Source organism: Ictalurus punctatus, chromosome 7, assembly GCF_001660625.3.
Source record: "Ictalurus punctatus breed USDA103 chromosome 7, Coco_2.0, whole genome shotgun sequence".
NCBI lineage: Eukaryota > Metazoa > Chordata > Actinopteri > Siluriformes > Ictaluridae > Ictalurus > Ictalurus punctatus.
In genome coordinates this window covers 16,839,885-16,963,224 of record NC_030422.2, presented here as the reverse complement: position 1 = coordinate 16,963,224, position 123,340 = coordinate 16,839,885, and the positions used below count along the sequence as shown (strand labels likewise).

General features: G+C 36.8%; 7 protein-coding genes and 2 long non-coding RNA genes across 14 annotated transcripts; 4 read left to right on the top strand and 5 right to left on the bottom strand.

The window, feature by feature from the left end:
* Nucleotides 1-1,928: 1,928 nt before the first annotated feature.
* Nucleotides 1,929-14,185, top strand: muc3a (mucin 3A, cell surface associated). Of its 2 annotated transcripts, none has more exons than XM_053681332.1 (12): nucleotides 1,929-2,117; nucleotides 6,043-8,784; nucleotides 8,989-9,104; nucleotides 10,989-11,050; nucleotides 11,212-11,280; nucleotides 11,411-11,532; nucleotides 11,628-11,687; nucleotides 11,800-11,974; nucleotides 12,177-12,338; nucleotides 12,463-12,548; nucleotides 12,767-12,927; nucleotides 13,639-14,185. In XM_053681332.1, the coding sequence occupies exons 1-12, from the start codon at nucleotides 2,057-2,059 to the stop codon at nucleotides 13,705-13,707; spliced, it is 3,885 nt and encodes a 1,294-aa protein (XP_053537307.1). In that variant the 5' UTR covers nucleotides 1,929-2,056; the 3' UTR covers nucleotides 13,708-14,185. The 2 variants fall into 2 exon arrangements, with proteins under 2 accessions (XP_053537307.1, XP_053537306.1); XM_053681331.1 differs by having other exon boundaries at nucleotides 6,040-8,784.
* Nucleotides 14,186-15,564: 1,379 nt separating this feature from the next.
* Nucleotides 15,565-25,738, bottom strand: snapc2 (small nuclear RNA activating complex, polypeptide 2). Of its 3 annotated transcripts, XM_017472176.3 has the most exons (6): nucleotides 25,554-25,738; nucleotides 24,224-24,432; nucleotides 23,546-23,719; nucleotides 18,608-18,878; nucleotides 18,293-18,451; nucleotides 15,565-16,379 (listed from the first exon to the last, which is right to left on the bottom strand). In XM_017472176.3, the coding sequence occupies exons 2-6, from the start codon at nucleotides 24,425-24,427 to the stop codon at nucleotides 15,934-15,936; spliced, it is 1,254 nt and encodes a 417-aa protein (XP_017327665.1). In that variant the 5' UTR covers nucleotides 24,428-24,432; nucleotides 25,554-25,738; the 3' UTR covers nucleotides 15,565-15,933. The 3 variants fall into 3 exon arrangements, with proteins under 3 accessions (XP_017327665.1, XP_017327666.1, XP_017327664.1); XM_017472177.3 differs by having other exon boundaries at nucleotides 18,293-18,878; nucleotides 24,288-24,432; XM_017472175.3 differs by having other exon boundaries at nucleotides 18,293-18,878; nucleotides 25,554-25,735.
* A 2,800-nt stretch (nucleotides 25,739-28,538) lies between these two features.
* Nucleotides 28,539-39,183, top strand: nat16 (N-acetyltransferase 16). Its single transcript, XM_017472180.3, has 4 exons — nucleotides 28,539-30,050; nucleotides 33,580-33,798; nucleotides 34,071-34,295; nucleotides 38,302-39,183. Exons 2-4 carry the CDS (start codon nucleotides 33,589-33,591, stop codon nucleotides 38,866-38,868), a joined length of 1,002 nt encoding a protein of 333 aa, XP_017327669.1. The 5' UTR covers nucleotides 28,539-30,050; nucleotides 33,580-33,588; the 3' UTR covers nucleotides 38,869-39,183.
* Nucleotides 34,164-37,720, bottom strand: LOC108267774 (uncharacterized). Its single transcript, XR_001813175.3, has 3 exons — nucleotides 37,619-37,720; nucleotides 35,994-36,078; nucleotides 34,164-34,287 (listed from the first exon to the last, which is right to left on the bottom strand). It is a non-coding gene; the product is annotated as an uncharacterized LOC108267774 (long non-coding RNA).
* Nucleotides 39,184-40,422: 1,239 nt separating the features above from the next.
* Nucleotides 40,423-70,120, bottom strand: LOC128632972 (uncharacterized). Its single transcript, XR_008396674.1, has 3 exons — nucleotides 70,032-70,120; nucleotides 44,336-44,384; nucleotides 40,423-40,519 (listed from the first exon to the last, which is right to left on the bottom strand). It is a non-coding gene; the product is annotated as an uncharacterized LOC128632972 (long non-coding RNA).
* Nucleotides 58,527-68,685, top strand: nat16l (N-acetyltransferase 16, like). 2 transcript variants are annotated; one of them, XM_053681330.1, is made up of 5 exons: nucleotides 58,527-58,578; nucleotides 59,265-59,454; nucleotides 66,881-67,076; nucleotides 67,357-67,581; nucleotides 67,699-68,685. In XM_053681330.1, exons 2-5 carry the CDS (start codon nucleotides 59,375-59,377, stop codon nucleotides 68,281-68,283), a joined length of 1,086 nt encoding a protein of 361 aa, XP_053537305.1. In that variant the 5' UTR covers nucleotides 58,527-58,578; nucleotides 59,265-59,374; the 3' UTR covers nucleotides 68,284-68,685. The 2 variants fall into 2 exon arrangements, with proteins under 2 accessions (XP_053537305.1, XP_017327668.1); XM_017472179.3 differs by lacking the exons at nucleotides 58,527-58,578; nucleotides 59,265-59,454 and adding an exon at nucleotides 65,099-65,237.
* A 21,316-nt stretch (nucleotides 70,121-91,436) lies between the features above and the next one.
* Nucleotides 91,437-97,406, top strand: vgf (VGF nerve growth factor inducible). Its single transcript, XM_017471150.3, has 2 exons — nucleotides 91,437-91,659; nucleotides 93,602-97,406. Exon 2 carries the CDS (start codon nucleotides 93,634-93,636, stop codon nucleotides 95,575-95,577), a length of 1,944 nt encoding a protein of 647 aa, XP_017326639.1. The 5' UTR covers nucleotides 91,437-91,659; nucleotides 93,602-93,633; the 3' UTR covers nucleotides 95,578-97,406.
* Nucleotides 97,407-106,061: 8,655 nt separating this feature from the next.
* Nucleotides 106,062-116,121, bottom strand: ap1s1 (adaptor related protein complex 1 subunit sigma 1). 2 transcript variants are annotated; one of them, XM_017472443.3, is made up of 6 exons: nucleotides 115,931-116,121; nucleotides 113,206-113,237; nucleotides 111,184-111,362; nucleotides 108,497-108,605; nucleotides 107,967-108,104; nucleotides 106,062-107,223 (listed from the first exon to the last, which is right to left on the bottom strand). In XM_017472443.3, exons 3-6 carry the CDS (start codon nucleotides 111,360-111,362, stop codon nucleotides 107,176-107,178), a joined length of 474 nt encoding a protein of 157 aa, XP_017327932.1. In that variant the 5' UTR covers nucleotides 113,206-113,237; nucleotides 115,931-116,121; the 3' UTR covers nucleotides 106,062-107,175. The 2 variants fall into 2 exon arrangements, with proteins under 2 accessions (XP_017327932.1, XP_017327931.1); XM_017472442.3 differs by lacking the exon at nucleotides 113,206-113,237 and having other exon boundaries at nucleotides 115,931-116,120.
* Nucleotides 116,122-117,445: 1,324 nt separating this feature from the next.
* Nucleotides 117,446-120,663, bottom strand: serpine1 (serpin peptidase inhibitor, clade E (nexin, plasminogen activator inhibitor type 1), member 1; the record flags this gene model as incomplete). Its single annotated transcript, NM_001329324.1, is given in 9 exon segments — nucleotides 117,446-117,758; nucleotides 117,856-117,939; nucleotides 118,037-118,123; nucleotides 118,207-118,307; nucleotides 118,398-118,596; nucleotides 118,755-118,949; nucleotides 119,187-119,411; nucleotides 119,514-119,755; nucleotides 120,584-120,663. Coding segments are annotated over 9 exon segments (1,254 nt in total). The 3' UTR covers nucleotides 117,446-117,711.
* Nucleotides 120,664-123,340: the final 2,677 nt, after the last annotated feature.

The following is a 123,340-nucleotide window of genomic DNA, read 5'->3' as shown; positions in this document are numbered from 1 at the left end:
GTGTGTGAGAGAGAGAGAGAGAGAGAGAGAGAGAGAGAGAGAGAGAGATTTAAAAACCAGTCTGAACACATAAAATATTGTATATAAAAAAAAGTAACTGACTAAAGAACAGTACAGTACAGAAACACTTAATATCTGGACATTTAGTACATAAAGAAAGTATACCCTCCTTAAAGTCTATGTTTTTATTTATCAGGGCCTAAATAATAATTGTGTGGTCCTACCAACTTCTATAAACAAACAAATATCCTCAGGTGACAAAAAAAACATAACAGGTTTCAATATGTAGTCATTTTTTTTCTCCAAAAAATAAAACCAACAATAAACCAACATTGAGGAACCAGATGGGGAAAATAAGTATACCCTATATTTCAGTAACATATAGAACCACTTTTAGCAATAATAACGTGAAGTAAATGTTTTCTGTAGGAGTTTATGAGTCTTTCACATCATTTTGGAGAAATTTTGACCCACTCTTCTTCACAAAATTGCTTTCATTCATTGATGTTTGAGGGCATATGTTTATGCACAGCTCTTTTAAGATCCCACCACAGCATCTTAATGGTCTGGAATTTGAGGTCTCGAATTTGACTTTGCCATTCCAACACCTAGATTTTTTTCTTCTTTAGCCATTCATATGTTGTCAGTATGAGGTGTGAGTATGTGGTAATGCACTGTTTGTTTGTTTATTTTGTGCCAAAAATGGCGCTGTGCATGAAGACCAAACATCTCCTACTTGGTCTCATCAGTCCAAAGGAATTTATTTCAGATATTTCTGAACAAGTTTGTTCACATGCAATTTTGCAAACCTAATTCATGCTGCCATATTCTCTTGAAATATGCTGCCACCCTTCCATGAAAGTCATACTTGTTCAGTGTTTTTCTGATTGTGCTCTAATGAGCATAAACTGTTATTGTGCTTACAGAGGCCTGTAAATCACATGATGTAGCTCTTGGTCTGAGCATAAAACAATCTGACCTTGGACTGAATTTGCTTTGGATGCCCACTCTTGAGATCATTGGCAGATGTCTTGAAGGCTCTCAATTTGTAAACAACCCTTCTCACTGTAGAATGTTGAACTTCAAATTGTTTGGAGATGGCTTTATAACCCCCAGCTTGATGAGCAGCAACAGTTGCTTCTCTGAGGTCATTGTTGCTGTCCTTTTGCTTTTATAGAGGTAGTCACACTTTAACTATACTTTTGCATTTCAGTATTAACACCTGGCTGCAAATTATTCTCTTAATGATTACTATGTATGTAAATAACAATTTTTTTTGTTGTCACCCAAGGTTATTTGTTTGTTTATAAAAGTTAGTGAGGGCCATACAATTATTATTTAGGCCCATGACTGTATGTATTGGACCATGTACCCATCTTACATGTAGTAATGGTCTGATTGTCATCATGAAAAGAGAGGTTTTAAGTGCCTTGCCCAGTTGCTCAAGCAATATTTGACATTGAAGCAATTTTAGATCAGCCCAGAGGATTTGACTGTTGCACACAGACAGGTCACATATGATCACCATGACAACTGTTGTCAAGATCTTATCAGGATCGTTATACACTGCCTGAGTGAGTGAGTCTAGTATTATTTATGGTTTCTTATCTTGTGCTCAAGACTGCACCACTGTTCTTCTTAGGTTCAGTATAATAAAATGGTGGAACTGTCAACCATCAACAGCCCATGGGGAACGTTTGCTAGTATGTAAAACAATTTCCCAAGTCTGCCTATACATATGACTATCCCAAATAATTCACATCCCAATTTTCTTCTGTTGTACAGCATTTTCTAGACTTACATATTTCAGCAGGTGTTTAAGATTGAGCAAGCATGAAAAGTGAATAATGGTTGGCAAGGAAGTGGTGTTGCATCATGCCATAAACTTTACTACATAATTACTACATAAATTCTAGTTCATGGTGAAAACCAATCAGAAAGGGTCACTTCTTCATCAGAACTCTGCACCTTTATAACATTGTGAATTGTGTGTGTTGGTTTTAGTGTACGTTAGTGCGTGTGTGGGTGTATTACTGTGATTTTGATTGGTGCCACTATGTTTTTTTCATGGAGAACTTATTTTATTATTCTGATCTTATGCCGGTTTCAAACTTCAGGTAAGATAATTGTTTGGTAATTATAATTGTTTGGTAATAGTACCACATACAAATGAAATGTTTCATATTTAATGGTTTAGTAAATATCTGAATGAGAAAATCAACAGATTTATCTACTTAACCTTTTAAAAATTTCTTTTATTGTTTTACGCAATTAAAAATATACAAAAATTAGCAAAAATACAAATAAACAGTGTAGGGAGAGGCAGAAAACCCATTAGGGCTTATTTAAATCCTCAACCTAAACAATGTTAAATTTTCACAATATCAAAAATAACGTACAAAATAATACGCGCACATAAAAAAAAAACTAATAATAACAATATACATCATAATAACAACAACAAAAAATATGTAAAAATTACTAATTAAAAATGGGTGAATACTTGCATCATGTTTTATATGTTAATGTGCATAAGTGGAAATGTATGCATATGTATGTATGTGCATGCCTATGTGAATGTGCATACATGTACATATATATATATATATATATATATATATATATATATATATATATATATATATATATACACTACCTGTCAAAAGTTTAGACACACTCCTTGCTTTTTTTTATTATTATTATTTCCCCCCACATTTTAGAATAATAATGAAGTCATCAAAACACTGGAATAACTCAGATGAAACTATGGGAATTATGTTGTGCTAAAAAATTCTAAATGAATCAAAATAATTTAATGTTTTAGCATCTTCAAAGAAGACACGCTTTTCTCCTAGAATTTCCAGAAATGTATTCTTGGCATTTTCTCAACCGATTTCTTGATGAATCATCTTGAGATGCTTTTTAAGCAGTATTAAAAGAGTTCCCACCTATGCTGGACTCTAATTTGATGCATTTTGGAATATTGGATGACTTATTTATTAAGTCATCCATTTAAAAATATATATTTTTCTAAATAAAATGTTAGTTTTCGTTTTTTAATTACAGGATACATGATTTTAAATAAAGTTAGTATAAGGAAAATATAGAAAGGAGAAGTGTGTGATTCAAATTGATATCTAGTATACACTTCACTCAGACATGCTAGTAAAAAAAAAAAAGTGAAGGTGTTTAACAATACAGCAGGCTGGATGCTCTTACATATTTACATAAAACTGTACTGAATCCAGGCTTTAAAATACATCTCCTGATGTACTTCCAACACATAATCCGTGATGTAACCTGGGGTCATCTGGCGTTTCTTTTCGAAGATCAATCCAAACATTGCTGTATTAAATTTACATGAAATCCACTCTAAAAAAAAAAAAAAAAAAAAAAAAAAAAAAGGCCAAACAAAAAAACAGCAGTGTTTAATCTACCGGAAAGCAAGAGGAAGCTCAGCATCACCCAAAAGGTGTATGAGCTCCCCAAGATCTATGGTAGATGCTGCAAAGTGATAATTAATTAAAATAGGATAATTGTCTTAAATTACTGCAACTTTATATACAGATTATGTTGCCAAATTTAATAGCTTCTTATTTAATTACACACATGAATTTATAGAATATTTTGTGAAACTGTCACTTTACATTAATGACTTGAAAGAAGGGAATACAAAATAGTGTTAATCCATAAATTAGAACAATTAGCTATTACATTAGGACAAAAATGCCACAATATAAAAGAAAGAATACTCCTAGCTGATGTGATTGAATGGCTGAGCTGCATGCATAATTGAATTTAGTGCTTATGAGATCCTTTTTCAACATTCAGTTGTCATTTTTAGCTTTTTATGGGATTTTGGGGACATCATTAAATGTAAATCAGCCATAAACATGCTTTGTAATTCATGGGTGATTGGCATTTATTAAAATATATATGTATATACAATGCCGTCCACTAATATTGGCACACTTGGCAAATATGAGCAAAGAAGGCTGTGAAAAATGTTCTTTATTGTTTAACCTTTTCTTTAAAAAATGTACAAAAATACTCTGCTCTCATGGATATAAAACAACATCAAACACAACACAAGTGTATCCTCCCCAAAATATTTGTTACAACAATTATTGGTACCCCTATGAATTCATATGAGAAAAATATATTTGAAGTATATTCCCATTGATATTTTCCTTTTTACTTTATTTTTAGCACACACTGGGTGAATAGGAACAGGAAATTGTTCAACATGACTTCATGTTTCACAGGGGTATAAATATGAGGTAACACATAGGCCAAATTCCCTTAGTCATTCATAACAATGGATAAAAACAAGGAATATAGCTATGATATGCAGAAAAGGTTGTTGAGCGGCACAAAATGAGAAGTGGCTATAATAAAATAGCAAAAGTATTGAAAATGCCCATTTCCACCATCAGGACAATAATTAAGAAGTTCCAATCAACAGGAAATGTTATGAATCAACCTTGAATTGGACGTGTGTCTATATTGTCAACACACTGTGAAGAGGATGGTTTGAGGGGCCAAAAAATCTCCAAGGATCACAGATGCAGAATTGTAGAAGTTAGTTGTGTCTTGGGGTCAGAAAGTCTCCAAAACTAGAATCTGAAGTCACCTACATCACCACAGGGTGATGCCACATGGATTTATACTTCTTGGCTAGCTGGAAGTAAGTGTTGGTGATTGCTAGCTCTTGCTGAAATCAGGTCTGTAGCAGCAATGTACCATTTGAGTTTCCAACAGAGGGCTGTCCAAGGACCTTCAGCCATAAGCTGGAGTTGCGTCCCAAATGAGCATTGAAGTCTCCAAGCGTGTAAGACACAGAATGTAAGCCATATAAGGATTATTTGTCATCATTTGATGAGGTCAGTGTGGGTGCGTAGGCACTAATAAATACTGCACTATGACCATGCTTCAGCTTCAGTATAGCCTCATCTAACCTCAGTCAACTCGCTCTCTCCAGAGATTCTGGTTTCGCTCAAAGCAACAATGTTAATGTTGTATCATGCTAAATGGCGTCCAATTATTGCAGTCCAATGCTCATGTCGTTAAATTGGGTCAATTAATGTGCACACATTCCACGCTGAATTTACATTTCTCTGTTCATATTTGTGACTGCAATGCTGGATACTCAGATGGCTGTGGCAGGCCAACAGAGTCTTGACAGATTGAGCAGTGTTTAGAAAACCTTTTCTATCCCCCACTTCAACTGAAGAAAGCAGTGCTGTCCCTGAATAAAGGGCTGCTCTGTCACCTGAGCAGGATACAAATTCTGCTGTCATTCAAGTTCAGCAACAGGCAACCATCACACACAGGGTGCTTACGTGCAGGTCCATGGCTAGATGCTGCCAGCAGTATCCTCCATGTGCTGCATAGCTATCCTTGCCCTTGTCATGACATGCTGATCCTCGGCCATGAAAATCTCAGCAGTCTTCGCCAGAGCCAATGTTAGCTGACCGGCTAGGCCTGCCCACATCGCGTTGCACCCTTGTTGATACTTCGATGCTAGCATATTCATCACTGATGATATAGCCATAGCAGGCAATCCCATAGTAGCTTGTTTCCTGCCCCTCACCATGGTGAGGTTTGGGTTGGACTTATATACTGTATATGAGTATAAAGAAAATCAGTTACTAAAACCTTTGCAAATTGCCAGGATATTTCAGCTTAGTTAGGCCTATGAAAACATTTACAGACAATTTTAATAAAAGATTGATAAATGAGGCCCAGTGAATGCAAAATAAGAGTTTAGATCCTATAAGCTCTTAACTGTCTTACAATTGTGTTGATTTTTAAAATGTGTATAATATACATGTATGTGAATGTATTATTATTTTTTTTAATCTTTTAGTTTTCTTAAATGTCCATGCTACATATCAGTTTTTGCTTTAATATGAGAGCACCTGAAGAATGTTGTGAAGACAGTGAAGTTCTTGCGTTACTTAAGTGCAAGTTCTCTCTGGAGCTGACTGTATATAATTGGATGCTATAAAATGACCAAAAAACAAAATTTATTTGCAGCAGAAAGTTCAGAAACAAGCACAGACAGCTCTCCTTCAACTATAACAGACTCAACCACACCAAATAGTGACTCTGCCACAACAGCTGGGAGTTCAGAAACAACCATGGAAAACTCTCCAACAGCAGATGCAACCACATCACCCAGTGGCTCTGCCACAACAGCTGAGAGTTTGGAGGCAACCACGGAAAACTCTCCAACAACAGCAGATGCAACCACATCACCCAGTGGCTCTGCCACAACAGCTGAGAGTTCGGAGACAACCACGGAAAACTCTCTTAAAACAACAGCAGTTGCAACCACATCATCTAGTGGCTCTGCCACAACAGATGAGGGTTCGGAAACAACCACGGAAAACTCTCCAACAACAGCAGATGCAACCACATCACCGAGTGGCTCTGCCACAACAGCTGAGAGTTCAGAGACAACCACGGAAAACTCTCCTACAACTACAGCAGATGCAAACATACCAACTACTAGCTCTGCCACAACAGCCGAGAGTTCAGAAACCACTACAGACAACTCTCCTACAAGTACAGCAGATGGAACCACATCACCCAGTGACTCTGCCACAACAGCTGAGAGTTCGGAAACAACCACGGACAACTCTCTCACAACAACAGCAGATGCAACCACATCACCTTGTGACTCTGCCACAACAGTTGAGAGTTCGGAAACAACCACGGAAAACTCTCCTACAACAATAGCAGATGCAACCACATCACCCAGTGGCTCTGCCACAACAGCTGAGAGTTCGGAAACAACCACGGAAAACTCTCCAACAACAGCGGATACAACCACATCACCCAGTGGCTCTGCCACAACAGCTGAGAGTTCGGAAACAACCATGGAAAACTCCCCTACAACAACAGCAGATGGAAACACATCACCTAGTGACTCTGCCACAACAGCTGAGAGTTCGGAAACAACCACGGAAAACTCTCCAACAACAGCAGATGCAACCACATCACCCAGTGGCTCTGCCACAACAGCTGAGAGTTCGGAAACAACCACGGAAAACTCTCCAACAACAGCAGATACAACCACATCACCCAGTGGCTCTGCCACAACAGCTGAGAGTTCAGAAACAACCACGGAAAACTCTCCTACAACAACAGCAGATGGAAACACATCACCTAGTGACTCTGCCACAACAGCTGAGAGTTCGGAAACAACCACGGAAAACTCTCCTACAACAACAGCAGATGCAACCACATCACCCAGTGGCTCTGCCACAACAGCTGAGAGTTCGGAAATAACCACGGAAAACTCTCCTACAACAGCAGATGCAACCACATCACCCAGTGGCTCTGCCACAACTGCTGAGAGTTCAGAAACAACCCCAGACAACTCTCCTACGACTACAGCAGATGCAACCATACCAACTACTGGCTCTGACATAACAGCTGAGAGTTCAGAAACAACCATAGACAACTCTCCTACAACTACAGATGCAGGCATGACAAGTAGTGACTCTGACACAACAGCTGAGAACTCAGAAACAACAACAGACATCTCTCCTACAACTACAGCAGATGCAAACATACCAACTACTAGCTCTGCCACAACAGCCGAGAGTTCAGAAACTACTACAGATAACTCTCCTACAAGTGCAGCAGATGGAACCACATCACCCAGTGGCTCTGCCACAACAGTTGAAAGTTCGGAAACAACCACGGACAACTCTCTCACAACAACAGCAGATACAACCACATCACCTAGTGACTCTGCCACAACAGGCGAGAGTTCGGAAACAACCATGGAAAACTCTGCTATAACAACAGCAGATGCAACCACATCACCCAGTGGCTCTGCCACAACAGCTGAGAGTTCGGAAACAACCACGGAAAACTCTCCTACAACAATAGCAGATGCAACCACATCACCCAGTGGCTCTGCCACAACAGCTGAGAATTCGGAGACAACCGTGGAAAACTCTCCAACAACAGCAGATGCAACCACATCACCCAGTGGCTCTGCCACAACAGCTGAGAGTTCGGAAACAACCACGGAAAACTCTCCTACAACAATAGCAGATGCAACCACATCACCCAGTGGCTCTGCCACAACAGCTGAGAGTTCAGAAACAACCCCAGACAACTCTCCAACAACAGCAGATGCAACCACATCACCCAGTGGCTCTGCCACAACAGCTGAGAGTTCGGAAACAACCACGGAAAACTCTCCAACAACAGCAGATGCAACCACATCACCCAGTGGCTCTGCCACAACAGCTGAGAGTTCGGAAACAACCACGGAAAACTCTCCTACAACAGCAGATGCAACCACATCACCCAGTGGCTCTGCCACAACAGCTGAGAGTTCGGAAACAACCACGGAAAACTCTCCTACAACAATAGCAGATGCAACCACATCACCCAGTGGCTCTGCCACAACAGCTGAGAGTTCAGAAACAACCCCAGACAACTCTCCAACAACAGCAGATGCAACCACATCACCCAGTGGCTCTGCCACAACAGCTGAGAGTTCGGAAACAACCACGGAAAACTCTCCAACAACAGCAGATGCAACCACATCACCCAGTGGCTCTGCCACAACAGCTGAGAGTTCAGAAACAACCACTGAACATTCTCCTACATCTACTACAACAAGCATTACAACTGCTAATAATAAACCACCTATACCATGTGAAAATGGTGGAACTCCAACAGCCAATGGTTGTTACTGCCCCCCTGGTTTTACGGGAAGGCTGTGCAATACTGTTGAAATTGAAATCACAGCTCCAGGTATGTTCAAGTATTTCTTGTAAAATTTATAATTTTAAATACAAATAATTTGCTGCTTGGTAAGCAGCTAAATGTCAATAAGTAGTATTTATTCTAAAGTACAAAAATAATACATTGTTTTTTTTTTAGTTTGGAAGTTATTTATATCATACTGAACTAAGCTTATTCTACTGTTGGAAATTCTTATTTTTTGTTTTGTTTCAGATTTCATTGAAAGGACAGCCATTGCTGAAATAGAAATAAAAGATGACTATATCCCTCAATACGAAAATACATCCTCACACCAATATAAAGAATTTGTACAAAACTTCAGAGAGCAGGTGAATTATGAATTATTCACCACCATATGTTTCAAAGCAGTCCTTGAAAAATGCATTCTTCAATACTGACAGTTGTTTTAAATGTGTTTGTGTGAAGACAAGTCAGCTTCCATATTCATCTGGTATTAACATGAGTCAACATGAGATTGATCAACTCACCTGTGACCACTAGTGATTGCATTAGCTGTGGGTTGCCAAATCCACCAAAAGCAACAAGAATTAGATGGAATATCCTAATTAAACCATGCAGCATTTTGTGGGTTTCTCTCTCTCTGCTAAACAAATGCTTCAGTCAACAAACAGATAAAAAGAGGGAGTTGTGAGAAAATTGTAGGATAATGGGATTGCAGACATAGGCTATCAATGTTCAGGCATATATACAGCTCTGAAAAACAGCTCTAATGAATGAAGCTATAACAGTATAATAATGTTTCCTATAACAGTGCCACATGCTGGCTGGAAATACACTGCCAAAAATTAGCTAAATTTTATTTGCTAGAAAACCTGCCTTTCTAAATCTTTAAATTTACTTTAAAGTCAAATATCAAGTCCATGATTGCAAATTTAATATTTAAAGCAGTATTAAAAACTTCCCATTTCCCTAAATGGTATTTTATCAAGATGCTAAAATACTCTAGTTGGTCGACATATATTGTAAACCCACTAACAGAAATACATTCAAACAAGCAGAACTCATTGAGAAGATAGTAAGAAGAATATGGAAGTATTTTTGTTTCATAATTTATAAACTAATAACGAGTTACACAAAAATAAAAAGGTCCACAAACAAATAAAATGAAATAAATTTTTCACAAAGATGTTTGTAGTGCACCAACACAATTGGCTATAATTTATATGTAGAATGGAGTACATTTACCTGTGGATTCCTCCTCTGTGCATTTACCCATCATGTGGCAAATGTTCAAACAGCCTGCATTCATTCATTCATTTGTGGATTTCTAACCACTCATGAGCCACTAAGGTGGAGGTGTTTCTTTCCTTCTTCTTCTTATTTTTTTATTCCTGGCCACGGTATTATATGTTGAGACCACCAGTTAATATTTCAAAACTACAAACTAAGCCTGCCTTATCATACTTTATAAGTGCCCTATGATTAATTATCTGAAAGTGAAAGAAAAAAAAAACTATGCACTTTGAAAATTTGCTTAAGGTGAAGCAGGTATCCATGTCTTAATGACAATAACTTCAGTATGTCTTTAAGTGTCATTCCAAGATTAAAATAAAGGTTAGGTTTCTGTGGCCACAATTAATTTGTCAGTGTCTTTCTCATTTAAATTTATATTAGTTACCACTATTTATGCATTTTGTGGTCACAAAATAGATCTTTAGTGAGAAATAGCTCTGTCTCTGCCCCACACCCACTGTTCCTGAGATAGGCTCCAGATCCACTGCAACCCTGATAAGGATAAAGTGGTTACTCAAGAAAAAATAATGAATTTTTGCAAAACCTATGGACAGAAAACAACCAACAGCTATATCAGACACAACAGCATGGCTAGGCTTATGAAATGTACCTGAATTCCATGTGAAAAGCATGAACCTGGTAAAACAGTTGGACTTTCAATATTGTTCAGAAAGCACTGAGACAATAACATATAGTGTATGCAGCAATTATATTGTGACCAGAGCAATTCTAAATGTGTTTTTCATGAACGTATCACAATTCGTCTCCAAGGCAAATACGACCCCTTTTACTTAGCACTTACCACTAGTGATCTAATCATTTGAGACACATGTTAATACCAGTTTTAAACTGTGCCTAAAATACCCTTTCTTGATCTAAGAAAAGGTCAATGTCAGCAACAGCTGTGACCTCATTTTTAATGCAACTGAAGATAATTTCATATCACTGTTTTCTTACAGATGATACCATTCTACAAAAGCCAGATCAAGAAATTCTTAAATATAACAAATATAATTCTGAGGTATACCTTCTTATTTATAAACAAGTATATTGAACAATTGTATGCAAATAAAGACTGTGTTATATGGTTAAAAATTAAATCCTCAGTAAAAAATAACAAAAACAAAAACATTTTACACACAATAAATGCTATTAAAATCTTACTGTCTCTCTAAACCACAGTGCAGGAAAAACTTTCAGGGGCCAAATGAAGAGCAAGCCAATAGAGAAGGAAAAAACTATGTCTAAAAGGTAACCATCTTAAAACAAAGGTTCAGTGTTTGGAAAAGTACTTATATGCTTACCAGTTTCACATTATTTCACAGAATTCATGTTTGTAGTTCTGACATAATCTTCCTGCCCTTATTAATTTTGTCCCCAGTGTGAACGTTAAGCATGATATTGTTGTGGAAATTAAAAACAATAATATTAATGAGGAATATAAAGAAGCCTTTCAGTCTGTCGAAAATGCTCTTCAATCAGTTACAAATTGTACAGAAAACGGTACGTTTTCTTTATTGTGCCATCTATATTTCAAATGTTTACAAGTGATTTTTTTTTTTAAATTGAAGAACCTTAAAACATTTTTCCTACTCCAGGCTGCCCAAATATGACTGTTTATGGATTCCAAGTCAATGAAACTGAACTGAATGAAAAAGGTAATTTAATACATTTAGAACCTAGTCTCTTATACTGAAAAGAATTAAATACACCTCTATAATCACAGTGCATTTGAATCTTACATCAGCTTTACACTTTGTTAATTGTTAGAGTACTGTGAGGAAGTTACAGCAATTCTTCCTGAGGAGTATCGTCATTATTTTGCTCCAGCTGTTGTGCTGGGCAAACTAACATGTGTCAGCCCATGTCATCCTGACCATCCTACTCCAAAAATCTGCATGAACAAAGGTACCTGTATGGTTTCCAAGCAAGGACCAGCCTGCTAGTGAGTATTTTTATTTTTTTTCATTTAAACTGAATGATATGATTTAAAATTCTTAAAGTTCAGTGCTAATGCTAGAATTATTAGTATAATGTGTCTTTATTCTATCTTGTAAATATGCTGATATGAAAACAGTTTTAAAACATAAAAATAGAAATTTTCCTGTGCAAAATGGTTAAGTCCTATGTCATTTTGTGCCTTCTAGCTGCCTTCAGTCAGATGCAAATTGGTATCTTGGAGAAGATTGCAAGTACCAAGTTCACAAAGTCGGCTTCTATGTTGGAACGGCAGTTGTGGCTGTGGTTTTAGCATTAGCTGTAGCAGTGCTTTCAGCATATGTCATGCTTAATAAAAGGAAACAGAAGAGGTATGACGTTTGTGTGTTTATACCTTGTATGTCTTGAATACTAATGGTGTACAAAGATTACTTTTTTGCACATGCATGTCCCATCATGACCACCTTATTTCCCTTGTTATACTCTGTTGCACAGAAATAAAGACTGTAAGGAAGCTCTTGTGAATCAGTGGATAGACGATGATTTTGAGTGGCCCTCACAGAAAAGCACATCTCATTCAGGTACCAACATGTAATTACTTCATATCAAGTTATTACGTTTTTTTTCTGCCATGGCACATACTCTGAAGTATTAATGTATAACTATTCTATACACACACATTTATTTGGATTTTATGTTAATACTAGTTGATGTCATGCAGAACAAATCTGTCCTTAGTAATTTAGTTGTTTTGACCTCTACTAATGCTTAAGTGAATGGCATTCCCATATTCTTTCAGTTGTTAATGAAACATATGATAATCCTGCACAATCAAATGGGAAATTCTTCAGGCAGAGTACCACACCTCACAGAATCATCTCTTCCACACATCCTTCCATCCCCCAATTCAACTTGCATCAAAATGAAACTTCACTTCAGTATCTGCACAGCAGTCATCCTGTAAGTATAGACAACCTAATCTCAAATAAAATTATTATAAGTAGTAGTAATTATATAAGTAGTAGTAATACATCTTGAAGTAGTAAATCTTTTTTAGCTGGCACAATTGAAGCCTATCAGATTAGTGAAATATTTTCATGGCTGAAACATGAGCCCAGTCACCAAACTTACTGCTAGAAGAAATTCAACTTGAATGTAATTATGGAAAACCTTAACAGAAACGGTACTGTTTTTCAACAGGTCTACAAATATATTACTGACCAAAAGGGAACTATCTAATCTCACTAGCTAGTTAAATGTAGGTTTTATTTTTTCTTAAAATATTTTTTTTATTAGTGAAAATAAGTACCTTCATACATTTAGTCCTTTATGACCAAATATCTACCTTATACAAATGCTGAAATATGAAACATAAGTACAGAAGGGGAAAGAATCTGTATAGGGCTCAAAAGACAGAGCTAATTAAATTACAGAATTAAGAGAAAACTGTTCTTATAACTTACAATGTTATTTTTAATACATACTATACGTGTTTAGTCTATTTTAAGTATTATATAAAAAGAAAACCTATAAACATTACTAAAATAATAAATGGCCCTGGGCATAAAACTGATATTTAAAAGTTGGGAGGTGTGTTGAATGTAAGTTCAGATATGTTCTACAGTGCAATCAACACAGATGAACTTATAAAAATATCTTTGTGTTCAACAGATGAGAATCAGCAAACCTCAGATCTACACCTCTTCATCAAGGCCAGAAATGTATAATTCTGATGTATGATGTTTTACATCATAACACATTCACAAATCTAAAAATCAAAACAGTTAAAAATTGTCCATTGCCTCCATGGAGAAAAGCATTAAAATAATCTAGACAAGATGATTATTGAGTAAACATTGAGTAAACATTTTTGATAAATTAAAATAATGACGATGACATAAGAAGCACTTCTTTGCTTCTTAACACAAACATGAATAAAATACAAATTTCATGTTTTAATTAAAAAAAAAATCTATATACTATTTATTTAGACTAATATATAAATGTATTAATAATTTATAACATCATCTATTGTACATTAACTGTATTTGAGTCACTTACAATATTTATTGCATCGCTAACGTTGTATATGTAAATGTGGGAGGTTTGGCACAACCAAATGGAACTCTGTGAAAGTAAGCTGTATTTTTTATTATTAATTTTTTTACACTTAGCCCGTATAATTCCATTAAATGGGGAAATTCCCAACATTGCCATATCAACATTGCCTGCTGTGCTTCCGTGCAATACTTGATCACAGATAACAAGAGAGAAACATGTTAAACATGGGAAGAAAGATATGCAAGCAAGACATCGCTCACCCTGGTCATGGAATGAACTCCCTCTGGCTGTCCAAACAGTCACACAGTGGCTTTACGCTATACTATATCAATAAAATGGGCTTCCATGAGTTTGTTTTACATTTCAGCTTAAAAGCATCCATTCAGATTCATCGGTTTAGTAACAACATTCAGGAATCATGCCATCATCTGAAGTGGCCTTCTCATGACATACAATATAGTTATTTCCCTGGCCCTACCTCAGTAAAATGTTTAAATATGCTGAATACGTCCACTTTTAAATTTTGACACATTATGTATGCTTTCACTTAAATTTAATTTCTCAGTACTTTTTCCACTGTGGCTTAGAATACTGTACATGTAGCTACTGTAGGCCTCTCGCTTTCCACCAAAATGACATGCCCAGCCCTAGTGCCAACTGTTTCTGGTAATATTAACTGTATTTTTCCCCTTTAAAACCTTCCTCTCTGTTTATAGCTCTTTTGTTAATGCCAATCATTTAGGTGCCATATTCTAAGTTGTAAATATTGGGAAACAAAACCTGCAATTCTTTTCTATCATGTTTTCTCTCATCTGTTATATCAAATGTTTCCAGTGTATAGCAAAAACCACAGAATTGGCCTTGCCATTTCAATACTTTCAGATGTGCCTATTAATGAATTAATCACAATATCCTATAATCATTTCCTATAATCCTATAATTTATATTCCACCTTTCCCAGCATCAATTTACACCTGTACCAACTGGAAAAGAAATACACTACATATACAGCTCATAACCTTATGAAACTTAGCAGCAACTACCTAAAGAATATTATTCAGGAGACGTTTCATTTCTCTGAAAAGGCAGTAAGACGTTTTATGTACAGTTGCACAATCACACCTCGTAAAAATTCCATGGAACGTTATGTGTCCGATGCACAGCAGTAAAACATAATGACAGGCTAGTTATATAAGCACTCCTGATGTAACCTTTGGGCTGTTACATATTACCTGATAAAATTATATTTTAAATGTAATCTTTACATTAGAACAAGGACAGTTTGCTTACTCCTACTCTTATTTTCCATTGAGCTGAGGTTTAGAGAGTAAGAAGTCAACAATTTAATTTACACGGTTTTATGGTCAATAAATCAGATGCCGCTCAGGTATACCCGAGACTAAACAAAACATTTGTACTTCTTTACTACTTGACTCATGAGCCACACTTCTCTGATCCACACATTCCTCATAGCAAACCAGTTACATTTTCTGTAAACATGAATATTTTCTATAAAAAGCACACTAGAATGGCAAATGAAATTATTAACAGATATTTATTACATAAACACAACTTTGTGCAAAAATTGTTCTTTAGTAACTAAACAGACAAAAAAATTCAAATAGCACACCCATCACACATTTATAAATTAAATGTCTTCTCGTGTACTCCTACTTCACTACTACATTAGAAACATATAAAAGGTTTTCAGTGCTATGTATACTAAAGGCCTAATTAGTACTAACAAGCTTCAATAAAATCATTTAAGGTTATTTCACTAATGTTATCACATGCAATGCACTTTGAAACAAAGCAGGTTGTATGTTGTTTCCTAAATGAAATATAATAATTTTAAAAACACCAACGGTTCTGAAATAAACTAGTTGCTATTACACTCTCCCTGGGTTACTGCCGTTTCAGAAGGGCTACCGGCACCATGAATGGGTTTAGTGGACACAGGCCAGCAGTGGTCCAATCACCTTTCTCTTTTGACAGCTTTATTGGAGATGACTTTCCTGGTAAATCATCAGCAGCTAATGGTGATTCTGTAACATTCACTTGCTCAGTTACTGCTCCCGTTTGAACACTCTCTTCCCCTGTAGAGTGTACACTCTGTGTTTGTAAAGAAACATCAGGTCCTTTAGCATGCGGCTCAGCTCTGGAGGTTTGCTGATCTGTTACTCTAATTGAAGCTGAATTAGCAACTGCAGGTCCCTGATCTGTGGTCAGACTCACTGCCGGTGTGTTCAGACGGGCGTGAACTTGAAGCAGATGATGCTGCAGTTCCTTACAGTCCAGCAAGGGGAGCTCTTCAGGCAAAGACATCAACAGGTCCAAAAGCACTGCACTTTCTTAAGGTGTTAAAGATAAACAATTTCACAAGGTTATACATGCACCATCACAGTCACCTGAACCCACATAGAAAATCTTTGGTGGGATTTGAAGAAGGCGGTTGCAGCACACAATCCCAGGAATATTACTGAACTCTAGGCCATTGCTCATCAGGAATGGGCTAAGATTACTCAGTAACGCTGCCAGAACTTATGCATCTCATTTGCAGCAGGCCATAACAGTAAAAGGGTGCTTTACTAAGTACTAAAGATGCTTGCCATGAAGGGGTTGAATAATTTTGAAACTGGAGAAATAATTATAAGTTGCATTTTCAACTGAATCTTGGGGAAACCTCTTCAAGCATTCGTTGTGCTGAACAATTTCAATTGCTTTTGTTTGATTTGTTCATTGCAAACAGCTGAATGTCTGTAAATTTTGACAATAAATGATTTGCAATGGGGGTTGAATAATTTCGACTGCAACTGTACACACACACATTTATTATTGTATTGAATTATATTATTGAGTTTATTTTTATTTTAACCTTTTGATTGTTTATTTAAAAAAAAAAAAAATCACAAAAATCCTCTGCTGTCATGAATATCAAAACAATTGGTTTATCCAAAAAAACAAACAAACAAAAAAAAAAACCAAACAAACAAACAAAAAAAATACACTTTTGTTAAATATAGGTGTGCAACAAATATTGGCACACTTTTGGTCAATATTTTGTGCTGCCTCCCTTTGCCAAGATAACAGCTCTGAGCCAGCCTATAATGCCTGATGAGGTTGGAGAATACATGGCAAGGGATCTGAGACCATTCTTCCATACAGAATCTCTCCAGATCCTTCAAATTTCGAGGTCCACGCTGGTGGACTCTCCTCTTCAGTTCACCCCACAGGTTTTCTATGGGTTTCAAGTCAGGGGACTGGGATGGCCATGACAGGCCCTTGATTTTGTAGTGAGTAAACCATTTTGTGTTGATTTTGTTTTGGATCATTTTCCTGCTGGAAGATCCAATGATGGCCTATTTTAAGCTTTCTGACATCTCAAGAGTTTCGGGTAATGTTCACTTCAAACATCAGAATGAACAAAAAGTGTGATCACTCTGACTTTGATCATGGCATGAAAGATGGTACCAGATGGGTTGGTTTAAGTATTTCTATAACTGCTGATCTCCTGGGATTTTAATGCACAAATGTTTCTAGAATGGTGCAATAAATAAAAAACACGCCTGAGAATGGCCAGACTAAGTCGAGCTGACGAAGGCTACAGCAACTCAAACAACCTCGCTGTACAACTGTGCTGAACAGAAAAACATCAGACTCACTGAAATTGGGCACTTGAAAACTGGTTGAAGATTCTTGTTCTTGGCTGACAGGAGTAGAACCTGATGTGGTCTTCTGCTGTTGTAGCCCATCTACCTCAAGGTTTGATGTGCTGTGTGTTCTGAGATGCTTTTCTGATCACCACTGTTATAAAGAGTCATTATTTGAGTTACTATATCCTTTCTGGCAGCTCGAACCAATCTGGCCATTTACCTCTGATCTCTCTTATCAACAAGGCGTTTCCACCCACACAACTATCGCTCACGCAATGTTTTTTATTTTTCGCACCATTCTGTGTAACAATAGAGACTGCTGTGTATGACATACCCAAGAGATCAGCAGTTTCTGAAATACTGAAATCAGCCCATTTGGTACCAACATCCATTCCATGATCAAAGTCACAAAGATCACACTTTTTCTTCATTCTGATGCATGATGTGAACATTACCCTAAACTCTTGTCCCGGATCTGCATGATTTTTGAGTATTCATATCAGAAGTATGGGGTTTAAAAAACAAGATCATTAATAAAAAAAAAACAGTAAATATGGAAATTGACAAAAAAAAAAAATTAATATGTAGATCATTTTAAGAAGAATACATACCCATAGCAGTAAGAGGCTGTGCATGTTTTTTGAGAATGATGTTGCTCATAAATTGGTATATCTTTTCAAAATCCACTACATTCTTCATCCCCATTGGTCTATATTGCCAGGCTTGCTCAGACTGTCCACTTTCGGGTTGTTTATCTGGCTGATCAGTGTCTGGTTGGAGCGAGGGTGCAGAAATAGAAACAGCACTTGAATCAGACACTGGTGCTGTTGGCTTTGAGATAGGTTGACTGAGGAGTGATTTAGGTGTGGTTGATGTGGATGGCATGGCAGGGTCTTTGTCTGCCTCAGTTTTTTGCTTTAACTCACTATGCTCCTCTTCAGCAGTGGAAGAGGGAGATGTCACTGTGGTGCTTTGGCCAGAGGGGTTGGAAGTTGGATCCTTTCCATGTGACTCAGGGGTTTTACATGCTCGTCCAGACAGAATTATCACCGGAGGAGGCAAGCCAGCGTGGGATTTAGGCATTGGTCTCAGGGGTATAGTGCGCAAGCCGCTGGCTAGAGGACTTTGAATGTCAGTGGTGCGTGGAGGATCGGAGAGGCGGAGGCTGCAGGGCTCTGTGGAAGCAATTACCAGCATCTGATGGTACAGAAAAATCAACTCGATAAAATACTGCCACCCAAGATACATGTTCATAAGATGAAGATACGCTTCTATTCTGCATTCTTCTATAATTTTATACGATTTTCATTAGAAAATATATTATTGACAACAACTACATATTTCACTCTAAAACTTGAGTGAAAAGTAGAATTTCAGAGTTTGTTAGCATTTTTTTTTATCCCCTTTTGCTTTAATGACAGTGTGCAGTCAGTTTGACATGGACTCCACAAGTTTGTGCAAAACCTTATGATCCGTTTTAGATCAAATCTATCAGTGTCGTCTGAACACATGCTTCAGTAGAGCTTTAAAAAATCTGACCTTTCGTACAAAGCAGTTAACTTGGTCAGTATCACAAATTTGCTTACAATTAAATGGCTTAATATTAAGCATTATCATGTGGTTGTCCTTCAGACAAGTTAAATTGTCATTCACTTGTCCAAATAAAAGCCATTACATGCCCGGAGATAAAAAGGGACTTTTTTTTTCCAATTATGGTATAAATATAAATATTTAGAAGCAATATACTCTCATCGGTGTTCTATAAACTAATAACACCTTACTTGAGTCAATCAACTTTCAACAGCACCACACCAAACAGTGATGTACTAGCTGGCAACAGCACTGTTGCAGTCATGGAAAGAAGCAAACACATAAACTTAATTCTTCAATTCATTTTTGCCTTCATGCTGTGCTGGCGACATTTGCTTTTGTCACATGACGAGACAAAAATATTACAGCAAGTGTACGGAGCTGTGAACATGACCTCTCAAATTCATCTCCCCAGGTAAGGATAAACTTCCTCTCTCGTTTATTTTCATAACACGTGTTAGATTCTGTGGTCCCCCCCTTTTTTTAGTTTGATGCTGATAACAGGGTTCCCACGCCAATTCAAATGTAAAATTCCATGACTTTTCCCTGACCAAAATCTTGAATTTCCATGATCTACTGTATGAAGAATGGGACAATGTATTGCCTGGGTACTGAGCAGAAAAAAACTAACTATTTTAACCCATTAAATCTGTAAGCACGATTTCCTGGTTAACAGACATTTTCAGTGCAAAACTTAGTTTTCATTGCTTAAAAAGAACATATACTTATCTCATAACTAGTCTTTACACCTCATAAACAAAATGGTCCTAATAAAAAAAACAATATTTCTTTAATGGAAATAAAATCAATTAATTTATGTCACGAGTTCCCCTTTAAGCGCGCTGTGGAGCATGTGAGCGAGCGCGCGTGTATGAGCAGGTGCGTGAGCACCTGCTTTTCCCTTGTTGATAATCGTGACATTTCGACTCGTGCATTTGTTTATGTTTCTGTTATGTCTCCTCCCCGTTCTGTCATTGGTTGTTGTTTCATGTGTGTCTGAATTGCCCTCAGCCGTCAGCCATTACAATGCTGATTATGTCCGCATATATACCGCGCGCCTCCCAGCACACAACGCGGAATATTGAGTTAGACAGTAGATTAGTTTAGAGTCCTTACGATAGATAACCACAGTCACAGTTCATAGTTTCATGTTTCGATTCATAGTCTTAGTCTTAGTCCAAGTCCCGCTCATGTCCAAGCCTGCCGACCCGGCTGACCAAGTCCCGTTCACATCCAAGCCTGCCGACTCGGCCGACCAAGCTTTGCCTATGCCCAAGTCTACCGACACGGCCGACCAAATTTTGCCCACGCCCAAGTCTACCGACCCAGCCGCCCAAGCTCTGCTCACGTCCAAGTCTACCGACACGGCCGACCAAGCTCAGCTCAAGCCCAAGCCTACTGACCCGGCTGCCCAAGCTCCGCTCAAGCCCAAGTCTACCGACATGGCCGACCAAGATCCGCTCAAGCCTGAGGTTAACCTGGTGACTTCAGTGTCCCCGTATGAGGTCATCTCCCACTCTCCCTCCCCTGTAATGGATCTCATTCAGCCTGCCCACTCTGCTGGGGATGTTGCTCGGCACTCCTGTTCAGCCGAGAGCGTCGCTCAGCACTCCTGCACCACTGGGTACGGCGCTCTGTTTCCCTGCTCGGCTGAGGTTGTCGCTCTGCCTTCCTGCTCGGCTGAGGTCGTCGCTCTGCCTCTATGTTTCGCTGAAGACGTCGTTCCTCTTTGTTGCTGCGCGCCGTGTGTCACTCCCCCTTCCTGCTCCACGGAGGACTTCGTTCCCCCCTCCTGCTTCACGGAGAGCTTCGTTCCTCCCTTTGGCCTCGCGGAGACCCTCGCTCCTCTCCCAGACCTCGTGGAGACCCTCGCTCCTCTCCCTGGCCTCGCGGAGACCCTCGCTCCTCTCCCTGGCCTCGCGGAGACCCTCGCTCCTCTCCCTGGCCTCGCGGAGACCCTCGCTCCTCTCCCTGGCCTCGCGGAGACCCTCGCTCCTCTCCCTGGCCTCGCGGAGACCCTCGCTCCTCTCCCTGGCCTCGCGGAGACCCTCGCTCCTCTCCCTGGCCTCGCGGAGACCCTCGCTCCTCTCCCTGGCCTCGCGGAGACCCTCGCTCCTCTCCCTGCGCGAGCACCTGCTTTTCCCTTGTTGACAATCGTGACATTTCGACACATGCATTTGTTTATGTTTCTGTTATGTCTCCTCCCCGTTCTGTCATTGGTTGTTGTTTCATGTGCGTCTGAATTGCCCGCAGCCGTCAGCCATTACAACGCCGATTATGTCCGCATATATACTGCGCGCCTCCCAGCACACAACGCGAAATATTGAGTTAGATAGTAGATTAGTTTAGAGTCCTTACGATAGATAACCACAGTCACAGTTCATAGTTTCATGTTTCGATTCATAGACTTAGTTTTAGTTCATGTCATGTTTAGGTTCGTTAGTTTAGTTCATGCTGATTTCTCTGCTACCAGTCCCTCGCTGTAGCTTATGTTTTATGTTTTTTATCTCGACCCTATTTTCTGTGACCACGTTCAGTAGACTTGTTCTCTGCGTTTCCAAGCCTTTCACATTCGTTTGCTATCTTTGTTATCTCGACCTCTTTTCCCATTTACAACTACGCTTTCTGCCTGTCCCCTTGTGCTTTGTTTGTCCGATCGCCTGACCCTTGCTTGTTTTACGACTACGTCTTTGGAACTAACCTTTACTATGCACCTGCTTCTGCGCCATCTCTAGTTCGTGACAATTTACAAGGTACCATAAGCCATTTAAGTACATTTTTAACCCATAACACCGTGTCACATTCAGCAAATGAGTACTGTGTGTAAAAGACATACATTTTATATATACTTTTTTTTTTTAATTTACAAAACAAAATTCCCCTGATATTCACTGACTTCAACCCCAAAATTATAAAATTCCCTGACTTTCCATGACCAGAACAGAGTTTATTTCCATGACATTCCAGAAATTCCATGACCCGTGGGAACCCTGTGATAAGTTTACAGTGAACTGTGTGTTATTTGGCAAACTCTCCCAAGCTCTTGGTGCGGGAAATGTGTAGCGAGGAAAGGGCACAATCTTTCTTGTTTATTTTCGCTTTCTCTCTTCTTAAGAATCATAACCCGGAGATTCTCCATTTTCAAATCCTAACAGATGCTTTACCAGGTGCTTGGCCACGTTACAGAGGCTTGAGAAACATTAATTTTATAGAAAAAAAAAAGTGCTTCACTGCTTAAACTTTCCTCGTTTGCAATGTATGCGGTAGCCTACCCTACGAGTCAAAAGTTTAGTCACACATTATTATTCCCCCCCCCCCACATTTTAGAAGAATAATAAAGTCATCAAAACTCTGAAGTAACACAAATGGATCTATGGGAATCATTTTGTGATAAACAATCCAAAATAAATCTAAATAATTTAATATTTTAGCATCTTCAAAGTAGACACCCTTTTTGCCTAGAATTTCCAAAAATGTATTCTTGGCATTTTCTCAACCAATTTATTGAGGAATCCCCCTGAGATGCTTTCAAAACTGTATTAAAGGAGTTCCCACTTACACTTATTGGATGCTTTTCTGAATATTTCCAAAATACAAGTCAATATTAAGTCATCCATTCAAAAATATATTTTTTTGTAAATAAAATGCAAGTTTTCTAATGAAAGAAATGAATATGTTGGCACAATTATACTTTTGTCTACAACACCGACTTCAAACATTTAATCATACACCTTCAGATCAAAAGGATTTTAAGATCATGAGAAACATTTGACCGGTAGTGAACACACTCTAGATTAGTTTCAGCAGCAGAAGAACATGAACTAGGTTATAACTGACTGTATCACAAAGGCTATATCACAAATAAAGGCAGTTATTATTATTATTATTATCTTGTTATTGACGTTTTCATTCACTTGTCCTGGACAAGTAGAGAAGTGTTCATGTCGAGCCCTGATTTAAACAGAGACCTAGAAATAGTGCAGAGCCTTGAATATTAAATATTTAAGATACTGAAGATTTACTTTGTTTTAAATAACAAGAAAAGTTGTCTTAACAACTCTAAAACCTTCTGTGTATTTCCTAATTTAAATGAAGAAATCACAAATTTTTAATGTGGTCTCAGACTTTTGAACCCTACTGTACATAACCACTTACAAATTTAAGTGACAAATTCTTTAAAAATATTCCTTCTTTGAATATTACAATATCACAAACACTAGAAAATCAGTAATCTCTTCCAATATGATCACATGCACATTTCCATGATCACTTACTTGAGAGAACGCAGAAGATATTGTTTCCTCATGGACACCAGCCATTTTCTGTGCTAGTTCTGCCCATAGTTCTGTTGGTACTTTGGATTTTTGTTCCTCATATCTCTGTTTTTTGACCTGCAGATACACCCGCTGCACCACACACTTCCTTAAAAACTTTATCATGTTCTGTATCTAAAAGCAAACACAGCACCGTACACAAGTATTACAGGCACAGGGCTTTTTTTTTGGTACAATATTTTTCTCTGTACTAGGAATGGGCGATATGAACTATATCTTGATATTTTCTGGTATTTATTGCGATAGTACCATTCATCTGTGTTTTTGGCTACAAGTGGCAGCTGCACGCAGTCTTGAGAGCCTCAGAAACACAAACATTGATCTAAAAGTAAAACTGATTTTCTGTAACCAAACCAGTTCCAGATTGTAGAGGTAGCTCCTCATTTAGCGAAAAACTCCTCCTCAGATTCACGTCCACTTTCCGCCATACTTGTTGAGCTGCAAATGGGTCACAGACCGTCGCACACCGAAATACATCATCAGCTAGACTTTATCGTTATTATCGCGGGAAGACTCATTTTTATTGTGGGGAGAATTTCTACCGGTATATTGCAAACAATAAGATATCGCCCATCCCTAGTCTTTACCAAATCAAAGGTTCACCATGGACATGCATACCTGAAACAGAGACCATTTGGGAACTTTCTTTCGAAGTGCCAAAAAATCTAATTCTGAATTTAACCTGTTCTGTTGTTTCAGGGCACATAGGAGGCTCCTCTGCTCCATTCGATGACACCCAGGACGAAACCTGCTTACTGGTTCAGTCCTCTTTAATTCTAAGAAACGAGATGGTGTGATCCGGCGACGGGATGGAGGCTTCATAACGACTGAAAGAAAACACACACACACACACACCCATCATCATCATCATCATCATCATTATAATCTTGGTGTTTGAGTGTTACAGAGTACTGAGCTGCACACTATAGAGTTCCTTAAGGAAAGTGAAGTTTTGGGCAAACTAGAAAATAGGGGTTTGGAAGGGAGTCACTGAGTCAGTTTACATATATATGCATTAAGATGCTACATCTCCAGCTTTGCTGTGCTCCAGAAAATGACTTGAGAATGTTTCACCAGCACCGTTACTGAGAACTATCAGGAAATTTCATCACACAGCTCATCACTACTCTTGTACATTAATCTAATAGGTAGACATATTTAACCCTTTACTGCATGATGTTGCCATATAACAACAATTAATTTATCTCCAAATTTTTTGATAGACAATAATACAAAACTACTATTTTACTTATTTACGTTAGGCTTTATTTACATTAATGAAGAATTCAGTAGAAGGAATTAAAAAGATACTTCACCCAAGACATGTCTGGATCTGCTTTTTGTATGTATTTTGAGTGATTAAATCCATCCAAACACTTTTTACAACCGTAATTCCTTTCTAGAAGATATATCTTTTACATATTACTAAATGGCAAATAAAATCCGAAATTTATAGTCTGGAAAATGCAGTAACTGAAATTGTAATCTCATACATTTTGTTATTTTTGACTATATGATCCTTTCCACCATTATACATTGTTGCCATACAGCAACAATTTACCATCGACCCACCCTAAATAAATTTTTTTTTTTTTTGAGATTTTAAAATGAATTTTTGTTAATTCAAGCAATACAAGTCCATAAAAATGTTTTATATAAATGTAATAATTAATGCAGTAGAGGGTTAACATTTTATGGTTCGGCGCTATAGCTACACATCCAACAATAACAACAATAGTAGAAATAATTTGCTATAAGAAAACCTGACATGAAAACGACTAGTTAGCGAAACAGCTAACATTAGCCAGCTAATCAAGCTATAGCTCAGTGACGAATCGCATAGCAACACAAATTACACCATTGTGTCACCTTCGGTTTTTCTACACCGAATCAACGCACGGTCCAACACAGAAAAGAAATTCAGTGCCTGTCTTTAATTAAAACTTACCAAGCGGGTGATGAATAACTGCAAAGTTGCTGCCAGGTCAAAACAGCGATTCGTTCGTGTCAGTGATATTTAGAAACGAGTCGCTAGAAAGGCCAAAAAGGACGACAGCACTAAAAGCGCGTTTGGCGAGATAGGTATAAACGGAGGTCGGCGCCAGCTCCGAATGGGCGGATCAATTCCAAATGGGAGGGACTTTAAATCCAAGTACAAACCTCCAGAGGACTTTGATTGGTTACTGTAGTGTTTGTCATGTAAATTAAGCTGTCGTGTTTTCCACAGAGGCAATACGGCGGCTTGAAGGAGTTAAACGTATAAACTTGCAGTTTTTAGTTTTAAATATTGACACACTGAATCCCCAGATTATGTAGAATCAACAAAAAGAAGTGTATTTTATTTGTTAAATGACTTTTTATCAGTTTAATAATGTGCTTGCTGTCGGCATTTACACCGTAGCATTTTACCCCAGGATTGTGCAGTTTCTCATGCATGCAATCCAGCTGTACTAATGAGTAATGTCACTGTATATGCAGAGAAAATGCATGGCACCTTTTATCTCCATGGATTGTAAATACATGTAAAATTTCGTTTTTATTTCTGAGAAACTTGTACATATTTTGTAGTAAATTTTGTTGTGAAGGAATAGTTCACCTAAAAACAAAATCACTGAGCAATAATAAAAAAAAATTATCACTGCTCACCTTTGCACGTGGAACGATTGGGGATTTCCGCATACTTGCCATCACTTCTGGATTTTCGCATAAATCTTGGCCATTTCTGAAATCCCGCCTACTTGTGGTGTAAGTACCTCTCACTTTGAGGTAAATACCTCTCACTTGGAGCTAAGTACCTCCCACTTGGAGGTCTTCGGGCTGCAGGGATACATACTTGAGTTTGGCTGCGATATAGACAACAGTGGCACCTGGAGGACTTGGGCTGCCAAAATATGTATGAGCTCATTGTAAAAATAAAATAAATCAAATAATTCAGTCCTAATATCTAACATGCCTTACAAACCTCCCTCCCATCCTCAAGGCTAGTGCTTATCAAGGCTGCTCATGTGATGTGAATTGTTGAACTTTTTTTTTACCTTCTCCAATTAATCTCTGGTATTGACACTACAAGGCACACATATATAGTGTTGCCTTAACTGCAGCATAATGCCAGTTATAACATGAGAACCACCCCTCACAGGCTATGGAAGAACTAAGCCCTATTCAGCAGCTTTCCCCAGTGCTGGAGGAGTGCAGTGTGTACAGTAGTGTTGCAGGCAACCCATGAGACTGCAGGGGCCTCTAGGAAAAGAAAGGTGAGCTCCTCTGTGGCATGATCAAAGGAAGAACAGCAGCCAACAGAGAGTTTGACTGCTCAGTCCTATGGAAAGAAGAGAATGAGTGCCCCTACTGTATTGGAAAGCAAACAGAGGCACTGGCAGTGGGCAAGAGCTGTTAGCAACAATGCAATGGTACAGTGAAATGCAGAGCTCAGTGGAACTTAGTATATAGCTACCTCACATTTAGAAACCCAGGCACAGTAAAGGACAGTGCATCGCTGACCACTACACAGTTCTAGTGTGGAATAAAGAGCAAAAAGTTATTACAATATTATAATAAATGCTGTAAATATAAACATAGCACACTAGTTAACAGACAGTCTCAGTGCAGTGATGAGGCCTAAATCCTGACTGATACAATTCATGAATGTTATTCTCATGTAGGCATGAGAATAATTGCTATGCTACAATTTTTCTATGATCTTGGAGAAAAAGGGGAGATTCGGCCTACAGTTGGACAGCTGACAAGGGTCGAGGTCAGGTTTTTTCAGTTCAGGTATTTGATAACTGCTAGTTTAAAGGCTCTACGTCATAGCCAATACTAAGTAAAGAATTTAGTATATTAGAAGAGGTTCAATTACTTCTGGTAACATCTGTTTGAAGAAACATGTAGGTAAGGGATCTAGTACACAAGTGTTCAGTTGCCTGATCAAGTTCTGTGGGGTTCAGTCAGATCAGAGTTGATAACTCTGGGACATTACTGAAAATCTTTGTGCAATAGCTGACATGTACATTTGACACAGTAGCATGGTGAATTGCATATAATATGACTAAGACCCATATTAAATAAGATGAGGTAATGATCTGAGATAGCTTCAGACTGTGGAAGTGTGACAATTTTTTCTACATTTAATGCAAATGTTAGTCTTAAATCAAGAGTGTGACCACCACTATGAGTGGGTCCTATTACATTCTGATTAACCCCTTCTGAATCTAGAATGGACAAAAAAGCTGTTCTCACAGGGTCTTGTGAATTATTAAAATGAATATTTAAGTCTCCAACAAATAATATTTTGTCTAAGGAAACAACCAGGTTTGAGATGAAATCTTCAAATTCACAAAGAAATTCAGAGGGGTCTGTAAGTTATAATTAGTAGAATCGATTGGATAGACTTATTTTTTTGTGTTCGTTTAAAGAACTTCAAATAAGGTGAATTTATTGTCCAGGTTTTTGTGTGACACCTAGAATATCATAATAAATGACCGCAACATCTCCTCCTCTGCCAGTTAGACGAGGCTGATGTATGAAACGGTATCAGGAGTACTAGCTTCATTTAATGCTTCTGATTAACTAGGCCTGTTCTAAAACTATGAGCTATGCTACAACAAATGAGAGCAGCACCTACCCGAGTGGATACTGTCCCACCCTAACAGCCTTGCCTACAAAATTACTCCAATTATCTATAAATATATAAATATAATTAATATAATAAAAGTAATATAAATAAACATGTATCTGTACTCAGCAAAAAAAGAAATGTCCTCTCACATCCAACTGCTTTTATTTTCAGCAAATTTCTTAACATGTGTAAATACTTGTATTAACATAAAAACATTCAACAACTGAAACATAAACTGAACAAGTTTCACAGACGAACAGAAATGGAATGAGTCCCTGAACAAAGGGGGGGGGGGGGGGGGGGGGGTTGGATGTCAAAAGTAACAGTCAGTATCTGGTGTCCTCCAGCTGCTTTAAGTACTATAGTGCATCTCATCCTCATGGACTGCACCAGATTTGTCAGTTCTTGCTGTGAGATGTTACTCCACTCTTCCACCAAAATATTTGCAAGTGGTTTTAACACATGGTTGAATGTAGTTTTCCACTGCAATGACGATCAGCTGTCCTTCCTGTCAACTTTTAGCACTGTATTAGGTATCTTACATTACAGACATTGCAGTTTATTGCGCTGGCCACATCTGCTGTCCTCATGCCTCCCTGCACTAGGCCTATGACATGTTCACGCAGGTGACAGGAACCCTAGTCATCTTTCTTCTGGTGTTTTTCAGAGTCAGAAGAAAGGTCTCTTTAGTGTCCTAACTTATTGTTACTGTGACCTTAATTGCCTGTAAACTGTTTGTGTCTTAAGGACTGTTCCATAGGTGCACGTGCAATAATTGTTTATGGTTCATTGAACAAGCATGAAAAGCATTGTTTAAACCTTTTCCAACAAAGATCTGTAAAGCTTATTGGGATTTTACAAAATTATCTTCCCTTAACTGCTAGAAGTGGGCTGACATAATCTATCTGTAGATTTGTCCACGGGGCCTTTGCTATACATGTGGGCCTCAAGCAACCTTTCCTTTTGATTTTTGATAGATTCAGTGGGCATCTGTAAAAATAAATAAATAAATAAATAAAATAAAACAAAAATTGCACATTAATTATTTATGTCTTTATCCATGTTTGGCCACCAGAACATGTTTCTAAGACTTTTGGCATACCTATGTGCTGCAATCCTTCACTTTAATTTCATTACCCTGTAATATCATCTGTCTTTTATCTTTTATAGCCATATGTTGTTGTATTTCTGTTATTTCGAGGGGGAGAAGAAGAGTAAAGAAAACTTAAACATGTTTGGGGCCCTTAGTTCCAGTAAATATTTTTTTGAAGAAGGCCCACAGTCAGGTGTCCACAAACTTATAGTCTTGGCCATACAGTCTAATTGTCAGTATCCTTTATACCTGTATTTAATCTTATTTAGTGTTCTAGTATTTAATAGTCTATCAATTCTAGTAGAAAACAACAACAACTAAGTAAACACGATTTGGTGAATGTTTCCTATATTACATTACTTGAATATATACTGAAACAAACCAGAAATGTAATTACATAAAAATATACATTTTCAAAATAATAAAATAGGTCTACCGATTTCCACATGGAAACCGGAAATAACATTCCAAAAAGGCTTACCGTGATCTGCAGCATCCCCGCTCTGAATGTTGCTGGATAGATTACGTAGTCTCTGACTGTATGGAGTATAGGGGGTGGTGGGAGTGGTCTAAAGTGACATACTGAGAGCCTTGGCAGACCCGGCTTAAATTTATCACTGCAGCTGAGGGGCATTTTAAACCTGCATTTATTCAGCACCTGTGTGTTTGTTGAGGCCCGTTTTCATCCCTCCAAACCTACAAGAACTGCAAACGCCCTCCAGGCTCCTTTCAAGGTGAGTAAAATTCCGTTAACGATTTCTCTCTCATCCTTTTTTTCACAGTGACATCCACAGTAATGTCCTACATAATGTCCTACAGCGCATCAAAGGACAAATCAAAGCGCTATATTTGGATTTCTCACAAAAATGTGCGTCAAAAATGTTGTCCGGTTGTGGGTTTTTATTTATTTATTTATTTATTTTTATGTTTTCAGCCTTATCATGAGCATTTAATGTATTTGGTTTTCTCTGTAGCAGCCCCTCACCAGCACCACCACCACCCCCAACGGCCATCTTGTGTGGAATTTTACCGGCACTGGAAGGAGATGGCTAACATGTCTAGAGGAGACACATTAATTGATGTTTAAGCTCTGGGTGGTATGTGTGTGAATGATGCCTGTATCGCAGGTCGTGGGAGAAGCCTTTGTGGTTTGCCTTTTGTGGTTTTCCCATTGATTAATGTATCAATGCACTTTGTGCCTCTCGTAGCCATGAGTAACGCAAGTGTCCTGCCGGCACCGGTCTAATTAAAGAAATAAAGTCTACTAACGCAGCTCTCGCCTATCCAGCTTTAATAGCTAAACGTAAGCATTTTGAAAGGATAATATTGCACGGATCCTGAGTCTTGAGCAGCTGTTTCTGTTGAGTAGATCTTGTCAGAACGCGTATCAGTTGCTGGCACTATTCTCGGATTTGCGCAGCCAGCAGAGTCTAATAAAAATGGAAGCTTTAGTGATCATTTAAGGTGAATTATGAAGATATGTCGCTGATGTCTCTGTCAGTGTGTGTGCTTTTCTGAGACCAAACAGGAGCCTTGAAGAATCATTCAAAACAAATTATGTAAAAAAAAAAATTGTGAATATTATGTTGGATTGTCTTCTAATTCTCTCTCTCTCTCTCTCTCTCTCTCTCTCTCTCTCTCTCTCTCCCTCTCTCTCTCTCTCTCTCTCTGTGTGTATGTGTGTGTGTGTGTGTGTGTGAAAGAGAAAGAGAGAGAGAAAGAGGGCTGTTGGGGGATGGTGGACAGTGGGCTGTATGAGCATGTATGTCAGATATCATGTGTAGCCTATAATCGTGTTAACTGTACTCGTACACTGTCTTGCATTATTTTGATATATATGATTATGAGAGAGTGAGAGAGAGAGATAAAAATTTATGTTTCGTTATATGGGCTTTTTAGCAGTTATGTGAATAATTGCAAAGATACTGTAAATAATTATGAGTCTTTTTGAGAAATAAATTTTCTTTGCTGTCATAGCCTTTCTAAAGGACAATAGCCAAAACAGGGTAACTGTGTATGTGTGTGATATATATATATATATATATATATATATATATATATATATATATATATATATATATATATATATATATATATATTTTTTTATATATATATATATATATATATATATATATATATATATATATATATATGAATGTATGTATGTATGTATGTATTAACTGGTGTTGAAAGGACATAGATAAGTGAGTAATAATGTTTAATTAAAAATGCTGCAGTGACCGATTTACTGCCCCAGTGCAATGTTTGGCCAGTGTTGATGCGTCCAAAAATACCGCAAAGTCATTCAGATAATCAGGTCATAATGTATACAGTTAATCAACAATAGGCAAGCCTCTAATTATGCTTTGCAAGCCAAGTCAAAACAAGTCAAGTCAGTCTTTATTCTCATCTCAACCATATAAAATGTACAGTATACAGTGAGATGAAATGAACCCACAATGCAACATGCATGGATGACATACGCAGTGCTGACAGGACATGACATAAAGTGCAATAAAAAATAAAATAAAATAACATGCAGGGAGGACGTAATAGCAAACATAACCAACCTGATTTTATTAGTTAAAAAAAGGACTCATAAATGCTCGTTCCTGGATGGATAACACAATATTTTTAAAAATAAAAAAAATCTTATTTTCCACTATTATTAGCATGTTATTTTAGCATGTTATTACCACTGTCATAAAGGTATTTTATAATTATTTTACTAATATGGCAAGATTGGTGGATTAGTAGATTCTGGCTTGAATGATTAAGTTTGTGCAGTCAACACTCCTGCTGCTGTCTAGCATCCATCCAAAATACACAAGTGTGTGGCATTTATCAGTTTAATTGTACAGATCACATGGTGATTTTTGTTTTATTTAGTAAATTTCCTCATCCCTGACTCCCCAAAATATTTTCTGACTATGCCATGAAGTAATACCTTAGAAGGCAAGCATTTTAAAATAAATTTTTAGTTTTGGTCAAAGTTGTTTGGTATTCAACACATACAGTATATGAATGTTTGGGTTCTCATTGGCGTGCAATTCATGACAACAAAATGTGTACTAACAATCCCATAGGTGGGTTTTGGACATAAAACATTCTATTTATCTGTTACAGTTACCTTAGTTGGAAAATCTTTTTATGCCAGCCAATGATCTTCACTGAAATATATAATTGCTCTGGATTCTTTAGTTATTTAGCTGTAAGTAGAAAGAAATATCCAGTTGGTTGTCTATAGACCTAAAAATTTATTTAAAAAATCTATTCTACCCAGTATAATAAATATTCTAATGTGAATCAACCCTTACAGCATTAGCAGTTGATATACTGTGTGCTCTTGGTTGAATGTGAAAAATCATCTGTGCTTTAGCTTATTATGGTGGTCAAGCCAATACTCTGTTTTACTCTTATAGAATTGGATATAACTTTTTTCTTTAGATATCCCTGTATTCTTTGGTCTAGATTAATTTAGGGTTAGTAAGGGTTACAGATAGTGGAAAAGTTATCCCACAATAAGCTAAATAGACTGCATACATTGATTGTACAGACATATTATCAGTTAAATAACCACTATCCAATATAAATGCAAGGGCAAATTGTCTTTCATCTGCCCTTCCATTTATATTGTATGGAGATCATACTATGTTGTCTGACTGCCTGTGAATAAATCGTTAATGGAATTTTTGTTACGTGACATGTTATTGTGCAGCACCCAAATAATCTGCCCAAGAATGCTTTCAAAGGCAGTGTTCCCAATACAAGCTCAGAAATGAGTAGGCTACCATAACACCACAGTGATATTTAATGGATTAGGACAGCACAATGATGAAAGTTTCAATAGTTTAAAAACCCAGATGAATAGACATTGGAGAGAAGTAGGGCAGGATGGAATTGGTCCAGAGTTTCCACTGTGCCAATGTATTATTTATCACCATGTAATTTAGCAGTAGGCAGACTTCACATAAAGCAGTGAACATTTTTGGGCTGATTCTATAGTGCTGGTCACTTGTGTGTGAAAGTTTTCTTGTGGTTAAGCCATTCTGAGGAATCTTCTCAAAAACCTAGGTGTAATGAATTAGGCTTAATGTTAAGTACATACACTTAATATATACAGTATCTGTATGTTAAATATATACATTTTATCATGCAGAAGACAAAAATGGTAAATAAAGACTAGGAATAGATAACAGGAATGAACATTAAAAAAACATTAGACAACAAATGAACCTTATTCCTCTCCTGCTCCACTGCTAGCAATAAACAATGAAGATTGAGAACAGCCTGACTTGCCTCCCTGAGGTGCCTCCTCATACTGAACTACAGTTCACTGTGGCTACCGAGGAAGACTTTGATGACATCATGGCCATCAGCCAGGATATCTATGGTGGTCTAGACTACCTTCCTACCCGTTATCAGGCCTGGTTACAGGAGACAAACCGTACTGTCATCCTTGCTCGCAAGCAAGGCAAAGTGGTAAGATTATCTACAAATATTTATACATAATGACATGTATTATAAGCCATTGCTTGGTAATTATTATTTGTATAATTACACTGGAAAGTAAGCAGGTGAAATTAACAATATTGACAAATACAATTGGTATCTAGCTATCTTTAATTTTTTTTTTTTGAGCTATTCAAGGCTTTCCAAAACTTTGTTTCCACTGCTGTAAATGCATACCATAAAAGGATACATTGCCTTTCAGTACTTGTATAAACAGCCATGTTTTTTCTTGCATTTTCCAGATTGCACTTGAGTCAGTATGTGTTATTGACGATGGAGAAACTATGTTGGTGGAAGGGCTCCGTGTGGCCCCTCAGGAGAGGGGCAAGGGAGTTGCACGGGTGCTGCTCCGCTTCTGTTCTCAGCTTGTTAAGTTGAAGTATCCTGAAGTTAAAGTGAGCAGACTGACCAGAGATGATAAGCTGGGGCCCAAGGACTTTCAGAAATACAGGCTCATCACTAAACAGGTAGGGGTGAACATGAGTACTCAAATAAGTGACAGCAGTGGTAGATCATGATAACACAATAAGCAATTGAATGAACATTTATTTAACCAATTTATTTAGTAAATTTGGCAACTTTATCAAATACATTTTATATTAATATAATTCTATTATCAAACATTCCTTTCTGTGCTTTCTTGCAATGGGTAAGTAAATATAGTGTATTGACTGTTACATTGTTCAAACATACCTAACTAGGGTGAACTTTAACAAAGCTGGAAATTATGATCAACTGCTTGGACTACTGCTGCTACAAAATGTCACCCTTGTACTGTTTGACTGTTTGAGTAACAAAATAGACACAATGTGTAAAAATAAGCTTAGTGTACAGCACCTCTGCCTGCTGTGCAAACCTAGTATAAAAAGCTTACAAGTCACTGCTTAACATAGGAGTGTATTGCAAGTAGCACTAAAGCAGTATGGTCACTGAGACTGGTGTATAATTAATCCTACTATGAGTATGCTCTAACATTTAAAGGGGACCTATTATGCAAAATTCCCTTTTATGTGGTGTTTGAAAGATGTGTGTCAGCAGTGTGTGTACACAGTCCGTGTACGTTGTGTTCATTCGTTTTTGGTTTCAATATTGAAAAGCAAAATACAAAGTGAGTTACACTGAGTTAAAACATTGAAAGGCCCATTCCTTGCCAGCTAAAGAAGTTTGGTAGACTGAAGCTGCCTCATGAGTGTAGAAAGTGCCATTGCTTTCAGCCAGTAAAAACTATTTTCTGCCGTTATTTTGTAATTGGTTGGGACAGTCTACAGCCCTTCCTCAACCTTCTCAACACACAGCTGCCTCAGATTGCTTTTAACCAATTCACAAATCATAAAAAAAATCAATATTAATATTGTCTGTTTGCTAAGTTCCTATGATTGAGTGAGCAAGACAGACATTTGGGTGGGCTCAGATCACCTCTGCCCATGCCCAGAACGTCGATGGTGTCCATGCATGAATTAAAATAAAGTTTTATTATACAAAAGTCATTTAACAGCATACATTTTACATTCTAAAGTCTGTAGCAGGGTCACAGTCAGATGCCTGACCTATTAAAATAATTGAGTACTGTATTTTTATTAAGGAAGGTATTGGCAAAATCCCACATGTAGTACATCATCTGTACTACAACTTTTAGAATGTGAAAAAAATATCTCTAAAATATTTAAGTGAGGTACATCTGATTGTGCGCCTGCTACAGCCTTTAGAATGTAAAATGTGTTTTTTTTAATTATGTTTGTTTGTTAAAACTTATGTCATTTTAATTAATGCATGGACACGTCGATGTTTCAACTCACAAGGTGGAATTGCCAGACGGTCCCTTAGACAATTTGCATTGTGATACCTTATCAGGGCCATCAGGGAATTGTAAGAACGAAACAACGCCAGTGTGAAATTTATTGGTGGCCCAAAATGGACACACTTGTGGCAGACAAAATTACTGCATGTCAGTTATGCCTTTCTTTGGATAAAACTGCCAAAGCCTCTGTTGTGCCACTCTAGCCTGTTCCTTTGCCCTCTGCACCTTGGGAAAAACTGGTAATAGACATTGTGGGCTGCTGTCTGGGACTGGCGATATGCTCTGACACTCACCGACTATTATAGTAAATGGCCAAGGTAGCCTTTACTGTTTCTGTGGCAACAAAACAGGTGATTTCATTTCTTACCTCTGTCTTCAGTAGACATGGCAACCCAACAACTCTAGTAAGTGACAATGGGCCTCAGTTTGCTTCGCCAGAGTTTGCTGCATTCCTGAAGGAGAAAAATATTAAGTACATTCGTGTGTCAGTGTATTACCCTGCTGCAAACGGAGCTATTGAACGCTAGAAAATTGCAGTATTTTTCTCTGGGTTTTATTTTTGTGCTGAAAGCAATGGCACATTCAACACTCACGAGGAGGCTTCAGTCTGCCAATCTTCTTTAGCTGGCAAGAACCGGACCTGCTGACAACTAACTTTTTTTAACTTGGTGGGTGGAATTGCCCGACAGTCCCTTAGGCAACTTGCGCTGTGATACCGTGTCAGAACATTCTCAGGTGTGAATATGCAGCTTTAGTACGTGCTGGCATGTTTGCGTAAAAGTTTTATGTCCGTATAAAATAATTGAATATTATTAAAACTAATGGTGGTATTGATATCTGTGTAAGATTGTTGCCTCTATACAAGGGCAGGGGAAAGTGAATATCCAGCGAATATCGAACCTAAAACTAACTTTATCATTGTGAAAAGCCCGGCTAATTTTCCCAGTATACATGTCATCCTCCATTACTGTAACTCTCTTACTGCCTTTGAGAAGCATGTGATAAACTTCTAGGAGCAAATCAAAATGTTTGACTAAGCCACTGATGGATTGTGCAAGTTTTATAGTTAGTTAAATTACACTCGGGTTATGCGAGCATGCCACAAAACTAAATAACTCCAACTCAAAAAATTGAAGCATATTAAAAATATTTTGTATTTTTGAGCAAAAATGGTGTTTAAACAGTTAATTAGTCATTAAATTTTCAATTTTAAAATTAAATATTAATGAACATGTCATCATCTGTATTTTCTTTTATAGTTTTGAAACCAAAAACAAATGAACGCAATGCACACGGACCATACACAACCACCCTATAACGAATAAAATCCACCCACTCCTTTTTTTTATATTCCCCATAAATCATAAACAGTGTCTCAAAATGAGTCGTTTACGTTTTCGCCCATGACTGGTGACGGACTCTATTAGCATAGACCTTCCCCTGAGTGAGCTGCACACAATCCGCCATGTTCCTCGCACTGGAGCAGCTATAGTGATAAGAAGAATGTCTCAGTTCGTAAGCCTTGTAAGTGTTCTGTTGTTGGCTGTAAGAATGAACATAAGTCTTCATGTTCTCCCGGCATCAGAGCCACTGAAGACGCAATGGAGCAGTTTTATTTTTGAAAGAAATGTGCCCCAAAAAATAGCTAAATTCGTATGTTTGTTCGAATCATTTTACACCAGACTGCTTTGTGAATGAGGGTCAATACAAAGCAGGATTTGCTGAAAAGTTTATTCTCAATCATGGATCAATACCAACTGTTCGTGATCCAGCTTCATATCCAGAAGACGTAAGTATCGCACTTTATATTTTGTGAATGTTTGCACATCGCCTTTCCGAAAGTGCTTGTTGGCAGATTCCACGGCTAATGAGGCTAAAGTTTACCATTTTCTCTGATTGTATTCACAGAGACCAGAGCTATGTTGTCATTTTTATTTTTAACCCGAAAACGCTTACTGTTTGTATAATTCATACATTCTGGTTTATACATACAGGGCTGAACACCAGTATTTACGGTGTCAGTCATACTGGTTCTCCTGCTTTCTTGTTGCTGTGGTATCCGAAGCACAAGCTGTAAAGGCACAGCTCTCTTCCGGAAAGGGGCAGGGAGCAGCAGCTCATTTGCATTTAAAGAGATGCACGCGAAAACGGAGTGTTTTTACTTCCACACAAAAAGGGGCATTTACAGCATGGCATAATAAAGCTGAAATTTCACAGACACATTCTGGGGACACCTGAGACTTATATTACATCTTGTAAAAAGGGGCATAATAGGGCCTCTTTAAACAAATGCTTTGGGAAAACAAAGTGTTTTACATGTGATGTGATGCTGCTTTGATAGAATAATACAGATAACCAATGAAATTCTCATCAAAGGATGGCTGGTACTAAGCGGTTTTTGAGCACGCAAGTAGGATAAGTTACAGAGAATGTTTGCAGGAATTTGTCTTCAGTAATGATTAAAATGCATCTGTATAATCTCACAATACATTGTAGCATAGTCTTTTAAAATGAAATTTTGCATTTGTATATAGTTTCAAATATTTTATTTTCATCATGTAAATGATTTAATTCTTCAAAAAATTGGTGGTACAGAGTGATGGGTAGTAGACAGTGCTGATCCAGGCATACTATATTGTACATTCTCTCACACCATCATGAAACTCCTGTTAAAGGGAATCCTGCTGGTACGCTTCCGTGCTGAAGACCTAAAGTTACGGCTCACTGATCTTGGGCTTAATGTGAGTATTGAAGGAGATGGCCTGGCTCCTTCCAGCACCCCAGTGAGGTTAGAGGCCGCAGAAGTCCACCAGCTTTTTTTGAGCAGTGACGCAATGCAAGATGTACTACCCAATGGTACCATTGTGCAAGACTGGCAGCCCTTCAAACCCATGCCCAGCAACATGGAAATCCTGTTGAAGAAAGACATTGATTGGATGGTGGATGATACCTGTTGCCCAACTATGGTCAGCCTGTGCACTTTCCCCTTTCATGTACCTATTGGCGACGACTGGTACTACCTCAACATTGACATGTTTGGCAAAGATCTGGCTCTGGCTGTGCAGCAGCTCCTATGTCACCTGAGGTGCCACACTAGCACACTGAAGGGCTATGTGATGTGCCAGGTTTTCCTGGACCCACCACTGTGGAAGCCCATGGCTGATTTCTTCAGGGAGACCTTGAAAGTGGAGCTGGTGAAGGAATACACAGAGCAGTGTGTAGTGGAATCCGACTTGGTGTAGCAAGCGGAGGGCTGTCGGCTAAAAGTTAGGCGTTTGAGACTCCCCTCACCCCACACTTGGAGGCCAAACATTAGAAACTGGAAGAGCTTTGATATCACTCAAATGGTTTCCTTTCATATTTTGCCCCAGAACAAAACCTTTATCCTACATATACAGACAAACATACTATTAAATTAAAATCCCCTTCTAGAAATGAAGTAATTTTAAGTTAGTTTGAGTTAGTTTAATAATGCCTCATCACTGCAAAAAAAAAACAAACAAAAAAAACAATGAAAGCAGCAATTAGTTAAGATAGAATAAATATGCAAAAAGAAAATATGTTAGGATGCTGACCATATTCTACAATGCAGTGCAGTGTGTCTATGTGTGTGTGAACTAGCACATGCTGAGTTGCAAATAAGACTGCACAATCTTTAGGCACTTTATGATATTCTAAATGTAATATCTCACTATAGATAGTGAGATGTTTGCTTTAGAGACTGTTTTGTCTGAATGTTGTACAGTAGCTGCTAATGTTAACTTTTTATTACTCATACTCTAATACCCATAATAAAATGTAGAAATATTTCTGTTCTCCTTACACATATTTTTGAAGTGGCATTTACACTGGGAAAACCAAGTTTATCTAACGTTAAAAACCCTTTTCTGCTGGGATACTGGCATTTACTGTAATGTCATGCAAAATATGTAAGACAGAAAAGATTGGTCATCATTTTAGATAAGTCCTTATTTTATGCACTGAACCTTATAACATTAATATGATTTCCCACTATACAGTTGACATCTGCAATATGAAGTTTGGAAGTTTTAAAACCAAGATGTAATACAGATGTAGTGTATTCAGTACAGTTATGCTAATATACCTTTTTGTGTTGGGTTAGCTTATACTGTATGATTAAAAACAACATGTTTGAGTTTTGGTTAATGTGTTAATTCGTTTTTATGTATAATGCAACAAAAGGATTTAGTTAAGAAGCTAATAAAATGGTTTATCTGTGTAATTCTCATTTAATTAACAGATTTTGATTAAAACATTAGGTAATAGTAGCATTTAGGACTAGACATAATCATTACAAATAAGACACACTGTTACTGGTAATGGGGTTTTGTTAGCAATCCATTTGAGAAGATCTCAAAAGCACTTTTTGTATACATATGAAGAGCCTCATATTTTTGTCCACCAAAATGCATAATATTGATCTTGAAATGAAAAGCAGAGATTTGATAACGCACACATAATTTTGTACCCTTATTGTTATCTACTAGTAATTGCAACAGCTCATTCCAAAATTAGTTGGTCACTTACTTCCTCAGTGGATTCAACCCTCTTATCAGGACACAACTAGATTTATTAAACTTATCTTTCAGAAAACAGTTGCATTGGTAACTAAGAACTTGACAGCGATTTTCAATTTCAAAAGAAATGTTTTAGAAAATGAAGACATTTTCTTCAGCAAGTTAACACCTGAGAAACATTTACCAGCATTTCTCATATTTGAAGCCCCAATGGGTACACAGGACACTGGAAAAACAGGGACAGTCACAAACCCAAATTCTTCTCCATCTGTCACTGCAAGAGTCTGGAGGACATGACTGCTGAGTGTTTATAAATAGCAAGCAATGCACCACATAACTAAGCCTCTCAGTGGCCCTGCAACAGAAGAAAAAACACAGAGAATTGATGAAAACCAAGAGAAACCAAGCAAAGAAGTTTATTGGCCAGCAAAGGAAGACGGTCTTTTGCCATTCTCAGAAAATTTCTCCAACTGATCCAAAACATTCAAACAAGTGCTGAAAGTCCACCGTCTGCACAAGCAATTGTATACAATTATACAATCCTTTCTACCTGCACCCCTTTTCTGCCAAAAATGTCTACCGGGCTGAGTTTTCCAAAAGCACTGCAAAGTTAAGATCATCTTAACTGAGAGAGAGTATTCAATGTAATGCTTGCTCTACCATTTAATGATTTAATGATTGTGCTGCAATGCTTTTGGAAAAACTCAACCATGGTTACCAAATTTTAAAGGTAAATGGATGCGATTTGAGCATGTACAACCAACCATAATATCCATTCTGGTCATTTTGTCAATGAAATTCTTTTCTGTTGGCATTGAAAGTTATGTAATGAGCCTAAGTGAGATTCCAAAACCATGTGCTAAATATCACACATAGTCAGATATTTTTGCTAGAAAATTCTAGCAAGTGAACTTTATTCAATATAAATGTAGTTATAAGAAAAGCAAACACCACTAAACATGCAATTTGTTCTAATCTGAACCATTTGTAATTTTTCATTTGAGTTCATACTTAAGAATTAATATTAAGTTCCTATCATGAAATCATGTTGCTTGAATCTACCAGTCAACTCAATGTTTCTATATAGTTAAAGTTTTCAGTAACTTTTCAGTATGTTTTATCTTGATGGTCTTGGGGTGTTCACACATTGAGGAAAAGATGTTTCCTTCTCCACCTTCACTTGGACTGCATAATGTTATGTCTAATATGCACAGTCCATCAAATGTCTCGAACACCTTGCCCATCCTAATCTGATACTTGTATCATATATGTATCAGAAATTTCAGAAGTTTCTGAGTTTATAATTGCTATGATAAATCAAGAGGGATCAACAAAGGAAATGCCTGCTTCTAAATATTATCCACACTTCATGCAACATTTAGTTATACAGAAACTCTGTCAGATTTAGACACTTATTAAGCAGTTTCTCTTGATTAATCATTAACGAAATAACCATTTATACAGCCCTAATCAGGATGTATTAAAATGCTTAAATTACTGTTAACTTGCTAAATGTATACATCATGTAGAACATCAATAAGGCTAAAAACAAACTGACCAAAAAAGAGTTCAGAAGCAACATGGAATAAATAAAGCGTTTTTTTTTTTTTCTACTACAGTTTTCAGATAAGAAACTGAAGCATCCAGGGAAAAAAAGTGTAAAAATTACAATTCTGATTAGGGCTGATTACCTGTCTATATTTTTATTTGATAGCATGGAGACTGGTTAATCTTGATTTGCTATGGTCACATTTTGGAAAATACATTGTCTAAGAAATATGTTCTCCTGTAAAGATTACTGTACCTGTTACAGTATGTAGGTTGTGTGCTTTAATAGGAAAAACAGTAATGGTTTCATTCCTAATTTATAGTAAAGCAACACTTCATGGCCATTGGGCAAAATTGGACATATTGACCCTAAAATATGTAAGTCCTTAAAGACTTCACAATTACTGTCCATTAAGATATTAAGATATTTCCCCTTCTATTCTTTCTTATGATTTAGACACCATGAAGACTGTAATCTTTTTTTTTAAAGCACATATCCTTTTAGTGAGGATTTTGATTATCTATAACCATAGATCTCAAAGTGGAGTCCATGGACTCCCATGGGTTCATGAACCACAGCCAGGGGGGTTGCTTTAAAAAAAAATAAAATAAAATTTGTTACAGTGGTGGAAATAAAAACCCCATCATTATCAGAGTTATTAAAAAATATATTTTAGTTCATTTAGTTATCATCCTGTTCATTTTAGAAATAATGCGCACATTTGTCAAAACTAATGACAGTTTTAATAAAAAAAAAATATTATGTGCATTTGGGAAAGTTTGGGAATAAAAATCCCTGTGGCACCAATAAATAGCCAAAAGGGGTCCCTGGCTGAAAAGGTTTGAGATCTAGAGAATGATCTCGAGAATGGATAACTGTTATTGTTGCATGGAGCAAAGTGTTTTTATTAGTTCATTTTTTAAAAAACAAATTTATGACATTGTACATTTTCTTTATTGTACTTGGTATTGACTCATGACAGACAAGCCAGTTCCCATATGTTATAAAACTACATGTACAGTGGGTTTTTTTTTTTTTTTGGTTTTGTTTTGTTTTTGTTTTTTTTGTAAAACTGGTAAATGTCAAAGTAATGAATGAGTAAAGAAGAAAACAGCACAATTTAAGCTCCACTGAAATATCTCTGCTGCTCTAGTTAAGACCATGAGTCAAAACAGTGGTAAGTGAATTAAGAATTAAGCTTAGGTGTGTGGTTTTCTTTTTATGCACTTGAATGTATATCATAAACACTATTCATAAGTGTTCTAACAGCCAGTACTAAGGTGGTTACTTGAAATGTTATGTGATTCTATATCTTTATGATTTTAAGGGTGTCATGGTATTTGTATGGGTATTTTCTTTTCCTTTTTCTTTATTATTATCGTCACAAACCCCCTCATAGTTTATCAAATTAAATGAATGGCAGTAGAAGTAGTGAATTAAAAGCATGTTTTATCATTGTTCTAGGCATTTTGCTAACTGGCATTTACGTGACACCTGTGCCGCACACATAAAGTGAAACCATTATTCACAAAAATACTATTAAGTTTCTTTTGTTAGAATGGGAAAAAGACAGGTTGGAGATTGAGGTGAAAGAAATAACTAGGGTAATGTAATGGACAGATGGTAAGGATAGCATATACGACTAATATCATTTTACAAAAAGATTGTTATAGTATAGTGAAATCAGCATAAGCAAGTCACTGCTCAGTAGGTCATTCAAAACAGTTTATATTCATAGTCCACAGTTTCGGACAATCTTTAAGACATTATTTGTTATTTTAACAAATCAGTAGGTAAGCTTAGAAAGAGGTAACAAATAATACCCCAAGAGCTTAGATTACCCGATCTGGTGTCTAAGACCGAGTGAAACAGGACCTACTGAGTCCTTTGTGGTGTCACCTTGCCGAAATAGATCTTGTTCAGGGTGGAGGTGCTTCCACCTAATCCTTCACTCTGGAGGCCTCAATGGAAAAAGTTCCCAAGTGATGTTAGAAGGGTGGTAGACAGACAGTCATGTTATGCTAATTATCTATATTATCTCTTTGGATGATTTCGGGGGCTTATTCTTTTAATTTTCTAACTCCTTTACAATGTATTGGAACATTATGGTTTTATATGTTTAAAAGAAAGGGTATAATTTAACAGTTAACTAATGGAATCAAGTGAAATTGGAGTGAGAATGAGAAGTTGAATGAATTATGTAAAAACATAACACCATGCAAATATTATTTCAACAAATAATACAACGGTGTCCAGTCTTTTCCACAAAGGCCTGCTGTGGCAGAAGGCTTTTGTTCTAACCAAGCAGGAGTAGCACTTGCAGCTACATAGGCTTTTTGAGGATGAGACTGAATACACCTGAAGTAACAGATATACTGTGTAATGTAGTTTCATCTACTTATTTCCATGTAATATGTTTAAGTAATCTGCAACTGGATGCTTGTGCGTTCTACTGTACAACCATATTATGTTATATTATACCTTAGTCCTACAGCTGTACAACAAAATTCTAAAACGTTCTGTCTTTTTTTTAGTATTATTATTAGTCTTGATATTTAGAATACATGCAAGTTGCTTCCAAAGCACAAGAAACTGTGTGAGTAACACTTTAATGTAACTTACTGTACCAGCCATGGTCATTCAGTGGTCCAGAAATGTCCTCAGGTGATTCCTGTAAAGATACCATAATGTTTTAATTGTACACATAACATCCAAGAATATTTGTATTAGGTGTTTATTTCCACAACAATATTGGATTGTCCAAACTTGTATGACTTCATACCAAAGGCTTTAGTTTAAGACTTAAGTCAAGGGTGCACCTAAGTTTAACATGGACCCTATAGGGTCTTTTCACTAATCTGCTCTGTTTAAGAGCAATTAGTATAGATGCCCACATAAAGAAATCACATGTAAAGTAAAAAATGGTTGATGTGCCTGATAGAGATTTCTGAGATTTACTTGAAACACAGAGTTTTCACAGACATGGTCATTACCATAATAATACCAGAGCTTCTTGTTATTTTTTAGTACTTATTAGGTCCATCAAAATGACCATAGTCTGAGTTAATGAATTTGTACCTGTCTATGTACAGCTGGGTTTGGAGGTGATAAACACACTAACTTATAGAAGTATAGGTATGATTGTTATTTACCTCTGTAAGGTGGGAGTTTAAGTGTGTGTATGTAACCCATTCCCTTGATGCAGCAGTAAAAGCTAAGTTTTTCAACAAAAAAAAAAACCTCACAGTTGTACATGGATACAGAAATTATATTCAGTGAATTGCTACTCAAAGAAAATAAGATTTAAATGAAGAAATTGGGCTGTGATACAGTTAAAAAAAAAAAAAAAAAAGATCCAGGTGAGATTTTGAGTGGAAAACCTAAAGCATTATTGTTAATCAAGGGGGTGAACTGTTCAAATGCCAATGCAGAGGCAATGTGATCTAATTTTTAAACAATACTTTTCTATAACCCAATAAGACTGCTTATTCTTAAGCAGTGATTAAACATAAATGTTTTTTTTTTGTTCAAAATTATGTGTTTTTGATTTTTTAAAAACAATTTTGTGACAAAACTATTTAAAATACATGTTTAAAAAAATTCAATCCCTGAGAAATCATTGGCATGTGTTGTGTGAGTTGCGAGATGGGGATGGGGTAAGGTGCATGTTGGCTGGTGTTGTCATAAAACACGTGGCTAGGTTTACACTAAGCAAAATAGTCTGTGTGTACTTAAATCTCCATTTTAATTCTAGAGATTTTCTGAAATATTCAGTAAGATGGCTTATTATTATTACTATTATTATTATTTTACCACACAAGTAAAACAGTCATTAGGATACAATCATTTAGTTTTATCAGCAATAAATTAAAGGAATTTCTTCCCCTCTCTCTCTCTCTCTCTCTCTCTCTCTCTCTCTCTCTCTCACACACACACACACACACACACACACACACACACATATTCACTGACACATAATACAGTTTTTGTGTGAACCTAGCCATACTATTTTTTGAAAACTGTACAGTTACACACTGATATTAGCTAACTCTAGAAATGGTAGAGAAATTAGTAGCAGCTTTTTTGTCTGTTTGCATTATATTTATAATTATATTTATATTGTATAGCTCTGTTCTTGTTTGCATCTGAACCTCTCTATCTGTACGTGCTCAATGGTTTAGGAATGTTTGAATTTTATAAACAATATTAACCCATATATATATATATATATATATATATATATATATATATATATATATATATATATATATATATATATATATATATATATATATATATATATATATGTATGTATGATAAAGCAGCCGTTTAAAACTTAGACTTGACATGCTTGAGTAAATTAAAAACATTTAGTTGCTGTTGATTTTGTTGTGTAAGTGAAAATTATGTACAGGATAGACTCTAGCTTGTTTTTAGATTTGTTTTCTTTTAATTATTATTTACTTTTTAAATTTTACATATGTTAAAATCTGTCTGTTTATGCAAGGTGTTAAAAAGAGACTGTCAGAATATTCTATTTATATACAATGACAAAATAGATAAGATCTTTTTGTCAGCATTTCATTCACCACAATAATTCGCATGTTTTATAAATTAACCATAATGACTAATGCAGCCCTAATACATTATGGATGCTAGCATCTATTTTGGTGCAGTTCATCCAGAATAATCTTTGATATTATGCATCCAAACGTACTAGCTTCCTCTTGTGGTATTTTTTTTTTCTTTTGGCCATACAGTTTAAGAATCATGAAAAACTATACTAAAAATGTTAACATATGTTGACATGTAAAAAATTCATTTATGACAGGAAGCTATTCAAATATATTGATGAAAATGCAGATATAATTTGATGGCAACAAGTGTTTGTTTGCACTTTACGTATATGCTTTTGTCAGAAACTATTAAATAAATTCCAAGTGATACAAAATCTGGAAATAGTAAAAAAAAAAAAAAAAAAATATTCAAATGCATGTTATTTCAAATAAATATAATAACATTTAATTCTAGTGAAATCTAACATGAGTAGAAACAAACTTTTTTACATCATGATGCTTAAAGTATATAATACCTTGGAGGTATTTTTCTAATAAAAAATATTGAACATTGAGTAAAGAGGGTGCAGTTTCAGTGATGCATAGCAAATCTGCAGCATTAAGCACAGTGTGTGATTAATGGCACATGTTTTTCCATGTTATTTTTGTATTATTATTTTTTGTAGCATTCTTAGGTTGTTGTGTATAAAATTAATATAGTATAAATGCTACATTTGCTGTATTACAAAGTTTGTCAAGACCATGTTAGGTAAGATAACTAATTATTTTAAAATATAAAATATTTAGAGAACTTTGTATGAAGTAAATTATTTGTACAGGCTTATTAGTTCCAACAGCCACAATCAGGGATTTAAGAACAAACCCGCTATTGATTTCAGCAGAACACTGGTATGACAAAAAATGTGCTTGAAAATCAGACCTGAAAATCAGACCTGCAAATACAAAAACCACCAACATAAGAAGAATTTAAATTGAAAACTTAAAATAGTCTATTTTTTGATGTATTTTTGTACTCTTGCTTTCTTTTGGCAGTTATTAAACAGCAAAAACCAGATATAAACAAAAGAGGATCTACCAATCCCTTATTGTGGCATTAAAACGGGGGCTTTGCTTTAGTTTTTATGACTCCTTTATAAAAGTAAAATCTACAGAGCCTGATGAATAGTTATGTGTGATCAGTGGGGGGCAAATAGCTCCCATTTTAAAGAACAAATAGCCTTATACAGAACTGGAGCATTTATTGATACTTGCTGTGGTTACAATGTAGCATAACGAACACAGTGTTATATTGTAGCATAGCTGAAGTCTTGTTGTTTATGTTGATAGTGAAAGGTTTTATGTAGGTTTTCTTTAAATGGACCAGATTCAGTGGTAGAATTGTGTGTGTGTACCTAATTTGTGAAATGTACTGCAGCACCTAACAATTAAAAAAAAAAGTAGAAGATAAAGTACCCCCTAAAATATTCCTCAAGATTCCTCATTAAAGAAACACATATACATGAACATTCTTCTGTAGTGGCCATTTTTCGGTATTGGCTCTTAGTAGCCCATGACATGTTTTCCTGTATATCTGTCCTTATTTGTCTTTGTATGACTTTATTCACAGACAGCACATGGCATGTACAATTTCAATATGAAAACGCACTGATAAGACATTGATAATTTTTCCTGAGGTCTATATAAGGCATAGTTTATAAACAAGCTAGCATTTATTCTAAAGATTGGTTTATTCTAAGGATTGGTTTAAGGATGACAGACTCATATTAGAGACTAGAAAAGAAACTGTACTACAAGGAGGTCAGGAGAACAGAAGCCTCAGGATGCGTTATGTATTTCAGGCAACAACAAATGGAAAACATGAAAGGCCAGTTAGCTCAGCTTGTCTGACATGAGAAGCAGGTGCTAGTGTTAACACTGACCCTGCAATTCTGACCTCAACCTCCCTCCGCTTCTATGTAAAGGTTTTCTTTACATTGCTGTACACATGTGACTTTGCAGAGTGCTGGGAATCAATGTTTCACTTTTAGACGTGTCAAAGGTACGTTGCTGTTAACATTAAAATTGATCTTTATTATGGAAATTGACAAGATAAACATTGCCATTACGACCCTTGACTGGCTTACTAATACATTAAACTTGGAACTGCTCTTGCTACTGGATAAAACAGGTTTTTAAATATGTATAAAACATATCAAATTCAATATTTTTTCTTGTACCATGCACTTAAAGAACAAAGAACACTTTTTACACCTTCCTAGGACTACAAAGACTCTAACAAAGACTAAGTACACTCACTGAGAAGTTTCCCATTTCATTGGTTGAGTGAATGTACATAGCATGACGATGTGTTACAGTACAGACACATGGACATTTTGATCAATAGAGAACATCAATAGGGAGGTATTCAGATTACTCAGCTAAACATAATAGGGTGCTTTGGATTTATTTGTTCAACTGACTCCCCTTTTCTTACTTTTAAATTATTTTACTGACTCAGTTTTCTTTTAAATATTTTCTTTTATCAGTGCATTTGCAGACCAGACCTTAAACAGATTTCAAAATAGACCAGAGGTTAAAATAAGAGTAAGCAGTGACTGTGTGGGTAAACTGAAGTTTCGAAATGCAGCTGGACATGCATGAAAACTCATTAAATCCATTGTTAGAGGTTCACAACTCAGCACAATATAGCTTTTCCCTTGCCCTGTATCTCACTCACCTATCCACAAGATTGTTACCTAGTTACTGTAAGTAATGGGTATAATTACGTATATAAGTAACATTTTCCAATGTGATGTGCAAATCACTAGATCAAAAATAGTTTCCCATAACTTGTAACTTAATAGCGTATAGCTCATTTTCCCACAACCTAAAATTGTGCAGTTTGACACAATTTGAACTCCCGTTGCATTCCACCACTAGAGGTTGTTTTGGGGATGACCTACAGGTCTCTGTCCTCTGATGACAGTAGCCCTACAGTTTAAATCCACATTACACTTTACACTTTACCTTCCCCAAATAAAGCAGCAGAAATTGTATTAGTCATTCAGTTTAATGATGTATTCTACCCTATGTATATCTTGATATTTCACCTTCATCATGTCTTGTGTGTCCTGTGGATCAGAATGTGAATCTCATAGACTATGAATAATTCCCATTTTTCTTATGGTATTATTCTCATATTATTATCAAGCACTAGTACCAAACTACACAGTTTTGACTGAGACGTAAGAAAACCTCTTCTTTTGCAGTAGCAGTGGAAAGGCAGCAAGAGGGGATGGTAAATACTGATCAGGCATTCTGTGTGTGTGTGCAGAAGTAAGGTTGGAGGGTAAAAGCGGTTAGGGGGGTGGGAGGTGGGGTGGACTGAGCTGGCCCAGCTGGCCTAGCTGGCATTGGTTTTTCCTAGGCAACCATGCCAGTCACATAACATGGGTGTGGGGTGGGGGGTGAGAGGAAGAATGGAGACCAGAGACGAGCTTGGCTAAAAGTAAGTTATGTTAAAAAAAAAAAAAAAACCTTCTCCAAATCCCCATACAATCTGTGTCTGTGTTTTCACTATTTCACACACACACACACACACACACACACACACACACACACACACACACACACACACACACACACACAGGATAGCAACAGAAAACAAACGAATGTGAGTCTTAAAGAGACCCAAAAGGCATATTAACTGAGGTTGTAAAGATTTTATCTAAACCCACTAAAACAGCAGAAATTTATGTCCATTAATGTTATTTAGCTATTTTTCTGTTCAACACTACACCACACCATCCTCATAGCAAAATACCTGCAGTCACGACACAGCTATTCTGCCTCCCTGTACTCTGTTATGGAACAGACAGATGGGCAGTGGGGGATGGGAGAAACAGGGGGAGGACAGTAACAGATTCAAGCTAAAAAGAAATGCTTTTGGTCTAAAGACATACTGTAGGAGAGCAATTTATATCACGTAAAGACATCTGGGATGCAACCCTATTTACAGTCAGTATTAATGTTAAGCTCTACTACATTTTCACTGATAGATCATGAGGCCAGAATCCTTAATAAATCAGTGATGGAATTAAAGGATAATTCAGAGTTAGATTTATTTCGTATTACAAGCCATACTGTAAATACTGTTAAATAAAATGACTGCTCTCTTGGTTGCCCTTGTGGGATCAATAAAGTCTATCTATCTATCTCTCTGTTTATCTCCCTATCCATCTATCTATCTAATTTCTAAAAGATCAATAGCTTGCAACACACACTGATTGAGCGGACATAGACGACCTTGAAGTTAATTGTCTGAGTGGTGAGAACTGGTATTCTAGACCTGAGAGCACATAAAGCAGAGGGATGCCAATCAGACATGGAATGTGTATGCCCATGTCTTGAATATGTTATAAACCTGTTTTGTAACTCACTCACTCAGTCAAAAGATTATCCACAAGGGGGAGCCACAGGATTTGACAAATGTACGTAAGTTTATATTCACAAATTGCATCTATATGAAATAAAGAACTGAAACACTCCCAGTATTTGATCCTGATACATATGCCATTGTTAAAAAAAAATATTTAAAAAAAGAAATAAAAAAAATGGTAGTTTCTTTCTTAAAACAAAACAAACAAACAACAAAAAAAAAACCATGTATTAGGGCAACTAGGGATTGGTGACATCTGTAACATGAGTCATTAGAGTATAACTTGGCCAGTCTTGCTCTGCATGTATAAACATGAAGGAGGATCTTACATAATCAATTAAACATTACAGGATATGCGATATATAAGAAATTAATCAAAGATAAGGTGACGTGATGTGGCCTGACACAAAGCCAACCCTGCAGTTGATAATTTTCAAATATACAGCACGTCCTAAAGACTTTTATTCGGTTTATTTCTCTTATACCAAAGCAATTTCCCAACAAGAAGTCATACATTTTATCTCTTTATAGTTATGTAATGTTGTAAACTGTCTGTAAAATACAATAACATAACTTTAACATTAATAAACAACCGTTCCCTCACAAGTCTCACTTTCTTCTCCAAGTTACTGATTTGCCTCTGACACTTCCAAAAATGTTAAACAAACATCTTATTAAACTGCTTTCACTAATCAGATATCTCAATAGCAAAATTCTATTACCAAGTTTAATTTAGTTCAGCTAGGCTTTGGTGGTTTATTTCACAAATATGTACAGAGTATATGTTGGAGGCTAGGCCTTTAACAACAACTGTTTTACTGATTGATGCAGAGTTCTCAATTATCTCTATTTTTTTTTTATTCTGCTAATTTCACTTTCATTACCAGTGGAATAACTTCTTTATTTGACCCATCTCAACCAAAATTCTCAACAAAGAGCCGCTGGGTATTAGTAGTGACTAGTGGCAAAAAAGCAACAGGATGCTGGAAGAGTGGTGGCACTCTTGACACTGTGACCTTGTCTTATAGCATGCAACTGATTCAATAAATCAATAAAATGGCCTCTGGTTTAATGTGAAATTTGGTAGTAAATGTCTCTATCTGTATCTGTGCATCATTAATACACAATACACAATGAATACTACTTGTACTGTGCAACCTTTAAACATATGTACATGGCTGGTTTGTCTAGCTCGTATAGCTCAGTTGCCACCTTGTGGTAAAAGATGTAAAGCAAACACTTTGTAAAAATAAAACAAAATTCTTTAAATGTATTTACATTTAAATAATATTTTTGAATTGTTGAATGCACTGATACATTCCAAACAGCAGAAACAGATACTAATTTAAATATCTGTTAAAGTCACCCAAGACATGTTTTAAAGACCATATTTAATTAAATGAGAAACAGTGAGGTAAGATTAGTTTACTCAGGGAATCTGGTTATTTAGGTATTAGCATGCTCAATGAAGGGAGAAGCATGTTCCTGATCAACACAAACAGCCTCTTCTTTGAAATCAGTGTTTTCTGGCCTGTTTTTGTGCACACACAAATGTAAGGACTTGGAAGGGTAGTTTCAGTTATTGAAATATCCATAAATTACCCATTTCTCAATTTTTTTTTCTCAAGGGGTTAGTTCAGTTATAATTTTGGGTAGTGTTTAGTTTGTTAGGTAGTGTTCAATATAACTAGGTGTCTAATCTAGGCTGAGTTTCACACATTTGCACATTTTCACACATTTGCACTGCATGACAGCTTTCAATCATACACTTTTCACGTGATGTATATAAAGTCTGTGATTATAAATGATAAACAGAAGGAACACTAAGGAAGTACAAATTCCACATTTCACTCAGTATAAAACCATCCAAACACAGAAAACTTCACAATATTGCAACTAAACTGAGCAGTGGGTTCCTCTGCCATAAAAAAGCAAAATAGCAACATGAAAGAAAGCACATGTTGCACACCACAAAGCATTTATTTCCCTTCTTACATCTTCTTAAATTCACAGTGTTAAGCTGAAAATTATACATCTTCACATTGTAAGTATAGCAGAGGTTTCTTGCATGTACTTTTGTGGTTAGACCTAAGCTTTATGGAAACTCCCACATGTTAAAGAGCACTTGCCATCACTTCCTTCCTCTGAAGACCTGTTCAATTATGCTTGAGTTGGCAGTGGAAAATAAGCACAACTGAAAAAAGACTCGCAAAGCAAGATTTTGATCAGTCACCAATTTTATGAGATTATTATATGCAAAGAAGTTTTTTTCTTCTGTTCTCTTACATGTCTGTAGTAAGTTCATAGCAAAGCAGAATAGAGACGAAAGAGGAAACGGCCTGTTTTTGTAAAAGAGCAGCCATGAGTAAGAATTCTCTCTGTGTGTTTTTCATCGTTTCCTTCATGCAAACAGGTACGTGCTAATGCCTAAAATCTATTTCAGACATATAGTATAGAATGTATGTACAGTTTTATCAGGATATCTGATACTGAATATTCTTCATAGTGTCCTTTGTCAGTATTTACATTACTTTATCTTCTGTAACTAGAAATATAGTTTGATATAAAACCCTACTTTAAGGTAGATTCTTGCTGCGAGGTAATTTTGGCGATATTAGTGAAATGAAATGCCACTTAAATCAAATACAGTGGCATTTATCACAAGCAGAAGGATAGCATTGCAATGTTTTTTTTTTAATTGACAGCCTGCTTTTTTATTTTTAAAAATCAACAATTTTTAAAAAATGATTCACTGCACAGTAGGAAATTGTGAACTAACTGATGTGTGGAAATTACTAAACTGGGAGGCAAATTGGGCAAAAACATTCACGCAAAAAAAAATCACAAAGAAGTATGCAGTTTGAAGAAGTGTATGATTAGACGTAGAGTCGTTGTTATTTCATGGTAATGAAAATACAGTATATTTTTAAATTACTTCTTGTGAGTGTATACAAAGATAACTGAATGGGTGTGCTTAACATTAAGGGTCAATTATAGATAATATTGTGCTCAAATAATTCATAAAACCAAGATGTCCTCAGGGGGCAAACCTCATTTTATATTAAAATTATTACAAAATAAACATAAAATCAAAATACATTTAAAACAAACAAATAGATACATTTTCCACAGATTCAAGTACTTAATATATAAAAAGTGATCAGTGATTGCTGAGGATTCTCCAAACAGAATTTGGACCTGGTCTGATCACTTATCACACATACACAACACAGAAATCCAATCTCAGAGGCTGCTTTGTGTTCACGGATGGGTGCAGTGCTTTACATTAAGGCTGTCTGACATTATTTACAGTATTAGTTAACATGAACAAACTATGTATGTCAGCATTAATAGACCATAAGTAATCAGACCATTAAGAGCAACAAACACTTTTATTAATTGTTTTTAATAATAAATCAAAAAAGCCCAATAATAACACCTCCATAAAATTTTGTTAATTTCTTAGCAAAATTAAGCCCTCAATGACCTATATGAAGCAACATCTTGATTAACAATTTTTAAAATTGTTTTGTGGCAAAATTCGAGAAACGAAACAGAAGTTGTCACGATTTAGCAACATGCAGATCATTTTTGCTAATATATGCATGCTGACTTATTAAATAATGTTATTTAAAGCGACCTTTGTACGAAGTGTTACTATAATCAGATTTTGAGCACATAATGTTTACCTATAGTGACAATGTAACAGAAATTAGCTGATTAGTTTTTCAGTATTTATGATGCTGAAGAAAAAAATGTCAAACAAAACAAACTTCTCCTAGTATATGAACTGCTAAGAGATTTTAATGAATATAGAACTAAACTTCAGACCAAGAACCTTGGCACATGTGAGTACTAAATCAGTCAAATATTTGTCACAGAGATGGCTAAAACTAGTTTAAGAATGCATGCACTGATCAAATGGCGACCATGACTGCAGTATCAGAAGACATACAAAGATATGAAGGTTTGGACCTTTTTAAAAACATTTTAGTGAATCATGAGATTGCAGTACAGAATGTACTGTTAGATATGCAATCAAACATGAGCTGAACATAGAAATCCTTTAAACAATGAGGTTATCCTTCAAACTGCTTCAGTCAACTGCTGAAAAAAAAAACAGGATGTAGAATACATTTACTACCAGTCAAAATACATAGTAAAAGAAACAGTAAATATCAAATATAAAATTTCATTCTGGCAACTGGTTTAGATGGTTTAGATATCAGAACATTATAAATAGATATTATTATTATTATTATTATCATTATTATTTTTAATAATAAAGATATATTAGTAGTATAGTAGTTATATACATGTATGCATTCACTGGTCACTTTAAAAGGAACACCTGTTCATTGGTGCAGTCATCCAGTCAGCCAATCATGTGGCAGCAGCACAGTGAATAACATTACGCAGATACAGGTCAAGGGCTTCAGTTAATGTTCACATCAAACATTAGAATAGGGAACATTGTGATCTCAGTGACTTTAGCCATGGCACGTTGCTGGGGACAGATGGGCTGGTTTGAGTATTTCAGATACTGCTGATCTCTTGGGAATTTCACACACAACAGTCGTTTTACACAGAATGGGGTGAAAAACAAGAAACATTGCATGAGTGACAGTTCTGTGAGTGGAAATGCCTTGTTGATAAGAGAGATCAACAGAAAATGGACAAATTGATTCATGCTGTCAAGAAGGATATAGTAACTAATATAATCACGCTTTACAACCATGGTGAGCAGAAAAGCATATCTGCATGCACAAAACATTGAACCTTGAGGTGGATGAGCTACAACAGCAGAAGACCACATTGAGTTTCACTCCTGTCAGTCAAAAACAGGAATCTGAGGCTATCATGGGCACAGACTCACAGAACTGGACAGGAAAGATCACCTAGTCTTCAACTGTCCAGTTTACATGATTCTGTGCAAATTATAGCCTCAGATTCATATTGTTGGCCGACAGGAGTGGAACCCGATGTGGTCTTCTGCTGCGCATCCACCTCAAGGTTTAATGTGTCATGCATTCTGAGATGCTTTTCTGCTTACCTCGGTTATAAAGAATGCGTATCTGAGTTACTATGAACTACCTGTCAGCTCAGACTAGTCTGTTCATTCTCTTCTGATCTCTCTTATCAACAATGTGTTTCAGCCTGCAGACCCACCGTACACTCAAACCAGCCCATCTGGTCCCAGCAATCATGCCAGGGTTAAAATCACAGAGTTCACACTTTCCCCCATTCTGATGTTTGATGTGAACATGAACTGAAGCTTTTTACCTGTATCTGCATGATTTTATGCATTATGCTATTGCCACATGATTGGCGTATTTGGATAACTGCATAAATGAGCAGGTGTACATTAAAGTGGATGGTGAGAATATATTGCCATAAATGAGAAAAATGTTTTCTAGTCCAGATCTAGCAAAAACGCAGTGTACACCATTTGCCATTTCTGTCTCTACAGGCATCTCCAACAGCAGGATATCTATCAGTCTCAGTCAGGAGGGAGATAACATAATCTTGACCTGTGTCCTAGCTGGGAATGAGAGTCTAACACAGGTCAACTGGGAGATGGTGCAAGGCTCTAATTACACCAAACTAGGAATCTTCCACCCTAGTCAAGACATCCACATCTTCTCTGAGCACGTTGGCAAAGTAAAGATTCGGGGGCAACAAACCCCGCTGATATCCTCAGAACTTTCTTTGCAGAAAGAAGCACTAAATGAGAGTGGACTAATCTGCTGTCAATTCGTTACCTTTCCATCAGGCATTCTGAAGCAATGTATGGACATCAGCGATACAGTAATAAAAAGTATAATGATTTTTACATTAATCTTAATTAGTCTATGAAATACTCCTCAGCCTTCACATTGCTGTTCAGAATAAATATTTACAGCTTGCTATGTTCATGTGTGTTTATGTGTACACCCACACCCTTCTAGGTGTGCTCATATCTTCAGCTGAACCACATGAAGCAGGACGAAAGCAGAGTTTTTTGGGGCAATTTGGAGCTTTGACACTCGGATGCATTCTTTCTCTCTTATTTCTGACCATTCCTATCTACATGTGCAAGAGGTGTTTCTGTAGGAGGTACAACTACAATATACAATGATGTGTGTTTGTGTATGTGTGTATATGTATATATACAACCCCAATTCCGAAAATATTGGGACAGTATGGAAAATGCAAAAAAACAAACAAAAAACAAACAAACATAAAGAGGCATTTGAAAATCTAGTTTACCTTGTACTATAATGAAATCACATTATTAACACATTAGTTGATGTTTTACTTTCTTGAATTTAATTTGTTTTTGACAATATACTTCCATTTCCAATTTGATGACTACAACACACAACAAAAATGTTGGGACAATCGACCCTTTACGACTGTGTAACATCACCTTTTCTTTTATTAACACTTATTAAGCGTTTGGGCGCTGAAGACACCTGTTGGTTAAGTTTAGCAAGTGGAATTTCCCCCCATTCACCCATTATGCATTTCTTCAGCTGCACAACTGTATGGCTCCTTATATACTATGATTAGATTATTGCATCACCTGTTTCACATTACCTTATTATTTCAACCTGTCACATCGCTATTAGTTCTTAATTGTCCCTCCAAATTGCGTTTCAACTTTTTCGGAATGTGGTGCATGCATCAATTTAAAAATAAATCTTTAAAAAACTATGCATTTGATTAGGTACAACATCAAATACCTTGCCTTTATACATTTTTTGTTTTGTGATTTACAAATCACTCCTCTTTGTTTTTATTAGCATTTTCCACACTGTCCCAACTTTTTCAGAATTGGGATTGTGTGTGTGTGTGTGTGTGTGTGTGTGTGTGTGTGTGTGTGTGTGTGTGTGTGTGTGTGTATATATATATATATATATATATATATATATATATATATATGTATCAGAATCTGCTAAATATTTTTTACTGCCCTAAATAAGCTATTTCACATAACAGATGTTTACATATAGTTCACAAGACACAATAATAACTGAATTTACACAAAGCAACCAGATTAAAAGTTTACATACCCTTGATTCTTAATACTGTGTGTTGTTAGCTGGATGATCAATGACTGCTTTTATGTTTTGTGATAGTTGTTAATGAGTCCAATGTTTGTCCTAAGCAGTTAACCTGCAGGTCCTGCACATTCTTTGGTTATTCACAGCAATACTAAATAAAAAAAAATTATCCTTCTTATTTAAAAAAAAAATTATGAACATTTTGCAGATTCTTCAAGGGGTATGTAAATTTATGAGCACAACTGTATATAATAATACAAATTCTAATATGCCAACAACATACAGTGCTGTGCAAAAGTCATGGGCACCCTTTGACAAAAATTGTCATACATGTTTATTTTATGACTTCTGCATTATTGAGAAAAGTAAAAAAAAATAAAACATAAACATTTGTACATTGGTAATGAAATACACATATTATGTAATAGCCCACTTTTCAGACAAAACAATGGTAGCTGTCAGCTACAAAAGAGATGCAAATGTGTCAGTAAAACTCAAGATGAAAATTGTGGTTCTCCAAGGTTTACAAACGCTTAGAAAAAACAACCAATTTTGGTATAAAACTGTACTGCTGATGCAGTTTTAAAAAGCAAATGGTGGTCACACCATATATTGTTTTGTTTATTTTATTACTGTTTATTACTCTTTTTAGGTATAAATGTATACACATGTGTATATTTGTATATGTATATAATGTATATAATATGATTTATGCTCTATTGTCTATATTATGGAAACGTAATATACTTATACTTAATATACTTTCCTAGAAGACAAGTGCTTGAGATACAGCATGTGCATACAGACCCATCAACATTTACAGAGGTAAGATAAAATCAACCAACATTGCATTCCAGCTGTGCTATCTTACTAGATTTGACACATGCTTTTTACTCTAACTTTATTCAAAAACTTTACTCAGTAATAATTACCTGTGTTATGTTTTACTTCTTAAATGACCTTAGATGAAAGAACTAGTGGTATCTGTATTTCCTGTTTTCTTTTTCTCTTGCGCAGGCACTGTGGTTGAAATTTATTGGCCACTGCCTAGCTCAGCAGGTTCACACAGAGATAGATAACACTAACATTTTCCATTAAGTAATGGAAAAAGCCCATATGCAAATATTGTAATTATATAGTTCTATTCTTCATGCCAACAAGCTTAGCTTATGATGCAGCATGTTCGGTAAGGTTTTTGATAACAAATAATTGATAAAAGCAACAAAAAACAAAACAAAAAAAGAGCAGAACTATGTGACGTAATCAAAATTTCAGATCAAGTGTCAATCACCTGGGACAATACATAACAGTGTAAAACCTGTTCTATACCAAAAGTAGTCTAAAAATACAAAGGAATGGTAAGCCTACCATGAACATGCATTTGTGTGCTTGTGGAAAATCTGCATTAATTCTGATTTAGCTTCAGTTCAATACTGACTACTGCAATACAGAACATTCACATAGGCCTTATAACAACATGCAAATAACTCATGTTGTCTATATTGCTTTAGATGTACACAGCTCAAGAGGCACATGAAGTACATCATACCCCCTCTCCCTCTAGCTTTGACCCCACAAAATTATATGCAAAGATTAAAGAGGATCTATATTACGGCCGACTATGGAAAGCCTACCAAGGAAGAACGCGGGTATCAGCACAAGGGTGCCTGACTGGTTCCAGACAGATTTACTACCGTCTAGGTGAGAATCCTCTACCACAAAGTGATCAGGAATACAGACCAAAAATCCCAGATGAAGTGACAAGGTCATCACCAGTCAACAGTATCTGAACATATTGTCACCCATTAGCCACTAGAAGTTACCACTTGTACAACATATTGTGAACACCATGTACACCATGTCATTTTCAAATTACATACAGCTGTTCTACAATGCAAAAACAGTATTTTAAAATTTCTGTGGCTTTAAATGGTGTTTCTTTTAAAAGATCTGTTTTCAATAATGATAAAGATTCAGTGTGGATAGAAATCAAAGAAAAAATACTTTTAAAGCATGTGAGTATGTCACATACCCTACAGATAAGAGCTTCTTTGGGTGTTTTAATGAATTACAACATTCACGTGATCCAATAAATTTGGACCAAAATGACACTGGTCATTTGTCAGCATACAGTACATACATTTTTTTGGACTGCCAAGGATGGTATGAGTCACCTAGATACCTTGTTGTGTGTGTGTGTGTGTAGGTGTATGTTTTGAGAGACTTTCAAGTCACAATGGAGGAAGTATTGGCACAAATACTGCTATCATATAGCCATCCTTTCTTCCACTTATACACCATATAGAAATATCCATGTCATAATCAAAGCTGGGGATCGACTCAAATTGTCTCATTTTATCTTTTCTTTCTCAATGAGCATACTTTTTATGCTTCCATAGTACCTTTTCTCCTACAACTCTGTGGCGTGGCCTGGATAACTAACTCTGTTAGTTCACAGTTGTCACTGTCAGGCTATCTACTGACAAACTATCCATGGCAGCCACTCTTAAAATGGTAGCTCCTACAGCACCAAATGTGCTGCTTTGCACAATAGTAGTCACACCATTATTCACAATAGTTTTAAAGGGAGATTTGGACAGACAGCTCATCTGTGTACCAACCCTCTGGCTTGCATTCTAGCTCATGTGATGTATTTTAGATATGTTTGCAAGTGACCTTGTCTCCATGATGGCCAGCTGGCATGAGGGCACTGCCTTACAAATATTAAATTTACATTTATAGCATTTGTCAGACACCTTTATCCAGAGTGACTTATAGAAGTGGTTTGAAGTCTCTATCAATAAATACATCCTGAGCATTGAAGGGAGCTTGATGCAGTGCAGATGCATAATTTCTTTAAACAAGTTTTTCCATTTGGCTTTGTAGGCATGCATCAGTGTTTTAAATCTGATGTGGACAGCTACAGGAAGCCAGTGGAGGGAGCGTAGCAATGGGGTGGTGTGGAAGAACTTAGGAAGGTTGAAGTTAATGAAATGCATTCTGGATTAGTTGCAGAGGTTGGATGATGCTCAGAGGCAGATCTATCAGGAGTGAAGCTCTGTATATACAAATTCTTCTGATGTTGTCAAGGAGAAATTGGCATGAGAGTATCAGATTAGCAATGTGAGAGGAAAAGGACAGTTGATTGTCCATGGTTACCCTAAGTTTGCATGCAGTGACAGAAGGTGAGATCTGAGAGTTGTCCAGGGAGATCACAAGATCCTGAAGTAGGAATGAATGACCTGGGATGAACAGCAGTTCAGTTTTTCTGCAATTAGGTTTCAGCTGATGAGCTGCCACCCAGATGTGATGTCTGCCAGACATGCAGACATGCTGTGGCAGCCACTCTTAAATGTTATGGGATATAGGAAAGGTTAGGCAAGGCACAGGTGGACCTCTTCGCCAATGCCAAGTCAACACATTTGTGACTGTTGTTCTCACTGTCAAACAGACTGCTGATACAGGATGACTGGCCTCACCATCTACTATACACTTTACCTCCTCTAGGACTGACTCTTCCAATCTATTATGCACTTTTCCTCCTCTTCCACTGATTCTGCCCACATTACACATAATTTAACAACTAGGCCACAAAGTCCAGTTTATGGCCTTCGTATGGGCATCAATACCTTGGTTCCCACTACTGATTTTGCTGGTGGACAGAACACCCTTGCAGCATCCTTCCCAAGCTCCCAATTTGCTGTCCCAAATAGACAGAGATTTGGCATAACTGGCAGGTCACCCAAAACATTTTTACACACTAGTATGTCTTAATTTATCTTTGTAATTTGTAAATATTGTAAATAAATTGTAAGTATAAAGTTCTGTTTAATTTTTTTTTTGTTTATAAGTCTAGCTAGCTAGCTAGATAATCATCGCTACTTTCTTCAACTAGCATCTTAGTTGCTTTTTGGCACAAATTAACAGACACTGTTAATGTTGTTGACCTGATTTTAGAGAAGTCTTTTGATGCTCAAACTCATGAGGAAAGTGTGAAAATTAAACAAGACAGCAGATATCCCAATTGTAATTGAAATATCAAGGAGCTCTTTTGGTAAAGTAAAATTGATTGGCTGACTGGCAGTGCTATATGATTCTTACTGTCCTGAAGGTTAGGAGGGGTGAAAAAAGGGGAGTTAGGAATGTAACTGTAAATATATAAACCGCAGATAATCACCAGGGTGCCTTGTCATTTCAAACTGATGCTGAGACCTCAGCAAGCCCCAGGTTCCAGGGAAAGATGGCTGTGTGACAGCATAATTTATTGAAAATAATGCATCATATGTCACTTTGTATCTTTGTTGAAAAGTTTCAGTGTTTGCACATGTACCAGAAGGAATTATTGGCCCTGGGGTTCACACAATTATAGTTGCATACTGTACATAGCTAGCAATTTACTATGTTTTTGCTCTATATCTCTATATGTTGGTCTTTATGCTGAATCATTACTTGAGATTCTCAAGTCATATTAATATTGTATGACATATGTTCTAAAATACAATCATAAGTATTTATATATGTTTTATATAATATTGTAACTCTACATGAAACTTGTTTTAATGTAATTTGCTTTAAAATACCTTGTAATATAATGTAATTGTAATTTCTACTTTGTTATATCAGTTATTCTTGTTATGTATATGAAAATAATAAATTTCTTGGGATCTCTACTCTCTGATTTACTAGTGCTATATTGATTTAAATATGTTAAAAGCAGTAGAGATTTGATCAAGATCGATTGGTCTACTTTTTTGTTTAGAATAACATCAAACCATACACCTAAATAACTATGAACTCTTTATATTTCTTTATAGTCATTATATTTTCAGTATTTTCTTGATTTGTCATAAAAACGTATGCCTGTATGTGAAGAAGTGGGACATGATAGGGGTAAGGCTATAATCCGTAAATTATAATCCCTAGAGTAAATAATAAAGATTCTAATATTTATTAAAATTTAATGATTGGACGTGTTAGCAAACTGAAAGATATAGTAGCCTTAGGAATCTGTTGTAGGCTAACCATGAGCAGTGCCTCAACATGCTAGCAGCACTTTCCCACAGGATTGCTAGTGGATCAGATGATAGGGAACATGAAGAATTATAAGAGGAGATGCTGAGTAAGGACCCTATCTGGAAGGGAAAATGTCTAATGTGACCTTAAACCAGATCCTGACACATTTGTATTGTTGTGTCTTCTCTCATCCTCCTGACTGGCATGATTTATGATTATGCTCTAGTTCTATTTGTTTTTGTTTTTCCTCACTAGGTATATAAATGTACATCTGTGTAGCAATGCTGTCCCATCTAGTAAAATTCATTATTTCACCTAAGATATGACGGTGCTTTGTTCACATTAATATTTGTGATGTTTTCTTTATGACATAATTTCAAACCATATACTGCACCTCAAGTAGCAAAATTCATATGACTTATTCTCAGATATCCTGCCTAATTAAATGGCTTGTACTGTTGAGTTAGTCACACACGGGGATATGGTACTGTGAACTAGGGATGTCATGAGAACCGATACTTCAGTACCAAATCGGTACCAACATTCTTAAAACCTGACGGTACTTGTTTTTCTGCACTAGCATTATAATCGATTCTAATGGACGTACCGAGGTTGCGATTCTTCCAGACCTGATGGGGGCAGCAAATACGCGCAAGTGTTTTAGTGTCCTGTCAGCAAAATGCAGCCTAATGTCACTAATAATTATTCAAATGTTCATGCTTTTAATATGGTCTGCCACCATATAAGTGAATTTAATCTAATGCTTGCATTCAGAGTATATGTGTGTGCACGCGCATGTTTAGGAGTGCACCACCACTCATTGTCAGACAGTGTTTGATAACTAAAATACTCTCTCTCTCTCTCTCTCTCTCTCTCTCTCTCTATCTCTCTCTGCCTCTCGTGGATGTCCTCCACGAGAGTTTTTAATTGATTTTTTTTATTCTATTTTTATACCATACCGTGGTATCAAATTTGGTATTGAGTACTTTTGGTGGTATTGGTACCAAATACTGTATCTGGTATCGTGACATCCCTACTGTGAACCAAAAACAATCTAGCATTTCAACCAAGCATTGTATTATTTGAATTTGCTGTATTTATCTATGCATGTAAATACATTTTAAATTATCCTGGAGCTGTTTATCTACTAATTTACTTTTCACTATAATAATAAGCCAAGCAAATTATGATTTACTTGACTGTAATAAACAACTTCTAAGTTTAGAAGTGCAATTGTCAGTGGGTGAAGGCCATCTATAAACCACAGATTTGCTTACTTTAACTTTTTCTACATGTAATTAAGAGGGACTTTGTTCGTGTAAGACAAAGGTAAGATGTAACAAAAGGGAAAAAAAGAAAAGAAACCAATTTCAAAGTACATTGGGCTAGTGTAAAATCTCTGCATCGTTTCTATAATATACATCTAAGAATATTACAGTTGCAATCAATATTATTCAACCCCTATTGCAAGTCAGGCTTACTGTCAAAATTTACAGACTTTCAGCTGTTTGCAATGAACAAATCAAACAAAAGCAATTGAAATAGTTCAACAAAGCGAATGCTTCAAGTGGTTTCCCCAAATTTAACTGAAAATGCAACTTATAATGACTTCTCCTGCCTCAAAATTATTTAACCCCTTCATGGCAAGCATCTTAGTACTTAGTAGAGCACCCTTTTGCTCTTATGACTTGCTGCAAAAGAGATGCATAAATGTTTTTATTTCAAATTATTCACATACACATGAAAATGATACTCACCTCCACTGGAAGTAGAACTTCCTTTCAAAATTTAATACAGACTTATTTTGGACTTATTACTTTACATTTTAAATGGAGTACAATGGTGTTTTTACAACAAATGAAGCACAATTCTACAAACACACCTCAAACTAGCTTCACTGAACATAAGTCATTCAACTTCATTACAGTTTTTTCAGGTGAACCGGGTGTATTTATTAAAGCCTCTGTAGCACATGCCATGACCACACAGGTGTGAACAGTAACAAATGTAATAAGATTATACTTTCTCACCCCAGAATATATAACCCAACTTGCTAAAATATCTAAATAAATATCATTGGTTTCTACTGAGTAGTGACAAATCTTCATAAAGGTCTCAGGCAAACTTTTGGATTTTTTTTTTTAACAACCTTTAGTCTTTTGTCTGTTTGAACTTGCTTCTTTTATCTATGCCTGTAAATATTTTAATTCACCATGGTGCTGGTTGTCTACTTAGTTACTATGAAGTGGTTAATATTTTGTATTTGATTATGCAAGGTGAACATACAACCAATGCAGCAAATATAGTAAAGGGGTTTATGGTTCACATGTGTTCTAGGTCATTTATATTTCAAAGATTTGCCATTAACAGACAGTTGCCAATGGGTGAAGTCCATCTAGGAACCACAGCTGTGAACATTGCACAACTGAACATTATCTGCTTATAATCGAAGGGACATCAGCCATGTTGAGGTAAAGAAACAAATTTCAAAGTAAATTATAATATTAACATTTATCAAAATTCAAATTCAATATCACTGCACCATACATCTAAGGATATTTAAACCTGGCTATAGTGTGTAGAGCAGTGTATCAATATAAAAAGGTGCACATCATTTAGAACAAGAGTTTAGTATCAACTACCTGCAACTACCACAGCTCCATGTTGCGCAGCATTGTATTGCACATACAACTGCACATATCTGCACTTTATTCCACATATAGTCCATATACTTTTTCTGCCATCTATCTTTTAAATGCTTTAAGTTTGATATATATATATATATATATATATATATATATATATATATATATATATATATATATATATATATATATATATATTATATTTCTCTACTTCTATGCAAGTAAATACTGTTTTTATGTAAATTCAGTTTTCATGTAAATTGTTTTTATGTAAATTCTTTTTTTATGTAAATTCTGTTTTTATGTCATTAGACAGTTGTAAAAAGAGTGAAAACTCCCACACAACGTTAATAGTGTGATTAGGGTGTGTACATGTCTATGAGTTTCCTCTCTTGAGATTCTTTGCCAAGAGTTTACTGCAGCTGTCTTTGGTTGTTGCTTATTCGTGGTTCTTTCTACATTCAGTTTTGTCTTCAGTAAGTGAAAAGCATGCTCACTTGTGTTGAGATCAGGTGACTGACTCTGCCATTTAAGAACATTGCATTTATTTCCCTTAAGAAGCTCTTGGTTTGCTTTTGCAGTATGTTTTGGGTCATTACACATCTGTACTGTGAAGCGCCTTGGTCAGATGTTGTGAAAGCGTCTTTCTTCGCCAAGAAAATAATTCTGTGATCATCAGCTTTAGCTGTCTTCTGTGGTCTTCCAGGCCCTTTGGCATTGCTAAGCCCGCCAGTGCATTCCTTTGTTGATTTGGCCATTCCTAAAGTTTCTGCTATCTCTAGTTTCTGCTATTGTTTCAGCTTAATAATAGCCTTCTTCACTTGCACCAACACCTCTTTGGACAGCATATTGAGACTGCATATTAAGCATATAAACAGCTAACAAGTGCAAATTCAACACTTCGTATCAACTCCACAACTTTTATTTCCTTAATTTGTCATGAAATAATGGCAACACATGCCACATCTGGCCATGAAATTGCTTATCGGTCAATTGTCCATTTGCTTTTGAGCCTGTGAAAATGGAGGGACTATATAAAAAATGGCTGTAATTCCTAAACGGTTAATGCAAAATTTTTGTGAAACACCTTGAATTAAAGCTATACACTTCAATCACATCTTGATTGCTTAATTTCATATCCATTGTGTTGATATACTGGTCAGAGGCAAAATTATGAAAATTGCGTCACTGTCCAAATACTCTGACTAGATTATTTATACCATTTTCATACTCATCAAACCATTCTGTCTGTCCTTGTACTCTATGGACCAGAACATTGTCATCCTGGAAGAGACCACTCCCATCAGGATAGGAATATTTAATCATAGAACAAAGCTGATTAGTCTGAATAACTTTGCATTGACGTGCCTGCTTAAATTGTTTTTAGATTTTCTCACATGCCAAATTAGCTGTCTGTAACACTGAGAAATAGCCTCATATAGCTTTAAATATTTGCTGTTTATCCTCAGCGATGCAATGGAGGCACAGTTTGTAGGAGAAAGTGATGGTCTAACATTCTGGCTGGCCAGACCACAAGACTATGATGAGGTGATGGCCATATCACAGGACATCTACAATGGCAACGATTACCTTCCACATCGCTATCCCACCTGGATGACTGAGCATGACAGAGTGGTCATAATTGGCAGAAGGAATGGGAAGCTGGTAAGAATAGTTTGTACTATTAACTGTCTGGAGTAATGTAATCAATTCCCATTAGAATGTAAGATTCACTGATCGCAAAATAGAAGCTTCTCTAGTTTTCCCCAAAAGGCATTGCAGACTATGTAATTATCATGCCATTATTGATGTATTTTTACCACAGTCATATTTCACAAACGGAGTACAAACGATTGAGACTATTTTGCCGACATTTTGCTGTGGGTGGCGGGCCACCTTCACGCAGCTTGCCAAAGTAATTATGCCAATCCCTGTTTGCCTGTAGGTGGCACTGGACTCTGCACTGGTGGTTGATGGAGGGCAAACAGTGGTGTTGGAGGGATTAAGGGTGTGTCCTAGTGAAAGAGGATGCGGTGTGGCTGGAGTTATCCAGAGAGTGACTGATTGCTACGTTAAGCAGGTTTACCCAAGTGTAACAACCAAACGATTGACAAGAGCTGACAACCCAGGACCTGAAAATCTCTCCAAGTTTATTTTTCTGTCTTGCCAGGTAAATTACAGCATCTTTTAATTTTTTTTTCCAAATACTATATTTATTACTCTCTCTCTGTATTTATTCTCTCTCTTTCTCTCTCTCACTCTCTCTCTCTCTCTCTCTCTCTCTCAGGCTATTCTGTCTGTGTTTGGAGAGGCTGAGAGTTTTAAAAGATTTATCTCAGGCCTAAAAGCAAAACTGGAAAGCACAGAGAAATCAGATGGGCACAGCAACAACAACCAAAAACTATTTGTACTGAAGGACAGACATCAGCTTAAGTCAATACTCATGGAACCTGATCTTTCATTGAGACTTCAGCTTCCAGGAGGTGCCATCATCCAAGACTGGCAGCCTCTGAAACCAATAGAAAGCAACCTGGAGATTTTAGAAAGGCGAAACCTGACTTGGATGGTTGATTGTTTCGATGATAAACCAATGTTTATGAGCCTGCACACACCACCCTATCCTGTTCCATTTAATGCAGGTTCTTTGCGGTTCAACATAGACATGTTTGGGACTGATGCATCTTTAGCAAGGAGGGCACTGATAGCACATTTAGAGCAGATAATTGAGAAGATTCATGGCACTGTTTTGGTTCATGTTTACATGCCTAAAACTTTTTGGGAAGTCATGAGACAGTTTTGTGAGGGAGATGAAGGAGTAAAACAATGGGAGATTTTCCAGGAGCAACTGTTTCTGGAGAAAGAGATGTCATAAATAGTAGAGATGATAAGACAAAGAAATGTATTAGTGGTACCAAAGGTGCTAGAGCTCTGAAGAGAGGGCACTGAGTATCAAAGTTTTTAGTAAATTTTAAAGTTTGTTGATTTTCTTGAACAATTTCAGCTACCATAATTCTTTTACACAATAATTACAAAATACAAGCCTAAAGATTTGCTTTGAAATATTAATTTTTCAGGTAGATGTTGACCTGCTATGGCATTACTGCCTGTTGCACCTCCTCCGGTGCCCATAGGATTACCTGACTCATCCTTGAGCCTTGCCAACATGCCTACTGCAACCAAAAACATATAGGCCTCCCCAATGACTAAGGCTGTAGCAAACCCCACTGGCACAATTGCATAATAATTACAAGATACAAATCAAAAGATTTGCTTTTATATATATATATATATATATACATCTACCTGATATATATATATATGTATATATATATATATATATATATATATATATATATATATATATATATATATATATATATATACATACATACATACATATATATATATATATATATATATATATATATATATATATATATATATATATATATATATATATATATATATATATATATATATATATATGTGTTGGGATTATACAGCCTTGCTGTGAGACCAGCCACACTAATGCTGTTTCTCAGCTATGCACACAATGGTTCTGTGCATTGTTATTTGTTTTTTTTTTGTTTTTTTTTAATGATAATTTCAAATCCTAGACCTCAAAGATAAAAAATGACATGGGGTACTTTTTATTGTTGGGAATCCTTTAAAAATGTTTAATGTTTTTTTGTAGTTTGCACTGGCCACACTTAGTGGCAATATGAAACTACTAATCAAAAATAAATGGTGACAATTACAATCGAATTTCCTTAACTTATCAGTGCAAAGAAATTCTTTTTAATCAGTAAAGAGTGATAACCTGGTGTCAGTTGTTTACTTTTGTCATGTAAATAGCGGAGAAGGACTAGAGACTACGTTTCAAATCAGCCACGACACCTAGTCACATGTTTTGATTCACCTATTTCACGTTTAGCTCATTAGCTCTGGTGTATATATAGTCACTTTCGGCACTGCACGGGTTGTCTTGCGTTGTTTGGTCTGTATCATATCATGCTCGTCCTTGGTTCAGTAATGGTGCGCAGAGCGTTGTTGAAGCCGAATTGTGTCGAGGCTTCGAAACAATCCGACACCCGTCTCTACGGTGCAGGTGTGTGAGGGTCTGCCAAGCTCAAAATACTTTTTAATTAATCCATTAAAGTATTTAAAACAGTCGGTATTTGGAATGAAATCAGGTAATATGAGACACTTAAGCGTTGTTTTCTTCCTTTGACAACAACAACTCAGGATTGCTATTTCTAGGCTTTTGTAGGATTTTCCTTTGACCACTCTGATGCAGTTTTTGTCCCGAGGACTGACCTTTTTTTTTTTTTTTGCACCATTCCAGCCATTTAGAGCTATTAAGATTACTTAGTTTGCTCATTCCTATGCTCAACTGAGCATTAAGTGATGTTCTAAAGCATGGCGCACATTACCTATGGCCAATCATAATGTACTCAATCAACTGACAGTTTAGTATAAGTAATTTGGTTCTACTTCCTTACCATCCAGTCAGCTATGGGTGGTTTACTTTGGAGTTTTTCTATGTGCTCATTTCTTTGTCCAGTATAAACAAAATTGTCACCATAACCTTGACATTGTGGGTTAATGCATAATCTTTACCTTACAGCAGCAGGCAGCATGAACTCTTGTCTACCATCACATCATTCCTGCAAGCTGGCATTCAGAAACTGCAACAGTAGACAGGGGAATTTATTGCAGGGCCACAATGGTGTTACCACATTAAACTATAGAGCACTAAAACGGTTTTGTTCCAGATCAGGGTGTGATTGTGACCACAACCTGATTTATCAAAAGTGCCAAGGACTCTGCATCTGAAAATATCCAGACAATGATGGGCATGTTAAATAAGTTTCAGGGGGAAGTCTGACCAGGTTATTTTCTCCATCACTGCTGAATCCACGGATTCATATATATATATATATATATATATATATATATATATATATATATATATATATATATATATATATATATATTTTTTTTTTTTTTTAAACAAAAGCCATTCAATATGCTACAGAGCAGATGCAGTGTGATGTAACCAATTGCTGTGTAACAATACACCTGAAAGATGCATATTTCCACGTTACAATTGGTGTGTAACACGTGGTTCCTCTGCAGTCACCACAGTGGCGTAATGCACCAGTTTAATGTCTTTTTATCTTTGGGTTGACTCTAGAAACCTGTTATGAGAGACACAGACAAGAAGAGCCAAACGCAGAACACAGACACAAGGACCAAAGGTTAAACAGAATTTATTTTAAGGGCTAGTAGAAGCTGGGGTGTGTGGAAAAGAGTGTGATAATGTGCAGTCGGGTTGGGGTTTGAATACGGGTTCCTCGCGTGGGAATCAAGTGCATAATCAATGCGCCAAGGAGAGGAGAGCAGGAGCGTCATGGGGAAAGTGAGGCGTGAGTGAGCAGGCAGGCAGCGGGTCGCACTGAAGTCGATGAGGGCGCTGACGAGAAGCAGGTGGGTCCAATGACGCGATCAGAAAGCGAAAAGTGGAGCACCACATCCAAGGACACGCACACTTGCAAACAGAAACAAGAGGGAGAGAAAACACTGGAAACACACGGAGGCTTATGTGGTTAGAATTGGTTCATAATTAAAATAAATATAGTGAGATTTACAAAAATGAAACATTCACTAATGCATTCAATGAGATCCAGAAATATATGTAAGTAGTTTTAAAAAAAGAGATTTGCAAATAATTTTTATTTTTTATAAATGTTTTTATGTCATAAACACAATTCCGCCTTGCATCTAGTGGCAAGAGAGCACACAAATCCACAAACAGTTGGAGTCCGCCCACCGTCTCCTCAAGCCAATCGGATAAACGCCACATTGCACTGACCAATTGTAGCTCAGTCTCGTTCCAACCAATCAACCAATTCACAATCAGGACGGGAACACAGTTATATTACATGGAACTCACATATTGTGAAGGCTCTGCAACATGGTCGATAATGGAGAAATGACGACAGGAGAGTTGTTCTAACCATCTAACAGCATCACACAACATCTAAAAGAAAACAAGCAACATTATGGGTCATAAATTCTTTATTTTAAGGGAATATACTTTAAGGGAATATATGTGTTTTCACCGGTGTTTCCTGCATCACTACTGAATCCACGGCGAAACCCGAGTTGTGATTTTACAGTAAATCGAGTATGGTGAGATTTAAATACTGTGTATCGGGAAAATATGGCATTGGCAAGAAAATGTTGTCCTCACAGGCAGTCTGCCAAAACACAGCGTGACCTGTGTCATCCAATTCACGGGCTAATCATTACATTCTCTAAACAAACTGTGTTAAAAGACTCAGGAACCTTAGGAGTTACCGGTTTGAATCAGTAAAACGAATCCTTACGGAATCAGTGAATCCATCATTACTAGTCCATCAGACCACTGATCTATAATAACAGTGCATTTATAACCAATAATGTTGCTGGTTTTCTTTTAGATATTGTTACACTGATGCTGTTAGTTGTTATGCGAGTTCGGTTTAATATGACTGTGTTCCCGTCCTGATTGTAAAACAAAACGTGATTGGTTGGAGGTAGACTGTGCTATGATTGGTCAGTGCAATGTGGCCAATATCTGATTGAATTGAGTAGACTGTGGGCGGAGTCCAACTATTTGTGGATTTGTGTGCTCTCTTGAAGCTTGAAATGTTTCAGAATTCACAAATGCACAGGATGCGATCCACAAATGAATGCAAGGTAGAGTTGTGTTTGTGATATAAAAAACATATTTGTAAAAAAAAACAATTTATTTGCAAATCTCATTTTATTTTTTGATGAATTTAATTCATTTTGTGAAACTCAACATATATTTGTGGATCTCATTCTATTTATTTGTGACTTTGTTTAATTTTTGTGAATCTCGCTACATTTATTTGTGGGCCGTAATCTATTTATTTGGAAATATGAAACAACTGTAACCCCATGTTTAAGACACTACTCTATCCTGTTCCATTTAATGCAGGTTCTTTGATGCTGAACATAGACATATTTGGGACTGATGTATCTTTAGCGTGGAAGGCACTGATAGCACATTTAGAGCAGGTAATTGAAGAGATTCGTGGCACTGTTGTGGTTTATGTTTACATGCCTAAAACTTTTTGGGAAGTCATGAGACAGTTTTTTGAGGGAGATGAAGGAGTAAAACAATGTATGGATTACTGGGAGCAACTGTTTCTGGAGAAAGAGATTACAGTTTATGGAAATCAAAAATCCAGTATCTCAAAATATTCAACAGCAGCTAGTATATGGAAATATAACGTCAACTGGAGGGAACTGATACTAACCAATTTATGAACAACTAGTGAAGGATGAAGGTTAAAGTAATTTGTTATTTGATAATCATGTTTCAGCTCGATTGATTGGTTTATTCATCATAATTTCCATGCACAGGCCTGATACAACATCAGCAGGGGACAAGCTTGTTTTGGCTAATCCACATGACAAAGGACTGTTATGCATAGATGGCTGAATGAAAGGCCTCGTATATCACTTGCCATTTTAATGTACACCTGTCACTGATGGATTATAATCTGGTCAAACCTTTTCTCAGCGGCAGGGAGCATCTCCTCTAACCTCCATGGAAATCACTGTTCCTGCTGTGATATCTGGATCTGGTGGTAAAGAAGTATGTGCAACTTGGAAGGAATTACAAAGTAACTTACACTTTGAACAGTTTATTTGATGGGCATCACTATGGTCACACATACATGGTCAGACACAATAATGTGCTAAAATACACCTAATTGCCATTTTTGCTACTCCTCCCCCAAACTTTGTCCAGTCTTCACCACATTTGGCTCACATCATCTTAAGACCTGTATGAACAAAATTTATCAAAGGACTTATACAGTATCTCACAAAAGTGAGTACACACCTCACATTTTTATAAATATTTGATTATCTCTTTTCATGTGACAACACTGAAGAAATGAAACTTTGCTACAATGTAAAGTAGTGAGTGTACAGCTTGTGTAACAGTGTAAATTTGCTGTCCCCTCAAAATAACTCAACACACAGCCATTAATGTCTAAACCGCTGGCAACAAAAGTGAGTAAAGCAAGCTCTGTGCCACCTTGTGGTCAATACCTGTAAATACATTAATTATTTTCCTTATATCATTTGATACATTTGTGTTAAATTCACAGTTCTTTTTTTCCTCTAATTCCCTGGAGGATGTTGAGTATGCACATGATCACCTGAAATTCAAGTGTACTTTCTGTCGACCATCTTAGATGTTAATTAATTTTTTTTGGTTACTCCTCCTACAAATTATGTCCACTGAACACCAAATTTGCCATACATCATCTTCAGACCTACCTGGACAAAATGTATCAGAAGAATTTTGATATTCCAAATGTTTTGCTTGTAATGTGCCAGTCACCATTCCTTCTACAGTCAGAGAATTCTACCAATGTTTGCAAAAACAAGGGTTCAGTTTTCCATCTCTCTTTCTCTCATTCTGTTTCACTTGCCAACAAAAGAGAAATGTTATTTATACTGTAACTGTGAAATACATTTTTTAATCATGTTTGATTGTGTATGCTTCTTGAAAATGAGAACAGCTGTCTTCAGTATTTGTTGTTTCTTTTTTTCTTCTTCTTCTGTTTTTTTTTTGTTTGTTTTTTTGTTTTTTTGTTTTGTTTTGTTTTGTTTTGTTTTGTTAATGTGAAAGGACCATGTGTAACTACTTTAAATGCAGAAATACCATAGCTGGGATGAATCTATACAATTAAGATACCACATACTTCCAACCTATGAATATTGCATTCACTGTGTTACAATGACGAATGCAGTTTTTATGAATGATTAATGGCTATGCCAAAGAAAGAAATCTTTCAGATGACATTCATCTGAAAAAGTTTCTATACAAAATGTAGCAGGTGTTTCATTCAGAAATTGATACTGCATGATGATGTCTTCATGAAAATTCATTCATAATACACCTTTACTTTTGGCTTTTATAAATGAAATTTGCCTTTTAAAAATAATGCAATCAAACAACACACACACACCCTCCATTATTAGCAAAGGAATAGACACATCTGCAGCTTTTTCTGCAGCTTTTTCTCCAGCTTTACATTATTCTTTGGTATGAATGGCTGTGAAAAAAATGTGCAGAAATCTTAGTACAAACAACTGCAGTTCCACTTTTACGCCAGTAGTTGGAATGTCTTCTGTGCTGTAGTGAGTTTAGCAGTATATGTTATGTTTTAAATTTTATTATATCTTACAGGTGATTCTTGCTTATTCGCATGACCATGCGCTTGCTCTGCTAATTCATTTGTGACTTCTGTCTGATTTTTTACTGAGTGTTTCTGTGCTTTGTCTCTCATTCAGATAATAACAGACTTGAGAGTGATCATCGGGGCAAAAGGAAGAAGGAAAAGTGATGCATATTACTATTGCTTGTCAATGACTTGTTGGAGAAAAGATACAGAAGGAAACAAACAGTAAAAGGATATAGTCACACTGTTCACATTTAAAAGGCCATAGGGAAAATTTAGCCATAAAAGAACTGTAGTAGATGAGAGAAAGCCAGACTACTGTTCAGTCTATCTCTCTCTTATTTGCTTCCTGGCCCTGATACACATTGATCTAGTCATATGATGCATCTCAAAGATGGAATAAATAAGGAAGAAGGTAGAATGAGGAGGTGTCATAGCTGCTGGCACAGATAATCATTATACTTATGATGATGATGTGATGATGATGATGGTCTTTACATCACTTTCATTATAAATTACAACCCATTTTACCATTCATTGCACTCACCATTAGGTGCTAGCATCTCATGGAGCTCTAAAACAGCTTTACTTTTATCTTAAAAATAATTAAGAATATACTCCGCAAAAAGAGAAACATGCATTCACATTCAACTCCTTTAATTATCAGCAAATTTCGTAACATGTAAATATTTGTATTAACATAAAAATATTCAACAACGGAGACATAAACTGAACAGGCTTCACAGACGTTTGACGAACAGAAATGGAATAATGAGTCCCTGGAAAAAAAGGGGGGGAGGGGTCAAAATCAAGAGTAACAGTCAGTATCTGGTGGCCTCCAGCTGCTTTAAGTACTACAGTGCATCTCATCCTCATGGACTGCACCAGATTTGTCAGTTCTTGCGGTGAGATGTTACTCCACTCTTCCACCAAGGTATTTGCAAGTTCTCGATAATGTCTCCAGAAATTTTCCACTGCAAGGATGATCAGCTGTCCTTCCTGTCTCCCTGTAGCACTGTCTTAGGTATCATACATTACAGACATTGCAGTTTATTGCTCTGGCCACATCTGCAGTCCTCATGCCTCCCTGCAGCAGGCCTGTGGCATGTTCACACAGGTGAGCAGGAACCCTAGGCATCTTTCTTTTGGTGTTTTTCAGAGTCAGTAGAAAGGTCTCTTTAGTGTCCTAACTTATTGTAACTGTGACCTTAACTGCCTGTAAACTGTTAGTGTCTTAAGGACTGTTCCAAAGGTGCATGTGCAATAATTGTTTATAGGTTATTGAACAAGCATGAAAAACATCGTTTAAACCCTTTCCGATAAAAATCTGTAAAGCTTATTGGGATTTTACAAAATTATCTTTAAAATACCATTCCTGAAAAAGGGATGTTTCTTTTTTTGTTGAGTATAGGTAAACAGGTAAATGATTTTGGTATTTTTAGGTATTTCTGCAAGAGAAAGGCCATTTATTTATTGGCTTAACAAGACTACCAAACCTACAAACAGTTTTAATAAAATTTTGTTTTCTGATGCACAGTCATAGTGTCATAGCGGCAAATGACCTCAGATCATAAATACACTCCACAACAAAAGTTTTATTTCCACTGGTAGTAGATTATTATTATTATTATTATTATTATTATTAATAATATTATTATTATTATTATTATTGTTGTTGTTGTTGTTGTTGTTATTGATGTTTCTGTTGTATTTATGAAACTGAAGATGGTTGCACTTAAAGTCTGCATATGGCATAGTACACTGCTGTTTATTATAAGTGTTTCCGAAATCGATATATTCAGTATGTATATATATGAATATAAACATACAGTATCAGTGTATATTTTCCATCTTAACCTAGTTAGCATGAGACAGGACTTTTATTCTTCAAGCAGTATGGGTTCATTTTTCTAATTACACAATTCAGTACAAAACAAAACATGCCAGGCCAACATAATTTCTCAAATGAAGTGGTCCTCAATCTAGCCTCAGTTCTTCTTCAGTTTAGCACAACACTAATTAGCTTGCTGCTTGGAAATAGAGGAAGTACTTTAATTGATAAACGTGGGTAAATGAGTGTACAGAAGCAAATGCTGTGCCATGACAGCTTAATCACAGGAAATAAGACCAGGAAGGGTTATTAAGCCCAGAGCATGCTGGGTAAAGAGGCAGTCATTAGAGAAACATTAAATTAAGCTAATTCTCACTCAGGGAGGAAAAGACTAGTGTGATAGAAATAAAGGTAGCAAGAGATTTGAGCAAGCAAACATGAGTGAGTCAAGTGGAAGAGCTAGAAGAATACGTTTTGGAACAGTGCAATAATTGTGTCTGTTTAAACAGAAGCACAGTGCAAGAATATGCATGAGACCTGAAGGCTTGGGAGTAAAGCAGATATGCAAGTACTATTACACAATACAGCATTGACACCCACTAAGTCTGAAAATTGATCTTGTATGAGGTCATGAAAGAGTGTGTGAAGGTGATTAAAGTCTCAGTGTCCCTAGACAACTGTGAATAAGGAGGTATCAACAAAGGATCAACATAACCTACGATATAAATAGATTAACAAAAAAATACATACACAATTCTGTGATTGTGTATAAACAACTATTTTGTTTATAGAATCATTTTTTACATCTTTATCTAACATTCAGCTCTTTTTTTGTAGCTCTTTTCCTTCATTTACAGTAGATGCTTCCCTCAAGGTTTTTTTTTTTATATATATATTTACATAGTTAATGTAACCTCATATTTACATTTCTGGGCCATTATTGGGATATTATTTTTCCTATTTGATTAAAATATTTATTATGTCATGACATTTGCTCAAAAATTGGCCAGGACTAGGGGACAGACAGAAGGAAGAACTACAAATTTGAAAATGACAATGCCTGCCAGATGAGCAGTTTTGTTTTCTCCCAGTTTATCATTAGCTTTTGCACTACTCTCTCAAATAAAACCAATGACTCATCATTGTGTTGTGTGCAGATGTCCATAATTCCAGTCTCTCTCTTCCTTCCCCTTTCTCATTCACATTTAATTTACCTTAATGTGGCACTGGCAGCAGCATGACAAGTTGTAATTCAGAGTGATGCAATGACAAAAGCATGGTAGGACCACCGTGTCTGCTTCAGGCAGATCCACAAAACAATGTGACATTCTCAGCGTGACACTCATTATTCAGTCCAAACTGTGAACAATTCCTGATTAGTGCTGACCCATATATACAGTGGAGTCCAAAGTCTTAGATCACTAGTCTAAGTGAAAATACTTCTATTTACTTCTGAATTAATACATTTGTTCATTACAAATTATATTATCAGCACAACAACATGAGTAAAATGTAAAAATATTAACATGAATTTCAGAATTTCTTAGCATTTGGGATATCCCACTTTTGCTTTAACTACAGCATGCACTTGAGGTGACCTGGACTTTACAAAACCCGATGGTGCATGTTACAATGTTATACCAGAACTCCCCTTAAAGGAAACCCCATCTCACTAGCATGTGGGACTTCAAAATAAAGAGAATTTACTTAGCTGGAAGCCAAAAAAGAAATACAAAAAAACAAGAGAAGAGGAAGCAGAACTGTTGTAAGAGGTAGAAATAATCTAATGAAATAATTTAAGATGACAAGTTAAGCTATGAAGTATTGTAATGCTAGCCCAACATCATTTTGGCAAGCAAGCAGCTAGCTAGGAGTTGGCACTTGGTTTGGAGAATGTAATATTAATTATTTAGTTAGTTCTTGGTAGAGTTTGTCATTTTGTTATAATTGCCTTGATAGCTGAGGTCTTTAAAGAATATACAGAGTATGAAAACCAACAGTTTAACAAAGGTGATCTGTTGTATTCTACATGATGTGTTGATAGTTTATCTAATTGAGAAACTTGATCTAGAACTACAATTTCAGACAGTTATTATATTATAGCATAAAATTATATGCTACAGTTGGGATTAGAAAAAAAATGAACTGAAAAAGCAAATAGTGCCCCTCATATACTCACTGAGTAGACATAAATTAAAATAGATCATTCTTATAATAATTATAAGAAATGCATCTGAATAATGGTCAGAAAGAGGACAAATGCAAGGAATGTCCCTTGTATTTCCTATTTGAGAACCCCACAGTCCCTCAGTCCCTAGAATCACACTTGGTTGGATCAAAACCTTCAGAGTGTTGACTGAACATGTACTACAATAGACTGGATAAGACTTTATTAAAATCTCAAGGAAAATCTGACCATTTGTACAAAGGAATTAACATGGTCAATATAATACATTTGCTTATATTCATATATATGGTGACTATATTCATAATTCATATAGTCACCTAAAACCTGTTCATGTTATGTGTATGTTCATTTGGTGTATATACTCCAACCACACTCATCCTGTCATGTTTCCTTTGTACAGCCCTCTATTTCTCTTTGCCCTCTCTGTGTCTGTTCATGGTATAGCAAATGGACTGCAGGCACGAAACCTCATTACACAAAGGAAAGAGAGAGAAGGAAAGAGCCAGATAAGAGAGGGTGGGAGAAAAAGAAAAACAGGCTATGTGTGTGTAGGAAGGGGACACAGACAAAGATTAAGGGACAACAAGATGGCAAGGGACACAGTGAGATTAATTCTGTCTGTGTGTGTGTGTGTGTGAGAGAGAGAGAGAGAGAGAGAGAGAGAGAGAGAGAGAGAGAGAGAGAGAGAGAGAGAGAGAGAGAGAGATTTTAGACCTCCACAAGGACATTATAACATTCAGCTAAGAAAATGAATACAGATAATTGAGAAATATATATAAACAGACAAGAAATACTCTTCTTCTTCTTTATTAAGATCAAGTAAGACCAAGGATTTAGACCTGGGGTAAGATCAAGGAGTATAGCTGTGATGTGTGGCAAAAGGTTGTTGAGCTTCACAAAATGGGAAGTGGCTATAATAAAATAGCACAAGATTTGAAAATGCACATTTCCACCATCAGGGCAATAAATAATAAGAACGTCCAATCAACTGGAAATGTTATGAATCAACCTGGAATTGGACATGTGTCTATATTGTCTCACCGCACTGTGAAGAGAATGGTTTGAGTGGCCAAAAAATCTCCAAGGATCACAGCTGGAGAATTGCAGAAGTTAGTTGCATCTTGGGGTCAGAAAGTCTCCAAAACTACAATCCGAAATCACTTACAGCACCACAAGTTGCTTGGAAAGGTTTCAAGAAAAAGCCTCTACTCTCATCCAAAAACAAATTCAAGCATCTTCAGTTTGCCAGACACTACTGGAACTTCAAATGGGATCGGGTTCTATGGTCAGATGAAACCAAAATAGAGCTTTTTGGCAGTAAACACCAGAGGTGGTTTTGGCGCACACAGAGAGGTAGCCATATGGAAAAGTACCTCATTCACACGGATAAATATGGTGGTGGCTCTTCAATGTTTTGGGGCTGTTTTTCTGCCAGAGGACCTGGACATTATGTTAGGATACATGGCATCATGCACTCTATCAAATATCAACGCTTAAAATGGGCCATGGTTGGATCTTCCAGCAGGACGATGATCCAAAACATCCATCAAAATCAAAATCACAAATATGTTTTACTGGCCACAAAATCAAGGTCCTGCCATGGCCATCCCAGTCCCCTGACTTGAAACCCATAGAAAACCCGTGAGGTGAACTGAAGAGGAGAGTCCACCAGCGTGGACCTCGAAATTTGAATTATCTGGAGAGATTCTATATGGAGGATTGGTCTCAGATCCCTTGCCATGTATTCTCCAATCTCATCAGGCATTATAGTCTGGCTCAGAGCTGTTATCTTGGTAAAAGGAAGTAGCACAAAGTATTGACTAAAAGTGTGCCAATAATCATTGCACACCTATATTTAACAAAAGATATTTTTTATTAACCTGTATTTTGTTTGCAATTGTTTGATATCCATAAGAGCAGAGTATTTTTGTAAAAAAAAATAAAAAATTAACAAAAGATCAAAAGGTTAAACAATAAAGACAGTTTTTCACAGCCTTCTTTACTCATATTTACCAAGGGTGCCAATATTAGTGGAGGGCACTGCATATATAGTATACAGTAGTATATAATAGTAGTATATAGTATATACAGTATTGTGGAAAAATTATGTAGAACAAAGATGCCTTCAAACATAATTAAATTAAATGTTTCTACATTTTAAAAAAATACTATAAAGAGCAGTAAACAGTAACTGACTAAACAAAGTCAATATTTGGCGTGAAGTCCTTTTGCTATAAACAAAATAGTAGTCTTAGGTACAATTTGTGCAGTTTTATAAGGAAATTAGCTGGGAAGTTTTACTGAGCATCTTGCAGAAACAGCCTCAGTTCTTCTGGATACTTTTCTTACCCAGCAGCCTTCAGTATGTTTTTTGTCTGAAAAGTGGTGTCTTACATAATATGCTGCTTTCTTTACTGGCATACCACACATTGTTCTGTAACATTTCACTTTGTTCTGGAAAACTAATGTTTGGCAATCTAAAATGTTGTTGTACTGGTAAAGTCATAAAGTCATAAAATAAAAATCTATATCAAAGTTTGTTCTAAAAAGAATAGGGTGCCTAAGACTTTTGTACGGTACTGTATTTATAATGCATGCAACCCTGTGCTGCAAATTAATATAAAAATGAGAAACACATGAGAGATAGGATTTATTTAGCCATAGACATCTGAGGAAATATAATGTCAATTTGGCCAAACCATCTGCTTGGCCTGCACCTCAATTACCAGTTATTTCTTCCCGAAGGCCTGATTGTTCAACTTATCTGTTCAAGCATTTTCTAAAAAGTGTCCTTTTCTATAATTTCCCAGCAGCAGGGGCATTATTTTTGTCAATGTCACTAGAGATGACAAAATTGTAAGAACTTATATTTTTTATTGATGTTCACTTAATAATACAGCATTTAAATATTCTTGTACACCGTCCAGTGTAGAGGCAGTGTAATTGGTCTCAATGCATGTACAATAACAATAATCTCTACTGTTGACATAACAAACCAGTTGCTTTGCAACAGTACTTAGTATTGCAACAGTATAAGATGTCATTTTTAATCTTGAACATACTGGATGTGTTTGGTAGAAGCAATGGGATCCATTCCCAGAGAAACAAACAGTGCCCGTCACTGTCACTGCGACAAGCTGTTCCCTCATCTGCTTCAACAGTAGTTTACTCATTTGAGAGACTGGGGCATTATGTCTGTCTTCTTCATATATAAACACACACTCACAGTACATTTCGCAACACTGACAAAAAAGGATGTGGTTTTGGGAGCAGTGCTCCTTGCATGTCTCCTTTGCTTTTGTAATTGGGTTAGCCCTTTTTCCCCAGTTACTGATGGCAGGACCACTGTGTTGCCGTTGTAACAGTTACAGCATTATGCTATTGCTGCATGCATGTGCACAAGCATAGCTGACCTTTTTCAGTTCCTTGATTGTGCGTGTGTGTGTGTGTGTGTGTGTGTGTGTGTGTGTGTGTGTGTGTGTGTGTGTGTGTATCACAACAGTGTGTATAAATTGGCAGGCGGTAATTAAATGCACAGAGCACACAATCTCCTCCTCCAGCCCCGCGCCAGTGACGCACAAGCCAGCAGCAGGAGAATGAGTCATACAGCCCCCGGGGATCCGCACCCCTCTTCGTTCTGCCTATCTCTCTCTCCCTCCCTCCCTTCCTCCCTGTCTCATTTACTGCTTCTGCTCTTTCTTTCTTCCTTTCTCTCCATGCTCTTTTTGCTCACTTTAACATTGCAAACCCCTTAAGAATATCCTTTTATCTTTTTGCCATTTCACCTGGATTCTTGTTGATCATTTATGTTGTCCTCAGTCAGCACTACCCTCCACTCTGCATTTCCTCCTTCTGTATGTATTTCCACCTGTAACTCTTCTGATATCCTTCAAAGGCCCCCCCCCCCATACGCAGATACAAACATTTACCTCGCTTTAGACTCCATACTAGCCCTTGGATATGCTCCTTGGCATTACTGCAACCTGAGAGCTTGTCATACTGCGGACAAGCTGCACTATTGACTATGGTTCTCTTGCTGGGCCAAACAGCCTTTTTCAAATTGAATAACCAGAGGGGATTATTAAAACCTGGTTCTGTGTTTCACACCATGCCTAACCACAGAAAGCCAGTGATATCTTAAAATGTTAGATGTTGTGTTATGTTGCACAAGACTGTGAATTCAGAAGTTATTTCTGTGCACATCAGGAGAGAGAGAGAGACAGAGAGAGAGAGACAGAGAGAGAGTGAGAGAGAGAGAGAGAGAGAGAGAGAGAGAGAGAGAGAGAGAGAGAGCATTCGCATAAAACTGCTTCAACTGATGTATCTTGGTGTGACTTGAACCAGCTGGGGACCAGAGGTAGCTGGATAGCACCACTTGGATGCCAACCATTATAATGCTGTGCATATCAGAAATATTCCTGTAAAATACCAGTGTGAATTATAAGCATTATAATTACCATTGGATATGCTTTAAATTTTATGTATGTGTTGAAAAAAAACTTCCATAAGTTTGAGACTGAGTCAAGAGTGTCAAAACAGCAAGTTTTGTGTGTGTGTGTGTGTGTGTGTGTGTGTGTGTGTGTGTGTGTGTGTGTGTGTGTGAGAGATTATCTGTGTGGAAAACAGTGCTGACACTGAAAAACTGTAGAACTCAGGAACCACAGTGGCTATCCCTCTCTTTCTTCACCCACACATGTGCAGTGAGGAGTGAAAATGTGTGGGAGAGAGTCCAATAGTAAATTTTCAGTTTTAATAACATCAATTCTGCAGCACTGTTTCAATGAATAAGACAGTGGGGTGGAGTGGGGGTGTGTGATTAGAAGTAGAGAGAGAGAGAGAGAGAGAGAGAGAGAGAGAGAGAGAGAGAGAGAGAGAGAGAGAGAGAGATTAAATCAATTTAGACATGACAACTGAAATGAATGTGAATTACAGAATGCAACTGTGTACTAAGCTCTAATCAACAAACTAATATCTACATAGAAAATTTACATGTCACTTTTAAACTCTCTAAATTGCACATAATTTTCCGTTTGTCATTTCCACTCCTCTCTCTTCTCTCCTTCCTCTTTTCACTGACTTTGTCACACCCCACAGAGCTCCCATCTCCCACCCTCCCATCACTTCTTGCTTCCAGACAACTTTCAATTTCAACCCATTCCATTTTTCTGCTATTTACATTCTCAATAAATCATTTTTCAATCAACTCAAAAGAGAGTGCTTCAGGCTTGGGTAAAAGTCAGAGACCTTATAAGTGTAAAGTTTAGGATAAATGTCAAGAGAAATCTTTCGTTATCTCTTCCACAAGTGATAAAATACAGAGAATGATATAGCAGTGGGGTCTTTTCTCTGCCTGGAAAATAAATCCATTTTTGATGTTGTTGAATGAAAACATGATTGAGAAGTTCTGTGAAGCTAATAATTAGAAATAGAATCAGAAAATAGAGGAGTGGAGATAAGATGTTGGAGACAATCAAAGTAATGGGAAGAGAGGGAAAGTGTCAGTGAAAATGAGAAATGAGAAGGATGTGATTAAATGTGAGTAATGGATCAAGACTGCTATGGGTCAAAATCACCCACCAAGCTCAAAAAGCACTCATGTTAACATTTGGTAGAATGGTAGAAATCCTTCCAATCACAGTTGAGAGTTGAAATGTAAGAAATAAAGAGTGCAGGTTTCTGGCATTCCTTGCTGTAGTGTCATGCCAATATTCATTCATGTCAAAATAATGAAAATAAAGGAATATAAAGGAAATTCCTAATGAATAATCTCGCAATCAGTGTGATTGGGATGTTGTGCCTCGGGGCGCTGTGATGTAAGGACATCTATATAACCAGAAGTCTTTTTATTGGCTTGTTGTAAATTCATTTGCATTGCAGTAGAACAGGATGCCGCACAGTTTGGGCATCTTCCCTCCCTAAAGGCACTTGATTCAACTCATCAGTTCATTTATGGGCTAAATTTGTGTGTGTGTGTGTGTGTGTGTGTGTGTGTGTGTGTGTGTGTGTGTGTGTGTGTGTGTGTGTGTGTGTGTGTGTGTGTGTGTGTGTGTGCGTTAAAACAGGGAAATCCTCAAGTTGTGCTATACTCAGCTTCCAGGACCAGAGTTGAGCATATCTGCATAAGTGTAAGGAACTATAAGGAATTGAGAACATTATGGATGGAGGCTGCTTGCTTTAACTGCACCAAGTCTATGATATTACCTAAGTTTAAGAGAGCAAAAATAATGAATTATAGGTGGCCAAGTAAAAATAAACAACAAACACACAAAACACAACAGAGAATAAGACAACATGAAGGCATGTTTTTTCTGCCAAATGTCCTACATTGAAAGTTCTTGGTATGGTCAATGACAACTAACCCAAACCTGGATGATTCATATGTATGAAACCTTTAACAAAAGTCACATATACAAACTGAGCCACACAACCTGACACATTAATATCATGTGAATATCTGATTATCCAATTGCCTTCTTCTTCTAATGTCCCTGAATGGTCTCGTAATAATGTCTAATATTGTAATAACCAAGTGCAGCGTCTACATTTCCAACATTTCAGATTGCAGATTGCAGATCTACTAATAACAGTGACATGATGTTTAAATGTTCATCTTACTTTCACATACTTTTAGTGAAGAGTGCAGACTTTATAATGTTGAGAAGACAAAATACTGAACACAACAAAATTTATTTTATGATGAGTGTCATCATTTTTCTTGCTCTGGCTGCCTATGTGTGGCACACTGCCCAGCTCTGAGAAAGGCTATATGAGCCCAGCCAAACACTGAATCATTCATTTATTTATACACTGATTAAAGATAAAATCCTTACTCCAAAAAGAGCTTAAGAGGCTGGGAATGCCTGTAATGCAGAAAGAGTGCCATGAACTAAAATAAGGTTTAAAAAGGATGAGAAATTTCCTTCAACAGATTAACAATGGTGCAGTGTGCTAATTCAATAGACGGTTTTTAAAATACATTGACATATTTAAACACAGTAGCCATATTAGATAATATTACATTGGGCCTCTTAAAATATAAATGATAATAAGCACTATTTGATGCTTTCTAAAGCCATGTGATACATCACCTAGCACATGAGCTCTCAAACAGCAATGTGCAGAGACAGTTCATAGTATGCAGTACTATGCGACTAAAGAAATAAATATAGAATTACAAAAGGATAGTATAACGCCGATTTACTTACTACACATACTATATAATGTAACAAAACATTTGCAAATATCTCACTATGTAGCTAATATGATGTTGTTTTTTAGACACCAGTGACATATCCACACAGGTATCAGAATATCTGACACTTTTGACCTTGTGGAGACATCTGACTGGTCAAAGCAAGGAAAACAGCTTTACAAACCTGCAGCTTTTATTTAATTTTAGTTACTGAGGTTAGGGTTAGATTGGCATAGCATTAATTAGCTGCAATGAACATTGTGTGTGTGTGTGTGTGTGTGTGCGCGCGCGCGCGTGCTTGTATGGAGTAGGTCTTACGCAGTTAAGGTTATGCTTACATTATGATGGGATTCTCGTTAGCTACAGCCTTTTGTCAGTGATCGCGGCTATTTTTACTATAGATTATTTTACCATAGATTATTTTACTATAGATTATTTTACTACAGATTATTTTACTATAGGGCTGACGAAAAGCACAGTCAATGATTAGGGAATAAATAGGCAAATCCTCCACGGCAATGGGATGCATTTTAAAATCAATAACAATGTAGCAGTCAATCTATCAAACTGCAAACGTGTCCACTCTCACAGGTTTATCATAATATCAGAAATTGTTTTCGATATACTGTATACAAAGGGATTTTAATATACACACGCGCACTATTAGGAAATTAGGGGAAGCCCTGGAAACTCTTCTTTTTTTGTTTGGTGGTTTGCTCGCGCGTGTAGGCGGGTGGCATTAAACGACTAAGGACGAGTCTCCCACGGGTTTGCCTCGATTATAAATTGGTTCATTTAAAGAAGAGCGCCCTCGGAAGAGAAAAGATGGCTGTTGAGAGAAAGAGATTGATCTTGGCTGTAAGAGCATACCGCCTCATTACCTCCGAGTCAGAGGCGCGAGCGCTGATCAGTCTCCAGCGTCAGCAAGCGCACAAGCCCGCCAACGCGGCGAAATGTCGAGGGCGGTGTAATGGCAGTATAAGGTTCCACAAACAGATGGCTGTTAATTATCTGTTTTTAAGTTTTTACGACCTTTATGTGAACAAATGACAGCCTCTGTGCAAGTTCAACATATCCAGGCATCCAAGCACAATGACAAATCGTTCCTGACAAAGATATGACAAATAGTGTCTGCCATTTCCTGTGTGACCAAATCCAATTAATCCCCCCTCTTCAAGGATTCACTCGTAGCATAGGCTATACACTCGCCGTCCACTTTATTAGGAACATATGTACACCTGCGCATTCATGCAGTTTTCAGCCCGTCATGTGGCAGCAGTGCAGTGCAAAAAAAAGCTTCGGGAAATGTTCACATCAAACATCAGAATGAAGAAAATTTGTGATCTCTATGACTTTGCTCATGGTATGTTTGTTGGTACCCGATTTGCCAGTTTGAATATTTCAGAAACTGCTGAACTCCTGGGAATTTCACCCACAACAATCTCTAGAGTTTACACAGAATGGTACAAAAAAATAAATAAATAAACATTGAGTGAGCAACAGTTCTATGGGTGGAAACACCTTGTTGATAAGAGAGGCCAGAGGAAATGGCCAGATTGGTTCGAGCTACCAGGAAGGATATACTAACTCAAATAATCACTCTTTACAAGCATGGTGAGCAGAAAAGCATCTCAGCATGCACAACACCTCAAACCTTGAGGCAGATGAGCTACAACAGCTGAAGACCACATCAGGTTCCACTCCTTTCAGCCAAGAACAAGAATCTGAGGGTATCATGGGTACAGACTATTGTATTAAAAAAATTAAGTCTTTGTACATCCCATCTTAGATTTATCCCCCCTTTGCTTTTATAATAACCTCCACTCTTCTGTGAAAGCTTTTCACTGTACTTTGGAGCATAGCTGTGGATTTGCTCATTCAGCCACAAGATCATTAGTGAGGTTAGGCGTTGATGCCATGCGAAGAGGCCTGGGTGCAGTCAACATTCCAGCTGCTCATCCCAAAGGTGTTCAGTGGGGTTGAAGTCAGTGCTGTGTGCAGGCCACTCAAGTTCTTCCACACCAACTTTGGCTACTTGTGGATCTCATTTTGTACACAGAGGCATTGTCATGCTGGAACAAGTTTGGACCCACTAGTTCCAGTAAAAGGAATTTGTAATGCTAAATCATACAAATACATTCTATACATACATACATACATACATACATACATACATATATATATATATATATATATATATATATATATATATATATATATATATATATATATATATATATATATATATATATATATACAGTATCTCACAAAAGTGAGTACACCCCTAAGTGAAAATGTCCAAACTGGGACCAATTAGCCATTTTCCCTCCCCAGTGTCATGTGACTTGTTAGTGTTACAAGGTCTCAGGTGTGAATGGGGAGCAGGTGTGTTAAATTTGGTGTCATCGCTCTCACACGCCCTCGTACTGGTCACTGGAAGTTCAACATGGCACCTCATGGCAAAGAACTCTCTGAGGATCTGAAAAAAGAATTGTTGCTCTACATAAAGATGGCATAGGCTATAAGAAGATTGCCAAGACCCTGACTGAGCTGCAGCATGGTGGCCAAGACCATACAGCGGTTTAACAGGACAGGTTCCACTCTGAACTGGCCTCGCCATGGTCGACCAAAGAAGCTGAGTGCACGTGCTCAGCGTCATATCCAGAGGTTGTGTTTGGGAAATAGATGTATGAGTGCTGCCAGCATTGCTGCAGAGGTTGAAGGGGTGGAGGGTCAGCCTGTCAGTGCTCAGACCATACACCGCACACTGCATCAAATTGGTCTGCATGGCTGTCGTCCCAGAAGGAAGCCTCTTCTAAAGATGATGCACAAGAAAGCCCGCAAACAGTTTGCTGAAGACAAGAAGATTACTAGAACCATGACCTGTGGTCTGATGAGACCAAGATAAACTTATTTGGTTCAGATGGTGTCAAGCGTGTGTGGCGGCAACCAGGTGAGGAGTACAAAGACAAGTGTGTCTTGCCTAAAGTCAAGCATGATGGTTGGAGTGTCATGGTCTGGGGCTGCATGAGTGCTACCGGGACTGGGGAGCTGCAGTTCATTGAGGGAACCATGAACGCCACCATGTACTGTGACATACTGAAGCAGAGCATGATCAGTGTGCAGTATTCCAGCATGATAATGATCCCAAACACACCTCCAAGACAACCACTGCCTTGCTAAAGAAGCTGAGGGTGAAGGTGATGGACTGGCTAAGCATGTCTCCAGACCTAAACCCTATTGAGCATCTGTGGGGCATCCTCAAACAGAAGATGGAGGAGCACAAGGTCTCTAACATCCACCAGCTTCGTGATGTCATCATGGAGGAGTGGAAGAGGACTCCAGTGGCAACCTGTGAAGCTCTGGTGAACTCCACCCCCAAGAGGGTTAAGGCAGTGCTGGAAAATAATGGTGGCCACACAAAATATTCTCACTTTTGGCCCAATTTGGACATTTTCACTTAGGGGTGTACTCACTTTTGTAGCCAGCGGTCTAGACATTAATGGCTGTGTGTTGAGTTATTTTGAGGGGACAGCAAATTTACACTGTTATACAAGCTGTACACTCACTAATTTACATTGTAACAAAGTGTCATTTCTTCAGTGTTGTCACATTAAAAGATATAATCAAATATTTACAAAAATGTGAGGGGTGTACTCACTTTTGTGAGATACTGTGTATATATATATATATATATATATATATATATATATATATATATATATATATATATATATATATATATAGAGAGAGAGAGAGAGAGAGAGAGAGAGAGAGAGAGAGAGAGAGAGAGAGAGAGAGAGAGAGAGTATTGTTGAAGTGAAACATTTTTGGAACTCTCCATTACTTTTTTTTTTACCATGATCACAATGCCATATAATCACCTCAAGTCTAAAAAACACAGGCCTACATTTATTGTTGAGAGACTAATAAAAGTCTGTCAAAAGGCTCTCAAACATAAAACCACTAAATGGCAGAGCAGACATAGGCAAGACCAAACTTCTGCACTGGAGCTGAGCCTGTCCCCTCCAGTCAGAAACACTAAATCAATACTGCTATGTGCGCCAGCAAAACCGGGCAATGGCTTCACAACCAGTGTAATACCATTTGTCACGCTTGGGTCCCCTTTCCCAATAAGACAATTTAATGTGAAAAATCAACGCTCGAAATATTGACTTAAATGTCAATCCATACCACATTCAGTGGCTGCAAGCTAGAAAGAAATAGAAAGAAAGAAAATTCATTACCAGGTTATATTCTGACAGGCCTGTATTCATGTCTTGAAGTTATGCACTTATCTTCTGTTCCTTTTCTCTTCAGCAAATGAACAATATTGCGTGAGTGCAAATGTAGGGAGGGAGGGAGAGAGAGAGAGAGAGAGAGAGAGAGAGAGAGAGAGAGAGAGTATGTGTGTGTGTGTGTGAGAGAGAGAGGGAGAGAGAGAGAGAGAGAGAGAGAGAGAGAGAGAGAGAAAAGGAGAGAGAGAGATGAGTCACTGAGTGTGAATAGGAACTGAAAACAGATTCTTCTCTAATGCTGAGTGGTCTATAATATATTAGAACCTACTAGCTTGGCTTCACCTCCTTCTCCTGCAGGAACACACAACCAATATCGTTTCAATGTGTAAGAGTGAAAGTTTTCCAGGTGCACACCAAACTTAACGCACATTCATTACTAAATATTATATGGACAATTAAATAAGGTGACACTCAATAACAGAAGAGATCGAAATATTTTTATTATCAAAACATTGTTCTTGGAAATATTTTTTGTGTCTAATTCATTTTGGTGGCTTTAGCAAAGGCCCCCAGCTGTAGTTAAAATGAGACATAGATTTATTCCTGTCCCATTTCAGACAACAATCATATGTCACAAGTAGTAGGGCACGCGATGACGACTTTCAAGTGCTCTGGTAGTACCCTGTAGGCCAAATTAAATAACATTAATAGCAAAAGTGGCAATCGGTGCACTAATGCTAACCCACTACAAAGCTGATGAGAAGAGAAACGTTTTCAAGGTTATACAGATGCTCAATAGACTACAGTAGATGTACTTTTACGAGATGGTTAAAATGAATAACAGTAAACCTCCACAGACACATGCAGTACCAGTATTCTTCCATCTACCAGAGAGAAATAACATTTATTGATCGTCGAGCTTCTGATTTCTTCCTTTTCAAACTCTGTTAAACTCTGTTTGCTTACTCTCTATTAAATAGTCTTCACTGCTCGCCAACTAACCATGGGAAAGAGCGAAATGCACCAAATTTAGGGGTAACAAATCATATATTGGACTCCAACGACTTCTTCCGGGCCCCTCTCCTCCAGCCGTACTGTTATCTCTGGGCCACCCTTCGGCAGGAAAATGCTTTATTTCATTCATGTCGTTTCCGTTCATTCATCAAGGCACTGCAGCGTAGCGAGAGCTCGGGCTTAGTGCCACACCAAAATTCTTATCAATGGAGTGCTGACGTCAATGAGCAGCGGTGACGCGCGGTCACGTGAGCTCAAGGGGGCCGAAATATAAACATGAAGAGCTGGCCGTGGTCCTGAAAATATCTACAGCGCTTTCACGAAGACTCGAGGCTAAGGCGTGAACAAACGAGTCGTATATCTTTTCACCGAGCAAGTTTGTTCAAACTCTACATTTACTTTCTAAAAAAGAAAGCATATGCACTAGTAACGAGAGTAAAAAGAGTGTCCAATCGCAAAGTTCGAAGAACAAAGAGCAAAAGTGCGTTGCACCACGTCACGCCTGGGATCCCGGTAAGTCCTCATTTTCATACAATACCAGTACAACAAAGTAGCGAAAGCTAGCCTACATTTTACTACACTGCGGTGGAAGTAGAGTTTTGTGTTTTTATGACGTTTAATGCGGATCAGCTAAATAAATTGTCAAAGCAATGGGAATTTCAGTACCATTAACGAAACCTAAAAGCAATTTTGTTCCATGCAAAAAATGAGAAACAAAAGCATCACTTCTAATTCACAGCGGGGGAAAAAAAGATAAAACATCCAACAACTGTCTTAAAAGAACCAAACATTTCATATGAAACTTGGGTGGAGTCGGAACTGATGCATCATCATCGTGCTCATTTGATAAAGCACAGATGTGCCTGGAAATGACGCCATTACTGAATGCTGATGCATATCATGATGACATTTTTGGGAATTATGTTGATCAGTAACATTCCGGAAATACCAGCTATCACTCCCCCACTCCATTACATTATTTTCCCCATCGCCATAGCACATTTTCTCAGCTGTCCTGGATTCCAGTTAGATGCGTTTGGCAAAACAAGACACTGAATAGCCAAAAAAAAAAAAAAGAAAAAGTAGTAGCTATGTTTTAAAATATTTGAGCCTCAGATTCGGGTTTTGTTGGGGGGATGGGGGTTTTGACTAAGGTAATTAACTTTATATGCTTTATATGAAGAATATTTTGTTACGAAAATGCAGCGTTCAGTTGTTAACCACCTATATACTATGTTTAATATGTGATATTATATGATAATATGAACTGATATTGTGTTCAGTATATATTTATAGACTACTGCGCCAGGGCTTTCCCCAGTCTTTAAAATAGACTGGCTTAGGGTAGATGATTACGTGAAGAGACGGCGTCTTAAAGGCGGCTTACTAATGTGTATTAGCACCTCCTGAGTGTATCAGAACTAAAGCAATGATGAATGGCAGAAGCAGATAATACTTCCAAGCAATGGTTTCCTCAAGTTCAAAGCATGATTCGGGGCTGCAAACACAATATTGATTGTAAACATAGGAATGTTTTAATCTGCAAACTCAGACACAGAGCTGTGATAGAAAACCTAGCAGTAAAAGAAGCGAGAATCCGCTCCTTTTAAGGATTTGAAAGAAATGTAACTAATTACACTCCAACCGGTGCCTAGTTATTAATATATGTAAAATGCTGATTTTCTCTACTCCCGACGTTTGGCCTTTTAAGCCTTTCAGATTACCGGTGTTTTACTCAATATTTATTTTGTTCATTCTATAAAACCCATTTAGAAATTCGAACACGCATCTTCATACGTCATGTTTGCCTCCATTATCCACCCGCCACCAAGGTCCACGCTCTTAAGCTCTTTTTCTTGTGGGGGTGGTCAATTGCGCAACGTGCCTACACATCTATGGAAGTTTTCTTGTTAATTCCGATTTATTTGCAAAATCAGGACAATCAGTAGACGTTTATTATAATTAAACCGAAATAAAAATATGAAATGCGTTCCTTCTGCATGATAATGGCGCGTGATGGTGAAAGTTTGTTGCAATGATTTACAGACATTAATTGTGCATGAATAATCTATCCAATAAATAAAACTAACCCATGAAAACATGATATTTTTAATAGTGTATGTACTGACTAAAGTAGATTTATAAATAATAAGAAAACTTAATTGCTTTTGTTTGCAGTGTGTGTGTGTGTGTGTGTGTGTGTGTGTGTGTGTGTGTGTGTGTGTGTGTGTGTGTGAATCATGAAAAGGGATTATGATCATCATGATATGAGGACAGTGTTAAACATCGAAGTCAAATGTTCATGTTATTAGTGTGTATTTTTCCATTGTGTGATCATGGTGATTAGTGGTTGTAACTTGTTACTTAGCATCATAGACCTGGCATGTTTAAAAACAAAAAACAAATGCTGCACTTTATAGCATATGCTTAATTTTTTTTCCCCTGTCTATGTTAGGTGCATCACCATTTTCCACACTCCTAACCTGCATGGTCATGATTCGGTGCCAACAAGTATCAAGAGCCCCAGTTGTGCTTTTCTTCTTCTTGTTCAGTCTTAAATTTGAGCCCACAAGCAGCATCCCTGTGACTGGACACAAAGTGGGCAATCGATATGAACCCTCCTCTCCTGCACGTACACTGCCTCAGATTCAGTTCACCCAAACCGGAGGTGTTCCAGAGACACTGAATGAAGAGGAGGATGAACTTTTCAAAGATGTTGACCCAAAAACCCTAGCAGCAGTCCTCCTAGAAGCCCTCAACAAGCCTCAGGAGGTAATGAGAGAACAAGATAAGAAAGGGGGAGAGAAAAACAAGGCAGAAGAGGACAGAGAGACTCAGAGTTTTGACAGAGAGAGTAATGGATATCAGGAGCTGGAACTGGTGCGAGCAGCTGCTGAAGCACAGGGCAGAGAAGAGAGAGAAAGGGAACAGGATGAGGAGAGGAAGAGGGAGGAGGAAGAAGAAGAACGCCTCACGGAAAAGGTGACCAGTCGTACCACAAGTCAAACAGTGCCTGTAAAAGAACAGGAAGTAGTTGCAAAGGAGGTTGCAAGCAAGCAAGAACAGCAAGAAACAGAGGGAGCCACTGATGGGAACAAGGATGAGCAGCTGAGTCCAGAAGAGTTGAAGAACCTGGAAACCATGTTAGAGGAGTTTCAGAGCTACACTACAGCCATGAAAAGAGAACGTGATTCCTCATCTGGCCAGAGAGAGAGTCGTGGTGATTACTTTGACTATCTGGATCGTAATGGCCTCATGAACAATGAGATCAAGCCCAAACCTAAGGGTTATGACTTGGCTTTGTCTAAGAAGAAGCTTAAGTGGCAACAAGAGCAGGAAAAGAACAGTAATCGGCCATTGGGAGGAAACTTTATGGATGATTTTAATGATAATATTGAAGACCAAGAACAGGAAAATGGAGAGGATGAAGATGAACTGCTGAGTCCAGAAGAAGAAGAAGCTAGGGCTAAAGCTGAACAGGAAGAGGTGCGCAGACAAGCAGCTGAGGCCCAGAGAGCCAAGGCAGAAGAAGAGAAGCTTGCAGATATTGCATCAGATATGATCTTGCAATACATGGTCAAGCAAGATGGTAAAAAGTACCGGGGCAATAATGCTGCAGAAGATAAACGCTCAGAGGAAGATGGTGCTAATGATGATGATGATATTGACCCCCAAACAATTGACAAGTTGATAGAGATCTCCAGTAAGCTCCACCTGCCTGCTGATGATGTGGTAGATATAATCAGTGATGTGGAAAAGAAGAAAAAAAAAGACGCTCCTGAAACTCTGCAATGGCAACGACCTCTTGTACCTCCTCCAGCACCTGATGTCTCATCTACAGTCTTAAGAACATCACCACCCTCAAAACCACCCAAGCCTAACACAAATCTGCTGAAATCATGGTTCAAGGACAGGGCTCCTATTAAGCCCAATCAACAAAATTTTTGGATCAAGCAACAGTGGCCCTTTTGGACCTACCCCTCCTATCGGCGCTATCAAAAGCCCTACAGTAGTTATTACACCATCTACATCCCACCTCCTAAAGCTAAACCACGCTATTATGCCAAACCCTCCTACTCCCTTAATGACATTCTGGGGAATTCATTGGACTATGAGTTTGATTACCCTCTGAAACAAAGGTATAATCCCTGGACACAAAGTCGTCCAAGGGCTCCTCTGGCTTTCCAGCGGAACCTCTACATCCCTAACTATATTGTCCCTCAACCCCGGACTTTCAAAGCCATACCCATGCCCAAACCCCGGTCACCCCTGCGTCATCGGCCTGCTTTCTATTACTCACCCACAGCTTCTGTAATTGCCCCACAGGATGGCTATTATAGCCAGGTGGAACAGCCACAACCAGACAGCAATGAGGAGCTAGGGAACTTCATTGAGAAGGTTTTCCTGAAACGTCCCCGCATGTTTCAGTGAAGGTGTAGATAGCGAGAAAAATAAAGGAGGAAATGTAGGTGAGCAAGAAGAGTACAACTGTGAGACTGTTTTTGCCACATATTTTGGTTTCATATTCAGAAATAAGTTTATCCAGTCTAATTTACCTGTCCTTCCCTCTTCAGTTAAATTGAAAAAAAAAAAAGCCTGAAGACTGGTGACTGTTGCCATTTTCTCCCTTCCTCATCTATTCCCCTCCTCCCCTACATATACTGATAGACAGTGGAAATGAAGTGAAGAAAGGTGTTTTTGTCAATTATGTGGGGGTACACACATGACTCAAATACCCAACTACAGTCCTAAAATTTTCCACAATTCCAGAAGGCCTTTCAAAAACAGAGGAAGACAAAAATACAATAGGACATCTTTTGTAAGCCTTATATTTTATTATTTTTTATCATTTATAATGTTCAGAAGTCTTTTAAACCATGTAGTCATTTTCTCTAATTATGAAAAACAGCAAAAATATTTAAAATCTGAATCTTAATATCTGAAATATTAAGTGCCATATGCTTTAGAAATGTTCAGGTTTGGCTCATCCTACCCATCAAATGTCTTAAGTGTACCTAGTAGTATTGTGACACACTTGGTCCTGTACATAGAATGAATTGTCTATAGGCTGACATTTTCTTTTCTTTTTGGGGTGTTTTTAACATTGTTTTTCTACACAGAACATTGCTGAACACAGTTGGTGCAAAGAATGCTCATACATTCCAAATATTTCTAAGATAAGCTTTTTCATATAAGCTGTTTTGAGAGCAGTTATTTATTGCCTTATTTCCCCTTTAAGACTAGCAGCATTTTTGTCATAGATGGGTTGGCAGGACTATATTAATTACTATAATTAATTATTAATTATAAATTAATAATTTAATGTGAATTTGTCTCCAAATGTCCTTATTAATCATAAAGGTATGATTATAAAGGTTTGTTTCATGTTAAATTATACTAGAAATCTATGGATTTAATGGTAAAAATGGACAGAGTATGAGTTGTCAATGCAACACAAAAAAAACATCTTAATATGCACTTAATTACCTACTTGTGTTTATAACTTTGTGTATCTAAGTTGAAAAAAGGCATTGACAATCTTTTAATTGAAATCAATCCCTAATGTCCCTTAATCAACAGTTAACTTTACACAAAGTTTAGTATTTGGTACCAGAACCACAATTCTGGGTAAGGTCAGACTTAACACTGCAGAACAAAGTGGATAGTGCACAGGAAGTGCATGAAAACATATAGAGGCACTTAAAACTATCCTTTAGAGATAAGGGACACTGCAAACAACAACATTTCTTCACCACTCATAACTTCACAGAGAAGTCAAACAAAGAAATGTTGAAAAGATTCAGTGCTGAAATATGAACAACAATTTAAGTACCCAAATAGTGTGATACCTTACCCATAAGGACAGTGAGGGAGATACATAATGATTAGAAAAGATAAGAAAACGGGGAGGTGCTTGACATTCTAATTAATTTAAGCAAGCTGTGGATTGAGTGATGGACATAGAGAAGACAAGTGTCTGCACGTTTATGTGAACTTGCATCTAAAATGTGTTTCTTCTCTGAAGACATTATGAGCATTAAAAAAAGTATAAAAAAAAATACAAAAGACAAATGTTTAGTATATCAGAGTTTAAAAAACCCTGTCAAGTCTTGTATAAAGAAAATCGGCTGTTTGTCAGTTCTAGATGTATCTTGTATGTACCTTAATAAACATGCGTTTGCTGGATGTAAATAATCGCATGTTGATGACTAGTTTTGCTACACAGAGATCATTCAATAAAATTTGCTATTTTTTATTAAGATTGGTTTTTTAATTGTGTTTTGAGGAACATGTGAATCTGAGCTCTCATTTGTAGCAGATTTGACATCATCCACACATTTTATTTTTTCCAGTCACAATTTTATTGACCACAGGAAAGATCATGAGATAATTTCTAGTTAGCTTGATGTGCGTCAGAGCATGTTTAGACAGTGTTTCAAACATGCACCACAGAAACCAATATGTTTAAAGAGCAAAAGACAAAGTCCAATTAACAGTTATTCCCTAAGAAGTGTAAGGGAAATATCACAAAGAAGTCGAAATATTACCTTAAAGTTAGATTTCCGAGAGATACAAGTTCTGTCTATGAGGCTGTCCATGTGGAGCATGGTCCTTTATTGCTTTGTAGGGAGTCTGGCACTTCTACCGAGTGCATTTCCCCATGCTAAGATCTTTGATTCTGCTCAGCAGTCCTGTGGCTCAGACAGTTTGCTTGGATAATTACTTTATTAAACGAGAATCTCTGCAGCACTATAGTATGATCACACCAGAGCCCATTAGTAGCTTCTCTTTGAAGGGAAACTCAGAAAGGAACAGCGATACTACTTAAACTCTTAATATCATAGTGGCTTGCACTATGTATATGTAAAAAAACACACACACACACACACACACACACACAGTATATATATATATATATATATATATATATATATATATATATATATATATATATATATATATATATATATATATATAAAATTCAATCCGAGTGATTTTCTGTGGGATGTGCTGGACAAACAAGTCAGATCCATCGAGGCCCCACCTCACAACCTACAGGACTTAAAGGATCTGCTGCTAATGTTTTGGTGCCAGATACCACAGCACAATTTCAGAGGTCTTGTGGAGTCCGTGCCTCGACAGGTCAGTGCTGTTTTGGTGGCACAAGTAGGACCTACACAATATTAGGCAGGTGGCTTAATGTTATGGCTGATATGGTTGAATGATGAATAGGGTTTGGTAATGAAATAATAAATAAACAACAGTAAACAATTGCATTTGTTTTACTGAAGTAAGAAGTGTTAATTCAGTAATTGTTGTAAATAGTGTGATATTATTAAAAACAATTAAATCATGCCTGCTGCCTGGCCCATAGATCAGGGTGATAATAATAATAATAATAATAATAATAATAATAATAATAATAATAAACAGAATGAGAAAGCGAAAACGCAAGTAAAGCAAGTAATAAATACACAGGGAGAAAACGAGAGGGCGAGAGTGTGGGGGTGGCGAGGTTTGATGAGAACAGCACAGCCCACAGAGGTGCAGTGATTCATGAGTCACATGGTCGAGGTGTGAGTCATACTCCTTCTACTGCAGTACCCCCATCCACCAACACACATAAAGCTTGTAGTTTTGTCATATTTACTGATGCGCGGGCACTGGGTCCCGTTTGATAAAATTCAGCAGAATAGGTAACATTCTATTTTGTTAAGTATTTACAAGGTGAGACATCTCAAAATGGCTATTCAATTCACATGTGTATTACTTTATGGTGTCATACTCAAAGCAATGCTTGAAGGCTTCCCTGTTTGGATAACCTCTTATATGCACACACACATCTGGGCACAAACATTTTCCTTTATATGATGGTTATCTTATTAAACAGTGTCTGGATCATGCAACAAAAGACACTTTGTTGTTCTCTTCAAATATTGATTTTTCTCTGAGTCAACACCAGAGAGAGAGGGAAAAAACATAATGGAAAAAACCCACAGAATGCCAAATTGTCCAGTCTCCAATAAACCATGAGTTCATCAGCATCAGGCCTGTGGCAAATTCTTCACATTTTGTAATGTAAGCAGAAACAGCTGCCAAAAAAAAGAAGAAAAGCTATATCTGGCATCCTGAGCGGGAACAGCAACATAGTGTACATGTGCAGGTGTTATTATGTTGTTCAACAGGAGATACTGTAGCCACTTACAGTCCATACGTATAATATGGACAGGCTGTAAAACCGTGGCATTAAAAATTAATGCTGATAAGTGTGGAGGAGCCAGTCACACAAGATGTGTGGAAGCAGCAGAGGGCAGTGAAATTTGTCAGAGTCTCCATCACCACTGGAACTGAGCTCATGCCAGATTAGTTCAAATATGCATCTTGGAGGAGAGAGGCAAAGGAAAGCAGATACAGATCTCTGTTTCTGGAATTTCAAAGTGATCTGTTGTCTAAAAAATGTAGGTTACTTTAGAGACAAGATATTTCATAATCTATACATGAATATACAGTATGTATAGGGTATATGTCTGTTTACATAATATAATCATGTCCATAATTACTGGAATTCTTGAAAATCACTCACTGAAATATACTGTATACTGTAATTTCTTACAAGCAGAGATTCTTGAAGTTTTACACTTGTCTCTTTACCGTTCTTTGTCCTTTACCATGGTGACAAATGGCAAAGCTGATTTTGCATTTGTTTAACCAGCATAATAAAAATAGAAAGCTGCTGAGACATACACTGCACAGCTACATAATACAAAGCTATTCAGTTCTGCATGAGGTCTGTCACCTGGCATAGTTTCACCCCATGTAACATTTGTTACAGCCAATCGGAGTTTCATGAACATTTGTATATGTTGGCTCTCCAGAAAACTAATAAGGCACCAAATGTAGGTCTTAAGCCCAATAAATCAAAGATCAGTGAAGAACATCTCTGAATTGTATTAGTAAGTTAAGTACACGTTTTATATGGACTTGAGAATTGGCAGCAGGGCTACCATGCAAGGCGCTAGCCTGCCATCAGGAGGAACTTCGGATTCAGTGTCTTACCCAAGGGAACTTCGGCATATGGAGAATCGAACCGCCAACCCTATAATTAGTGGACAACCCCTCTACCACCTGAGCCACAGCCGCCTGATGAGTAACACTAGTAGTAATTCAGAGAATGACTATATCGTAAGATGCACATTATCTCCATAAAGTGAGCTAAACAGAACTCTATATTTATTTTTGGTGATGAGAGAAAACAGCATAAAATGCCATCCCAAATTGACTAACATAAGGACGCTTTTATATCCTTAAAAAAAAAAGAAGAAGAAAAGGTAGAAAAATACATAGGCCTACTGAACAAATTACTTTAAATGCAAACAAATTGTTATCCTTGTGGGGAAAACATTCTGTTCTTCAAAAATATTATTGCAAGCTTCTTTTACCAAGTGGAAAAAAAAGATCTTTCAGCACAAGAGACAGATGGATGTTGACAAGTTTTGTAATGAGCACTATTAAAAAAAAACTACCTTACAAATTTACATTAACTTACTGGCAGCACTTAGTAGCCCAGTGGAGGCACTGAAAGGCCAATGCAGATTATATTTTAAGGAAGCTGAGGGCTTTTGATGTTTAACCACAGTGTTATGACCAGTGTATTTTTATGCTAAAATGCTGGCTCAGTCAATACTCTGGAGGAAGCAATTCAGACAAAAAGGAAAGGAAAAAAAAAACTCCACTTTTTTTGAGCAATAGCTCCCATCTTCTACACAACATTTTTACCCACTTTCAAAGTACGTTTAGCCAAAGGCTTATTATGACAACACACTCTGTGGAGCATTGCAGACATTCCCTCCTGCTGGCTGCTATCAAATATTTTAATGATGGTTTGAGCTGTTGGTTTGGTTAATCAGATTTTTATTTAGTAATCATCTTTGTTTTTTTAATAATTACTGTTATTATTTTAAGGTTAAGACCTATTTTATACACAAACAGAATAGCCATCTAATTAATATTTCACACATTCGCAGTGTAAAGTTTATTTACTGTAAGTTCCATATTATATTTTCACAGGACTAATGTATAATCTATAATAGCATATTACTGTAAAATATTACTGCAATTTTGCAATTATACTGTTGAACTCTTCCATTGCTAAATACACATCTTTAAATATTGAAGGTCAAAAAACTGATACTAACAAATGAATCAAATAAAAACGTGTTTATTAAAGCACTCATTTCTGTTCACATAAGAACAAACATAAGATTCAAATTACACAACAAGAACTTGCAGTTTAAACAATGAAATTGCACAATAAGGGGCCGTTGCTAGAATGAACAACGAGAACAGCAGTGACAGAATCCATGGATCACAGTCCGGTAATCTATAGGAAAACCAAGAAAGCAAGCTTGGTTTATCTACACTATATGTCCAAAAGTTTTTGGACACCTGACTATTGGCCATATAGTGTATTTAAAATAACAGGCTAGCAAATTTTAGTTACTTACCTAGGCGAACATTACCTCGTCTTGCCTATCTTTACATCCATTTTAAACTTGTTGCACCCATGCTTCACTAAAATAATTTAAAGCTACACTTTTTAATATAAATTTGTTATGACTGAATACTGGAAGAAATTAAAAATAATAAATAAATAAATAGCCATTTGATATTCCTCATCTGCTGGTAAATGTTTTTAGCACCTAGTTTTACAGCAATGTTTATGATACTGTATGTTTTATTGTTATCACAAAATAGTCACTGTGTTACAGTAGCTGTACAGTAAAGACCATTGATGCAGTATAATCTGCCATTACTGTAAATATTTTCCCAGAAAACCAGGTGGGTTGCTGTATCAAACTATAAGACTCATTAGAAGTATTATATGGCTTAAGAACAACATTTTACTGGCTACAGAAATAATGTACAGTGAATATTAAAAAATATAAGTCCATTGGCATGTCTGGTGAAAACAATACAACCAATAACTACGGTGCTACCTACTTTGGGCTGTTTTTCAGACTGTGGTCCAGGAGCCTTCGTAATCAGTGATCCTCTCCAAAAAGGTTATCATTTAGCTGGAGATAGATCTTTCTGCAAACATACAAAGAATTAAGGGATACCAAATCAGTGTTTTCCAACTGAACCTTATTGAAAATGTAACAAATTATGCAACAAATAAATACAAATCATTATATAAATTATCATTTTAACACTTGGTTGCAAATCCTTTGCAGTCAATAATTGTCTGAAGTCTGAAACCCATAGACATTACCAGGTGCTGGGTTTCTTCCCTCTGCCAGGCCTTTACTGCAGCAGTCTTTAGTTCCTGCTTGTTCCTCGGACGTTTGCCTTCAGCAAGTAAAATGCACGTTTAATTGAAATCAGGTTGGGTGATAGACTTGGCCATTGCAGAACATTCCACTTCTTTGCCTTAAAAAGTCTTGTGTTGCTTTTGAAATGCTTCATATATAATTAGTTGCACGTTATTGTATAAATGTGAACTACAATCGTGTGTCGATTATTTTTCTTTGTATCAGACATGTTTTACACTGTATGCCTTTAAATAAATAAAGTCTACTACATGTTAGGTTTAAGGTATTAAGTAAATAAAGTGCATCATATACACTCACAGAGCACTTTATTAGGAACACCTTTACACCTATGCAATCATGCAATTATCTAATCAGCCAATCATGTGGTACCAGCAGAATGCATAAAATTATGCAGCAGCTTTGGGCAATGTTTACATCAACCATCAGAATGGGAAAAATGTGATCTTAGTAATTCTGATTTTGGCATGATTGGTGCTGGTTTGAGTATTTCTATAACTGCTGATCTTCTGGGATTTTCATGCACAACAGTCTCTAAAGTTTACTTAGAATTTTGAAATAAAGAAAATGGTGAAATAAGAATCTCATCAGTTCTTGTTGTTGAGAGAGGTCAATGGAGAATGGCCACACAGCTGACAGACAGGTTTGAGCTGACAGAAAGGTTACAGTAACTCAGATAATCACTCTGTACAACTGAGGTGAGCAGAAAAGTATCTCAGAATGCACAACACATTGAGTTTGAGGCGGATGAGCTACAACAGCAGAAGACCACATCAGGTTCCACTTCTGTCAGCCAAGAATAGAAAGCTGAGGCTGCAGTGGTCACAGGCTCACCAAAATTGGAAAGTTGAAGACTGGTCTGATTAATCTTGGCTTCTGCTGAGGCACACAGATGTTAGGGTCAGAATTTGGTGCCAACAGCGTGGACCCAACCTGCCTTGTGTCAACTGTCCAGGCTTGTGGAGGTGGTGTAATGGTGTGGGGAATGTTTTATAGGCACACCTTGGGCCCATTAATACCAATCAATCATCGCTTGAATGCCACAACCTATTTGAGTTGTTAATAATATTCATCCCTTCATGTCTACAATTGACCCATCTTCTAATGGCTATTTCCAGTATGATAATGCATCATGTCACAAAGCAAAAGTCGTCTCAAACTGGCTTCATGAACATGACAACGTGTTCAATGTTCTTCAGTGGCCTTCCCAGTCACCGGATCTGAATCCAGTTGACCACCTTTAGGATGTGGTAGAATGGGAAATTCATAGCATGAAAGTGCTCCTGAAAAACCTGCAGGAATTGTGTTATGCAATCATCTCAACATGGACCAGAATCTCAAAGAAACGTTTACAACATCTTGTGGAATCCATGCCATGAAGAACTGAAGTTGTTTCGAGAGAAACGAGAGGCCCTATCAAGTATTAGTATAGTGTTCCTAATAAAGTGCTGGGAGTGTAAATAACAGTATTTATTACACATTAAATTTTTTGTTAGTAAGAAAATAAAATTCATATTTGGTGTAATATTTAGCTATTTGAATGGTGCACTACAGTTAAAACTATACTGGTCTAACCACTAACACTCATTTAAGATAAGTATCTTTTATGGTTTGCAATCCATCATGAAACAATTTATTTGAGTTCAGTTATATGCAATGTTCATATTAGAGAAATTTTGAAATGGCATATGAGGAAAAGCAAATATCTCAGTTGCATATTCCAGTAATCTACTAAGCACACATTGGCTCCATCATTGTTCTCAAGTTAGATCATGCAATTTTCAAAGTGAATACTTGCTCTATTTGATGTCCTTGGTAGAGGAAAGTACAAAAAAATATATGACTCAACTGTGCCAAATAAGATGGCGTCTGTGTATATGTCCACAGATTATTAACGAGAATCCTGTGCAAGTGCATTACCACTGAGGTAATACATCTACTATTTTATGAGAGAGTGACAGGAGTTTAGTACTTACATTACCAAACTGAGGTGGCTATGTTTAAATGTTTCTTCCTTACAGATGAAAATACTAAGATAATTTTTTCATGTGTAAAAATTTGCCATCTTGCTTTATTTATTATTTTTTAAAACTGGTACCCCATTCTTCCCCAACTCTCCTGCCCAAATGGTAATTTAATGGAATAATGGAATGTTTAAAACAGTATGGAAACTTTAAACCACTATACATGAAAATTTTTCCCTATTCTTTTAGGAATATCTTTACAGTTTCTAATATTTAACTCTACATTATATTTAGAAGCACCATGTACTTGTGAGAAACTTGTGTTGCCTTAATTGAATACATTACTTTCTAGTTCTATAAAAAAAACATAGGGTTAATATTATAGTAAAAGAAATTAGAGCTTCAAAATATTCTCCATCAGCTTACTTAAATTTTTATTTGCATCCAAAGCTTTGTCAGTTAGATGTTAGGACTCTTCTACATAGTTAAAATAGTAAATGTGTAGGTTTGTGTGAACATCCAGCTAGATTTTTGTTTAACTGTGTTGAAAATGACTTAAGTCAGACATTGACTTTTTTGAGAGAGAGAAAGAAAGAAACTAATAGGGGAAATTGCAAAAGAATATGAGAGATGGACTGACAATAAGACAATAAAAATGCACACACTATCCTTCTCCAAAGAGTAGAACAGAAGCGAATTCAGTGTGTTCCAGTTAATGTGAAAATAGATTTTTTCCACACTCCCTCACACACTCATCCTATGCCTTTCTTGTCGTGATGGTGCAGTCAGTTTCACTGCACCACTGTGACAAAAGACTGGTGACTCATCCACTTACATCCTCCATCTCTCTCAATCCCATTTTCTCAGTCGCTAACTCTAACACAGTGTTACATCTCCGCTCCACACAAACACTGAAAAACAAAAGGAATGGTTGCTACAAAGAAACTGACATTATTTTCTTGTCAAACACTAATTTTATTAGAAGTGTCAGGTCAGGTGATTTAACAACTTAAAAAAAGGCAGAAGAAATGCTGCATAAACACCCAAATTGATTTTGAAATTGGGTTTTTATTTTATTTTTTAAATTACATTCACACACAATCTGATAGCTAATGGACAGGGAGGCATGTACTCATGCTGTGTAAATTAATTTAGTTATTCCACAAACATACAAGTTCTACACTATCTTGGATCTGTATCACAAGATGGTTAAAGCTTTTTACTTCTTTTAAATCATAATCACTACTGAATTCAAAGAAAATGTTTACATTTTAGCATAAAACCACAGCTATTCTTCAAATGAAAAATCAAATATAAAAGATTAGGCACAACATATAAAATCAAGCTCTGGACATTTCCTTAATGGACTAACCTATTATTAATTAACAGGGTGAATAAATCATAACTACCCCCATAATTTTACCCGGAAATGGCAGACTTATAAATATAATTACCTTGTCTGCATTTCTATTTGCATCTGCATTCTTTCAATCAGTTTAAACAGAATCTGCATCTTTATGTACCTTCTTATGAATCAGCTCCAAAATATGAGACAGGTGGTGAGGGCACCAGCGATTTGACACAGAATAGATCAGTATTAAGGAAGAAAAATACACAACTGTACTCAAAACATTCTTTTTATTTCAGACAATACATTAAAAAACTTTTTTTTTTAATTTGTATCCTAACTACGTCACACATGATGCCAAAGCCCTCATTTTTTTTTAAAGGAGTTATTCAAATATTATTCCCTTTTTATTCCAAGACTACGCATTTACAGTCAGTCTCTTTGGAAAGCAGGAAGTAGAAACAGACAAAACAGGAAAGACGTTAGGTACCATTTTGTGGGTATTTTTTCCCCTCTTGTATTAAAATAAACATTCAGAGACTTTGCAGATGTGGTTCATAGAACTAGAACTGAATGAATAGACCATATGAAGCGGTCTATTCAAAATTCTACCAATTCAAAGGCCTATTCAATATTTCTCTTCTATTTCCTATGTCACACATCACAGTTTATTTTTAAATCTGGCTCATGGAAAACTGCTTTAATGGTAGACTGTGCAAGCGAATAGCACAGATACGCCTCCCACTCACTATAAACACACTTTTTTTTTTTTTATACACATACACTCACACACGTACATAGATTTACTGTGTGGTCCCTATACTGCAGAGCAAGCAGTTCAGGCCTGATAGGTCATCTACTTTAAATCTTGCATCATATTTAAAAATAGACATGCATGAATGGTTACAGCCAATCTTTCCTGAGCAGCAAAAATACAATCTAAGTATTTCTGAATATATTAATTTGAGATTGCAGAAATAAATAACTGCTCCTCATAGTCTAAAAGCATATTGTGCAATTGTCTCCTTTTGTTAACATGAGAAGGCTTGATGCACTTTCAGTTCATTACAAATAAATGGCTGTGTATCGAGTGTCTAATCTGTATCCCACACTATAATCTGTATAGTGCATCTTCAGAAAGAGAGTCCTGGATACAGACGCAGCTATTTTAACATTATGAATACAAATGGGGCTGAAAAAAGTACAATCACATGCGGAACTCAGTAGTATAAAAACTGTATACACACTTTCAAACCATCCCTCTATCCTGTGTCCTTTTTTGTGCCATCATTTACCCTCCCTCCCCAAATACACTCTAATAAAGTCCATTCCCTCGGCAAATGCAGTAGTAGTACCTAAAACTGTCCCATCTAAAACTCAGTCGATTCTATGCGAGACCCATCTCCTCCAGTACACTCCTTGGAGACTCGTCCTCCTAAGACAGACCACAGAAAAAAGTTTAAGGTGTGCTAGATCAGGCACTTTTTTATTTTTTTACACTTTTCATTTTCTAAAGATACACATATAAACATTATATAAAATGTACAAATCATTTCAGTCATAATAAAAGCTAGAAATAGTGGTTCAAAAGAGCATTTTCTCTGCTATTTCTTGCACACTGCTGACACGTTCACACTAAATCACCACCTTTTCAGTGTTGCCAAATTAGGCAGCATCCGCTGAGATTAGGATATTTTTAATCACCTTGAGCTGAAAAAGGCCTAGGGCTGGTAGCCATAATTTCTGACACTATCTAGTTGGCACCATGTACACGTAAAAGTTTTGTGGCAGTGGCCAATGACAAAATGTCCGTTTCCATGTGTTTAATACAATGATGGGTTAGCAAAATAATTCTTAGTGATTCTTTGCATTACCATGTAGTTTTTCAATTATGTTCTATGAATAAAGAGGAAAATAAAGTAATATAATCTACACAATTGTACAAAAAAAGCAAATTAATAAATATAAAATCATTTTGATTTTTTTTTAGCCAAGTGTACACTAAATTTCAGGTTAAGACCATTTTTATCTCAGTGCAATAGCTGTATATCCAAAATCAGTCTTAACCAGAATCTATAGCAGATTCCAGACTAGGAATATAACCTAATCAGATTTTTAAGAACTTGAGCATAATTACATTTTGTGTGAAAAGGCATCAATATACAGAGACATACTCACCTCTTGTAGCAGGTCAGCTTGTTCAATAGCCTTGAGCACACTTTTTTTTGAAGTGTCCTGGATTTCTCCCCCCATCAGAAATTCATCCAAGATAAAGTAAGCCTTCTCAAAATTAAAAATGATGTCAAGCTCACACACCTAGAGGGGTCAGACACAAATGTAGCAGACAATTACAAATTAGAGAATATGAATTCAGAATATAATTTATCTTTTATTTTAAAAACTGTGTGGGTTAAAAAATAAAAAGCACTAATTTTCATTTACAAAAATACACACAAAAAATAAAATTCAAGCAATCTGATTTTTATGGACACTATGAAATGGATCTACTTATGACCTGAAGCAAAAACGCTACAGAGAAAATAGGATCGGGAATGAAGAACAGAAGAAAAGGTGTGCTGAGGCCGAAGCTATGAAATGTAGAGAGATACAAGGGGGAAAAAAGCTAATAGCAAAAAGAAAGAACAGGTCAGTGAAGACAACAGAGAGAGATAGATGGAGAAAACAGATAAAATTGAGGAATGACTCACACTGCCAAAGTACTTATCCAACAGCTCCACAAAGCGATGGATGACCTCTAGGGTAATCAGCTCGTTGTCCTGCTCTTCAACTGCACAGCAGAAATACAGACTGGCATACCTACACACACATATATACAAACACCATAGGTGAGAACAGAAGCGAACCAACATATTTCCAAGAATACAATTTTACTGTCCTTACCACACACACACACACACACACACACACACACACACACATTGAATCAATAGGTATGTCTTACTATGAAACTCTCTACCAACTTTCTGCTCTTTTTGAATGTGCAATGCTTTGTGATGCACAACAAAACAGAAAATTTGCTTTACTTCAGCAGTTTATGTCAGAAAAATCTGTAAGATAAATTTTACTATCTGATGAACCGTACATTAGGTCGAATCACTTTGGCTGCGTAAACTGACTTTTGGCTGCATACAACGAGAATCCTATTCTGAAAGAATGCCCTACTGGGAAGTACATAAATATGCACACATCACACATCTGTACACATCACCAAAACTGTACCGTCACGTCTAATATCGGGTACCATTTATTGTACAGCGACAGTGGGGAAAAAAGCCATACTGTGGCTCCGAGAGTGGTTAAATAAATGCTGAGGCTGACTGCAGTGAGATTTCTACTGGCTCATGTCTCACAGAACAGCAGGTAAAGTGTAATAGGTGCCAGGTTTTGAAGTGATGTGCGGTTCCCCACTGACGCACAGAGTAAGTCATCACGAACATCTGATGTGGCAACTTCTGATATTTAAGGTCAACTCAGTCCACAGAAACTCACAGAAGTGCCAGGTTTCACACTGAAACATTACATGTGAGCATATTACACAACTGGAGAGAACACACAAGGGGATTCTTGTCTCCCTGCATATGTATGAGCTACATCACCACAAGCATGTAGCTGACCTTCAACAGAATATAAAGTAAGTGTGCATGTGTGTCTGTGTATTATGCAGCCATGAGAAGTTGTGTAATCTGTAATTTATCTGTAACCAGCAGGACACCTGTTTGTGTATATATGCGAACAGTAGACAGTGCAATAGATCTATAGCCAATTCAACAGAGGCTTGATATATAAACAATTGGGGGGGTATCACTCTTCCTATCAAACAAAAATGATCTTTGATAAGAAAAAAAAAAAAAACACTCTTACTCTTGAACAAAGATCTTTAAACTCCACAATCAATCAATAAGTTTAAGTTACAGATGGCATGTTAGTTAATAAAGGTGTAACGATGAGAAGATTTGGATTACTCATCAGTTTAAAAGGCAAAAATTCAAATGAATTAAGGGAACAAAAAATCAAGTATTATCCATTTTAATTGATTATAAATGGATTATTACTGGAAAAAGGACAGACAACTGGTGCGCAAACAATAACGAATATTTTTAAAACGAATGTGTAAATAGGCCAGAAAGGTGATTTGTCCGTAACTGATATTTATAACAGTCCTCGTCTAAGTCATCACTACCAAATTAACAGGAGGCCTGCCCCAGATTCTGAACAAAGTTGGTTACATATCATTCAGAGTAGATGTCAACCTATAATGGATTTTACTGATACAGATAACTAAGCTGGGAAGAACCTGCATTAATCAACCAATAGTTTTTAAAATTGATACTATATGAAAACATAACACTCAAAATAAAATGCTGCTGAACTTTATTACAAAAATAAACAGTACTGACTGTACCATGAAAATCATTGTCCTTTTCAAATGAAATATATAAATATTAATATATATTAACCATTAATATATATTAACGTATATAAAGATATACATCCAAACTGAACGAAAAAAATACTCCAAACACCCAAAATAACAGATAAAATATAGAGATAGTTAAAAAAAAAAAAAACCCACTTCAAATAACACAACAAAATTTGTCAGTGATAAGATTTTATTTCGCCTCTAGAGGCTGCTCTCGTACTGTATAATGACAGTGGACTGTTCTCAGCCGCACCTGGGAAAAACTATCAGTGTGAATAAGTGATAGTTCCAGCAATCAGTTAACGGTGCCGATTAATCGGCAAACAGCTCAATTGGTCGACCTCTAATTCTGAGGTCATTAAATCAATTCACATTGTATCGTAGCATATTCACATATTATTGTTAAATATTGAATCATTACCTAGTGAATCAAAATTGTATCATACTGAAGCCTGACATTTACACTTTACTATTTAAGGCAGTTATCTATTATTGTCAAAAGGTGGGTGGAAGGAATAAGAGGTTTTAACATTAAAACCACTCTGTAGATACAGCAATATGATATGAATCATTTGAGTCTTATCAGAAAAACAAAAATAGATCATTATGATCTATAAGCAGTACACTTCAGAGTTGATTTTTTTAAATGTATTTTTTATTTATGTGTAAATGCATCCTTTAAAAAAATAAATAAATAAAAATAAAATGTTGGAGATAACCAAATAATTATTGGCTGGTCAACTAACAAGGTGTCCAGAAGCATGAAGTCCAGATGTGTGAACCAAAGAGAATAATTATTAGCAACATGTGTACAGATTATAATATAGTAAACATGCACAAATGTAATATATCTCACTTAAATTTGCTCTTGTACAATGTCTTCGTAATAAATATATATAAAAAAATAATGTTATTTCTATATACACCATGTATATATTTATTGTGTAACCTCACCTCTTGTAGACTATCTTTAGGTCTCTCCACTCCAGGAAGCTGCACATTTTGGGCTTCCGAGCCAACACCACCTGCATGAGCTCTCGCACCATTTTTTTCTTGTCACGCTCAGCTGTGGCTGTATACCATTTCTGCAGCCGCAGCTTCCCCTGCCGGCTAAACAACAGCATAAATCGCATCTACACAGACAGACAGAAAGAGGAAGAGACATACAGAGTGAACAAATAGGGGATTGTTCACCATCACCCTTTTAAATAAACAAAAATGCAAATTATCTGTGAAAGTAAATAAAGCAGGCTAAAAACAGACTACAGCACATAAAGAACAAGCTTTGGGTTCTATAAAACATTGGGCAATGCTTACTGACAGCTTTGCTTTGTGTATCTTTGAATGGCTTCATCCAAAGACACACAAGGGGGAGCAAAGTAATTAACAAATGTTTAATCAGTCCTTTTTTTTTACTCTGCAGGGGCTTTAACTCAACATTTTAATAGGTGTGGCACAGATTTAGATCAAAGATCATTCTTGCAATGTAAATAGACCAAAGTACTATAAAACATCACATGAACGTGGCCTGAAAAAGATAACAGCTGATAAAAATGGCCAGCTATGGCTAATACAAATGTTAAATTGTTTGGCTCCTATGCAGCACAATTTCAACATCATTCGTTATTTCAATCTTACACCATTAGCTGGGTCGATATATTTCACATCTGTTAAATATTTGAGCGAGTTGGAGAGTGCTGCATTAGTCCCTGTGGTTCTGGCCTACATACACCATCCTCCACTGAGCTCACTCCATCCACATGTAGTAAGCCAGGTCTGAGAATCTCAATTCAGTCCTCATGGGGTGACAAAGAACCAGGTTGATCTCTACAAACCAGTAATTATAACTGCACCAGGAAACACCCACTGATTAACTGGACCAGAGTAAATGTACAGAGTGGCTGAGAGGCTGTATAGGACCAGTGCACTTGTCCACTGTTGAAACAGGCAATAACTGGAAGTTACCCTGACAGAACAAAATGTATGTACTGTGAAATTATGATAAAGCTTAATCAATGTTAGAAGGCATCAGAATGGACAATCCGGGCCGGCACAGCAAGGCCCGACACCGATACATGACATTTATATTAGAATACAATATCAACATGTATGCAGCAAAATATTACACACACACACTACACCTTTACACATGTGCTAGTGGCACATAAAAATATTTGCCTGTGATACACTGTGATTAAAACTCACGAACTGGATGCAGAGGCTTCTGGTTTTATGGACCAGGGAAATATACACAAAAAGGAATTCAATAGTACTTGATTTACATATGAAACAGACCTTCAGATACACCATGTTAAATAAATTATGTTATGGTCTTCAATGCCACAACACTTCATATACAATGTATAATATGCATACACATATTATCAATGCCAATTAGACTAATATGTGTCCAAACCACAGATGCAGGTCCACTCACTCTGGCTAATTAATTTATTAATGTATTGCCATTACCATCCCAGGCATCACACTGATACAAATCCAGTTTGCTGGGGGGTATTTTCCCCCCCAAATCTGGTTCATTCTTCCTCTAGCCTGGTGTAATAAGGAGTGTAAAAAAAGATTAAATCAAGGACATCGGCAAAAATAGCATTCTCCAAAGAGAGAAAGCCTACATCTGTCTGCTCATGAGTAACATCAGTTGTGCGTGTTTTCATTTAAAATCTAGATTTACCAGATTTCATTAAGTAGTACTTTGGCTATAAGAAAAACACAAAAGACAGGGATAAATCACAGCTAAGAAACAAATCAAGGCCTATCAGTCAAAGCGATAGGCAACACAGTGTATAATCTGGTTGAAAATGAATTACTATCACAAAAACACAGCAGTTAGTTTCAAATTACATGCAAAAAGCAAAACATCAGCTTAAAGTGTGTTTTACAGCTACTGTTAATATACAAACATTTTTACAAACATAGCAGACCACAGTTTACAGCTAATCTAATGCTGTTACTTACTGTAGTGAGTGTTCTCTGTTGTTTGTGTATGTCTAGTTTCACAAAGAAAAGGAGAGAGAACTTATATTGTAACAAAATGAAAAGTCTACAATATTCTAAGCTGGCTGAATAAAGAGTGCTACATTTTCTCACCAGTGATGATGATGATTATTTAGGTTGTTTAGGCATGAAGGACATGATTTAAAAATCATTCTGAATGCATACATGTATTAATGCTGAATGCTTTCAGAACTGCTGGATGAAATTCAGTTCATCAGGGCACACAAACTACTAACCTTAAGAGCCAAACTTGAAGCCTTATCAACTTGAACATAAGGGACATAACTTCCTTGCCATAGTAGTTGTTGAAATACAGGAAGTCTACAGATAAATTTCTCTGTACAGTTCACTCCACAAGGCCATAATGCTATGCTTATAAGAGAATTTACAAGTTGCAATTTCATCTCTATCTTACATTCTCATAAGCTTAAGTCCACATAAGCTTAAGTCCTGGAGCAAACTGCAGCACATCTGGAACACTTTTTGGTTCTGTAAAGTATATGCTTCCTTTCAAATGAGTGTGAATTTTAATTTATTACAAAATAAATACTATTAATTTTCAATAATTTAATGATGTACCTAAAGGAGATACTGAAATCGGTGACTTGTTAACTAATGAGTAATCTTTGGCACTAAAGGGCTTCGTCCTTTTTGAAAACAGATTATCATTCATGGCAAAGTGCAGGTGTGCTCCTGAGGGGTCAGTGACCACAAATGACTAAAACGGGGACATACAGTTCCATATTAATGTTTCTGGTTGTATACCCCTCATCAAGATTAAGCATATCTTCTAACCAACAGTAGTATGTGGGATCTTGTTGTTTGTTGTACGTGTACTCAGGCATTTCTATCAAATTCTCCATGAACATCCTGACAAAAACAAATTACAGCTGTCACTTCTGATAAAAATGCTTTTTGATAGCTGGTTTAACATCAACAGATGACTTTTTAACCAGCTTCTACAGTCTTCTATAGGAACATGATTAACTTTATGCCTTGGGGTCAGAGTGCATGCTAAAGAAGGATTTCTATAAAACTGTTAGAAATGTCTGTACTGCTGTAAAAGTCAGTACTACTCTGTGGCCATTTTATTAGATACAACTACCTTGTATGTCGGCCATGGGACCACAACTGACCAGGTATGATTTTGAGTCTGGGAACATTCTCAGTACAGCAGTGACCCTGACATATTAGTAATGAATGTACCAGGGGCAGCAGGATTGCTGTTGTCTTTAAACACAGTGCACCTAGGTGTACTGTTTACGTAAGGAATGCATGTTTCCATGTACATTGTGTTAACTGTTCTCTATCCACAGGTTCAGTGAAAAATCCCTGCACCAAAGCTGTGACCAATACACTCACACCACTGCAGAATTCACTAAAATGTCACTGAAGTTAGTGTCATTTAGTGATGTGTCGTTCATGAACGATTCGTTTATTTTAAACGGATCTTTAATATGACTCGGGAACAACGAGTTTAATTTGTGACCATGTATGCGCTGCAACATCCCCACAGGTTCTGTACAGGAAACAGAAATGATTAGTTCACGTCTCGAGTCTTCGGATTCGAGTCGTTCGTTAATCACATCACAGCCCCACTGTATTCAGCCTATGGGGCAGTTACATGATGAACGAACGACTCGAACCCGAAGACTCGAGAGATGAACTAATCATTTCTGTTTTCGGGGAACAGAAGTGACTCAGCTAAGCAATTGATGAATCATTTCTGTTTCTCATAATTCAGCCTTGGCTGCATTAGCCTATAGTACATTTGATAGTTTATTAAGTACTAGATGTTTTGGGGTATTTAACATGTAACACTTTAATTATATTCTGTTGAAATGAACGACATGACTCAAAAAGAACCATTTATTTTGCTGAATGAGGTTCAAAGATCCGAGTCAGTAAAACGATCCGAAATTCCCATCACTAGTTTCATTGCTCTTGAGAATGATCCACCACTAAATAATACCTATCCACTGGTAGACATGGTCTAGGGGAGCTAACAGATAGTACAGAGCACCAGATGGGATACAGGCAATAGTGGAAATCCTACATGTAGGGGTCCCTAATCAAATGGACAGAAAATAAATATATTTAAGACAAGTGTACTTGTACTGTTCAAGTAGTCATTGAGTACAGGTATGTATCCACCGTTTCGCTTTTGTTCATAAACAGCCCTGTAGCATTCGGAAAGTGTCTGAAGTCTTATCAATCTAATAAGATATTGAAAACAACAAAATATTACAACTGTATGAGATGTTAAAGCTATCAAATTGCAATGGAAACGAGAGCTAAAAGTTGGCTCTTATCTAACCAGTTACTTTGCTAGCTGTGCTAAAAGGTTACACTGGGGAAGGAGTGCACAGCTTTTGCGGTAGCTATCGACACAAACAACTTTGACACATTCGGCACATCAAACATACTGACCTCTCGGTGTCGATACTAGACATGTCAAATAAGACAAACACCGAGCAAAATAACTTGCAGCACTAGAAATTACTAAAATATTTTATATTCACGTATCCACAACGTTATCACCGACGACAGGTTTTTAATACAATTATTCCTTACGGTTTCGTTAAAATCTTAACTAGCTAGCGAAAAGCTCTTCTGCTTGCTTTAGCTCATCCGGTAACGTTACCCGACAAAGTCTCTCTCGGTTTCGGCACGCGTATTAACTTACCATTTTCTCAGCTTCTCAAGAGTGTCCAGTGCAACTAAAATATACGAGAAAGACGTTTTAACCAAACACGCAAAATACTAGTTATTCATGTCTATTTTATACTCTTAATAGTTCGGCGGATTCGAAAGCCCCATTGAGACTGGAAATGAAGCGTCATCGGCTCCTATGCGCATGCGCACTGCGTATTACTGCTTCAAGTGGCTCCTTTCGTGTAGGGAATTCATGACATGTCATGGCTTGGTAACTAGGAGATCCGCCTTCCTGCCGTCATCTATGCGTTTTTACGATTGGTTTAATTGCCATTCTGTGTGCAGGCCACAGTGTACTGTTCTGGTTATGAATGAATCGCTATGTATTTATAATAGCTGTTAGTAAGTCTGTCGTGGATGAGGTATTGTTGCCATGACAAACTCGTAGGCTGATTTTGGTTTCCATGGTGATGGGACTCGAACGATGTTACGTATGCGTTTGCGGGGGAAAAAAGGGTTAACACCAAGTTCATTTACAAAGTGAGATTTTTTTAGGAGAATATACTAAAATGTCCAACCACTTGATAGAACTTGATATATAAATCTCTGTTTATCCACACCCCTATTTCATTTCAGTTCAAAACCGCTTTAATGATTTTAACTCTGGTGCCCAAGGCCACTGCGTATTGATTATATAGTGCAAAACTTTGAATGTTTCTCATTTTACAGTCACGCTAATGACAAAAAAAAAAAAGAATAGGAAATTTCTTCTTGAAATCCCACAATGCAGTGCAGTAGATCCAAGTAATGTAAACTAGTAGGTCCAGATTAATGGACCAAGTATTGGGACACCAATTTGGACACATAAGTACTTTTGTAGTACAGTGTTGTACTGCAATGTTGATTTGATGACTAAATTTAGCAATCTCTCTCTCTCTCTCTCTCTCTCTCTCTCTCTCTCTCTCTCTCTCTCTCTCTCTCTCTCTCTCTCTCAGTATGAATGTGTGAACACCAGGTGTCCTCAGTTGCAAATGAAACACCAAAAGGAGCAAAGAAGCACGCTGATTTTTTCATTACAAAGTATATTTATTACAGTCTATTATGCTCCATGTACAAATGTGCAATCTTCACACAAAAAAAGACTTCACAAAGAAATAAATATAATCTTTAAAAAAAAATACAACTTTGTACTGAATATAATATGTAAAGTAAACATCACAATATCAAAATATTTTCTAGCAAATTTCATACAACACCTTGTCCTTACAGGTTACAAAAATACTGTTTTAGCATACTGTTTCTGTTTGTTTGTTTTTTGTTTTTATTAGAGGGATAATGGCTTTATAAAAACCTTATAAATCTGTCTGTATTTAAAAAGTGCTCATAAAAATCCTACAATAGTAACATTTGCTGGGTTTTAAGCCACACAGGTGTTTTCCTTCATTGACAAGTAGCTTTTACAATGCTTCCTACCACACACACACACACACACACACACACACACACACACACACACACACACACACAAAAATTAATAATAATAATAATAATTATTATTATTATAATAAATACAGTTCTAACTTAATGTCCAGTTAGTGATGAGAGACTTTTCAGTCAAACAAAGCACTTAAATGTAGGAAATCTTCAGACTTATTGACCCATTTGTTTGGAGGCCTATTTTCCAAAGTACACTTTCTAGTGAATTCAAAATTATTGATTCTTTATCTTGTTCCCAAAACCTGCACTGACTCAGTAGTAATTTGTTTGGAGACAATGACAATAATCTTCTTAGTCTTTGTGCTTCCGGGATTGCTAATGATTCTGAGGTTGGTTCACTTGACCCATGAATAGCACAGCACCTGTGGGTTAAACAGAGTAATCAGAATAAGCAACACAAAACAAAATATAATCTTGTGAACAAAATATAATTCACAAAAACTAGACAACAAAACGGACCTGTTGGCTTGTGCTGTATGAGGAAGAGGAATGGACGGTTCAAAATATGCTCTGCTATGGCCATGCGAGAGTAGATGATGACACCTATAGAGATACACATAAGTCATAAGTGTGACCTTCTTCATCAGTTTTTATGTTTAAAGAAGCAACACAACTAATCTTAGCTGGAAGTTATCTATACCTCCAGCAGAAGATCCTTTGGTTCCCTCTTCATTCACCTCAACCTTTACTCTCTGTAAAATCTTGGATACATACAGTGGCTCTTCAGCTGAGGGTGAAAGAGAAAAGAAATCTTTAATAGCAAATAATAACTATATGAAATGCCTGAAGAGTATATTTTTCTTTACTTACTAGTAATCTGGGAGAAATCAGCATTGGTCTGACTGAATATGTCGCCAAGACCCAGTTTGCTTAGTGCTGATTTCAGATCGACTTCTGTTTCTAAGGAAAACCTGGACATAGCATTGACACAAACACCAGTATTAGGCTTACATAATACAAACTTGAAAGAGTTACGTTTGGTGTAATGCATTTAGTTTTACCTGGGAATCACCAGCTCTCGGTTAACCTTCCTAAATTGTCCTCTCCATTCCTGGATTTTGTTGCTGCTAAGCTCTTTGGCTAGGGCAGAAACTGGTACATCCCATTCGAATGAGGATATGATGAGCATGCTCAGTGAGTCCCCCTCGTATGGCACCTCAATAACATCATATTCAATGCCGTCCTTTGTAACAAACTCACCTGGGTGGAGAGAGATATGAAAGCAATATTTAAAACAATGTTGGCAGGATACTAAGAACTAACCAGCCCATTCATATGCTCGTTCACTTATTTACCCATCCATCCACATTAATTCATACATTCATTTATACATTTATGATTACATTTTTCATACTCACCATAGTTGAACTTCTGTGTTGATCTCATCATTGACACTGACACTGCACTGCCATTAGATGTGTGGAAGGTCGCCTCTGCAGTCAGCCTAGGGTCAAAAGGGTTCTTCCATAGCCTATGGAAGTGGAGGGCGTTCAACAGCACCAAACGTGTCTGGTCACTCAGCGCTCCAGATTCTAGGAAATTTGGGATCATGCCTGAACAATAAAAGCAGAGGCGGAAGGAGAAATTCAAGACTTGTACAGACTTGTTTTATGGGATTCATGATAATTACACATTCATACACATACCAACTATACTTTCACACTTATAAAATGCTTTACACTGAACCTCAGACATCTAAGAATATCACTTTCTAAGAGTTATTTGAAAGTAGTTAAAATAAACACCCAATCCTGCTCCCAAATTCTCACCACTCACACACACAAACACACCTCCAGTGTTGTCTGACATCCAGGAGTTGATGATCTCCAGGGCAGTGTCAGGATGACTGAAGTCCACCTGGTGTGGCACACTCTGAAATGCCTTTAATAGGCCACGCCGGAAGACCTTCTCCAAGAGTACCTTCCTGTCCACCATTATGGCACTCGCCAATTCCAGTCCTTCTTCACTGGCCAAGTCTCTTTGAAGTAGCCTCTGTTGACGTGGCATTCCACGAGCTGTACATGTAGAAAGTGTAGGAAGTTAGAAAAATGCATAAAATTATTTCCCTACTACATTCACAAACTGATCATATTTTAGACTGTTTTCTTGATTCCTACCTTGCAGAGAGTAGCCCAGGTGTTGTTTGAGAGTCTGCAAAGTGGCACCACTGGCTCCCAGCTGAGCCATCCCCAGCATTGAGGAGATGCCATAGGGTGACAGAATGAGATTTTGATGTGGATGAGATTGGGCAGCTTCTGAAAACACACGTAGTCCAAAATCTACCTGCTGCTTCTTCAAGAGGTTACTCAGAGCTGACCCACAAAAGGTGAGGATCATCAGTACACACAGTCCCTGCATGCTACATTGAGAGAGATAGCACATTTAGCTTTTAGTTAACTGCAGAACTAATAATAAATTCAAACAAATTTATATTCAGATAATTTCAAGGTATTAAAACAAATGGAAATTGTCAAAACCTCAAGGAAAACTTGAGTTATGCATTCACCACTGGTTTAAAACACACACACACACACAGTTTAAATGCCATGTTTTCATTTGGCTGCCTTGACTCACATTTCTTTTTCTCAAAAGGTTTATTCATAGCTGTTCTGAAATACACTGGGCCAGTTACAATGCCAAGAGAGTACTTTCCATCTCAAGCCTAAGCAGTGCAACTTTCCACAGTGGACATTAGTCACTTTTCTATATATTGCTTTATTATTAAAATCAGTTTCTAAATCTAGATAACATTGTGGTGATAACATTGTGATTCAAACCACCTTATTCAGCTAACAGTTGATTTTTTTTTTTATTACAGAATCAAATTTCAAAAGTAAGCATTTGTGCTTTTAAATATTACCAAACCCACCAACATAAACCAAACCAAGATAGAATATATGTAGGTAAAATGTAATTATCCATTTGTGTTACCAAACAAGTCAACTTCACAATGCTAAGTGCAAGTAGGTAGTAGGTTTCCCTTTCCAATCATTCATTATCTGACCGGCTAGCAAAGTAAATATGACTATATATATATATATGTATATATATATATATATATATATATATATATATATATATATATATATATATATATATATATATATATATATATATATATATAAACAAAGCTAACAAAGCATACTTCAAAGCAAATCATTATATATGAAAATACCAAAATCATTACCTCAAAGTAGGTTTTGTAGGCTCTTCCAATGATTTATCCTTGCAGAAAGACTTCAGGAGCTGCCTGTCAAGCATGAGCTGAGTCTCAGCAAATTTCTCTGGTATTTAAAGGACTTAGAACTCCGCCCCTCCAGCTAACGGAAGCTGTGAAGTCATAACTGTCTGCATTTCTAGTCTGCCCCATCCCTCCTCCCCTGCTTTCACCTTACTTCACTACACAGACATGAAAAAAGTGAGACTGTAGACTAAAAAAAACCTGAGTCATAGGCTATGCATTAAACTAAGCATTCACATCTGGCAAGCTTTTGGCAACATATCAAAGTCTTTTTCCCTGTCCTATGTAATTTAATTACTAATTAGTTTACTATATCCACTCACACAGACAGAATGATTATGTAGTTTCTTGATGCCAGACTGGTGAAAGAAGACTTTCATAGTCCTATATTACATGGAAGCAGACAGATAAGATGGGAAACAGATTAAAAACTTGTTTTACACATGCTTTAAATGTGTATTAAAAGTATTAAACCAGCCTTGGACATCATTATCTATTCTTGTATGTCATTAAGGTTAGAGATCATACTGAAAGGAAGTGTCTGGCTCAAAATCATCTCACTGACTGTATCCTCCAGTGAAGGTGACACACTGTACTATTATAGTTTGTACTAGAGAATAAGCATTCCAGGGCACATGTTCATGGAGAGGCTCATAAGAGGCCTAAGTTTGCTTAGATGACAGTGTCTGGTGACACAATGATGAGAAAAACAGGAGAGAGGTGAAATGAAGTGAACTGTAGTGTGTGGCGCATTTTGAGCAACAATGTATGGCATAATAATTTGACAGTGATTCAATATACTTGTCTGTACCTGGAAGTGAAAATTATGACTAGAGGATAAAACCATTTAAAGTGTATAATGACCGAGTAATTCAAAATAAAAAAAGTGCTTTTCCCAAAATTATTACAACACTAAGGTAATAATTAAATGGTTGAGTGTTACACTTTTATTAGAACTGTTTGTTAGATGAGAAAGATTTTGAGACAAAAGACACTTATGACAAAGCACACAAACAATAAAATTAGCAACACTCTAAAAGAATGATGTCACACAATGACAAATTTCATATGTCTACGTGAGCTTCATATCACTTTATCACATTCATTTCCTTTCCATGTAATTATTAAACTATTTTTAGTTTATGTACACAGCAATTCCTAAATTAGCACCATTCCATATCATAAATGGAAAAGTCCACAAATGCAGACCCCAGTGAGATCGCCCACCTATTTCACATTACAGACAAACATGGGAACTCAGTTTTATCTGATGACTCATTGTAACCATATGAGCCAAAAACCAAGGGGATTTTGGAAAATCCATCAACTTAAGCCACATTCTAGAGCAAACACAGAATCCTTTTATGCCGTTTACAACTATGACATCTCTTCAGTTTTACTAGCTCATTACAGTGTTTAAGGTCTATAATACACAGCATACTGTAAGTCTAACATTACTTTTGTCAGCAGTAAAAACCATTTGTGTCTAGGAAAAAAGCAGTTCTGAATCTACACATAATAGCTGGAATATTAATAAGTAGTATGATGTACATCTGAGGGACACAGTGGTTAGTGGTTAGTACATTTGCCTCGCAGATTTGGGGTTGGGGGTTTGATTCCCGTCTCCGCCTTGTGCGCGGGGAGCGTGCATGTTCAGTCCACGCTTCGGGGGTTCCCTCCAGATTCTCTGGTTTCCTCCCAGAGTCCAAAGACATGTGTTTCAGGCTGAATCCTCTCTGAATTACACTACGGCAAATCATCTCTGAATTGTCCGTAGTGTGTGAATGTGTGTGTGATTGTGCCTTGCAATAGGTTAGCACCGTGTCCAGGGTGTCCACTGCCCTGATAGGCTCTAGGCTCACCGCAACCGTGTAGGATAAGCGGTACAGAAAACAACAAACAGACAACAAAATAATGTATCCGAAGAGACAAAATTATGATTTTAATATTGCAACGATTTATCTCCAGTTGATTTTTAACCCAAATAGAACCTTGTAACCAGTGTCGGCACCATGAGGGGGCCGAAGGGGGCCTGGTCCGGCCACCTAGGTCACTGTGCCCCCTCACTTCTGGTAAGCCCTCCACCCCACCCCCTCAATGCGATTTCAACCACTGGGACTCAGCACCACACCACTGTACCCTCTTCTTGAAATATCAATAATTAACTAAATATTTTTTTAACAATTTTGTAAATTAATTTAGTTTTACCATGAATACTGATTATGAATAAAGAGTATAAGTTGACTAAAAAAATACTTGACGTCACCAGCTGCCACCACCTTTAATTACCAGGAAAGGAGTCTGATCAAACACACTGCATCCACAATTATAAGGAAAATATATGGTACTTTATTAACATTTAATTCTTTAAAATTATTATTATTATTTTAGTGAGGTGGGCGAGGTAGGTCCCCCCAATGTCACTTTGAGGCCGTGTCATTCCGAGTGCCCTGGCGCTGACCCTGCTTGTAACACTAAGGTCACAAAATGCTGTCAGCTGTAAGGAATTGAAACTATGAACATCACTCAGATGAATGTTAAAACAGAACCTGGCTGCTATACAATATGAACTTCTTTTATAATCTGAACACAATTTCAGAAAGTATCTACTCAAAGAAAATAAATAATGTTAATGAGTTTAAAGATGTGAGGATCTTTAAAAAAATGTTTTAAAAATGTGAATAAAATTAAACTGAAATATAT

Excerpts from the sequence above, each read along its gene's own strand:
- muc3a (XM_053681331.1), top strand. The coding sequence starts at position 2,057 with ATGTTTTTTTCATGGAGAACTTATTTTATTATTCTGATCTTATGCCGG. Across the intron at positions 9,105-10,988 it reads TACAAAACTTCAGAGAGCAG|ATGATACCATTCTACAAAAG; the intron begins GTGAATTATGAA and ends GTTTTCTTACAG. Across the intron at positions 12,549-12,766 it reads GAAAAGCACATCTCATTCAG|TTGTTAATGAAACATATGAT; the intron begins GTACCAACATGT and ends ATATTCTTTCAG.
- snapc2 (XM_017472175.3), bottom strand. The coding sequence starts at position 24,427 with ATGAAGCCTCCATCCCGTCGCCGGATCACACCATCTCGTTTCTTAGAA. Across the intron at positions 23,720-24,223 it reads CCAAATGGTCTCTGTTTCAG|ATACAGAACATGATAAAGTT; the intron begins GTATGCATGTCC and ends GTTTGCTTTTAG. Across the intron at positions 18,879-23,545 it reads TATCTTCTGCGTTCTCTCAA|ATGCTGGTAATTGCTTCCAC; the intron begins GTAAGTGATCAT and ends CTGTACCATCAG.
- nat16 (XM_017472180.3), top strand. The coding sequence starts at position 33,589 with ATGAAGATTGAGAACAGCCTGACTTGCCTCCCTGAGGTGCCTCCTCAT. Across the intron at positions 33,799-34,070 it reads CTCGCAAGCAAGGCAAAGTG|ATTGCACTTGAGTCAGTATG; the intron begins GTAAGATTATCT and ends TGCATTTTCCAG. Across the intron at positions 34,296-38,301 it reads ACAGGCTCATCACTAAACAG|GGAATCCTGCTGGTACGCTT; the intron begins GTAGGGGTGAAC and ends CTCCTGTTAAAG.
- nat16l (XM_053681330.1), top strand. The coding sequence starts at position 59,375 with ATGGAAAGCCTACCAAGGAAGAACGCGGGTATCAGCACAAGGGTGCCT. Across the intron at positions 67,077-67,356 it reads GCAGAAGGAATGGGAAGCTG|GTGGCACTGGACTCTGCACT; the intron begins GTAAGAATAGTT and ends GTTTGCCTGTAG. Across the intron at positions 67,582-67,698 it reads TTATTTTTCTGTCTTGCCAG|GCTATTCTGTCTGTGTTTGG; the intron begins GTAAATTACAGC and ends TCTCTCTCTCAG.
- vgf (XM_017471150.3), top strand. The coding sequence starts at position 93,634 with ATGGTCATGATTCGGTGCCAACAAGTATCAAGAGCCCCAGTTGTGCTT.
- ap1s1 (XM_017472442.3), bottom strand. Across the intron at positions 108,606-111,183 it reads CTAAAGATAGTCTACAAGAG|GTATGCCAGTCTGTATTTCT; the intron begins GTGAGGTTACAC and ends ATGTGTGTGTAG. Across the intron at positions 107,224-107,966 it reads AAGCTGACCTGCTACAAGAG|GAGGACGAGTCTCCAAGGAG; the intron begins GTGAGTATGTCT and ends GGTCTGTCTTAG.